This window comes from Electrona antarctica, assembly GCF_951216825.1.
Source record: "Electrona antarctica genome assembly, chromosome: 16".
NCBI classification, from domain to species: domain Eukaryota; kingdom Metazoa; phylum Chordata; class Actinopteri; order Myctophiformes; family Myctophidae; genus Electrona; species Electrona antarctica.
In genome coordinates, this window is record NC_136797.1 from 33209579 (window position 1) to 33341440 (window position 131862).

Consider the following 131862-nt stretch of genomic DNA (forward strand, 5'->3'; position numbering starts at 1 on the left):
CCTTCCATCATTCAAAATATCCACAGACGCCTTTCCCTATTGATTGATTGCCCTTATCTTTTGACAGATATCTTCCAATTCTCTTTCCTTCCCCACACGCACACACACTTGCGCACGCACGCACGCATGCACGCACACACACACACACACACACACACACACACACACACACACACACACACACACACACACACACACACACACACACACACACACACACACACACACACACACACACACTCACACACACTCACACACTCACACCTCTCCCTAGTTCTCATAATTTGACTTTTTATCACCTTTCAAAGAAAGAGAGAGCCAGCGTCATCTGTCATTACTGCACCCAGTGACAGCTCCTCACACATGCATGGATTTTTACATTTGACTCAATCCAGGGCTTACTTTTCTGTAACCGATTCAATATTCCTCAAATGAGCCAGGCGATATATACACATGCCACAGCAGATGGGATGATCTATAGCATAACCTTAATAGATTTCCTAGGGTTGAAAGCCTGGCTACTTTGGGGGAAAATACATAATTTGTGCAATAAAAACATAATTATGCTTTTGATTAGCTTGATAATTTATGTCATTCTCATTTTCTTGGGCATGCATGGCAAAAGAAGTGTGTGTGTATGTGTGTGTGTGCGTGCGTGCGTGCGTGCGTGCGTGCGTGCACGCATATATTCATTTTCATCACTGATAAAATGAATGGCTAGAAGTTATAAGGGGAAGGTAGACCTACACTATATGTATAATAATGATAATACAGAATAGCCATTCAAATTGTACATGTATAGCTTAGCAAGTACATTTGGCAATGTTCCTGGTTTGATTCTGGCTGAATACATGTGTTGCAGGTCTGCCCCCACTACATGTCTAAATAAAATAAAATCCTATAACTCTAACCTAAAATAAACAAACAAATTAGGAAAAGTGTGATCAATAAATAATTTGAGGGAATCATTCTTGAACTCTCTATGGCATCTCTAATAATAATAATAATAATAATAATAATAATAATAATAATGGATATTCATTGCAAGTATATATGTTCACATCATACATGTATTTCAGCAGATGTGTGCAGCACGGCCTTGTATTTGTGCATGCATTTGTGCACTGTATTCTATTGTTCTTCCTACAAGCGAGAAAGGCAGGGCCATTCAGGAAAAGGGAAATGTGTTTGTGTTTTGTTGTATGGTTAAATCTCCTTACCTTTTATGGCCTGCATTTGAGCTCTGCAAGTGCCTGCCTGCGTGTGTGTGTGTGTGTGTGTGTGTGTGTGTGTGTGTGTGTGTGTGTGTGTGTGTGTGTGTGTGTGTGTGTGTGTGTGTGTGTGTGAAAGAGGGCAAAAGAGAGGGACAGAAAGAGACTATTCTCAATTTCCTTCTAAAAAGAAAATTCATTTGCAGTTGCTAATGTAATGTCATCGTTGTGTTTACTGAGCGTGGATGATGTATAGGGGATGTTGCATTGAGTGAGACTGCTTAATGATGCATAGAATTAAGTCTGCGGCTTTCAGCTGAGCTCCCCTCTCTCATACCTCCTCCCCTTCTCGCTTCCACTCTCCCTCTCGTCTCTCTCTCCCTCTTTCGTATCCCCCCTCCTCTCTCTCTGTTTAATTCTGCAGCACCTCCACCACCAGCTCGCTTTCCCTCTTTCTCTCTCTTCTCGTTCCCCTTTTTTCTCTTCTTGTTCTCTCTCTCTCTCTCTCTCTCTCTCTCTGATGCAGGCTGTCTTGGACTGGTGGACACACATTGCTCTGTGCTCCGTTGCCTGACTCCATCAATCACTACAGGGGGAAAGTGTAGAGGGAGAGACGCCTAATTTATAGTCCTTCGTACAATGGTAGCGCAGAAAATAGCCAATCTACAAGCTCACAACGTGCTGCAGATGCAATGTTGTGAGCTTGTAGATCGTCTATTTTCTGCGCCTCGACACTGACATACCACAGAGAATAAATTAGGCAAGAGAGAAATAGAACAAAAAGAGACATGGCAAAGAAAATTAAAAATAATAATAAGTGGTATGAAAAATAGGCTACACATTGTGTGTAGACACAGTGGAGGATAAATAGTCGAATCTGGGAGGAATGAAAGCAAATAATTTGGAGGAACGCGTCTAGTAATTAATGTTCCACTATGCGTGATAGCAATTCCAATAGATGTGTTTTCCTAATATTGCATGAATTCTGTGTAACAAAAATGCTGCCTTATTTGGCTCTATGGTCATAATTGTGTCTGGGTTGGGAATGGTGGCGTTGATGATGGTGATGGTGATGATAATGATGATTATGATGAGGGTGATTATATTGCTTATGTTAATTGTGTTGGTGTTATGGTTATTACCAATGTGAAATGACTAACTGAGTGAGATAGCTCAGCAGGACTGCAGCTGTGATGGGTTACTAAATGTAGCATAGATTGTTCCTACGATAATAAGTATGAGACCCCCGTAACTCATCCTTACTATAAGGCCAAACAATAGTCTGCACCTGAAACATACCTGCATTGTACGTGTTAATTTAACTCCGGAGAAGTGCGCTTCCTTGATGCATCTGCATTGCACTTGAAATCACAGCACAGTTGCCTAGAATTCAAGATTGTCACAATATATGTCATCATTCAGTCTATGTTCAACAAAATACAAAAAAGGTCAAATACATTGTTGTCCCACTGCGGACACAAAAACACACCAGCTTAAAGGGGAAAACCACCCATTTTCAACATTTTACTATGTCATTAATATACCTTAGAGCTGTTGTGTGGAAATAATCAAAAAGTTCCCCCATTCTGTGTTTCCTAGAACTGTAATTATGAAAGAAATCATTAACATGGTGAAACACATCTTGATGACATCATCAAGATGTGTTTCACCATGTTAATGATTTTTTCCAGACCTCTAGTTCTAGGAAACACAGAATGGGGGAACTTTTTTATTATTTCCACACAACAGCTCTAAGGTATATTAATGACATAGTAAAATGTTGAAAATGAGTGGAATGCCCCTTTAATGATTTACTGTGAGAATGCCACAGCATAGGGTCCCATCAAATACATATCAACGCTGTTGTCTGTATAGGTTTGTGTACACAAATACGAGCTGACATCTGTGACAGTAAAGACAAAGCTGGGTGAGTTTCATTTCTCTTTAACAGGACTGACTCTAGCTTATATTTCTGATTCAGATATTTTATTTTATTTATTTATTAGAGATGCATGGACACACTAAATTGGAATCGAATGGCATCAAAACATTTTACTCAATGAATTCAGATTTTGTCAATAGACAAGCAAGGGCACAGAACGTTTTAAGTTTGTAAGCAAATAGCCGAATATGATTGTTTTCAGCAGAAATAGCAGATCTTTTCTACAATCTCTCAAAGTGTGATGTTGTGAGCATGTAGATCATCAGTGTTAGATATGGTGTGAAGGTCAATGAAGTAGAGTTAAAGTGGTTACAACAGCTTTATATACCTTTTTATAGGGCCTTGGTCACAAGCCATGAAAACAATTTTTTTGACAAAGTCAAGAACGTTTTCCAAAGCTATGGTACACTAAAAAAATGACACAAATGGATACTTATTATATAGCCTACACAAGTTGAACACTATAGAGGAACAAAGAGAGTGTCTGGGGTTGTTTGGGACCTTTTGAATGTAGGGGACAAAGTGGGACAGATGTGAGCGGTAGCCATATGAGTCTAAAGCCCAAACCACACCAAAGGGTCAGGTTGGGACAGAACAGTTTTTAAGGTAAAACACACCAATGCAACTCATTGAGTTGCAATGAGTTGCATTGGTGTGGTCTACCTTAAAAAACATTTTGTCCCAACCTGACCCTTTGGTGTGGCTTGGGCTTACAAGTGTAGCGCTAACATGGGTCAATGTCTGCCTTCTCGCCAGAAACACAAAGCCAAATGTGTATTTATGACCTCCATGTGTGCATCACTACTTCCCACAACATCACCTATTTAGAGAGACAGAGAGAGAGAGAGAGAGAGAGAGAGAGAGAGAGAGAGAGAGAGAGAGAGAGAGAGTAACTGGTACATCTGCAGGGGCAGCCATATAGCTGAGTGCATCGGAAGGGTGGCAGTTGGACCTTCAGCTCACCCGTTCTGTGTGTCTGTCGAAGAGTCCCTGTCCCCCCCGCTCATACAAAGTCATCTGAGACTGAGCAGATATCTGCTGGATGAAGCAGTTAATGAAAAAGCAATGTCCGTTCCCCCCTTGTAGACCAGGGGGGATGAAGACACAATTACAGATGAAGACACCATTATACAGTAACATTTTGTCAAATTAAAACTTTTCCCGTGCATAATAGGCCTTTATTTCAATAATAGGGCTATGATCAATTACAGTATTTTGTACTTCCTCTGACAGTCCTCTGACATATGTGACCTCCAGCAAACCAAGTCAGATTTGTTGGAGGTCAGATACGTCAGGCAGGAGTTTGTTTGTCAAGTGACATGCAAAACCATTCCAGTGACTGATGCTATGTTTGTTTGCTTGTTGATTCTGCTGTTATTCTCTCACATCATACTCCCCTCCTCCCCCTTCACGTCTCCCCACCCCTCTCTCTCTCTTTACCTCTCTTTCTCTCTCCCTCATTCTCTCTCTCTCACTCTCTCTCTCTCACTCCATTGCTCCGTTGTGATCCAGCTGTCCACCCCATTCATCATTCCGCCACACTCCCCCGTGCAGAATTATTATTTCTTTGATGTGTTACTAGTTGAAAACAAATCCATTTTGCTGCCCATCAATTTATCATTTGGAATGGGGGAGTCACACTCGAGTTGTATAGGGGCAACCACATTTTCCCATTCCAACTGCACCGGTACTCTGCGCAAGTGTGTGCATGCGCATGCCTGCATTTGTGCCTGCGTGTGTGCTGCTGCACACACACTTGGGTTTGTGAGGGAGGGTGTGTGCATGGGCAAAGATGAGTCAGTCTTGTTTGGATGTGTGGTGGTTAATGTGTGTGTGTGTGTGTGTGTGTGTGTGTGTGTGTGTGTGTGTGTGGGAAGTCAGCAGGTGCGATGCGTGTGGTCTGCTTCCATCAGAAGTGCTCAGAGGAGCAGGTTGAAAGAACTGATGGGGGACAAACAGTGGTAAATGGAAGGGATACGAGCAAATAGAGTGAGGAATGGCACAGAAAAGAGATGAGTGAAGCCTGATTCATATACCTATAGCCTACTTCATTGCTCGCTAAATATAACAGATTTTCATCACGCTGCTAGCTTAAAGATCCATTATTTTCAGTGAGCGACACAGCAGTAGTGAGCTTGTAGATCTGCTATTTCCGGGGTGTGAGGCCCGACAAAGTATAAATCAGGCTTTAGGCTTCAGAGAAAAGGAGCAGGAGAGAGAAAGAGAGAGAGAGAGGGGGCTTCCCTCCTCTTTCGTTCACCCTCCCTCACACCTAACGTCTGTGATAATTTATCACTCCTCCTAGCTTGGCTGACAAACTATTTGCAGGAAAATGAGTTTTTCCGCCACGGATTTGTCCTCTGGGAATGGAAAGGGGAGCTGCTGTGTTTTTATTCTGTCACTCACTCACGCACGTGCGTGTGTGCGCACACACACACACACGCCCATGCACGCACACACACACACACACACACACACACACACACACACACACACACACACACACACACACACACACACACACACACACACACGTGCGCGCGCGAACGTAATGTATATACACAGACAGATACACAATACACACAGACACACATACAGATGTATACTTGTGCGCACACAGATTGAGGTCTCCAGTATTTATGGGTGGGGGTGGTGTGGGTGGGTGGGGTGTTAAGATAAATGAGGTAAATTAATAGAGTCACTGAGGGGAAAGAGCTGCTTCCGCTCCAGCAGATCTGCTACTGGGAGGAGGAGCGGCCACCTCTCTCTCTCTCTCTCTCTCTCTCTCTCTTTCTCTCTCTCTCTCTCTACATCTCTTTCGCGCTCTCTCTCTCTCTCTCTCTCTCTCTCTCTCTCTCTCTCTCTCTCTCTCTCTCTGTACATCTCTTTTTATCACTTTACCTCTCTCTCTCATTATCTATCTCTTTACCCCTTCACTCTTTCTTTATCTCTCTCTGCCCCTATACCCCTCTCTTCACCCCCCCCCCTCTCTCTCTCTCTCTCTCTCTCTCTATGTTGATGTCTCTTTACCTCTGTTTACTGTGTATATCTCTACCTGTCTTTACTCTCGTCTTCTTTTCTTTCTTTTCTACCTCTTTACCTCTCTGTTACCTCTCTGACCCCCCCCCCCCCCCCCCCCCCCCTCTCTCTCTCTCTACCTCCTTCACCTGCCAGGCCATCCTTGTTACATTTCCATCCCGTCCTCTCCTCTCTCCACTCCCGATCATCCCCCTTCCCCCCCCCCCACCACAATGACAAATGTAACACTCAGACAAACAGCGGGGAGAGCCGTGCAGCATAATGTCAGCTTAGATCAACACTGGAGCAAAAGCAAATATCACAACATCTGCACTGCATTTCGCTCACTGTGTGTGTGTGTGTGTGTGTGTGTGTGTGTGTGTGTGTGTGTGTGTGTGTGTGTGTGTGTGTGTGTGTGTGTGTGTGTGTGTGTATGTTTGTGTGCGTGCCATAATTGCTAAGTTTGAGCTGGGTCACTGCATTTCAACCCCATCAACAAAGATATTGACAATGTGCTTGATGGAGAATTACATCACAGTAAAGACCTAATTACATTGTTATTACCCTGGGCTATCAGTAATCATCAAATGACGTGTCTACGGGACATCTCAGCAGTAAATTTACAGAGGCACTCTGTTCATGCACTCTCTCTCTCCCTTTCTCATTCATACTTTCTCACTCTATACATCTGTCTTTAGGACTCTGACTCAATAAGCTCATAGCTAATTTTACTCTATCAAGCTCATTCCTTTTTTGACTGGACACTATGTTGGACAGAACATAGGGGAATTGTTTCATGATTAACAAACAGTGATACTGTATATATAAATGAAGTATCAAGATTTAAAGATAAGTTCATGACATTTTTAAGTGCAATTTACATCAAGCCACACCACTGTCAAATCAGTTCTTTAAAGAAATTATGGAGGTAATTGAGATTAACTTCCAGACTTATTTCCAGTAAGTGAGAAAAATTATAGTTAATTCAGTTGGAAAACCCTACTTGACTACCCAATATTCTGACGCCCGACCTAGAGCCCCATACTAAGCCACAGGTGAGTCTTAACCAGTCAGACTAAGGATGTCGACTAATGCGGGCCCACCGACTGGAGTCGACCAGGGCTCTATTTGCTCCTTGTTTTGCCTACACAAATCTATTGGCCAGAATACGTAGGGACACCAGCATGTGGTTAAGAACACATCAGTAATGGAGTTTGAATCATAGTGGTCAGTCGAGTGGTTCAGAGTTAATATTTTAAGTTCTTAGTACTTAGGAAAAATGTACACAGGATAATAACCAGACACAGGTGAACACAAGTGACAATCAACACAGGAATAAGCTAGGCCAGGGGACTAACATCACAGGTGGAGATAACAAATCACTTATTCCAGACTGATAAGTGTGGACATACTCTATACTCTATAGGGTTAGACAAGCTGATGGTAAGACCTCAACCTTTTGCAATGTAACTGGATTATGTTGTAGTAATAGTAAATGTTAAAAGACGAGACAAATACATTTTTATCAATCTCATTCAGATGATCTGCAAGACCCACATATAGCAATCTATTTGTCTTGTCTTTTGACATTTACTGCACTATTACTACAACATAATCCATATGAATTAATTATGATGTGTATTGCAAAAGGTGGAGGTCTTTCCATCAGCTTGTCTAACCATATGTATACACTATCAGTCTGGAATAAGTGATTCATCTGAACAAGAGTTCCCATGAGGCAGCTAAACTCTGTATTATAACTGGCCAACTTACTCACTCCCTGTGATGTCAGTCTCCAAGGAAACCAAGTCTGATTGACAGGCACAAAGACAACATCTCTCTGATCATCAACAAGTAGCTGTGTGTGTGTGTGTGTGTGTGTGTGATGTGCATGCATGCGCGCATGCAGTTTTTAGGCCCTGCATTTTCAATTGCATCCATCATAATAATAACATATGACAAGAGATAGATGGTATAAGACTCCTTGTGCAGTGCAATCGATATAGAAAGGATTCTCTTTCTATCATAACAGATACATGGGTGGTAGAAAAGACTCTGTAATGACAGATCTTCTGATATGACATAGGTTGGTAGTAAAAAACAGAAATAGTAGAAAAGTGTATCCTTCTATCTATCATGACATGCAAGTAGAAAAGACTCTCCTTCTGTTTGCGAGTCCAACTTGCAGGTTGAACTAAACACTTCTAAATGCTATACATGGGGCAGTACCCTCTTTTGCTAATGGCTATTACAGCCTGTATGCTATTGTGGGCCATACAATGGCCATCATGCTGAGATCTTGTGAGGAGCTTGCTGGCAACAGTTATTAGCCACCGAGAAACTCAGGGGGAGCTCAGCCAACAGAAGAACAAGAAGATTTGGGGTTCTAGGGGTGCCAGCAGGAGGGAGGACCAGAGAACAGGGTGCAGGGTCAGAGGGCAAAGCCGAAACGGAAATGGGAGGCAGAAGGAGAACAATGGATGGGGCAGGTCTGGGACAGACAAAGCTGGAGGGAGGGTGGACAGTGCACAAAACACAGGAAGATGTTCAGAAAAAGATGCAGGGGCAAAATAGAGGGTCGCCGAAACAGATGGCAAAGGCTGGTTGGAGAAAAAGGTGAAGAACATGGAGGCGGAATCGACTATTAACAACACATGGATCATGAAAGTAATCGTGACAACTTCAGTGTGAATACATCTTTCACATATGGCAACATATGGCTAATACTAAGAAAAACGCAATACTTGCATCCAGCTGGGTGTTTAATGCGGGAAGTGATTGCAGAACTCTAGGCAGCATACAGTATAGGTCAAAGTGTTTAACACACATCAGAGATGTCACTTTTTATAACTTTTACATCCCATGTGGATTCAAACCACTCTCCAAACAGTTATACGCTAACCGGAAGGCTCGCCTTAAAACACACTCACCCTCATCTTTTCTTCTTCTTGCATTTGTTTTACTGAGGACAAGGTTAGGCTTAATACGTTTAGGGTTAAGCATAGTTTTACTGAGTTTAAGTTTAGGAATATAGGCGTAGGTTTTGGCACTGTTTTACTGAAGTTAAGGTTAGGAATAAGGTTAGGTTTAGTTTAGGCATATATAGTTTAATTATAGGTTACATTTAGGTTATAGGAATACCAGGCACCTTAGAGACCTACCGCTCTGCCGGATTAAAGCCTGAGGTGACTTTGTTTTGAGGCGAGCATTCTGGTATTATATTGTCCCAAAATAACATTTTATCCATTCATTCAGTATCGGATTTCAGCTTTAAAGAGGGTCTACTCAAAGGGATGTGCTATGTCAGTGATTCTCCAAGTGAGGTGCACTGCAGTGAAGAGCACTCTGGGCTGAAGGCTCCTCAACAAAGATTAATTTGACAATTATTTCAATTAGGCTATACAAATGCACGAAACAGAGATTAGCACAACATATGACAAAAAAAACAAGAATGCATTATTTCAAAAGAATGATTGGCGTTGTGAAAAGAGAAGTGCATGGACTAATGGAATCATCAATACTGAGGTGTTTTCTCAAGCCATTATGGCCTAATTATCTGTCTCATTTCGAATCGCTGACCACAAAGAGACAAGCGTGCGGGTAGATTTATAAAAGTTGTCATTAAGTGGGCTTTTCCTCGCGGGCCCATTCATCTTATTGGGCGTGTGGAGCGACAAGAGGGGCCACGTGGAGCGAGAGAGGAGAGGCGATGCATCACTCTGGGAAGGAACACGCACAGCGAGTAGGTATAATCAGTGAATCACACACCGAGCCACACTTTCCCTGCAACACACACACCTCTGCAGGAGTCAGAATACTGACGCAAGAAAAAAATTGTATAGTCCGTGATATGATCCATGCAGAAAATAGAACTATGCACCCAAGCATCATGCATGCGTATATGTGCATGTGCACGAAAATGTATGTGCTCGGGGATAACCTGTCCTCAAATGAAACTAAATTAATCTAATCTCTAACGAGAACTGTGTTTCAGGCCCAGTATGAAACAGTGTGCGCATGCGGGTGTGTATTTTCTCCCGGCCCTGCATGCGCAGTGTTGGGCCTAATCACTGTTTTATCGACGAGGTGATGGCAAAGAGCACATCACAGTCATCACTGCTCTTCAAGGCTATATAGGCCTATCCATTACCATTAGATTAGCCTACATGTGCTGTGACAATTTGAAGTGATCAGATGATTTCAATTTAATATAATTGTTGGAAGCTGTTTGTTTGTCTGACCTTTTAACCTGGCCTCGTCGTGGCACCTGTCGCGTCACCACTGGCCCGGGGATCTGATGAACCGTCAACAAGACAAGACACAACGACGAAAGAAAGAAGCAAAACAACACAAGCACCAAGACAGCGAAAATGGAGATCTGATTCAATAGTTCAATAACGTTGTTTCAACTTCACTTTGAAATGATGTATCCATTCATTTATTAATGTGGGCTATTGTTGCGTTATGTGAGTGATGTAGGCTATGACTGTTTCTTTCTTTGATGGGCCTAATAAACATATTTTGAAAGTAAACTTTCTTAACTTTACAATTACAACTATAGTATACGGGCTAGTGTTAGTTTTATGTATTGTGTTTAGTGTTTAAAATATAATCTTGTAAAATGAGAAAATTGCTGATAAATGTAGACCATGCTTACTTTATAATAAGGCCTATTGTTTTTTTGTTTGTTAGTTTATTTTATTTTTAATTAGACTCATTATCCCTTAACTTTGTGTGTGTAATTTGGCGTGTAAATGTAAGGGTTAAGGATATGTCATTGTGATTGGAGTCGGCATTTAGTTTTCATGATATAACTACTAACTAATATTTTTGCCTTGCGGCGGAATCAGTTGATGTGATGAGGATGAAGAACAATACACCAGAAGTTGTTGGATCGACGTGCACGCTATAGTATAGCTACAATAACCTTGACAGATCCAGGGTGTGCCCACAATTAGTCCACAATCTCATGGGCCTGCATGTCGCGTGTCGTGGCAGAAATGTTTAATAGCATAATGAGGTAATTATCACAAGTTTTCAAAGTGCAAAATTGTAAAAATCATCATAGTCAAATAGTATCGTATTAAATTCTGTGGGAATCGGATCGTTTAGTGAAGTGAAGTCGTTAGCAGCACTTATTCTTGTCATGAAGGTCAAAATTATTGAGAAATGGACATGTTTGGACAGGCATAGGCTATATACATTATGGCTATATATACGTGTGGATATTGTATAAGCTCTTGAGCGATATATGAACATTGCCCCTTGGCAATAAGACCCGTAATTTAACACTTATATGTCACATTGTTATTGTGATGATAGATAGCAATCAGGGAGTTTTAATCCCTTGTTAAACTCTTGACAACCTCTCTTGTCTCTCTGTCCCCCGCCATCGGGCAAATGTCATTTTCGCTTTGGAGAGGATTTATATACTTCCATCTAAGGTTAGGATTCCCTTTAGTCTTTTGATAGATTATTTATTTGAAAACACGTGCCCCATTGTCCCGTAGCACGGTATAAACACAGTAAGCGCACTGATGTAGTGCAGCTCTTATTTAGATTGTAATGTAGTATAGCTTGTGTTGGTAAAAGATGAAGAATGAAGGACATCGAGATAAGAACGTTTACTTTAACGGTGTGATCATAGCTCATAGAGATTCATAGGATGGTTTTCTCTTTGTAAAGCGATCCTAGCTACAACCACTGCATCTATTTTGGTACAATTCAATCCTGTCGCCATATACTGACCTGTAAGTTAAAGTCAGACAGTCAAAATAGGTTGATGCCACATCATAAGAGCCCCCCGTGTCATAAATGGTTGGATGAACCAATTTATGACCAATGTAACTTTAATGGTTGTTTGTTTTACACGCTTGTGTGAGAACATCATTAACACTGTCAGAACTCGAGGGGACGTGTCACACTGACAACCTGTTGGATTTCACAGGGTCAGTTTTTGTTGTTTTAAAAACATTTAAAAGGGCAAAACTGTCCTTGAAATGTATGAATATACGCACAACAAACAACATGTCTATTGCAACATTGACGTTATTTCCAGTTGAATTCTGATTGTGTCACTCAAATTCCTGCAATCAAAACATAGCTCAAATATAAGCTATGCATGTTGGGCATGTCTTTGCCTTCCTTTCGCTATTCCAGTAGAATGTAGGCTATGTTATTATGCATTTGATCAGGCTCATCATTTTAACGCTGATAGGCCTATTGGAAGAATGTATCGGTTTTGAGGCGGGTAAAGTTCCTCTGAGAAAAGAAACCCCAGACTAATTAGTAAAGTATAGGCAAATGCCATTTAGATAAATTCTGTTCACGAGTTAGATATACTGTGTTATAATGGATTCATTCATATACAGTCACTATTGTTTGTTGGGTTTTATTTTTTGCTTTGTTTATATCATGACCAGAAAAATAAAACGCATCACTTGATCAAAATTAACGCGATGGCTTTCTTTCACTTTAATAAAAGGGGAAAAATATAGATAGAATCTTTAAATAAATAGTTAAAAGCAATTTACGGGAAAGTATCCAGACCTGTTTGTTTTTTAACGACGGATATATAGGCAAATAATAATGGATAAATACGAAACTTGTGGGAAAGCTAATTGTAAAAGTTACACCCTCTTCTCTTACATTACGTGTCATACAGTGACTTCAATGTGTCCATAAACGCTAAAGCCAGGGTTCAATAGACATTGAACAACAGTGACTGTCTGACCTGCAGGATAAAAGCATTATGTCAGGAGAAGACATGCAGTCCAATTTGCCCCGCCGTGAAACAAAGCCTTTTTAGGAGAATAAACAGGAGAGATTGATTATTATAGCTTTGTGTCATAGCGGGTCAGCATGATGAATATCATAATTGAAACGAAACAACCCATAATATTTTAATGATAAAATACACTTGCGCGTAAAATTATAAATTGCGTTTTCACTTATTTGGGTTAGGCTGCAGTGTCGTGCTGTATATGCATCAGTGTCGTGTGACTCGTGGTCGTCGTGTTCATCTTTTTTGTTCTTTCATAAAAGTGTCACATGGTTAAATGACATTCTAATAAACTTTGTTACATGAAAATTGCTCGTCTTTCAACTCAAACTAGGGGTCAGTCCCTGCCTATAGCTACCTGTCAGGGAATAGCCTATACTGACGGATTGCAGCAAATCACGTAACAAATTGCGTGTGAAAACGGTGCACTCCAAATGAACCTGAATCCACAGACCCTCGGAAATAGTGTCACACAACTTGTACACAATCTAATCAAAGTGGAGCTGTCGCTGGGGGTGAAGGAAAACAAGCCGTCTCTTTGACGAGTGTTTCCGTAAACGTCGCGGCGGGTTTCGCCCAGTCAGTGTGGGTGGAATGCCATCAAAACACAGAATCAGTCAACCATGTGGCTTTTTGGGGACAGGTGACGCCCTCTTTTCGGAAAGACACACCTCATCCCTGCGTTTCCCTGCGCCCTCCTCCAAGCCCTCGTCCAATCGCCGCCCTCCGGTCTCTCCAGCCTGTGCTTCAGTTCAATAAAACCTCGCAGGGTATTGGCAGCGGCTCCTATAGACTGACTCCGTCTCTTCTTTAATAGCTTGTGTTGAAAACACCTCGATCGTCTTGGACCTGCACGGCAATCCATCCACTGCATCCAGGCGATTATATCGTCCCCAACTTCACTATTTGGATAATACAGGACCCGCTTCGGAAATTCAGCTTCACAGCAAAGGTAAATGTTATGCCCAATATGTAATAGCAATATATGTTGTTGTAGTTTTTGTGTGTCGTGTGTGTTGTACGAAATGCATGTGTACGAGACCGAGTTAGAAACTAAACGGGGAATCTGTTCATGCATTGCGAGCGAAATTGCAGGAGCACACTCAATGTAGATTGATTTCGAAAAATCTGACAGCAAATAAAGAGTGCATGGGCTAATCCTAAAATCGAAGGTCATTTTGCACATGACACGTATATGAGACAATAGGCCATAATACGTTGGTCAAAGCAAATTGATTTGCTTTGAAAGGTGGCAGAGCATAAATGGAATATTACCTATAAATATAATCAGACTGAGTTCAGTTGTTTTCACAACAATGATTCACCTTATTCTTTTGCTGAGGGAAAAGTGCATTTCGGTCCAAACTAAAATTCAATGATGTATAAACGTTATACAAGTTTTCTTGGGATTGTTAGGCTACATATGACGAGTAGCCTAATATTGATCAGGATAGGCAAATTAAACACGTGGCATTTAGTTGAGAGAGACTAACTTGAGAGTGACAGTTGTCTTTAGAATCCGATTTTTCTTTATGTTCCTATTCCGAAAGATTGCGTGCATGGCTTGGGGATGTCAAAATATATGGAGAAGCAAAGGCAAACATTTAATTTAATAACATCAGTAGGCTTATTTCTCACCCGCGGGTGATCACGTCTTTCGCAGGAAACGTGCCTGTGTCCAATATCGACGCCATAATCATTTAATAGCACATGCTCACTTGAAATAACAGCGAGAATATTCGGTATAAATGTACTATAGACGTTAACAACAGGTAGGTCTGCATCATTGAGGGGCAGCTTTACATTTCATGAAGCTATAACAACAAAGCCAAAAAGGACGGTATAATTAGTAGGTCATCAGGTGAAAGTTGCTTCTGGTAACTCTTGCATTGATTATAGAATTGCATTTGAGCTGTTTAGTTGAAATGTCAGAGTAGGCCTAGGCTATTGTAGGTTGTAGGCCTACAGCCTCTTAACTAGCGGACCTATACTTCTACTTCCATATATAGTTAGCAGGCCTGTATACCTTCTTTCTTAAACATTGTTGTGGTAATCCAGATCTACTCATTTACGAGTTCTAAATTATTATTATTATTATTATTAGAGTGTTAAGAAAAAACACTAGTCCCATAAACCCAGGCATATGAATATAGCCTATATGAAACATTGATAAATTGCTATAGGTTATATATAGCTCATAAACAGCGATTATTCTGATAACTTTTTATTTCAATATCTCTAAGCCTATGATTCTTTAAACAATGATGTCACAAGCATAATTTAAAATGTGTAAACTGATGCAGAGTTGCACTTCTGATGATGAAGTTTAAACTTGATCTCCATGATGGACTTAAATATGCAGTTACACTGATGTTGAACTTAATTATGTCTAAATGTGAGAAGATTTGCTTGCCATAACTATAATTATTTAATATTTAACAATATATGGAATCTGAGAAATTATAGCTACATTTTCCTACATCTCAACAGTAAAAGTTGAGTTGAGCCTCCCTCATGAGTATAGACCAAAAGGCCATCTTATTGTTAACAATAGCACTGGATATAAGGCAATAATAGTGCTTTAAGCACTGTTTAATGGCTTCAAATTGTGTTTGTTTTCATATTTCAATCAATTTGCTGATAATTTAACGAAATCAACAGACTCAATCAACCCCAGAAATGAAGGGGTTGATTGATAGGTGTCTGTGTGTGTGTGGTTCATAAATCATATGCCTATATATTCAGGAGTAATGTCCTTTTGGTCTGAAAAATACTTGCATGATATAGAATATATAGCAGCTTGTTTGTGGGGTTTGGTCTTCCCTTTTTATTGAAAAGGCCCTGCATGGTCTTGGTAGTGTGGACTTAATCAAGCTATATTGAACACTGACTTTACATGCAGACAGACAGTGACGCCATAAAAAGATGTTTAATATCTAATCTTGCAAATTCAGCAAATCTTTGACAGGACAGTGTGCAGTCAAACTTGATTTATTTATTCTGAGAACGACGCTTAAACGATGGTGCTAATTAATAATCATGATTTTATTTAAAGTTTTAACTTGTATAACCTAGTGAGTATTGATCTAATCTAAATGTATACTCCAAACTGTGCTCAAGATGTATATTTTTTTTGTTAGTTTAGTTTTTTTTTGTTTTTAAAGTCCATGGACTCCATGGACTTTAAAAACTAAAACTAAAAATATATATCTTGAGCACAGTTTACAAACAAGTGCAGTTTTGTCAATGAGTTGACTGACTGTATGCTGATAACTGATGATCTTTGTAAAGTAATGAGCACCTCCATAATCATGTAATAAATACATATAGGACCAAATGCTCCCACCTCGCGCTCTCTCTCTCTCTCTCTCTCTCTCTCTCTCTCTCTCTCTCTCTCAAGTACTCCCAATTCAAGTACTTTTCACTAACAGCAGTAAATGGCATAGTATATAACGAATCCAAATACTAAATAAAGTGAAATATAGGATATATATTTTCCAGTCCAAGATGAAACAAAGAATCTATACTGACCAGACAAACATGCTATTTAAAATTCCCGGTTGAGATAGGCTATCAAACACGTGTATAGCCTTTAACTGGTTAATATATGACATGTTACATATCTAATTGCCTATGAGACAGATAGGTTATTAATCTTATTAAATTAATGTATGTCTTAGTCTTAATTCTTCAAGTCTGAGGAGCTGTATCCTACCATCACACAACATACAGTATATCAAACGCGAAGCATATAGGCTATCAATTTATCAGATCGATCTATCTCAATACCTCAATTAACAATAACAACAATATATACTTTTGCAGTAATTTGAAGTGGTGGTGCTCTCGGGAATACACTCATGCCAGAAAAGGCAACACGTGGACTAAAAACTCCTTGTTAAGTTGGACAAACTTGGACAGCATTACATTTGGCCAGGAGACCAAGGAGCCTCATGGATATGTCCAGTATAACGGGTAAGTAAGTAAACAATAACTGATCATGTAGCCTCAGCCTCTATACTCTTCTCTCTCTCGCCTGTGAAAAGTTGAAACATATAGGCGGACAGCGGACCAAATGAGTCATGCAGGCTATAATCGTTGAAATCGGATATCGTGCAGTCGTGAGCCAATTACGTGCATGGTTTTTTAAATCGGATACCTTTTTTAAATTGGCAACTTTATAGTCAACAAGCAAGGCGTTGTCTGTAATAATCCATATACGTTTTCATTGAGCTATAGCATACTGTACACTATTTAGCATTTATACAACTCATATAACCCGGAAAGCGCGCGTTAAAACAATATTTTAATATGCAGGCAGGCAGTCCATTCAAATTTTAATTTACCGCACGACCTCCACATTAGCTCGAGGGAAAAATTGCCTTGATTGAATAGTTTATTAGACATAAATGTAAAACAGCAACAGAGTCAAACACTTATTCAAAAGCACAAAAAAGTCCTTGCGGTCTTGTTTAAAAATATAGCCTATATGCACTGACTCGTGGGAATTCCACGAAAACGAAAATATTTGCCTAAATGTATACATGTAAATTATAAACACTATATCTCATAGGCCTACAACTTGAATAAAACAATAGATATTTGGTGTATATGATATTTCAGTATAGCGTGGCCTCGTTGAATTTCAAATGTGCACTTTTGCAACAAAATAACATGTCCGTTTCACCGTTTGTGTATAAAGGCTTTGAAGTTAATTGCCTTGACATGATGTCAGATAAATGTTGGGGTCATCAGTGGTCATTAGCGCTTCAATTGCACCAGTGATGGAGTGCATGGTGGCGGTGCATGGGGGGCTTGTTTATGTTTCATACCGTCGGCATAAATTATGACTCCACCACGCACGACGCCCCAGCCTCGTCATTTTACCGAAAGAAAAGCAACAAGGATTGTATCGGCTAGACTAGATCTACACTTCAGAGAAGATATTAAAATAAATTGTTGTTGGTGTTGTTTTTTTTCAGCTACACGTATATATAGGCTATATAATAGTCTATTGTGAGTAAATAATGCCATAAGAGTAGGCCTAAGACATGCAGGTGCCCACGCCACATGGCATCAACACGCCAAACATTTTAGAATGTCTTGCAGGTGTGGTGTATATGAAACAGGCTATAGCACATTTTGACTGAGTTGAAGGGAAAGGCCTATAGGTTTTATTATAATTTAAATTTTAAAGCAATATCAACAGCACAGTAGGCTAATTCGGGACATGCAGGCCTAGATTATTTTAACGAATTAGGAAGCGCGTTCCCTATTTTATCAGGTTTTATGAATGAACAAGCAGACTAGAAAACAATTAGCCTGGTTGTTTTTTATTCTCTCTATCTATCCCCCTCCCTCCCTGTCTGTCTGTCGCGCGCGTGCGTGTTTGCGCTGTTGTGAGCTGCTTTTTTACGCGCGCGCGTACTAGCCTACACAGTGCACGTGTGCGTGCGTTCTGTTCCCCTGGGCATTACTCCACTTTAATATCCTGCAGGTTGATGAAGCTTGGCGGGGAGATTTTTTGACACACTCCGCTAGCACCGTTAATAGCGCTCCCCTCCCAGCCTGGCCCGGCTCGGACCGCAAGCCGTTTGATGTGGAAATGAAAGCTGGGAAATAAGGGCTAAAGAAAGGAGCGAGGGGAAGCGAGGGACTCAAAAGGTTAAATTAAAAGCAATGGTATTCTTCTTAGAGTCACTGATGCAGTCCATACTCCATAGTCAGAAAAGGTACAGGCGGCCAATGACAAAACCGGTCCATGCAGCTGTAGCCTGGCAGCCTGGCTACATGGCTGCAATATGTTTACATGGAAAAGTCAAATTAAACGTGTTATATATAGGCTTTGATAGATTTATGGCTGGTCCCTGACATGATATGAAAAAATGCTATACTAAAAAAAGATGTCATAGAATGCAAGTTTTCAACCAAAATTGGCTAAATGCAACTCATGTATTTCGAAGCCCTGAGAGATTCTCACAGTGAGGATACACCTTTTAACAAACACATACATATAAAACGATAACCTAATTAGATGATCCAATAGCGGATTTAGTAATACTACGCCTATCTATTTCGCCTAACGGAATAAATGTGACTTTATCTGCATCCTTTTCCTTTCAAAACATGTTGTGCTCAAATGAACAGTAGCCAAGGAAGGACTAAGCTACACATGTTCTGCTTCATGTCACTGACCATTCAAACGCTAAAGCGTAATTATCAACCGCATTTTAAAGTTTGGACCCAGACAAACAATGATGAACTCTCATGCGAGGAAACCCTCTGTGTTCAATAGGACAGTCCCAGGACTGAGGGGGGGCTTCCATCCAAGGATGTGGAGGAGTTGCTCTGACCTGTCTACACCAAAGGCTGTCAAAATTCTAGCTAGATCCCACTTATTTGGTCAGTTGCCTATACTTTTATCTGTTTTAAACAAATAAAAATACCATGCAGTATGATACCTTAACTCTGAATGTAACCACCGCATGTAACTCTGAGAGTGGATAAAAATAACACGATTTATATGAAAAACATTCTGCCCGTTGCGATTGGATATCAACTTTAAAGTTATTATTATGTTACTTAGCCTTTGCCTATATGTCTTGAGGTTATCATTTTCTTACAGTTTCTTGTTGTAAAATTAATTTAATTCATACAGTAGGTGGTATCAGTAAGTATAGGGTATACAAAGTTACAGTAATTCAATTTAAGGACATAATTATAGGTTGTGAATCTTTTCTTTATAGGTAAACAATGCAGAATCAGATTATTGTGGAAGATTCAAACTATTATTTGTAGGCATACTTGGCACACTTTCTTCTTGTAACAAAATGTTTCATATGTCTCAATGACTTATAGTTACTTTGTAGCGTCACTATTAATTTCAATTTATTTTGTCCTATCAGTGCTACATCATCAACTGTTAATCAGTAAGCAAAAGTTATATTTATCACATAGATAATAAACCGTTTGAGTGTGTGTGTGTGTGTGTGTGTGTGTGTGTGTGTGTGTGTGTGTGTGTGTGTGTGTGTGCGCGCTCGCGTGCTTGCATGCACGCTGAGTGCACTCTGCACATGTGCAGAGTGTGGGGGTGTGTGAATGTTGCATATGCGTTCGTATGCGTGCATGCACATCTGTGAGGGTTCTGTGTGTGCATGCTACAACTGCCAACATGCACATGCACGTGTGTGTGCATGTGCGTGTGTGTGTGTGTGTGTGTGTGTGTTTGTCTGTGCGTGCGTGTGCGTATGCGTGTGTGTGCGTATGTGTGTACGTGTGTGTGTGTGTGTGTGCGTGCGTGCGTGGTAGATGCAGGGGCAGGGGCTCAGGTTCCATGACATTTATGTGTGTTCATCCCCCTATCTCCCCCAGGTCATGGGGGTCTTAACCAACTAGGTGGAATGTTTGTGAATGGACGACCACTTCCGGAGGTGATCCGGCAGCGCATCGTGGACATGGCCCACCAGGGCGTTCGGCCCTGTGACATCTCTCGTCAGCTCCGAGTCAGTCACGGCTGTGTCAGCAAGATTCTGGGACGGTAAGGACAACACGCACCTTTAACTCAGCTGTGTATGACTATAACTCAGTCATACACAGCACAATTCTCAGTGTTAATTTAACCCGCAAGAGTTGAAATGTGTACCCATATTTTATGATATTAAGATATATGAAGGGAACAATTAGGACAGCAGGCACTCTCCCTCGCTTATGTTGAGCCAATGCAGGGATTTGACCAATGCGTCAGACCATGTGTCAGACGTCTGACAGATGTTGACGAGGACATGATGAGTTACAATATATGCTGACATGCAAATGTATGCAACAACGCTGAGCCGTGTTTCAGCAACATGGGAAGCTGAGACTTGCGGCCCCATGTCGAGACAATCCTAGATTTCTAAGTCAAGCACTGTGTTCAAATTGAAGTACATTATTATAGTCCCATCCTGTCAGTATATGCGCAACTCCAATCGAATGGCAGAGAGTCGTTATTACACCGCTCAATATAGGCAATCGCTCGACAAGGGTACTCGCTCGTCCTGGCATGCCTCATGGGGCTAAAGTCCACTTTCTGACGGCATTGAAATGTCGATATTCAATGTTGGTGGTTTGCAGAGATGTACAATGGCAATCTTTTAATTTGTTGGCAAACTCACTGAACCCTTTCCTACCTTGCACTCGTCCCCACAGCTACTATGAGACAGGCAGCATCAAGCCTGGTGTGATCGGGGGCTCCAAGCCCAAGGTGGCCACTCCAAAGGTGGTGGACAAGATAGCAGAGTACAAGAGGCAGAACCCCACCATGTTCGCCTGGGAGATCAGGGATCGATTGCTGGCGGAAGGAGTCTGTGACAGTGACACTGTACCGAGTGTCAGCTCCATCAACAGGTGACAAAGATAAACCCACTCGATGCACAATAGAATCCTTCAGATGCAGCACAGTAAACTCCTCAGTGTTATGTTCGTGTACACTCAGAAATAATTATAAATTGATAGATTAACACTGAAGGATTTTACTGTGTGGCACTAACATTGAAGTTCAAAGTGAGATTGTAATCTTCTAAAATATGGGTTAAAAGTAGTACAATGTGATAATGTAGGTTGAGTGAATAAAATAATAATCACATGTGTGTCCCTATACTGAACATTACACTTTGATTATTTTATTTGGATCCAGAATAATTCGAACGAAGGTCCAGCAGCCATTCAATTTACCGATGGACAGCAAAGGCCTAAGTCCAGGACACACGCTCAGTAAGTCTCACTTCACCCCAACACACACATCAACACATTATAGTCATGTGATGAGGGATTAAACTCAGAGATCAAGTATACTTCATATTTCACAAGATTAGGCATGAGCCCTAATGCCTACAACAAACATTGGTATTAATAATGGTGATATTTACCCTCTCTTTTCTGTATGTCTCTTTGCCCCTCTTAAGTCCCCAGTTCAGCAGTGACCCCTCCCGAGTCACCACAGTCGGACTCATTAGGCTCTACTTACTCCATTAGTGGGCTGCTGGGTATCCCACAGGCCAACGCTGATGGCAAGAGGAGCCTTGATGATAGTAAGTATAGATTAACACTGTAATGAATCATTACAGACACACACAGTGACTCTTAGATTTTATGGTTTAGGACAGTGGTTCCCAAAATGGGGTCCGAGAACCCTCAGGGTTCCTTGAGTGGGTACCAAACGGACCCTTACAGTTCTTACTCTGAGAGTGTACACATGGAACCAAATGGACACACACTAGACCCAATGCACATGAAAGTTTGAGAACCACTGGTCTAGGGCAGCTATTATTCATAGCTCTTTCATTTCAACGACCCGCAGTTTAATATGCATTAGGTCACGGACTGCCATTTGATTCTATATAAAAAAAAGAATCTCTGGGACCTACTGCACATCTACAATGTAAAATGACTGATCAGTCCCTTGGGGATTCCCCAGCTCAAATTCACCTGTAAGGGTCCATATGGTTCCATTTGTATACACTCTCAGAGTTACAGACCACTTTGGTCCCATTTGGTTCCTAATTAGCATCCATTTAGTTGGGGACCAACTGGAACCCCCTGAAGGACCCATGGGGGTTCCCCAGACCCCACATTGAAAGGCAGAGGTCTAGGGGAATTGGCCTCCAGTACTACGAAGTGAAGCGATCTTGCACACAATTATTCTAAAACACATCTATTCTAGATGGGTTTTATATTGTCACACATGGGTTCCAAATATAGGCAATATTGCAATTTCCCCACATGATGTTCTCTCCCAGGTATATCTTTACAAAAAATAATAACAATAATAAAAAATCAAATCCACACACATGTACAGCGCATGCTGTCAGCAGCGAGTTTCGCGTACAAACTACTAGCCTACTACTATGTAGTTTTTGTCTAATTACTTGCAATTTCAATCTAATCTTCTTGTGATAAACCATGTCACTCTTTAATTCGGACTCTCTTCCTTTCTTTCCACGTCCCTTCTTGTCCCGGAACGCCCCTTCTCTTCCCAGGTGATCAGGAGAGTTGTCGACACAGCGTTGACTCCCAGGGCAGCGGAGGCGTACCACGGAAGCAGCTGAGAGTGGATCACTTCCCCTCTGCCCCCCAGCGCCTGGACTGTGGCTTTGACCGTCATCACTACCCCCCAGAGTCTTTCAGCTCAGCCTCCTCCAGCAGCAAGACAGAACAAGTAAGACCAGTACTCAGCCCAGTGAACGAGTATAGTACTGCAACACATTCTCACTTCCAACTCATCAAATACTGACACTTGGTCAGGACTGGACCCCATAGTGATACTGGCTCAACGCTGGATCAACGTTCAGTGTGGTCCAACAACCGATCTGAACTGAGCCTGCGGCATTAGCATCCTCTATGCGTCCTTACCGCTCTAGGTCACAAACTATCTCCATGAGCAAGCCAATTTCGAGCCATGAATTTCTTCTGGGTGTGGGCCAAACTTGCAGTATCAGAGTTGGCCCTCTTGTCAACTTTTGCTTCAATCAGACAAAGCATATAGCTCAAAGAATGATTGCTTGTTAATGTTCTTGTTAATGTTCTTTATTAGTGTTTTCTTGTTCTAGAATGTATACAGTATATGCACTCCATTTGCACGCGCACACATGCACGCACACACGGACACTTGATCTACAAATAGCTAATCCCTTTGCATCATCCCCAGACTTTGTACCCTCTGTCCCTCATCAACGGCAACCTAGAAGAGACCAAGACTGGCCTGTCAGCATCAAACTCAGCCATTGGTCGGAATCTCTCAGCACACCAGGGCTACGCCATGGTGGCTGGTAAGCACTTAAATCATGACACTTCATTAACGGCACCCCCCCGGGCGTCTACACTAGGCCCAGTCCTTTTTTCAAATCACTTTGCCAAAAATAAAAAGCTTATCGATCAGCTGTTTTCGCCGAACTTTCACCCAAAAATAGACAGTAGGTCGATGGGTGGTAGGATGGATGGACAGCAAGACGGACAGACAGACAGACATGCTGCAATAAAACACTTACTTGGCCCTCTACACAGGGGCGATAGTGTTGGTTAATGCTAAATGCTACCTTTTGACCCCACCGGGAATAGAACTATAAGGTCAAGTCCAATGTGCAGAGTCGTTTCATCAGCAACGTCTGCATATTTCTGTAACAGCGACAGGACATTGACATGATGAACATTATGTAAATGTTGTTTTAAGCCAGACAGATCAGATCAATGTTAGTGGTTTCAAGGCAACTATCAGAACATTGAGGTTCAACACACTGCATATAGGCTTCATCAGCTTGTTCTGCATGCTCTTGCGTTGTATAATTATTGATTAGCCTTATTATCACAAGATGCCCACAGCAGCATCTAAACGCAGTATTAACAGATGGAAGACGTACATTATGTCTAGTCTATCCTCAACCTCTTGTTCAAAGCACACTGAAACAAATCTATAACCATTATAGAACCACCCTTCATTTTTGTTTTATTAATTTCAATCAGTCTCAGGTCATTTTTTTTGTTCTTTTGTGTTTGTATAGTTACATTCATTCATATCAGTTATCCCATTTCTTTTCCATTCCACCCACTGCCTGTGCCATCCCCAGACCACCTACAGCCCCTACCACTTTGTCTGAAACAGGAAATGTCTCCGGAAGTGACCAGCACAAGCCCCTCCCCAAACATGGCTGCCTCCAACTTGGCCTTTGCGGAGTTGCAGGCATTACAGAGTCCTGTCTCTGTCAGTAGCACCTGCAACGGCTCCAACCATTTCCCCCATGCCTTCAACTCATTCTCCCATCATGCACCTGTGTATGGCCAGTTCAGCAGCCAGTCATTCATTGCAGGTAATAGAGACATCCATTTCATTAATTTACTTATTTTAAATATGCTATTGTTAATGGTAATTCACCCTCCATTCACTTTCATAACACATCATAGTCCACATAATCACCAATGTATGCATTCGTTTTTAAGGGAATTTCTGAAAGCTTATGTTAACCAATTTCAACCTGGCTTCCCTATATTGGGCATGGCAGGTTTTTTTCTTACTCAAAAACCTTGCTTCAATGAGTTGAAATTGTGGGCTTGTAGATCAGCTATTGTCGTTATTAGTCGTATAAAATGAAACATATAGGGTAAGGTTTAAGTGATTAAAGCTGCGTGTGGGGGACCAGAGAAAAAAGAATTGTTGAATGTCAACAATGTTGAATCGTTTTTAAGTCATTTTGAAGACTTAAAATCAGACAATGACTTCATCACTGGCAAATGATGTGTGTGTTTTTAGGTCGTGACATGGTGAGCTCCACTCTGCCAGGCTACCCACCTCACATCCCCTCTGGCCAGCCTGGTTATACCTCCTCGGCAATCACTGGCATGGTAGCAGGTACAATACACTGACACAAGCACAAGTATAGATGCGTAGACACACACACACACACACACACACACACACACACACACACACACACACACACACACACACACACACACACACACACACACACACACACACACACACACACACACACACACACACACACACACACACACACACACACACACACACACACACACACACACACACACACACACACGATTCTTATTTAAATGCTGGTTACGTTTCTTAGCTTGTTTTCACCCAAATAGAATTCGACTATGTTTTGCCCTTGAGGAAATGAGAAATTGAGCACTCCATGTGGACAACTGACAACTTCTAATAATGCACAGACATACAATACATAGAACAATGTGTTGTGTGAGTCTGTGACTGATCCTAAAATAAAAGAGCTGTATACAATAGAACGAGGAAGAACGTAAAGAGATGAAGAGAGTAAGAAATCGAAAGAGAGAAGGAGAGTGGCTGGGAGGGAGGCTTGCAGATTAACAGGGAGACTGAGTGGGTTAATGAGTTGCCTGGCTATGCTGGCGAAACGTGTGTGTGTGTGTGTGTGTGTGTGTGTGTGTGTGTGTGTGTGTGTGTGTGTGTGTGTGTGTGTGTGTGTGTGTGTGTGTGTGTGTGTGTGTGAGCGTGCTCCTGGGCCCAGGGGGTATAGGGAACAGGCTGAGGGTTCCGCCTAGCTGCCTGCACCCCCACGCAGAGCCCTCTGACCACACATTGCCATGGGAACCGGGGGGCCCATGAGAAGGAGGTGGGGGCATGGTATGGGTATTGGTTTGGGGGAGGGGGGAACGTTAAGGGTGGCACAGGGGGCTAGGTATTAAGAGAGTTTGGTGTGTGTATATATGTGCCCCATACGTGCACCTGTGTGCATTTACATGTGTGCCTGTGTGACTATGCCTGTGTATGTAGGGTGCGGTGTGCCGTTTTTATATGAAGTCTGTCCTTCGAAGCGCGAAATGAGAGGGTCTGATTTATTATTTTTCTGGTGGGCTCGCCATGAGGAAGCGTTCATACACAATTACTCACAGGAAGGAGGGAGTCAGGCAGGCAGAGCCCATGGATTCAATCCAGCCAACATAATTACCAATTAGATATCGGAATATATAAAAAAAAAAAAGGAGAAGAAATAAAGATTGAGCATGAAAAACTAGTACAGGAAGTGTGGCATGGAGAGGAAAGGAGAGTTGGAAGACATTTTGAAGGAGTGAAAGGCGGAGTATAGGAGGAGCCAAGTGCTGAACAGAGGACATGGCGGCTAGCCACATACACGCACCATTGGGCCGAGGGATTTCACCCCCAGCCATCCACCTGCACCGTAGATTAATGGTTTACAGGCTGCTCTAACTGTCACTGAGTTATGAGCTTAAACTGAGCAGATGCTGGCGTACAGACAAACAAACGAAGGAACGCTAAAGAGCTCTTGGACAATGGCATTGTCTCAGAAGCGTCCCTATTCTTGCCATTTTATAATAGGCGAACATTTTGTAAAAATAGGTGAGCATTCCGTGAAAATAGGCAAACATTCGGCAAAAATAGCAGCTCAACAAGCTGGTTATTTGACATAGAGTACAACAATGCAGCGGCACAGTTGCCACCATGGCACGTGGAAGGTTAATCACTGCACACAGGAATAAGTGTGAGAGAGGACATTTTTCTTTTAAAATAAAAACGTATTTTTGAAGTGATTAAGTCTCCTCGCATCTGCATGCAAATAACCTCCTGCACATATAATAGCACTTGAACTTCCTCCTATTCATGCAGCCTATCCAGTTTAATTTAAAGCACACCTCAGACTCGAGCATGTACACTACGTCACACACTAGCTCGCAATGATTGCGCAATCACCCAGTTCTTGCTCAGAAAAGAAATGGCAAATAAGGTAAAGATAACTGTTCGGGCCTTCCAGCCCTTATGGACATACATATGATTTTGTTCATGTATATGTCTTGAAAATGTTTCTTGCCAAATGTCTAAACATGGACTAAACAAGAGGGGTCTTTCAAAGATCAAACAGACCACCATGCATCATCATCATTTAAACATGATCTCTCTCTCTCTCTCTTCTGATGAATAGGATTGGGTGGAAGTCTGGGAGATTGGTGGTTTTATCGCTAATGATCATTACAATCTCTGGATGTCAAAGATTATTACAGCATATACCATATATGGACAAACAAAATCTAAATATTTGTATTTTGATAGATCATCATAATTAAACGTAATACTAATGTGATATGGCACACTCAAGAAAATAAAATCATGGCACAATCATGTAAAAAAGGTGACCCAGCAACACCTGCAACTAAGTAATTTATAGGGTTTAAGTTTAAGTGATTAATAATGAAGGCTTGGAGATTGTTTTGTGCTTTTTTTTTTAAATAAGTATTTTCTTTCTGGTGCAGGTGCAGACTTTTCCAGCCAGTCCTACAGCCATTCCCCTTACACTCCCTACAGTGACGCCTGGAGGTTCACCAACTCCAGCATACTTGGTGAGTACTGTACTGTATGACCAAAAATAACAGAGATTCACCAGTGATATCAACTAATGCCTGAGTTTTACTTAGTTGCGTGGGGGTGTCGCACATGCTATAAAAGCTCACAACACATTGCGCTGTGGTAGGTAAATCAGGTGTAGCCTAAGTGTCATATAGCCAAAATGCCTCAGACTCCTGGGGTCCTGGCTTGAACCACAAAATCACATTTTAAATTCGTTAAAAAAAACAAAAAAATCACACAACCCTTATGTTCGAGTCTTGCAATTTACAATTTAGGCATTTAGCAGACACACTTAATCCAGAGCGATTTACAGTAAACAAGAACAAAAAACATGGTAATACTAGCTTGACACTCAGTCCCTCTGTTACCAGCTAATCTCCGGCACCGTTAACCCGGTCGATGCCAAATCTTGCACACACACTCCCTGGATGCCAACGATGAACCTGTGCCCTGTGCGTGCAATTTACGTGAAATCTTTCACAGACTTTCCTACTAGGCTGAGGAATATATCCCAACCTTTTCACATTGGCCTGTTATAGCGCCACCAACAGGTGGATTTTTGCAAAACACATTTTTGGAACAAAATGCCTCAAATCATCCATTTGCCATCCAAGGTGTAAGAAGAAATGGCACCCTTTTCACATTGGCCTATTATAGCGCCACCAGGAGGCCACAACCTGACCTGCACTGGTGGAGACCTGTGCCCCGAGGGGCACTTTATCTAGTTTCGTTTCACTTCATTATTCAGACTGAAAGCCCCTCACAGCCCCACGGCAGCAGTTTCTGGAATGGGCGTTGTCAAATCAGCAGTCTTCGGCAATTGGTTCATACTTCATACCAACCAATCAGAATAGTAGGAAAGCAGATGACGTTGTTGTCAATCATGTGGCTATGGCTAACCCGGTTGCTAACCAAACAAACACAGTCAACCAGCGCTACTAGCATGTAAACAAAGCGGTAAAATATGTCAGATGATGTTTATAGATGATGTGTAAAGAAACTATTTATTTATTTAATAGCCAGATTGATACGGCCGCGAGTCACCGCAGTGGGGGCAGCCATGTTTGTTTTTTGATGCTGTCGAGTGACGGGGCTGATGGCCAATCAGCTGCTGTGATCAGATTTTCGATCGAGACTGAGACTGAGACTTTCGATCGTTGACTCCGTAGGCAGAGTCAACAGACCTGAATCACCAGGACACATTTTTTAATGGTAGCGATTCAGGGCTGGAGCCAGGCTATGGTAATACATCAAATACATAAAAATAGTCATCATGAATCATACGTACGCTAATAACCTAACAGTGGATATACTATGTGTAATTGTGTATACACTATAGAGTGCTATGTCTACATAAAAGGCTATCTAAGTTATATAAGTTGGGCCTATGCATATATGCCTGTAAGTAGACAGGGATGCACCGATATGGAAATTCTTGGCCGATACCTATACCAATGTTTAAAATAACAATTTAGCCGATAGCTGATACTGATATCGATATTATGTTTATTTAGTTTTTGTTTTTATTTCCCCCTTTAGTGCCAGGGAAACTATACATCTTCAATACAAGAAATAAATGTTCAGAATCTACAGCTTGGTAGACTACAGATAACCAACATAGCCAATGCAAAATGTATGCTTATCAAGAACAGATAAACATAGGCTACTGCCATTGGTTAATGTCAGTTGTATTTGCCGATACCGATATTGACCAATAACAGCAAATATCGGCCGATACCAATATGTGGACATCGGTGCATCCTGTATAGTCATCGAGGCTAGGGCAAGTGATACGGGAAGTGATACGGGGTAAGATGGAGTCTGAAGTGCTACGGGGTAAGATGGAGTCTGGAGGTATCGGCAGAAGGTAGACGTGTGGAGCGTTGTCCTGGCATTTTTAACGAAGGTACTTCCAGCCTCCCTGAGTCGGCTGATATGAGCACACGGGAGTGTTTGTAGGGTCCGATCAGACTTACAAGATATGGGGGTGCCATACTTTTGGTTGCTTTGAAGGCCAGCATCAGCGTTTTGTATTCTGCAGCGACCGGGAGCCAATGGAGGGAGCGGAGAAGGGGGAAACATGTGAGAATTTTAGCTGGTTGAAGACCAGGCGAGCTGCGGCATTTTGGATCAATTGGAGTGCGCATGCCGGTAGGCCAGTAAGGAGGGAACACGTCTTGTTGACGTAACTCGAGCCTGAAAGTCAGGGGCCCGTGAAAGTACAGTCGTCCTATCTGTGGTATCTTTATTCTAGGGACCAGAACACACTGGCAAGCTGTGGTCAGATGATTCATACTGACATGGGTTTTTTGTTTTTTGGACATGAATAAACACTGAGATTAGTTCATAACTGTGACTAAAATACAAGCTAAATTGTTTACACTCCCATTTGTCAAAGTGTTTGTTTTTATTGAGAAGGTAAACTGCAATAATCTCCCATACACTTTGATCAATCTTTTCAAATCACTGTTTGAAAAGCATACTGATGACCATTCTGTTAACAATGGATAGTGTGAGCTACTGTAAAAACGTTAGGAATTGTGTGTGCGTGTGTGAGTGCGTGTGCGCGCGCGCGTGCGTGCGTGTGTGCGCGCGCGTGCGTGCGTGTGCGTGAGCGCGTGCAGTCAGATTCCAGTCGTACAACAAACGATCCAAGTCAGTCAGGTTTCCAGCACAAAACCATCTGCCACTGTGCCGCATAAGCAGGATAGAGAAATGTCTGATGTTCCATCAATGCCACAAGCTGGAGAAACAGCCAGTGATCCAACCATTAGTGCTGCTGACACTTCATATCTCTGTCTCCCCCTACAGGTTCACCCTATTACTACAGCTCAGCCTCTCGTACAGCGCCCCCCTCCACGGCTGCTTATGACCACCTCTAGTTGCATTGATTGAATCATTGTTTCTCAATGACTGGTCCGGGGCACACCACCAGGGTCCCGACACCGAATGGAGCCTTACAGGACTGTAACACTGGATTTTTTGTTTTGTTTTGATTTTACTCTGAGAGTGCAACAGATGGAACCAAATGGACCTGTACGTAAGGTCCATTTGAATGAAGAAATGAAGAAAAGCTGTATACTTGAGATTTCTCTTGATTGGTTAACATCACACTAGGCTGTTAAAAAATGCTGTATACATTTTGAGTCTTGTTTCCAGTATATGTGTAAGGGTCCATTTGTGCACTCTCAGAGTTACAGACCCATGGTGGTCCATTTGGAATCCCTTGTGGTCCCCCAGATCTCCACGTTGAGCACCAGTGGACTGAAAGACTGATATGATATGGACCAAGAGTACATACTCATGAATATCATTGCAACTATCACTTCCAACTGTGGACCAAGGCATGAAAGTGGAGAATGGATGTCAATTGTACACTGCTAAGGAACTAGCTTATGGACCATCAAGTCAGATTTATATTTTGCAGTGTCACACATAGTGAACATTGCAGATCTACAAGCTCACAGTGCATTGCGAATCTGATGCGCTATTACGGTATGAGGTTGTAGATCAGTTCTTTCCGGCACATGACACCGTCATACGAAAAAGTATAAATCAGGCTTTTCGCCTAAGTCATGGCTAATTAATAAGTTATCTATTTGCCATTGATGATGCCATTTCCCATGGTAACTTTGACTCATGCACATTTACACAACTCCCAACTTAACTCTTCCCAGGAGCTGATTCCAAGGATTAATCTTGCAGTAGTACATGTTGTCATTATAGCTCCAATGCTGTTTTGCCAAAGAATTCCTTTCTGTCACGTCTGCAACACGACACTATGGTCCGATATCAACTGAAATAAGTGACTGGTGATATGCAATGTGTTTGTTTTATTGTACCATGTCTGTTTTTGTTTACAATACCTTTTTATAAGAGGTTCTGTCCCACCATCACATATCCTTTTGTTTTTTGTAATTTATGTCTGCTTGATAATTATGCTTGTTTTATATCATGGTGTAAATTCAGATGGCAGCGATGGACTTTGCTTTAACATTTTTAACTGATAACTGTAGTTTCATGTGACACAAATCAAATCAAACTTCAAAATTCCGTCCAAGACTAATGTATATGTTTGATAATATGTCTATTGTAAATAATGAACTATTATTGGGGATGTGATGCAATGTGGTTCCAAGAATAAGAAGGGTGGGTGTGGTGGGGTGGTGATTTATCTACTGAAAAACTATGCTTGAAACATGTTTCTTTGGCTTTGATGAAATTTGAAGTTTGTTGTCATGCTGATGTTTGGTAAGATCCGTGACTATTTTTTCTGACGCTGTTGTTAATATTATTAAATATGTAAATATGGAATTTCTAAGGAATTATTTTAATTAAAGCATGACACGTTATTCCTTTCATTTGTCTTTTTTATATGGCTGCATCAAAAATGTATAAATTGAGGGTAAATGTCCCGTACTGTTGAAACACTATTATTATTATTATTATTATTATTAATTTATTATTATTATTATTATTATTATTTCTTCACCAAAATAGTAGTAGTCATGGGGTCCACAACAAACCATGACAATACATATAACACATATATTATACATATAATACATTTGGCTGCATTTTAGCCGTCACCTGCAAGTATACCATAATGCTCAATATTTTCTGCAACTCCGCAATTTAAGAGGACGAAAGCAATGATCCTGAAAGCACGCGCATCTGTTTAATTTCGTCTTTTATTTTCTGCATCATGTAGTTTTATTTGCAATTATTTTGCCTCTCTTTGCGGCCTCATTATTATACGGCGTTAACGAGGCCACGGTTGGACGGTGCCATGGCCCCACCTGGAGCCAGCACCATAACAGCCAGGCGGGGCGTGATGGATAGGCTCAGCACTCTGTGACGGGCAGGGTACGAGCGGAACAGAATAAGCTTACTCAGCCCACCAGAAAGCGATAGAATATCAAAATCTATGTCTGGTTGTATTGAGAGCCTAAAAACACTTTAATTAGTTGCTTTTATTTGAGTTCCATTTGCCTAAAAGCTTTGGCTTACATGTGTTTTGTCCCCCACCCCCACACACACACACACATGTATACACATCTCCAATAATATGTTTTTAATTGAATTAAGCGATTTTAACATGTAAACATGAACAGAGAAAAACGGAGGGTGTCATTTGTTTTGTGGGCACACAGTGGGGGCATTGGCGATCCTTTCATTAATTTTCAGCCAGTCATGTTCTCTTTGCTTCATGGCCTAATTCACCACCAACGAAACCTTCAAACCTAATAAAACAAGTCTTACATCAAATGATATTAGGCTATTGTCTGTGAAAATGACTTGAACTACTCAATATCAATGATAAACTGGCACTGGCTATACATGGGATGCAGTTGATGCAGGCTATTCATCTCCTGATTAGGATTAATAGTGACATATTTCTATTTACAGTATACACAGCTTTTCTTTCCGGTGCCTTTGCCGGCCCTCTGCTTTTACCATCTTCCAGTGTTCACCTCCTTGCAACCCACTGTTCAAAAATGCATTTGAATTCACACAACTGTATGCATTGTGTGTGGTGTCCTGTAAACTTTTAACAATAGTTGCCTGCACCCTGTCCCTTTGTTGTTTGAGTGGAATGCCTCACTTCAAACTGCCCATCAACTGACTGAACACACTCATTTCTTTCCAGTCCCTTGCGCAGGCATGCAGAAACACACATCCATACATTCATATGTACGCATCCACAGGGGAGCTTTTAAGTAGATGTGCACTCTGTTTTAACTGAGGCTAAATGAGTGCCCATCCCCTCCCTAGCAGAGATATTCAAATTCCAGAGCTATGTACAGAGAGCCAGCTGATGTAATGCCAAAGAAATAATGACAGCAACTGTTAAACATTAACACAACCATGGAAAAAAAGAAACAGAAATATCACACATATCGCTGTCTCCCCATGTCTCTCTCTCTCTCTTTCTGTTTCCCACTGTCTCTGTCCGTTTTACTCTTGATCGCTCTCTCTCTCTCTCACGCATGCACACAAACACAGACCCACACACTCTCCTGTTCTCTCTCCTGTCTTCTCTCTCTTCCTCTAGCCTCTCTCTGTCTCTTTGTCTCTCTCTCTGTGTGTGTGTCTCTCTGTGTGTGTGTGTGTGTGTGTGTGTGTGTGTGTGTGTGTGTGTGTGTGTGTGTGTGTGTGTGTGTGTGTGTGTGTCTCTCTCTCTACCAAACTGTATTTCCTTGCTGTGGATGACTGTGGGCCTATTAGTGATGAGGTTTTGGGCCACAGTGCTTCTAGTAATGAGTCCAACAGCACAATACAAGCACCCGTCCGGAACAGCTGAGGAGAGACAAAAGCCAGCAGGCTGGATAGAGGAAAGAGGACGCAAGGTTACTACGTTTAGCACGTGTGTGTGTGTGTGTGTGTGTGTGTGTGTGTGTGTGTGTGTGTGTGTGTGTGTGTGTGTGTGTGTGTGTGTGTGTGTGCGCGCGTGCATGCACACATTGACTTGACACGGTGTGTTTGTCGATTCATGTACATGTCGCATATGTACTGGTGCATGAATGTGAGTGAATGAGCGCACACACGCATGTGTGCGTGCAGTTGTGTGTGGCTATGGTGTATAACTGTGTCTTTGAAAGAGGGTCATGTCTGCCAGAAGCATTATTACAGGGACAGATTCAGAGAGGGCTGGGGGCTAGGGGCCCCTGGAGAAATTGCTGCCAAAAAGGCAGTTGCGGAGTGTGTGGCAATCAACGGAATGACGGATCAGGGTTGTCCTGTGCCAGTCATCCGGAAACTTCACTAGTACTTATCTCCGAGCCTGAGACATTGTCCCGACCAGTGCAGACTGGCAAAGGTGGTGGTATGAGGGGGTCTGAAAGGCAAGCTCAGAATGCATGGCATCGCGACTTGTGAGTTTACTAAGCTGCTTCTTTTGTTATTTTTGAAAGATTTTGTAAGACTGGAAATATTGGACAATTTTGAAAGATTTCATCTACATGCCATGCCCATAATAGGGACAGTGGGACACCAATTGTGAATGGAAGCACTGCCCTGGCAGCCATGGTATTGTGGACCAGTAAAAAAAACAATACACTGTGACTGAACACAGCACCTTCATTAATTGATTTGAATGGTGCGATGTGGGTGACTGACTGATGTTTGGGCTTTTCTCCCCACATAAAACCCACCCGTCTCTTTGGGTTCCTCTCTGAATCTGAACAAATTGGAAACCATTCAGAATGAGCTCATTATACTGCTATGATGACATTATCGCAGCGATGCTCAGCAATAGTGTCCATGTCATTAATAGTGCATGGCACGGCGGCCATAGCCGAGTGGGTAGAGAGAGGCCGTCTGGGAACAGAAGGTCCCCGCTTTGCGCCTCGGCCCTGGTTTGTGTCAAAGTGTTGCTGAGCAAGACTCTTCACTCCTACCATAACTGCCCCCAGACTGCTGTGTTAATAGTGCTCACTGCTCTTATAAGTTAGGATGGTAAATGCAGAGGATGCAAATATACAATGACAAAAATTACTGCAAGGGAGTACGGACCCTATAATAACTGTACGGACCGTATTATGACTGTACTTTGGCCCCATACATTATATTATGTTTTCACTTTTCCATTTTTGGCGGCTTATAACCCAAACAACATACCATAAACATACTGCATCTTCTACTAGAAGAACAGTGGAAGAACTAGTGGATATCAACTGAAATATTGAAATCAAGACAATGAATCTTAAAACGCAACGGGCAGATAGAACATTACAGGGATCTTGACACCCACCTAAGTCTGGTTTATAGATGGTTGCGCAACGTTGCCCTGCACTGGAAATAGTCAATCAAGATTTTTGACCAAGTTTAAATCAGGAATTAACCATAATGGATCTGAAATAAATGTGAAACAGAGAATGTTTTGGTATAGAAACTGCAGGTGGGGGGAGACCAGCCTTAAGGGCAGGAAGTTAGTATTGACTAGAAGATATCAAGAGAAACGCACCTTTCAAAGCACACAACATCCGGATGTGCACGCGCACGCGCACACACACACACACACACACACACACACACACACACACACACACACACACACACACACACACACACACACACACACACACACACACACACACACACACACACACACACACACACACACACACACACACACACCTGGATAAAATCAGCCAGGTATCAGGTACTGCCCTGAGGGAATAGGTTGACCTCTGCGAGCTGGTGACTGCCTAGTCAAACACTCCATTGACAAAGAGGTCATTCACTATCACACCGACCCTTTGAAAGAATACTGCTTTATCTTCAAATTGCACAGTGTAGACTGAGGATTATTGTACATTTAGACCATAAAAGTTCAGTGCCATTAAATATAGAGATAAATAACAAATGTATTTGTTGAATGACAATTAACATTTAAAAGAGCAAAATTACAGACAAAATTCTAGGAGAAACCCATATGCCAATTTTGGGGTTTGTTTTCCTGTACAGCTTAATTACAAAAAGGTAAAAACATGACAGTCTGACCTTATACAGTAGTACATTTTGATGTACGCAGAAATTAATAATGGCTGTGTTAGATTTAGGTGCGCAAGCATTGACAGTAGTTTTTAAACTGTACAGGAAAGCATACAAAATCGGCCTGTAGGGTTTCATGGCCCGTCAAATAACTCAGTAGATTTAACCTATGTGGAATGCCTTCAAGGTCCAGTATCCTTATGTTTGTGTACAACTCCTGCATCTTAAAAGCCATTGAGTCCTTTCCTAGGTTGTATTGTTGAGGCCAGGAGAGTGTAGAAGAGCAGAGGGCAAAGTTAGGTCATGCGTTGAAATGCCCTTAAGCCAGTGACTATACCCTAACTCCTGCAACAAGAGGCTCCTTTGGTACAAAAGATAACATTTGCACAGGCCATGAAAGCATGGCTATGCAATCTAAAGAGTCATTCATGTTGTTACCGAGTCTGCTTGGGAAGTAAAATAAAAATGTGTTGGTTTAATGTCTGGCCTTTCAAAAACAACACCAGTGAATGTATTCTAGATGTCTCGTGTTTAGATGTCATTGCGACAGCTATAAGATGTATAATGAGGCACATGATAGTCGTTCAGTAGACTAATTGCTTGGAAGTAACATCAGTTCATTACAGTATAAGGACACACTTACTGTGCGTTATAATTTATTTTGTCCTACACTATGACAACACTGTTGAGAGTATCCCTCATACTTTTCTTTCCCTGTAACTGTATCTTATCTGCTGACTGTGCTGCCTTTGACGACTGAATTTCCCCCGCAGAATCTTTATCTTATCTTTCATTGAGAGCAACAGAGATTTGTAAAACGTCAGTTCCACCACGTAAAACATGTGATTAATTAATTATGTGAGGTTAAATATTTAGTTGTCAAGGACACCACGACACCACCAGTCCATGTGGCATACTGTAGATGATGTGTCAAAGGTTCTAGCATCAAAACCTACACATAACATACGTAACATACACAAAATGTGTATCATTTGAAAATGTTACACTTTGCACTCATCTCCTGCACATCACCACACATTAACTGACTCCAGTACCTCTTTGGTAGGGGGGAAGACAACAGCCTAGTTCGAGTGGTGTCCCCTGTGAGTAACAAGAGATTTTAAAAGACCTGCTTGCAAAGCAGATGTCGTCATCTCATCACCCAGATCACCCAGCTTGCAGACCAGGGGGCACAAGAGACCGGGAAGACACAAAACGTCCACAAAGCACCAGGGTCTGTCAGTGCTCCAGCTGAATGCAGGGGGTCTTACCATCGCCAAACCGCCCTGGGTTCCAACTCGCTGGGTCCACCGGTCCACCCACAGCACACAACATGGGCTGGCAACCTTTGTCAGGAACTAGAACTGCACTCTGTCGAGTGCCTGTGTTGCACACAAGTGTGCAAGCAGAGCGTGCAAGTACTGTCGACCGATACGAACTTTCAAATCTCAGACTCTCTGTAAAACATTGAAATTAAATACTAAAGTCGGGTTATAACCGTCTGTCAATGGTGACGTAATTACGATATGTTTCAATATTGGTTGGGTAACAGGTAACGTATGTATGTATGTATACATGTATCATGTATGTAAGTTGACAAGTTGTAAGTACTATACTGTGGTCGGCTGGATTTTTTTTTTGCGTATGCTTATGTAGGTATATATACTGATGTTGACGTAATTAAGATATGTTTCAATGTCGGGTTAGAACTGGCTGTCGATGGTGACGTAATTAAGATATGTTTCAATGTCGGGTTATAACTGGCTGTCGATGGTGATGTAATTAAGATATGTTTCAATGTCGGGTTATAACTGGCTGTCGATGGTGATGTAATTAAGATATGTTTCAATGTCGGGTTATAACTGGCTGTCGATCGTGACGTAATTAGGATATGTTTCAGTGTCTGGGTGAATTAAAGTTAATGTCTGTATATGTATACATGTATGTAAACTAGAACTGTAATGTCTGTATGTATACATGTATGTAAACTAGATTTCAACCCGGGTTATAACTGGCTTTTGATGGTGACATAATAAAGATAGGTTTCAATATTGGTTGGGTAACAGTGGTCGTGCTGGTACGAATGCACGTGTATGCTTGGTAGGTATTGATGGTGACATAATTAAGGTATCAATGCCGGGTTATAACTGGCTTTTGATGGTGACGTAATAAAGATTACAGATTACATACACTTACATGTATACATACAGACATTACCTTTAATTCACCCGACACTGAAACATATCCTAATTACGTCACCATCGACAGCCAGTTATAACCCGACATTGAAACATATCTTAATTACGTCACCATCAACATCAGTATATATACCTCCGAACATACGCACATAAAAAAGCCAGCCGACCACAATACTTGCGCGCTCTGCTTGCGCAAGTAATAACCTTAGGTGGACAGCAACTGGCCAATGTCCACGGGGCTCGAGTGGCTGTCCACTGAGGTCCAAGAGACATCGGATGTCAATGTTTACAAGCCCCCACCATCACTGCTGACCATGGCGTTTAACTGGCAACATACAGATTGGAGTTATAGCCAAACAACAGCTAATGGAGAGACACTAAGCCAGTGGGCCTCCAGTGCCAACGCACTGCTGCTTTTCGACACAAAAGAGGCCCCAAGCTTCTTCGCTGCCTGATGGAACACCTATAACAACCCAGACCTGGCCGTTGCAGTGTGCAGTTGCAGTTCTTGACAGGTTCCCCCACTCACACTATCGATCGTCCATCATAAAGGACCCATCCGTGGTGCCGCCGGTAGAAGAGAATCCTGTCAAGAGGTGGAACTTTCCAAAGGCCACATGGCAGTCATTTACGGAGAACCAGGGTCACCTGATGTGTACAATGAAAAACATCTTGCGAGGCTAGAACACAAATTACAGAGTGTAGCCTGAGCCTCCTCCGGCATGTCCACCAGCAGGCTAGCTCCCGGGAAGAAGTGAATGCGACGGCAATGGCACTTCTCAAGAAGCTGGACAGCACCCGAAAGGAAAGGTCGTTGAGTCAGTTGATTTTTTGAATCTATCATGGTTAAAATGAAGTTTGAAGCTAAATATGGGTTTGTATAGGGAGGGGGCGGGGCAGCAAAAATTAATATCAAATATCTAAATAGCCTACTGAATCAAGCACCTTAAAAACTGTCTGGGGTGTTCACATAAGCCTGAGTAGAAATTACCAAAAGTATTTTTAGTTGACAACAAAGCCGCATTGTGAGCTTTCCTCTATCAGGAGTTGGCTCTAAAGATTGATGAAAGGACTGCCTGAGTCTTGAACTTCAAAATTCTGCTATGAGAGGTACATAACTTACCACTGCAACACCGTGTTTTGTATTTTGGCCATTGTCTTACATACTTTTTAGTTAAGATTAAAGCCAGGCACAAACTTGGAAAAAACATCATTCATGGTTTTAAGCCAAAAATCATCTGCACCACGGCGGCAGAGGCATGGCAGATGTTGGTGACAAACTGGTAACCAAACTAGAATCAGGGCACCCTCTCAGACTTAATTGACCCACATACCGACGTTGACGTGCAAATGAACAAAAAAACGATATAATACACAAATAAACATTTTGAATTAGCAAAAATGAAATAAATAATAGATAAATAGGAAGTGTGTTCTCACGCCCAATACATGAGTTGGCAGCTCTACAAATAGGAATATTACTATTCCTTATTGTGACCACAGGTCGCATTTACTATGGAATCTAGCATTTCAGGTCAGTGTGTTGGTTGGTTGGTCACCCCAGGCAAGCCCCCAGGTCATCGTGACATCACGTGACATCAGCCCCCCCCCCCCCCCCATATATGGTGCACAGGTCATCCTTGCGTTTTTGTCACGTCACATCACTCACAATCCCCATACATGGGGAAAGCCCCCATGGATTGTGCCCAGGTCACATGACATCACTATGACATAGGTCTCGTGACATCACTATGACATCATCAGGGATGATGGTAAATCAGGGATCATATAGTAAATGCGACCTGCTGTCGCAATTAAGCCCATATATGGAGATCCCTGATGTAATCAATATTAGTATATGGTTATATGTCAGAACCTGAACCTGACATTCCATATGTTGATCCTTCCCCATCCATCCTTCCTTCCTCTTCGATGTCTCCCTTTTGACTGATACCTGTCCATTTAAACTCTAGACGGGCCTGCCACAAAGTTATTTGTGCAGCCGAGCCCGGCAGCCGGCAAAAACTCAACAGGCCCGAAAATTAAGGCCCGGCCCTACCTGGGCCCTCATCAAACCCTGTACACTCAAGACACTGCCACCGCTGCCACCCTTAGATCTCCATATATGGAGCTGACCTGTTCTGACATTCCATATGTTGATCTGACCTCATCAAACCCTGTAGACTCAAGACACGCTCCATATATGGCCAGTGCACGGGAGCTCGAGGTCGCTTCTTGCCCTCAGGCATCTTACTGGTATTATAAGGAGTATAGGGTCAGCAATGTGAAAAGTATAGGTAATTACTATAGGTGATGACACTATCTACTGCACATGCAAATTAGAAATATAGCAGGTTATTATACCTAACAGGTTATTAGATATATAAATATCCTATGATAATTAGTATGACCTTTTTTGCTAAAATATTCCTATTCAAGGTTGGAACGCATGTTGGAGACCTACCTCTCTGTGTTCATTGACACTGAGAAACAATGGGAGACTCTCCTGCAATGTCAAGGTGAAGAAGGGGACCAGAGTGAGACTACTAGTATAAACTACTAAAAGTCTCACAGAGTGATTTCAAGTGTCCTGGAGAGAGAAAAGGCTGTGTCGCAACATCGGCAGTCAAGAGCAAACCCATTGAAGAAGACATGAAGAGAAAAGAAGAGGGTGACCAAAGATTGAGGAACAAGCCAATGGGAGAGGGAGGGGGGGGGGGGAATGAAGAGTTAACATGGGAAAGAGAAACTGTAATAATTAGAGCACTGTATGTGGCGTGAGCAGCAGATGGAGAATGTCGATCTGTCAGGAGGGACATCGAGGGACAAACTGAGACTGAAAGAAATCCCCGGGTGAAATATTTGTGCTCGAGGGTGAATTTAACATCAGTTATACACACATTGGCAAGGTGTATGGTATGTAAGGTGTATGGCAAGGTGTATGCACATTGTAAGGGGCATATTTGGACAGATCTCTCGATTGGAGTTGCTTTGAGGGTTGCACATTGCTCAAAAACAACATTAAGTATTTGTATGTATGTATGACTCGCAGTGTGAAGCGGGGGGGGGGGGCAGCCGGGCAGGCTAGAATGACCTTCCATGTCAGAGGTCTCCTTTGGAGGCTGGATGGCTGACTGAAAGCAAAGCAAAAAGCAGTGCACTGGACGAGGCCCTAATGATCACAACTCAGGCTCTCGCCTTTTTAATTACTCAACCAGGCCTGACTGAGCAGCACAAAGCTCTCCAACCCCCAGAATGGAGTGGCAAGGATGAAAAAAATAAAAAGGCCAATTCCCTCAGACGGATGCCCTCTGAACCTTGCAGCCTAATGCAGGCCTCTCCACAGTCCCTGCTGCTGCGCGACCGCTGCATTGTGCTTGAAGAGGAGGAGAGAGTGCAAAACAAGGCTGCCACCGCCAGTGTCATGGTCCACGGGCCATGAGAAAAGCCCTCTGGTCAAGAGCTCTTCTATGACGCAAGCACCCCACTGTTCCCTCTGTCACTTAGATGAACATCATTTGACCAAATTATACACAAAATATGACAAAATCTCCAGCTGTCTCCATCTCCAACTACATTTTAGCCACAGGCCTGAGAACATTAGTTTAGCCAACATGTCTTTCAACTCACCTAGCTGCTTCTCCACCCAAGATGCTGTTAATATAGCCCAAGGCCCCTGTCAGTCATGTGGCCCATCAGTCACCCTTCATCTGGTGAATCTGACTTTATCTTAATGAGCTGTTGTTATTCCGATGAATGAATGAAGACTGCTTCCATTCAGAATACAACAAAACAAACATTGTCCCATTACCTCAGCAGTCACCACTTCTGAGCTGCTACTGAGCAGTCAGAGGTGGCCTGCATGCCCACAATGCAAAGTCCTGTTGATGGTTTTTACTGTGACTTTGAGGATCAAAGACATTTCCCCCTCATATTCTAATGACATCTCTTAGTGTTTAAAGCTGCAAACCAAAACCTTTTTAAGTCAATACAATAATAATTTAGTATGTTAATACAATATAACAAACACAATTGGTGGTTGAAGGTGCATGGGCTCCCTGCTCTTCTATTGAGACTATTTATTCCACTACAGGCTGACAAGTTTGCATGAAATTCAAAAGTAAATATTTCACCTTGCCAAATTATCTGTTAAAAATGCAAATCCGGGGTTAAATCATTTTTAACCCCGGCGTCCCTGTTTTGGGCAGATTTCAATTTTTATTTTCAAAATGATCAGATCTACAAGCTCACAACGCATCACGATGCCACACGTTTTTAGCTCATAATAGACTAGTCTTTCTTAATGTTTGAACAGGACTGAAGTGGTTAGGATAATTCACAAGGAGTGTATGGCCTCTTGTTCAGCACCTGATCCCGTGAAGACACACTGCTATACTCAGACAGAATGGTGTGACCTGGGGGTGCTACCCGCATTGTGGGCTCCCATTGTTACATCACATTCTTGCCTGTACTGCTGGACAGGGACACGGAGGAGGAATGAAGAGTGCATGTGTGTGGTGGGGGTGTTATTCCAGACATCCTGTTCTTATTGTCAACCACCCCAGGCTGACCACTGCTCAACATGTCAGGCTGAAAGAGAACAAAATGGGGGCCCAGATTCCGTTGTGCGCCACCGGGAGAGATCACACACAGAGAGTGTGGTCCTGGTTTGGACCATCTAACCACTGAGGCTTAGCATTTTACATCTACCAGGGCATGACTAATGAAGCATTCAAATAATTAGGTTTCATAGTGGAAGTTTATACAGACAGACAGACAGACAGACAGACAGTCAGACAGACAGACAGACATAAAGAAATGTCCAGCATTATTTGGAGAGAGAAGAAAGTAGAGATAATAATGCTACGTTTTATGTGGCTAGTGGTTTTGGCAATGATTAACAAAATTAATGATTAACTCTTATTGTACATACTTGACTCTATATATTAGCAATTTAATTAACCTACATTAATTCTAAATGCATGTAGCATAAATGATACCATAATATAATACATTGTATTAAATATAACATACAAATATTAAATGATACAATGAAGCTGAATCAAGATTTTATATAAAATTCTTCAATGAACAACGAAATTGACAATATTTCAAAGGTACCAGATTAGTAGTAGGCTGTCTGACACTTCAGACATATTTTGTACTACAGTGCCCTCTTGTGGTTGACATCTGTCAAAGCAAACAAAAATCAAGGTCGAGACAACAGTGCTGGGAGAAACACTGCAGCTCTATTGGTTACAATGACAACAGTGATATTATTATATTAAAACAAAGAAAGACTGCATGTGGCTTAGGTCACAGAACACAGAAAAACAACAACTTTAAAGCAACAACATTGTTTTTGTGAAAGTGCAAACTGCAAAAAATGCATAAAAGGTGACTCTTAAGAAACAAAAATAACACTAGACTTCCTGAGTCAGATTCTATTATGTTGGTTTGGTGATTGCTCCTCCTCTCAATGACTCCTCCTGATGTTCAATATCAATATAAAAATACAATTTCTAGGGCTGGGTATCATTTGGAAAATGCCGGTGATACCAATCGGAATATAATACCTTTGAAGTTGAAGTTATGACAATAGCATACCTTATTTGAATATAAACAATGTAACTGGAAGTGTTCATATTTGTAGCAATCCACTCGCTGAAACTGCAAAAAAATATTTAACACTTAATAAATTATTCATTCCAAAAGCAATTTAAACGTAAGCAGTCGAGCTAACAAAACAAACATCATAACAGAATAGAAATTCAGATTGTAAGCAAAGTATTTTAAATGTCTTAAAGACAGAAAGCACTTCAATGTTCAACTTATATTTTGTTCAATAACTAATGCCCAATAAAACTCACAGCATTCATACACAGCAGCTACGTTTGTTGCAGAGAACTGTCCAGAAATGCTGGTATAAAAGGTCAATCACGTCAGGTGTTGTGTGGCTATGAAAAGAATACATATCTTACATATGGTAAGATAGATTTACTGCAGGATTCATTTGAATGGCATGGTTATGCTGCTACTTGGTATCTTATTGATTCAATCCATTTTAAAAGAAAGATAGTACAGCGTACCGGTACCCAGCCCTAATATTCACAAGTGTCTACAGTACATACTGTACAGCAACATCATTCCCAAGGGCAACAGACGTGTCATCTTATAACAGTCATGTCACTGCCGTAAAACACCTCCTAGAGGATTTTATGACGCCGAGGAATAATGGTCTTGCGGTAAGTCCGTCGCTCAGAGATGTTGCGTTTGACTTTGACCAGAGGTGGTGGAGCCATCTCCAGGTCCAGAGAAGGGCTAGAGTGGGACTTCTTTAGTCCTACCTCCTCCTCCTCATCACCCATGAAGTCTTTACACAAGGCTTTGTCAAACAGAGTGAGTTCTTTGGTGCCAACCACGGCATCAGCTGCCATATTCAAACCCTTCCAGGCCTCCAACACACGAATGTAGACCTCATACCGACATATCTATAGTGTGAACAAGAGAAGGGATACATTATTGTAACCAGTCTGCCTGGTTCTTAGTTTACGTATATGATTCATGCCATGATGACTATGTTTATGTATTTGATGTATTACCATGTTTTTTGTTCTTGCTTACGTAAGTCGCTCCGGATTAAGAGCGTCTGCTAAATGCCTAAATTGTAAATTGTTAACCGCGAAACATTTAAAATGATATTTAAAAAGTAGCCAGTCTCCAAGCTCACAACTTCACAAGCATAAAGCATCAAGCTTACTAGTAGTTTGAGGAAGAATTTCTTTCCACCTTGGAAGATGTCCGCCTAATAACATGGCCAAACTTGGGACACCAGGGTTAGTGGTTAATATAATACCACTAGAACAGCTGCAGTGGTTGGTGGTGGTCTCCCATAGACGTAAATACATAGGCCACATTGGCCCTTGGGGCAGTACGTTGATACCACCACCTCCATATTAAGCAAGACAGCAACTCCACCGCAAGAAATACGCCTGAGTCATATATAAGTATCTGAGAATAAAACTATTTTATTTGTTTTATAATCACTAGATTCACTACTGTTATTATCGATTTGGTGTTGTCGACTACGAAACCTCACATTTTTATTCAACCAAATATGTTACAAATGTGTAACGACCCTAACGGCTTGAAAATACATGCATTCGGAGGCATGGCTTACTTTAACTAAAAGGGCAGCCCCATTGACGTATCACTCCAAGAGCAGCAGCCACCAATGTGGTATCTACTGTATGTGTAGACTAGATTGTTGTGTGCTGTATATATTTCTATGGACTCCTTACTATTCCATCGAGATATTTAGACCCCTGGTGTTGGGTACGACAATGACCTACTGGTTGACCAGTAGTACTGCCTGAAGTTTATAAGCACAATATTTCCCCATGGCAAGCAGGGAGTCCTAAAAAAATAACACCACACTTGTGTGAAGTGAGGGACGCTCTAATCATCATCATACATCACATTCCGTGCTCAGCCAAAAAAATCATCACAAATGTCATTCCGGCCAACTTTTATCGTCAATATGTACTTTGCTCAGCCAATCAAATCATCGCTATGGGGTGATCAGCCAATCGAATCATCGTGTTTGTGTTCACACAAACAGACATAGGAGGGGATAGCGCCCCTCCTATGCTCCTACGTAACATGGTGGAGCAAAGCAAAGCAAAGTTACTATATTTACCCAGGGTAACTGGACTAAGCATCAGATACTTGTTTACAGCCAGGCCCTGCTCATAGAACATTTCATGGTAGTGGTTCAATGCCTTGCTCAAGGGCACTTCAGCGGTGGTAATTTTAACGTGCCGGTCCGGGGATATGAACTGGCGACCTTCCGGTATCAAGACCGCTCCGCAAACCGTTCGGCCACCGCTGCCACAAGGAAATGGGCATGGCGTATTTGGGGAGTTCCGTAATGATCCAAGGAATCCAAGGGAAACATACTTTTGATTGTATGACTTATAGGACAAAACGTGAATCTAGTCTCAGCCACGCCTTCTGCAATTTAGGCATTTAGCAGATTCTCTTTTTCAGAGTGATTTTAAAGTGCAAAGTGCCAGGGATCTTTGTCAAACATCAAAGTCAGTGTCCAAGTAATTACAGTGTGTATGAAAAACAAATGCTACACTGGATAGCACATAGACAACAAACATGGCATTCATCTAAATAACTTAACTTCCATCTACGGTAAATAGTAAATGAGCATGAAGTGCAGATGCAAATTGAAGTGTTAGGACATAAGAGTTGGGGTTTCAGCTCTTAATTGCACAACATTGCTAGGAGAGATATCAAGCCACATATCAAAGTAAAAGTGTCATTTTTGGTATTGACATCGTTATGTCAGTGGCTTTTCAGACAACACGCTCATGTATGTACATACACACTGGCAGGCCAACTCTATTTCCACAACATTGTTCATATTCAGTTATTCACATGCACATTTACTTGAGAACACACACCCACCTCCACAGTATTTACATGTACACACAGTCTAACAACACTTATAGTACAGTACATAGGGCTGTCACGATTATGGAATTTTACTTGACAACGAATTGTCGCTCAAATAATTGCGATTATCTCTTTAATTGTGTTTCTGTTGCTAAACATTATGAATTAATAAAAAATACATTTCTGTTTCGCTTTCAGGCTTTGTAAACGAAAGGTGCACATGGCAGATATGACAAATAAATTACATAATTTAACTAGAATTGGGCTCGCAGAAAACCCGCAATGTGATGTAGAGTAGAAAATTCCCTGATCCAGTGATGATGGATGGTTAGGTATTCCAAGCTGATGTGTTTTTAAACATGTTATTATGCACTGTTTTATTGGTTTTACTCTTTTAATTGTTTTTTTCTTGTCCCCCCCCCTGGCCCCCACACATGTAAAGCGTATTTGAGTCTCATGAAAAGCGCTATATAAGTCCCAGATATTATTATTATTATTCACCTCTGCCACCCAGGAAGCGGCAGAGGTTTGAATACGTTGTTATGGGAACCACAGATAGCACCTCTATGTGAACCCATAGATCTGACCCTTCCTCATGCAAAGACTTTTACAAAATAAATATTTGTAAAGAAAAATACAAGCCTAAATGACAGCATAAAGCTGAACATTTCTAGCACAAAGTATGTGGAAGTAGTTAAGATGCTGTAGCAGCGAGCCCACAGTAACGTTATATTTTATATGAATAATGAAGTCGTCAAAACGCTAGTTGAGCTTGTAGATCGAACAGTTCCACTACTTTTGAAAATATTATATAACATAATGATTATTTATTTTCTACAAGGAAATGATTATTATGATTAACCAAAAAAAACTATTATTATCTCAAATAATTACGATTAGGCGATTACCATGTAAAAATCACACCTGTGTGAAGTGAGGGGCGCTCTTATCATCGTACATCATCATGATGTAAAATAGACACTATGCCTATTTGCTCAGACACGATATGATGTAAAATTCTCCTTTCATTGTCAATGTGAATGTTTGTGTAGGACGAAAATCTACACTAATAGCTGATAATAGGAGGGGCTAGCGCCCCACAAAAATGGTGACAGGCCTAACAATACCTCATGCTGCAGGTAGTCCTCTCTGACACGGTTTTCCTCCAGTTCTTTGGCTTTGGCCCGTCTTCCTTCTGGGAGGTTCTGGCGCAGGAACGTCAGATCATTCTGGAAGGACTCCAGCATTCCTGCATGAGACTGCAGCTGACGCTCCTGAGTGAAGATATCACACAACATAGAATCGTGTACGCCTTAATAGTCATGATGAATACTTTTACTGTTACAGTAAAGTAGTATATTGCCATGAATGAATGTCAACTGTCACATATGCATTAAATAAAATGTCGTTCTTTCCGTTCAAGCACACCCATTGCTTGTCATTTTTTGAATAGAATACATAAGATCTATGAAAAGTCAAGCAGCCTATTGCAAGAAATAAAGTTGCTCAGATCAGGGACAATTTGAAATGGATGGAATAGATTGTAACACAAGATGATAACGTATATGTTTACCAATTTAGTACGACATGAAGAAATGCAAAAAGGTTCAAACAAAGAAGAGAAAGTACCAATGTTTGTGCAGACTGTGAGGCAGGTAGGATGGGTCTACAGAACCTCCTCTGGGAGCCTACAGCAGCAGGGAAGGGAGGGGAGGAGTGGAGAGCCGACACCAAGTTCATACGGTTGATCCAAGAGCTCATCTCTGCTCTGGACCTGTGGAGGATTAGACAAGAAGAAATGGACCATGGCTACAACGCTGGCTGTTTAGTGACATTTTTACAGCATGGCTTCTAGGGGCAAAGACATTTAGAATAGTGTTTGTGTGTCTGTGGCTAATCTCGCAAACCAATAAAGAGATCAGCGGCAAATATCATGTACACTCTGTGCCAGTAGACCACGGAAGTATATTGGTGAATATATTTCACATTGTGAATATCTGACACATTTTGTGAATTCCTAATCTCAGATCCAATCCATGATCATCATCAATCATACATCATCCCCCCTTATTTGGGCAAGTTTGATATGATTGATATGACATAATCAACATCATGTCAGAGATCCACAGGGAAGCCACGCTTTTTTTTAAAGATCCCATCATGTTTAATATGAATTGACTCTGTATCATCGCTGATGTCACAATATTGCCGGTGTAAATACACAGCATGCAGACGCCCCTCCAGTCAGCAGTCTGCAAACGGAAGACATAATACACAGCAGACACTTACGAGGCTTGAAAGAGGAAGACCCTCCAGTCAGCAGTCTGCAAACGGAAGACATGTGGTTTCTTGGTGTAGTTGATCGCTCGCTCAGCCAGGGCATGATGCACGCTCACCACCTCCTCTGCGCTGTGGTACTCCTTCTTATACTCATCCTGACACACACACACACACACACACACACACACACACACACACACACACACACACACACACACACACACACACACACACACACACACACACACACACACACACACACACACACACACACACACACACACACACACACACACACACACACACACACACACACACACACACACACACACACACACACACACACACACACAAATCCGGAGTTTAAGCTAAAGAAACGCGTCACCAATTTTCAACCATATCTTCATATAATTAGTTTTCTTCACTAATAGATGTTACTATTTCTGTCTACTCGCTCTGGGTCTCAGGGGTGGGCTGAACTGGGTAGTTTGGAAATGTGTCTCCAAGCTAATGGAAAGTACAGGCTTTAGGTGTTTTCACACGGGAAGCAACTGAGGCACCTAGCAATTCATTTTCAATGCCCTCCCGCAGCAACAGTCGAACATGTGTTTTTCTATGTGACGCGTCGGGACGCGTCTATTCACATGAGGAGAGCAATGCGACCCTGTGGATCCAGCTGTATAGTGTCGCTCCCCGTGTGAAAAGTATTTTTTTTTATCTTCCTGGAAAGCACACTGAAATAGAAGACACTGTTAGTGCATCAATACAAAAATAAACAAGCTTGAAATCTTAGGCAATGTGTCACTCAGAATCACCTCTAACATAGAGAGTAACATGTCATTTGTTCGGCCTCCCGTTAATTCGACCATTACTAACCCTATAACTAACGCTAACCTAAACATAACCGCAAGCACAGGAGCAGCGCATGTTCGCCAAACTTAATGCATGTTCGCCAAACTAAATGCATGTTCGCCAACCTTCATGCATGTTCGCCAACCTTAATGCATGTTAGGATTAACGGGACTTCGGATCTATGGGCACGGCAGTCCCCACATAGAGCATGTAGGGTCCAGAATGGAGATGTGTTGTTGTTAAATATATATGTGTGCATATGTGCTGGCACATATGCATGGTGCTGTGTGCTGGCACACTACACTATGTCTTTCTTTTTATCATTCATTTCTTAAGAGCCTGCCCAGGGACTACATATGAAATTTAGCTTTGGCTAACTCTGGCCCATTTACATTGATGTGAAAACTGACATGTTGATTAATGAGCTTTGTCCCTGTCAAATAAATGAAATGAAATGAAATGAAATGAAATGAAATGAAATGAAATGAAATGAAATGAAATGAAATGAAATAAAATGAAATAAAATAAAATAAAATAAAATAAAATAAAAAAATAAATAAATAGTACCTTGTGCAAGTATGGAGATATGTTGTTAAATACCTTGTGCAAGTAGAGGACCATTCCCCTCAGCACCCCGTAGAAGGTTTTCCAGCTCCTCTTGCCCCAGGGAGCTGGCAGAAAGGTTAAATGATGGTTACTGTAAAATAGCTTTGGCAAATAGACAAAGTCTGCTGGCTACTGTGGCTAGTGGCTATACGTCTACATCCCTACACCAGCATGCCTGTTAAGAGCACGAGGACCAGACAGGATTGAAGTTTCACATTTTATTCAGGCTTTAACGGGTGATCGGAAACATGTTGGTGATGGTAATGGGGATTTAATATAATGCATCACAACTCGGCACATAGCCGTAGGGTGGGGTTCCCACAGTGCACTTCAACAGGCAAAAAAAAATCATGAAACAAAAACTTTGCAGATAGAAAGAGCTTTTCGTTCAGCTGCAATGTTGGTGAGTTTAACATTGTTTAATACAATCAGACAGGACTTTTCTGTTTGGATGAATGGGCTGTCAAGGCCAGAAAGTAGTTTTTTGCCACTCAGTGGGCGTTCCCGCATAACTTACAGGTACGATGATGTCACGCGCGCCAGGCCAGCGCGCATACCCTCTAGGTATGGGCACATCTAAGATTCCATGCGCGGCCAAAGGAAGCTGACTCCCGGGGTATCTTCCGGCTTTTTAGACAGCTGGTGGATGGAAATGAAGCTCCACCCACGCGGCAGATTGCCGTGTCGGCCAGATTCCCTGAAAAGCTTCCCCCAGCGGCATTCTGCCGCGTGGGTGGAGCTTCATTTCCATCCACCAGCTGTCTAAAAACTCGGAAATTATGTAAAACACAACTTCTTCTGTCCGCGCATGGAAGTTCAAGTGTGCCCAGGGTGTTTTGGAAACACATTGCAGACACGCCCACACATTCAAGGGTGTGACCCATTTTCATTCAGACTGAAAGGAATTTAGTCTGCATGACTATAGAATTAACATCTCAATCAACTTGCTCCACCTGTTTGAAAAGTATGGATTTTGGCCTTAAGTAGTATTACCCAGCCACCCCTATTTTGGGTATATCATTATAAGCAAAACATTTAATTTTCTTTTCTTTGTATATTCAAAGGGACTTTTTAAATACATTTTAATTTTAATTATAAAATAATAATAATAATAATAATATTTGCTATAATTGCAGATCTACAAGCTTGCCAAATACAGTGGCTAGGTATAGCTACAAAATATCTGTTTGAGTGTGTCACTCTTGTTTGTTTGATAATGCAGGGATTCTCAACGTTTTTGGCCGGGGAGCCCCGGAAATGCTTTGGCAATGTCTCGGGACCCCCGCCCCGCCCCCTCCCGACCCCCGATATAAATTGACTGCTACAATAACCTTAAACCATTTTGGGTGGGAACCCCTTTTGGTGTTTTAAGCATTGTTATAATTTAGCTATTAAAAATAGCAGATCTACAAGCTCATAGCGAGCCACCGAGTGGCGCGCTACGAGCTTGTAGGTCTGCTATTTTTGAAAAATTGTGAAAATAATTTTTTTTGAAAATAATTTGGGGACCCCCTAAAATAATTTGGCGACCCCCCCGAGGGGTCGCGACCCACGGGTTGAGAACCCCTGGTATAGACGACACCACTCACTGCGCTTGCCGTCGATGTCAGCGTGGGTCTTCCGCTGGAGGAAGCCTTGTTTGAACACCGTGGCTTTGCTGTCGTGAGGTACATCCTGGAAGGGGTTGCTCTTGCAGCGTACCGGTGCATCCTCTTTCGCATCGTCCTCCAACAACATAGAGCTCTTCAGTTCCTCCTCATCACTTCCAACGGCATGGGAGGACAGAGAGAATGACGTGCATGGCAGAGAAGTTAAGTTAAATGAGGAAGGGTTTCATAAGGAAGAGCATAGGGACAATCCCAGCGACAAATCAAGAGCTTTCCAATCAAACATGTCATATAGTAGTGGTTCCACTTACACAGCCCATTCCAAAGGCTCGTTCTTAATGGAGCTGTAGAGGTTCTGAAAGAAGAGGATAGATAAAAGACTGAATGAATAACCACATTCTTAATCACTATTCTGGGCATGTCATAATAGGTGAACATTCGGCAAACACAGGCGAACATTCTGTGAGAATAGCAGATCTAGTTGTATCTTGAAAAACATTTGAAAATAGTTCAACTAGCAGATCTACATCAACACGTTGTGATCTTGTAGATTGGCTATTTGAACTATTTTAAAATGCTTTTCAAAATAGTAAAAAATGACATAATTTAGGGATAAGGGGTAAGGGGTGGCACAAGATATAGTAGCACTTAGTGTAGAAGGGGAAAAGGGAGGGGATCAAGTACAGACCCCAGGGGTACCCCAGTGAATGAAGTATCGGCTTTAAGTGGTTAATAATTTAACCACATAAGACCTATTTTTCTTTTACTTCGGCTATTCGAAAATAGCATTGTGACACGTCACTTTCCTCAAACGAGCAGATTAAAAACATCACAATGATTACTCAAACATTATGAGGGTGTGGGAGTTACTTTCAGTAGTTCCTTGCTGAAGTTCTGGCCTTCATCCATCCCATTCAAGTTGGACACAAAGTCTGAAGTGGACATGGCCTTCCCCACATTCTACAAACAAAAATAAAAGGTGCATAACATGATGTAACACATGTATTATCTCAATGTTTTGATATAAATGTTTCAAGACTCACCTGTCCGTGCAAGTCACTGTTGAGAAGCATCAGGGCACATGTGAGAGTCAGCACCGTCTCTGAGAGGGAAAGCCCCACATGACGGTATTATTTACTATCTCTGAACAAGAATGCATAACAGTACAGGACTATGGCTGCAACTATCAATTATTTTTGCGATTGTCTTTAGAGCGTGTCGGGGGTCAAGTCCCAATCCCGACAAACTTTGCTGTGTGTCCTCCCCCCATCTCTCTCCCCTTTCCTGTCTACCTACTGTCAACTGTCAAATAAAGGCAAAAAAGCAACAAAAAAAATATCTATAATCAAGAGCCTCCTCCCCCCATACATTATTTCATATAACAAATTATGAAAATTCTATTGAGATTTTTTTAATCGACTAAATTGATTTGACTGATTAACCACTTAAGACTTATTTTAAACTTTGTCATATAACGGTGTACCACAAAATTAACAGATATACAAGCTCACAGTGTGACCATGATTGTGGATCTGTTTTTAAAAAAAAACAACCTAAAAATAAATAAAAATAGATTGTTTCTTTAGTTTAAAATCAATAATTTAGTATAATTAACAGTTCCACCCTTAGTCAGGACCAGAGCTCACCTGCATCAGACAAGGAGTGAGGGTTGCATTGATGGAAGCGGCAGGCGAAATGCTGCAGCACTCGCTCTCTCTCCTGGGTTTCCCCAATCAGAAGCACCACCTTCAGGAAAGACCTGAAACAAATAAGAACATGAAGAAATAATACAATAATTATTCCTTAATCTCCTCACAAGAGACAAGGGAATATGGGTGTTAGATGGCTTAACCCATTTAGGCCTGACATCGAAATTAATAAAATGTCTTCATGACAGTTTTCTGAAATATTCATGTTTCTATGTCAGTGGTGCTCAATATTTCATGTCAAGGACCCCAAACATTATATGTAATAGGCCGCCGATCCCCATCTGAAAATATGTAGTTCCAGGAAACCCCCCCAGTAGCAAAGATTTTAGTTAAAACGTTCACTCTGTAACAATATACTGTATATTCAAAGATTTGAGGCACATTTTCACGATTTTTCAAAAATAGCAGATCTACAAGCTCTGAGCTTGTAGATCTGCTATTTTTCAACAGCTAAAGTATAACATAATGCTTCAAACACCAAAAATGAATGGGTTAACCACAATACTCACCTCAGGGAGTTGTCTAGAGTCTGTCCAGTGAAATCAAAGAATTTGAGGTATTCCTCTCCCACTGCTCGACTGAAGTCGTTGCTACATAAAGAAACATACCATTCTGTGTTAAAAAAAGGTAGTAAAAGGGTGCACAAAGATGTAATTTGCACAAAGATGTAAGACGAACAAGTCCTTACTCTTTGTCCAAGTGTCGGACCACGTCTTTATGTTGAATCCTGTCCAGCCTGTAGAGCCTTTCAGCCAAGCAACAGGCCTTCTCCCGGTCCACCACTGTTTCATTCGCCAAGGTTCCAGGTGGGCCTCCATTTGACACCCCGGTCTGCATTGGTGCAACCTTTCTACAATCTGCCTGTATATTCTGAGGTGAGTTTTCAGTCTGCCTCTCTTGCTGTGTGAACTCAGTCCTGGCAACATACTCTGTGACTTCAGTGTCAGGAGATTTATGTTCTGCTTGGTTCGTCTCACCAGTTCGTCTGGTCTCAGCTTGCAGCCCTGGAGGTGTTGAAGGCGTTGGAGATGGGCTACTCGTTTGCAGAAACGGGTCACTCTGCTCAGACCCTTCCATCTGCACTGGCTGTCCTGTCACTGCAGTGTGTTGCATCAGAGCGATATGTTCTGACTGTTTAGACTGTTCTGGTTGGCCTTCCTTTTCTGGTTGTTGTGACTTTTCTGTCGACTCTTCCTTTTCTGGTTGTTCTGACTCTTCTGGCTGCTCTTCCTTTTCTGATTGTTGTGGCTGTTCTGTTGACTCTTCCTTTTCTAGTTGCTGTTCAGTCTGCTTGTCCTTTTCTGGTTGTTGTGGCTGTTCTGTCGACTCTTCCTTTTCTAGTTGCTGTTCAGTCTGCTTGTCCTTTTCTGGTTGTTGTGGCTGTTCTGTCGACTCTTCCTTTTCTAGTTGCTGTTCTGTCTGCTTGTCCTTTTCTGGTTGTTGTGGCTGTTCTTCCTTTTCTAGTTGTTCCAACTGTTCTTTCTTTTCCGGTTGTGGTGACTTTTCAGTCTGCTTTTCCGTTTTTGACTGTTCTCTCTGCTCTGTGTGTCGAGATTGGTCAAGACGTTCTGGCTCTGTTGATTCGCTCGAGTATTCCTTGGAATATTGTGTTTGGTTTAGTAACTCAAGCCAATTTGATGGCTGGATGGATGGTTCCGTGTTTTCTAGGTGCATGGGGTCAGAGTCTTGTATCTCTGCAGAATGTTCTGTTGTTTCTTCACAATGTTTTGTCTGCTCTGGTGGTTCTAAACAATATGGCTTGTCTGCCTGGTTATTCTGCTCTGGTTCCTCCTGACAGATTTCCACGAGGAGCCAGAGTTCTGGCTGTTGAAGGACCTCTGCTCTCTGTTCAGAATTTGACATCTGATTGACTACTTCACATGCTAGAGGCTCCACAACAGTCTCATCGGTGACATCTGTATTTTCACGAGTTTGAATGTTTTCTGACCGCCACCCTTCTGTCAACTTCTGAAACTCTTCCGAATGAATCGCTTGATCAGGCTTTAGGATTAGTCCAATATGGTTGCTGCAATCTCCAAGCGGCTCCCTAAAAATGGGTAAGAAATAATGTCTATTATTTATTTATATAACAACGCAAATTAATAACAGCCAATGGTACAACATGAAGTAAGTGCAGGGCAATCATGTTTGCCTCTTCCACCAACCTGCCCTTTTTAAATAAAGGCTTGTCACCATCATTGCTCTTACTGGTAGGTAATACTGCCGTTGTTATTCATACAGCTTAGGTTGAGTTTAAATTAAACACACACAGGGTGCGTGGCACTCAGTTTACACACACATTTGCACTCAAAGGACCAGAATGGAAATGACCTCTCAATCTTTGTGCTTTATCATTCCGATAGCTACAATTACATTATATGTTAATGTAAAATATATGCATCTCTGTCAATAAAAATGTCAATCAATGAAAATATTACTCACCTTTCACATGGACCATTTAGAACAACTGACACAGGTACTTCATTCTCTTCATGGCAGGGAATCTTTGCCACAGTCTCCTCATCTTCCCCGTTGTAAATGTCAGCCTCCACTCGTCCCAGATGCTGCTCTTCAGTCTTGAGACTCTTTACTGTAGCAGAGCGAGGCTCTTGCTCCAAGTCAGTCTGCCCAGTCAGCAGAATGTGAGGCCTTTCCTGTTCCTCTTCCAGTCTTGAGTCGACCACATTCTGCCTCTCCACCCCAGGCTCAGAGTCTACATTCCCCTCCTCTGTGATCAGCAATGTCCCTGCAGATTCAACAGCTTCATCTGTTACCGACTGTCCATCCTCTTCCTCTGTATCTGCCAGTGAGACTCCTGCAAGCCCATCTGGAAAAGGCAGACATTACTCGTGAGACATCAAATTAAGAAGAGAACTCAAATTAAAACATTACAATTCGTGAAACACAAATTCAAAATTCGTGAGTAGAAGTTTGCATCATTTTAAGTTGAACAATGCACTGAATTTCCATTTATATATTTCAATTTATAAAGTTTACACCTACCATCAGTATCGATACATTCTGGTAGCGTCCACACTGGATCTTCGTCTTCCTGTGTTGTTGGTTTTGTTTCTTCCTCCGTATTTAACATATCACATGGCTACAGATTGCAACATACAGGATGGAGTGTTAGGGAACTTGTGATTAACATTAGGTCATCATTAGACAACAGCTGTGATCTGAGTCTCGCCTGACCAATACATGCACCTGGAGAGTGGCGACGCCAACTCTGCAATAACTTAGAAATACAGTAGCTATATGGACAGCATGTCCAAATGCACATAGATCTGCTCTCACTCAGACAGGCTGCTGACACACACACACACACACACACACACACACACACACACACACACACACACACACACACACACACACACACACACACACACACACACACACACACACACACACACACACACACACACACACACACACACACACACACACACACACACACACACACACGACAATGACAATGACAATGACAAAAGAACAAAATAATGACATTTCTTTCTCTGTCTCCACATACCTGTGAAACACTTCCTTTCTCCTCTACAGTTGAGTTTAGAGGCTGTTGTTCCTCTAGCCCATCATCATTCTGTGTGTCCTCTGAGGTAAAGTCAGTGTCTATGTCCACAGAGTGAATTGACAGCGAATTTGTGAGAGAAGTAGCCAGCTCAGCCAAGCTGTTGTCAACTGTGGGGTAAGGGGTCTGAGAAGAGGGGTAAGCCGTCTCAGAAGAGGGGGCAGGCATGTCCCATTGCACCGTAGCAAAAGACAGAGCTACAGAAGGACAGGTCATGCTCATGGGGTATACTGGTAAAATGATTGGACCCCACTGGCTTTCTGCCTCCTCAGGATCATCCAGGCCTTCAGCAGGTGAAAGAGCATGGGGTTGTTCTTTGCTGTGCACCTTGTTCATCTCGACCTCTTCCCAGACAATGGCTTGCTTTTGCTCACTGAGCTGTGGATAGTCCACCGGTGGCCATGATTCTTTTTGAAAATGCCCATTGTCTGAATCGTACGGAATCGAGGAGAATGTGCCGTCTTCCTCCATTAGCTTCGTCTTCAGTCTGCCCTCGTGTCAGGATGTCAGGTTTTTGGTTGCGTGTGTAGCTGTGAATGCCCGACAGTTAAGAATTGTTTTCTGTTGTATGAGGGGTGGCCATCTTTTAACGATTTTATCCAAATGCTATCACATGCGACCCCTAAGTTGTGGCATGACATCCAATACAGCCCAAATGAATGAAAGATCTGTGAAGAAGAAAGGAAAACACATCAAAATCCAAAATAAATATTTATCTACATTCCAGCCTAAAACCACACATGTCCAAAACTAGACACGTGTTTGAGTTAGGTCGAGTATAACTAAACAAACTATGTGGTTTTGCCAAACTGGTTCTTTGTGAATACCTTTACCAATGTACCATTGCCACAGTTAGAAAGAACCTGTAGAATTAATCTACATGAGAGATACACAAATAGAATATACAGTAACTATTCACAATACTCACACTGAATTTAGCAGTTAGAGCAAATTACAATTAAGAAAGAAGACAAGAAACAAGCACAAAAATGCATCAAGTAAACAATTTAGTAAGAAACAGTTTTTAAACAATACAGAATATACTGTATATCCTAGGCTCACTCACCAGTTTTACAGTTTAATAAAATTCCACACAAGGAGTACTGTACCTATATTCTTTCACTTGTGACATTTAAGTGTGGCGGGAAGGATATAATGCAATGACTTTTACCAAAACGTTACAAAAGCACATCTGCACTTCCTGGAGACAGAAATCAAGCAAGCGGCGAAAAAGAATGAGAGAGAGAGAGAGAGAGAGAGAGAGAGAGAAAGAGAGAGAGAGAGAGAGAGAGAGAGAGAGAGAGAGAGAGAGAGAGAGAGAGAGAGAGAGAGAGAGACAGCGACAGAGACAGAGAGAGAGACAGAGACAGAGAAACACAGACTAAAAGCAGGTGTACACTAGCAAACATTGAGAACACAGAGCAAGAGTCAAAGGGTGGGGCTGAGGGGTTGCTTTTGGTAAGTGGTTTAACGGTCTGTGTCCAATGCTTATCTTAATACCACACTGCAAGTTGTGGTAATGGATAAAACCTGGAGAAAAATAATTATGACATTAAATGAAGTTATCTAAACCCACAGATGTCATCTAAACACACAGGGCAACAACATGACATCAGCTAACCGTGTAGTCAATGTTTGGTTTCTGTCTGGACTCTCAGAACTCCACTCTGCGATGTGGACAGCCATCAGTGAGTATAAAAATCACACCCGTGTGAACTGAGTGGTGTAAGGTTTTATATAGCATGATCAGCTGTGGTCTGACGTAATGAAATCACACCCGGATGTGATTTCACAACTGGCCTTTTTTGTGCAGAAAAAATGAGCATGGTTGCTACGGTCATCCAGTTCACCCGGGTGTGATTTAATTACGTCAGAAATTATTTTGAACATAGCAACCATGCTCATTTTTTTCTGCACACAAAAGCCAGTTGTAGGAGTGGTTTACACCACTCAAAAATGGTCACACACACAAAAAAAAGGTTTAGCACATGATGTGCCATGCAGGTTGTTTTCCTCCCCTCTTTCTTGGCCTCTTTGTCTATCTTCATTATTTTGTTGATGTCACACAACCAACATCCGACCACATTTCCTGTATGGGTGCCTGCTTCTTACTTCCTGTCAAGGTGCAACTAACTCTTAATGTCATACTGTAGTTCAATCTAGGGAAGTGGTTTTCAAACTGTATGTGTCCAAGGCACCGATGGACAGGTCCAAATCTCAAGGCCTGAAGTCCTAGTCTGACAACATCAATGAATGGACGAGCTATAGCTTCCAAACCCTGCTTCACACAGCAGAAGCCATGGGATGAGTAAATAAATAAAAAGGTCATAACCTTTTATAAAGTTGTATACGGTATATTGCTATAATGTGTGGTTGACACAGCATCCCATTCCCAAGACACACCTGGACAGCACACCATTTGTAAATCGCGGATTTGTGGATTGTATATTTATTAATTCACGCCTTAAAGGGTTCTATGTTGATCTATAACTTATATGCTCTGCTTCTGGGAGGTTTGTGATCTCAGACTCTGTCATGCTTACGCAGACAATCTGTAGTGTATCACAGGAGCAGAGTCACACACCGCCAAACTGAATGCAATATCATCGCAAAAAATGGTAAATGGTTCATCCTAAACTGAAGTGTCTCACTGAAAAGAGGGGAACTGTTATATTATATGAATTATGAACTTTGTCTGCTTGACCTAGTACATACAGTACATCAACTACTATAGACAGCCGACTGTGGGCAATGATACAAAGCAATGCATGTTCTATTCCCATTCAGACTGTCCTTGTCTCACATCTTCTGGTCACGTCATGTGTCCAATACTGTATATATATTCTCTACATCTGTAATAAACTTCGGAACCTGCCGTGTGATACTGCCTGCTGCCATCTTGTTCTGCGTGCACGTGGGTCGGCGACTCAACTGAAACGTCACTCACCACCAGATATATACTGGTATATAGTGTGTATCTGTCAAATATTTTGTTTTTGGTATAGCAGAGGTTTAGAGATAATCTTCAGTGGTGCCTAATGTTATCTTCTGCAAGCTTTTTAAAGTTTATACAAGGGTTCAGATATTCCTCTATAGTTAGATCTTACGTCATTTTCTTCACCTATAATAACATGCCCAAAATAGGGACACCAGGGTTAATGTAGTTAAATGGGTGCTTTTGTCAGACTAGAAATATGACAATGAAACAAGTATGGTATGGTTGCATGCAGCATGGCAGACTGAATCAGGCATCATTCTCTCCACACATCAAATCACAGGCTTGAGGAGATCCATATAATACGGATCATCACAGGCCTGAGGAGATCCATATAATACGGATCATCACAGGCCTGAGGAGATCCATATAATACGGATCATCACAGGCCTGAGGAGATCCATATAATACGGATCATCACAGGCCTGAGGAGATCCATATAATACGGATCATCACAGGCCTGAGGAGATCCATATAATACGGATCATCACAGGCCTGAGGAGATCCATATAATACGGATCATCACAGGCCTGAGGAGATCCATATAATACGGATCATCACAGGCCTGAGGAGATCCATATAATACGGATCATCACAGGCCTGAGGAGATCCATATAATACGGATCATCACAGGCCTGAGGAGATCCATATAATACGGATCATGGACGAACGCATAGAACAACAAATAAAGATACCTAATGTCAAAAGATTAAGTTGGTGAACAATATACATAATGGGGAAAAAAAGATCAGCATGATCAAACTTCAAAGAACAACATGGTTTTAGAAGTAAAGTAAGAGTCAGGCTTTTGAGGACTGAAGTCTGACTTACCCTCTCTAGGCTCCTGAAAAACACATCATCATAATCAGACAGTGTGTGAGACTGTAAGTAAGTCAAGCCTTGTGGGAGGGAAAGTCTCAGCACTAGGCTTGTGTTGTACTGTAGCTCTGTCATAGTGCTGATCTTCAGAGACAGTGCGCACGCGCACGCGCGCGCGCATGCGTGCACACACACACACACACACACACACACACACACACACACACACACACACAGTCAAAGAGTTATCCCTCAGAGCTGCTTGTCTCAGTAGATACTAAATATCTATTATGAGTCTTTTGCCTGAGGTGTCACAACTAAACACATGCAAGTCACAAGCCCCGGACCTGATGTGGTCCCCTCCTCTTCCTCCTCCTCTGTCCTACCTCTCCTCTCTGGATAGATCGGGATCAGACTTCCGCCTCCGCTTGCTGTTTCCAACACGGACACGCTTGAGGAAGACCGAGAAGACGGGAGGAGGGGTAGAGGTAGACAGGCAAGCTGCAAGAGGCAAACAAAAAGGAGGACATGGGACTGTGTGATTGGCAGTCAGCAGCTCAGGAGCTCATAGACACCTGAGAGGCCTGGCTGGGGCCTCCGCCCACCGCACGCCTTGAAGGCACGCACATGGGGGGGGAACACACACACACACACACACACACACTACACACACACAGGGGAGTGGCCTTTCTTCATTCCTGCAGCTGAAAGATGTGTTGTGTGTAGATGAAAGACATACTAGGCAAGTTATATAAGCCAACAAGCCTTGGACCCAGTCTGACAGAGATGACAGGACAATGACATCACCAGCTAGATTCACTGGTGTCACCTGCTGCTTACTGTAAATCGCTCTGGATTAAGAGCATCTGCTAAATCAATGCCTAAATTGTAAATTGTACTAGTGTGCTAGTAGGTAAAACTGACACATTCATGATTCAATCACATTTGAGCTGCCATAAAGCAATTCTCTGGCTGGGCCTGAAAGCTTATTTTTTATTTTAAAAACAAACTATATCCATAATCCATATATATGGTTACGACTCGAGTGTAAACAATGCTTTATTTACCTCAGATTTCCGTGAGCAGCTGCACTTTCTTTAGCTTTCCCACCAAGCACTTCGGTTTTGGGGTTTTGACTTTTTGTGAATTTATCAGTAACTGCTCCTGAACAGCAGAGGGCAGTAAAGACGTCGGTGTGGTGCAGATAGAAGCAACAACAAAACAAACGTCAGACGTCAGTCTGTAGTCCTGTCGTCACTTGCATGCGACCCGTCTGTGCTTTTGTTTGTTCCGCACACGCACACACCCACTCCGACAAGATAGATAGATGGTCCTCTTTTTTAATTACTGCAATTTTTTAAACCATAGCATAGTTTGATTTAACGTTTTAAGCGTCCCGGCCGCTGGTTTGGTTGGTCAAAGCATCATCATGGCCGTCTCGAACGACCTGAGACTGTTCCTGGAGTCGTCGTTAAATGAGATCTTCAAAGCCACTGTAAGTGACATACTGGATTCAGTGGACAGGACTTTGTGCGAGTATCAAGGAAAACTACACAGGATGGAGGCTGAAAACGAAGACCTCAGGCGGATGATCTACGCACAGACCAGCACGGAGTCTTCAGCCAGAGGTACGGTGGTCTCTGGTCACTGGTGAATGAAAATGAAATAGTATTTGTTATGTTTTAAGTTGTGTGTGTAAAATGCTAACAGGCTGGCCTAGCGTCACGCTGTCACTGACCTTTTGTTCAGAGTCAGCCTGTGGCTATTTGATCTGACCATTATAATCTGTACTTGATTCAGAATGTTGATGAAGCTGCAATCCGGAATTTACTGAGACTGGTCACTTACTATGTTATATGTCAATAGATGTTTATAACCCAGGAGTAAGAATTGATTGATTTATTAACAGTTTGCAGAATTACAGTACATTTCAAGTACAACTCAATACAAAAACTGTTAACTGTTAACCATAAAGCATTGTACTTGTTTACAATAGGGCCCACCATTTTCAATTCATCAAAACATTGAGAGACCTACGGATATACTGCAACACTTACTGTATTATGTAAATCTATGTTTATAACCCAGGAGTAAGAAACTGCAACCTTCAAGCACCTTAAGCCAGTGTTTCTCAAAGTGGGGTCCGGAGACCCCGAAGTGTCCTTGAGGGAATTCCACTGGGTCCCCCAGCGAAATTAGTTAGTATAGCAAAAGTACTAGTTTAATCAGCAGAAATTTGAACATAGCCTAATTACAAGCTCACTGGGAGCTTTTAGATCTCCTATTTTCAAACATTTTTACAACACAATCTTGTATGGAGGTCCTTGGAACAACATATTTTCAGATGGGGGGTCCACGGACAAATGCATATAATGGGGGTTGCTCTTGGCCTGAAAAGGTTTGAGAACCAATGCCTTAAGTGCTAGGTGTGTGTGTGTGTGTGTGTGTGTGTGTGTGTGTGTGTGTGTGTGTGTGTGTGTGTGTGTGTGTGTGTGTGTGTGTGTGTGTGTGTGTGTGTGTGTGTGTGTGTGTGTGTGTGTGTGTGTGTGTGTGTGTGTGTGCGCGCCACTGTGTATAATAATTATAGAATTTGGAAATCATTCACAGTATTCAGTTGGGTTGTTGTAGTGTCAAACTACTACTATTTTGTTTATAATTTTTGGGACCTTGATTTCTTTTCACAGACACGAGTGACCAGGACACGGCACTAAAGTACGAACCTCTGGAATGGAATGTGTCTAGCTTCACGTCTGCTCAGGGTATGTTCAAAATGTCCATCTGCAGCAGTGACAAGAAGAGCTCCAGGAGAAAGAATAAAGACAGGCTGAGGGAGAACAGAACGCCATCTGCCTCTTTTTCACTACCAGCCTCCCAAATGGTTGAAGAACCCTGCTGCGTGACTACGTCCGATGCAGGTGTGCCTGACTCGTCTTTAATATCAATAAAAAACGAACCTGCCCTGGTTGACCGCGGCTGTGCTATTGATCTCTCCAAGCCTCCATCTCTCCTCGTTCCAGTTCCTAGGCCAATTAAGGCAGAGACTAGCCCCCCTTCTATCAGTTATGAGAGCCAAGATGTGTATGTGCCTCTGGAGCCATCTCTGGGTCCTGATCAAGACTCGACAGGTGGTGACAGCGAGGTCAAAGTCACTGTTGTTTCCGACAGATTCTTGGAGGTGTGCGAGGATGAGGATGCAGCTTTTGTGAAGTCCGAGGAGGAACCTGACGAGAATTTACAATATAGTCATGATGCAGAGGGGTTCTCTGAGGCAGGGTTACCTCCTACTGAGCATTTACTGAGCTATTACCCTGAGCCAGAATTGGACGCTGCTGATACAAGTGCAAAGGAATTCACACCAGACATGAAGCAGGTGCAAAAGGAACATATCCCTGAAACAACAGATTTTTTAGAGAACCGCGACAACTTTCTGCGTTGTCCTGTGTGTCCCAAAACCTTTAGTCGAGCAACCTCCCTCAACATCCACATTAAGACCCACAGTGGTGAGAAAGCGCACAGCTGCGGTTATTGTGGCAAACGTTTTGGGCGGGCTGACCTCCTGAAGTCACACAAGCGCACCCATACCGGCGAGAGGCCCTACTGCTGCAACATCTGCAGTAAGAACTATGCCCACCCCAGTCAGCTCAGGATACACAAACGCGTTCACACTGGAGAGCGACCTTACTCGTGTCCTTACTGCGGGAAGCGCTTTAACGAGCACAACCAGCTCAAAGTCCACCTACGAACCCACACAGGAGAGAGGCCTTACAGTTGCAACGAGTGTGGTAAAACCTTCAGTAATGCAGGCAACCTGCGCATTCATGAACGGATCCACACAGGAGAGAAGCCATACTGCTGTGCTCAGTGTGGGAAACGATTCAACGGTCTGGGTGATCTGAAAACGCATTACAGGATTCACACGGGCGAAAGGCCCTATAGCTGTGAGCTGTGTAAGAAGACCTTCAGCCAGGCTGGCCACCTCACAATACACATGCGAATGCACACTGGAGAGAGGCCATACAGTTGCACTGAATGCGGGAAGAAGTTCACAGTCGCGAGCAGCCTCAAACTGCACCTGAGGACTCACACGGGGGAGAAGGAGTACATCTGCTCATACTGTAGCAAGAGTTTCAGCAGGTCTGGCCACCTGAAGAGACACGAACTGGTCCACACCAAAGAAAAGGTCTTCCTCTGCAGCCAGTGTGGCAAGACCTACACTGATCAGTCCTCCCTTAAAAAGCACCTAAAGATGCATGCAGCCCGGGAGATGAAGGCTCAAATGGAGGGAAGCACCAGCACAGCTGAGGTAAACTGTGATGCTGCCCAGTTGACCGATGCTGACCTGTCTTCAGCTGTTTAACCACCTAAGCCCTATATATACATATATATATATATACTGTATATATATATATAATATATATATATATATATATTATATACATACACACACTTCATTGTACGACAACTGGTGAAAATAGCCGATCTACAAGCTCACAACGCGCTGCGTTGCAACACGTAAGCTTGGAGATTGGTTATTTTCAATGAATGGTCAATATTATGATATGCCCAGAATAAGGATGCTAGCAGGGTTCATGTGGTTAATAAATGTGACCAAATCCTTGAAGGTGATTAAGCTAAAGGCTTAGAACAGATCGTGCTGTATATGATTTGTGTTACAGTGCAATATGCTGTCGTCTAATCTTTGCTGTGATTCAGTAGGCCTACAATATTTAGCAATACGGTATTATTAATGATTAAATTAATTATCACTGATGATTAAAATTGTTATTCTCCTTGTAGTCTGCAGGCAAGCCCTCAACATAATGTTACCAAAGTCTCTTAAACATGAAATATTTTGGAAATGATATGGGAAAAGAAAATGCTTGAATGGATTTTTATTTAAATGAAGGTGCTTTTATACTCATTAACACTACTAGGTGGCAACAGGTAGACCATTGTGCAACATGTTGATTCTACAAGCAAATCATTAATATTGTGCTGTATATAGCTTTAAGTATATGGTCAGTATTCTGCTCATATTGAACTGACAAGAATGTATTTGTATAGGCCTAATGCTAGAGTATGAGACACAGATGTTTTAATACAAATAGAACTGCGTTCAACAATATTCCTACTCAATAACTGTTTTACAAGCCATACTGATTTTAAAGATGAATGTTATGATCTTAGAACATTTGTTATAGGTTGAACAGTGTACCACCAGGAATCATGTCTATTACCACTAAGTATGTACAAGTCGGGGTGCAAGTAAGAGTGATGTAAAATATGTGTATGATGATAGGGCTACTGTAAGTGTTGTTGCAGCTGAATAATATGCCTACATAACAAGGTATTTTGAAATGGCTATTTGTTACTGGAAATTCAATGTGGAGTTTTTCTTTTGTGTGCTTCATGTCTAAATTAAAAAAAGATAATGCAAATTTTCCCATACTTTTATTTGCTGCTTATATTTAACACATCTAATAAATTAAGGCAATTTTATAATTTAAAAAGACCACAACAACATTACAACACAAACAGTAGAAGTCCACAATGACATTGTATTGCTGTTAACATATTTTGTGCAGACGAGCTAATGCCACACATAACATTAGTTATATTCAGAATAACACATTTGTGTCCTTTTAACAAACATTGTGAAAACAACATATACATGTAGGTCATTGTTCGTACAGTAGCAAATACAAATGTACCTCCTGACGTTAACCTGGGTTACTCTGGCAACACAGGCCAGAGCTCAATGTCTTCTCTTTGGACAGATAAAGCACAGGTTGGATGCTACTGCTGAAGTCCATCAAGCCAAATGCAATATAGTGAATATAGCAGTGGAACATATCAGGTGAAAAATATTGCTTGAAAGGGAATAGTGCTACAGGTGGAAAGTAGTTAAAGACTATGATGGCCAATATGATTAGGACCATCTTGAAGGCTCTCTTTTTGACGGGGTGCATCTCGTCCCGCCCGGGCCCCGACTTCTTGAGTGCCCAGAGGATCGCAATGTTACAGAACACCATGAAGGCGAACGCTGCAAGGATCAGGACGGTGAAGGCCATGTCGAACTTGACAATAGTTCCCACACACTTGCAGACAGAGTAGGCCAGTGTGACGAGCCATACTACCGTGACCAAGGCGGCCCTGTGGTGGCGGTCCTTCAGTTCTGTGAAGGTGATGGGGTGGAGCACGGCCATGTAGCGGTCCAGGCAGATGCACGACAGAAAGAACGGAGAAGAGTCTTTGACGCCGTAGATGAAGCGCAGTACGTACCAGCCTGGTACGTACCAGGTGCTGCTGGTTGTCAGATAGACCAGGTTGGCGATCTCCAGAGGAATGGTGAGGCAGAAGAAGATGTCCAACACCGCCAGGTGGAGTATGAAAATGTCAGAGGTGGACGAGTCCCCTTTGTTCTTGTGAATGAGCCATAGCACCATTATGTTTGCTGGAATGCCTAGTAACATGTTAACGAGCTGCAAGCTCAGGTACCAGATTAAGACGGCTGGCATGTGTGCGCAACCCTCGTACACCGTCTTCTCTCCATCACTATAATTGATGGGTCTTAGGGAGATGAGCAGCAACGAGGAGTTGAAGTAAAACACCTCCATGATGGCTGGATTGGTGTGGTCTCGCAGGAGGATAACAGCCGGATAACCAATAGTGATCCACCTGGGCAAAGAATAAAATGGTAACGTCAGTATTTACAGTACATTTCAGCATGAGAGAGAGAGATAATTGGAGTCTGAAGGACTGTTTACTTTTCTTATCAGACTGTGTTCCTAGCATACACATCCATGTGCACTTCCCGTAAAGCTGTCTATTATTTGTATATATCCTAATGGAAGATTAATATACCCCCAACTGTTGCACATCACTGAAAGCCAAGGTGCCTCTGCTCTCGAAGTAACCCCTTTTGTAATTCACGCTGAACACATTCAGAACATATTGCAGGTATGTTCTAACTTCTAAATATATATTCCTCATGGAAGCACGCATTAACTCTGTATCGAAAGATGATATGCATGTACAGCCTAACTAGAGAACCACAGTTTGCTTCGGGTTACAGTATCTCATTAACTTACTGGTGGTAAAACATTAACACTCTGTTTAGCACATAGCAATAAAATTCATGTTTACACTTATATGTACTGTATTATGGCTGTTAAGTGGAACAATCCAAAAGTAGAGAATATAATGTCTATTATATGTACAGTATGTGTTTAAATGAAATGCCGGATGGCATTTGGCTATGCAAATAAAGAGACACCTACCTGTTCAGTAGAAAAACGTAGCACAATGAATTCAGTGGTTGGTGTCCCCACTCCCTACTTCATCATTGTGTCTGTCACTGTATAAGCAAAAACTGAGCCCTCAACTCAAAATGAGATGTAAAAAAACACCCCTTAACTCGTGACCCAAGACAAGAGATCCTCCTTCCATCCAATCAGTGTTGAGAGAAGGGTGTGGAACCTGGAAGTTCTCCCTCTGGATGTCATGATGTCTTGTTTGGCCCCCACCTGTAGGCGAATACAGTCATTTTCCACAGCTTTAATAGATTGTCAAAATGATATACTATATTAATTGTACAAGTACCGTGACTTACAATTAGGCCATTCATGACATTTATAAATGTACACTGAAATCAAATTTGGTTTGATGAGTTTGATTAGTTTGTTTAAAGATGTACAGTAGCAAGCTTGCCATCGTCTGTTCACACCGATTGACAATGATGCAACAGGCCATTGGTGCCTGACGGAAATTTGGTGGTAAACAACTGATGCAACAGTCCAGAAGAACCACTTTTGAAATTCATTGTAATAATGTGTAATCTGTTACATGACTCTGACATGATCTTGAGTTGTGATGCCTGTCGGTTGATACAGAATGTGACACTTGTCACAGCCAGCTACCTTTCCTATGCAAAGAGACAAGGTATGTCCAAACCTGATATGTCCAGTGCTTCATTAGCCCCTCAAACAAACAATATTTTTCACAGGAACGGCGTCATCAGGCTTTACAGTAGGTTGAATCTATGTACCTGGCATTGGCATGCCATCTTGTTAATCCATTGAGACCTGGAACGCATCCATGTCACGTTAGCGTTTAACCACATTAACCATTAAACTTTGTTTACATTTGTGTAAACAAATAAGGTGTGTCCTGACTCCTTTTCATTGGCATATGTTCTCGTTGCATTGTTTGTTCAGGTCATTTGATTACTAGATTGTACTGTATACTTAGAAACAACAACATGTCCTTTGCTTCTCTCCACAGGTTCCAGGACAGCATCTTTCATTGTTCAACACACTCATGGTAGTGAACAAACGTAACTTGGTAATTGTGGTTAGATCGTAGCCCGGCATACCTTTAAATCTGAAACATGAACCACTAACATACCAAATAAATTCCAATTAAATTTAAGTTAAAGATAATATACATTGCTAATCTGGGGGAATTGAGCTGGCTGATGTGATGAGAAGACTGCTTGCTCAAACTGAATGCAAGTAATTATTCAACTCATGTTAATCAATATGATTAAAATCATGAAAACTACTCTTGCAGAATGAATTAGTAAGGTATACACTGAACAAAGATATAGTTAAATGTTGGGATTTTTTCAAACGAATATTGGTATTCTGTAATAAAACATGTTTAAGTCCGTAATTGCCAAGACTCTAGACTAGGCCATTTCATTGCACTAATTGTCCGGGCAGGGTTTTCTATGAGCACTGCATGCCAAGCATGATTGCATTTCTTGTTAAACTATTCCTGATGTAATCCCTTCTGAGGGTGTAGAGTAAATCTGCTAGATAAATTACATCATACTATCCAGCCTATCAAGGGGTATTTCATATCTGGTCTCCACTGGCTATAACATCATAGTTGAATCAGGCATGAAGTACTGTTTTGGAAATTCAGTTATCGTTTTCTTCACTGTCAATTTACATGAACACAGAACGCTGAACCATCTCCAGACAACCAGTAAACTTGGTTTGTGCTGCTTCCATGCTCACTGTATGACATTTAACCTTTGATTAACTTTGGCGTCCCTATTTTGGGCATGCCATTACATGTAAAATGTTTTCAGATTTATAATTATTTTATGTAATTTGATTAAGTGGTTAATAAGAGTTGTTCAAGCAGTAATTATCAATACAAAATGGAAGGGCCAATGGACAACTAGATGTGTGAGGCAGTCATACAAAGCTCCCTTTTACAATAATTGATGGGATTAGTGGATTGTGTCTGTTAAAATCTACTTGACAGAAAATCTTAACAACGTGCATAGTTTAACAATGACAGAGCAGATTAGCAGTACATACATATTAGCTGTAATAATTGATTATGCTATCAGTAACACTTCGTATGATTGGGAACATTGTGTACATTTTTAGAAACTGTTTAATTACTGAACCAAACACTGTATGGATATCATTTTTAAAAATGCCATTATATAGTTGTAGACTTTCAATAGTTACTGTAAGTGATTTTCTTTTAATGACGTTCTATATCAGCTCTATATCCTATCAAGCTGTAGAATGTTAAATTACAGGGGTCTTATATCAGCTCTATATCCTATCAAGCTGTAGAATGTTCAATAACAGGGGTCTTATATCAGCTCTATATCCTATCATGCTGTAGAATGTTCAATAACAGGGGTCTTATATCAGCTCTATATCCTATCGATCTGTGAGTGTTCAATAACAGGGGTCTTACTATCTCTTCAGCTCTTTGGTAAACAAAATAAAATTTCTGGTCGGATTACTAATTTCATCCAATCAAGCGAGAGAACTGATACAGGATACACAAGTGAAATTGGAAGTGATGAAACCAAACTAATGGAAATGGAACACTATCAAACTGAACTGTATAGCTTTTACCTGTAGCTATACAGTACACTGGCAGGGGCAACTGGGTTGAGTCGAGTTTGAGAATTTTATGATGTTGGATATGGATATTTATGTACAATAAATTATAATACAAGAAACTCAAACAAAAGGCATTGAACGCCAACCTACATGGCATCAAGATCACGGTCAAAAACTCTTTGGGTTTTCCCCTTGCACACCTGGGTCACATAACCCACAGCCAGGTATAAGTAAGTACCTACCCCCTGTGGTGGTTGCCATGGTGAGCAATAATACCTTTGCACCATGAGGTATATTAGGGCCACCCACTGTGATTAGAATGACATCAAAGTCATTATCATCAAGGCCAAACAATCAATTTAAATAAAAACAAAACAAAATAAACAAAGGCATTTTGGCTCTAACAATAACTTTGTCAATCTTTGTGGGGTTCTCTCTCCTGATTGGATTAAATTTGTCTCACCGTCCTGAACACATTTTCTGTTTATTAAAACGCGGGAGAAATGGGGAGACCCGTTGCTGAACAAAGACTCTATAGCAATGATTACATATCAGAATATAAAGCGTTAACCTTTTATTTTATTTTATTATTTTTTTATTATATATATATATATATATATATATATATATATATATATTATTTTTTTTACCAAAAAGTATCACTTACAGCACTTTCACAACATAAAAATAATAAGTGAGTTACAACATGGGTTTGATACAACCAATTTAGCACCATTTAATGTTTAATATTTTACAAGTCATTCGAAGCCGACTCATAATAGGGACAGACACTAGAAAGGAAATGGTTGCATTCACCAATAATGTATTATGAGCAGCAAGAGAATCACATAACAAAGTAAACAAGACTACTTTATGTGCAGACGTCCTAGAAGTAGGTTACAGTGAGTTACACATTGTCTAATACCACCCTCTCTAACTGAACTCTCCTCTTGTAAACACATGGAGAAATGTCTAAATAAAATGTTTTTACAGTGTGATCATAGAAACATTTGATCGCTAGTTCCTGCTGCTGGTTTAAGGGGACCTTTCTGAGTGTATCTGTGCTAACACTTAATCCCCAAGTTACACAAACAGAAATCTCTTCTGTGTTTCAAATATTCAAACTGAAAAACATGAGTCATTCTAAATGTATTTAACCATGACTTTTAGAAAGAATAAAAACTCCACTGTATAGACACACAGGGGATCTGGCACTAGATAGCCAATCTCGTTAAAAAAATATTTATTTTGGTTATGACACCACATTGAAAGAAATCTAATAACCAAGGAGTCGTTTAGTACTGCTAGCCCACCCAAACACATTCTACTCTGAGCCCTCCTTTGGTGACTAGGCCATTAGTTACAGAGCAATGTTTAAGCTTGAATTCTATTGTTGATGACATGAAAACAGATTTGACACTAGTAGGCTGGCAGTGTTTTCCAGTGCCTTTAAGAGCGAGTTCTTAAGACACATTACATATTAGCATCATGTATTATGTCAGATTTTAATGTCTTCCTCACAATAGAACAGTAAGATCTATTCCAAGCTAAAACAATGGCAAAGTTGCTCTTTAAGGCCACAGGCAAGCAAGGGCTCTCCAACACATTCAGTGAACACCATGCTTCTCCTCTTCAATTCTATTCTACGTGCAAACGTCTCATCTTCTCAATAACTCTCTCCTTGGTTGTGCTCTCATCTTTCTCCAATGTTGAGACAATGTCTCCAAATTCATACAAAGTTATGACATACTGCTATATTAATTACACACTTGGTAACAGTACTGCTTCACATAATTTATACAAGTGAAATTCCATCTGTATCCTTTTTGTCAGTCCTCACAAATTGTGATCAACCATTTGTATTCATTCTAAAAATAGAAAAGTAAGTAAATAGTCAACAATTGATTTTTAATATAAGTAATTGGGTGTGATTAGGGTCAAAGTACCTGGATTATTATTATTTTTTTAATATCAAAACAAGATTGATAATCACAGCAAGCAAATTAAGTTTGTTTCCCTATTCAGCAATATGAATGTGCACACACATAATTGCAAAATAAATTATTTCAGCCAATGCCTTTGTGTAAAAGTATGTTTGGGTGTTCATGTTCTATTGCTTGTAACGCAGAGCAGCATGAGTAAGAACTAGTCTTCTGGGAGTGCACAACAGCAGGGTGATCCATCCATGGTGGGAGTGCTCAAATGCAGGGTGATCCATGGTGGGAGTGCTGAACAATAAGGTGATCCATGGGATCTCGTAGGTGCCATTTTGTCCGGGGAGTCATCGAGTCAGATCACAGCAAGTTCCACCCCGATAGTGTATCAGATTTTCTGATTGGTGGGGGTGGTGTAGTGGTTCGGAAAAAAGGCCAGGGAAAGGCAACAAATGACAGGATCTAGGATCCCTAGATAATTGGACTCCACTGTCCAACTAGCATTTTCTTTGACTTTTTGAGTGTGGAGAGCATGTGGAGTGATTACATAACATAGTCAGGGGTCTTGTGATGTAGTGCTGTAGTTAAAGGTGCATCAATGACACAATTGGTCAGTTGGGTAAACATGAGTCCTGTCGCACTGAGCTGACCAGAGGAGGAACACTTCAGTTTTCAAAACATTTGTTCTGACTACAGAGATTTTACAATTGGATCCGTTTGTTGTGGTTTAATCTCAGTTCATATTTCTGGCACGGTTGTAAAAAAGTAAACTCAAATACAATCCCATTCTGTTGGTGATGGTATTGTGTCACATTCGATTCATGGTGGTTGTTTTGTAGTTGAATAATGACCATCTCATGGTTGAAACATGGCTGTGCTACAGTATTGTGTGTAGTTGTGTTCATATGAAAGTAGAGTCCATGGCACTCGTATCCTGTATGCTACGGGCACGAGCCTCAAACAGCTGTTTGATCAACGCTGACTTCTCCTGTTCTAGCTGGGTGATGCGCTCACTCTTCTCTGTCACCTCCTACGTGGACACGAGAAGAAAAAGAGAGAAAAGAGACTCATGTATTTTACCAAGTGTTGTATCGTTGTGTACACAAAGGTTTTGCTAGTAGTAGTACCTTTCTATCAAGACAAGAAATGATGGTGATGGAGCCTTTCAAATAGTGGTAAGAGCTGGTGTAATTTGAGTGTAATTTTCAGTCTTGATTAGAGACTTCTCATACTGGCTTGGAAGGAGGTGTACTGTCAGACCACAATGGTTTTCATCACCACATCCACCAGGTGATTGACTATGGCCATAGCCTACTTCAGTAATGTCATGTCACTACTATTTCTTCAAATATTTCCAAAAAGAGAATAAGAAAATAACCCGACAACGCATTGCAATGAGTTGCAAGCTTTTTCGAATGGCTATTTTGGCTATTCATTGTACGACAATGCGTTACGTATAGGGCATAACGGTATAATGGTGGGCAGAACAACTACTTACCCCAAATAAACCATACCACTTCAGAATAATAAGAGGAGCATAATGCTCTGCCTCAAGCCGGAAGCTCTAAGCCTACAGAGAAAATACATTGTCATTGTGCATCAGTCTGTATGGAATCATGTCACCTACCTGTGTGAGAAGACGGTTTTGGTCCTTCAGTCTTTGGATGGCTTGCGGAGGGGCTGGAGCTGGAGGCTGAGAGCTAGTAGAGAGAGTTGTGCTCTGAGGGACTGGCTGCTCAGAGACAAAGACAGTACTGATTACTGAATGAAGTTATTGAATAAGTATGCCGTCGATCCAATATGCAGTACATCGAATCTTGTCAGCAATTAAAAGATCATTTGTATTGGTCAGCAGTCATTTCAGATGGAAGCTCTGTTTGTTGAATAACCTAAACATTCTGGACAACACCCATATAAGTAAGATAAATGTTAATTTGAACCTTTGAATTGCCACTTTGTGGCTTTGGATGCAAAATAATATATTATACAGATTAAACCAGTTAGATGTGTATTTAAAGCCAGTAAAAGACCAATTATCATCAGCACTTACCATCCCAGAGCAGGAAATGAGGTCACTAAGGCAGCGGTTGACTTCTTGCAATTTAGGAAGCAGGACATTCATGCGACTTTGGCTGGCTTCTGTGAACAAATCCTGTTAGAAGATAGAGATGATAGAAGATGAAATAGGACGTGAGAGAGTTACAGTCTATTGTTTAGCCAATAGAAAAATATGGAAGTGGGATGCATGACTGGACAAATAAAATTATTCATGCAGAACAGAAAGTATTTCAAGATTATTCTTTACTTTTTGCTACATTTCATATAGAAGTACACACGAGTCAAATTATTTGTTTTTTTGTTCCTCAACACTAGCAGAAATAACAAAGAGATATTTATGAATAACAACAGTAGTTAGTATGTTAGGATGTTAATCATTGCACACTTTGAGGTGCTTATGGTGCCTTCAGGCTCTTTCCTACCTGAAAGCCCCCATACCCCGCCATTTCCAAGCTGTTCACAGCTGAAATCGCCCCATACTGATTCAGTTCCATCTTGAGTTGAGTTTGATATTTCATTATTGCGGCACCTCTACATGGACCTACCGTGCAGTGGTTGCTCTGGCCAACCTGCCGCTGTCTCTCGGTGACATTGTGGATCTGACCTTGGTACCAGTCCCTCGCCCGCTCCACAACCTCCAGACCTGTCAGCAAGGAGTCTTTCTCCTGCTCCAGTTCCTTCATTTGCTTCAACTGGGACAGATGAAGGAGAAGAAGAGGAACAGGGTGAAGAGATGAGAAGGACCGGCAAGGATGGGGACAGCAGGAGAGAGAGAAAGGAACATGGTCAGTTACTGTAACTACTTCCAACCTGGTGTCCCTGTTTTGGGACATGTCATAACAGATCTTGAAAATTCTTCAAAACATTTCCTACAGCTCACAATTCATCACAATGCAACACATTGTTGGCATGTAGATCGGTTATTTTTGAGGGGCGATATCCCTTCCTATGTCCAGCTTTTAGTGTATGTGCACACACTTTGTCCTAAACATTAAATCCCATTGACAATGAATGGAACATTTTGAGTGTTTGTGTAAACACAAACATTGCGTAACACAAACATTGAAGACGGAGGTGAGGACGCAAATTCTGATTGGCCGGAATGAGATGATGTATGATGATAAGATCGCCCCTCACTTCACACGGGTGTGATATAGGGCTTAAGTTGTTAAAGAACAATCAAAAGGCCAGAAGTCACCTGATGCCGTATTCTATTCTGATTTCACTTAGATGACAACCACTAAAAAGATACGGTGAAACTTTAACAAGCTTTTATGCTTTCCATGTCATCAGCAAAAAAGTATTCACGTCACTGCCAAAATCAAATAAAAACAGACTATATATAAAACATATATGTTTCTGCCAGGACTGCGTGTGGTGAGTAGACAAACTCTCATCCTTTCACATGGGCATCTGCAGTGGCTTCTTTTGTGCTGGTGGATACAATGGAGCCGTACCAATTGTGCCCGACTCTCACCCCATTCTGAACAGAGACAATGTTTAGAGGAGCAATCAGCCCGGTGTCATGGCAACCACACAGCAACCTAAGAATGGGGTAAACAGCAGACCCACTTCAACTACAGTCGCCCCAGTGTGTGTGTGTGTGTGTGTGTGTGTGTGTGTGTGTGTGTGTGTGTGTGTACACGCATGCGTTAAAGAGTGTGACTGCACACATGCAGAGCGAGGGAGATAGAGAGAGAGGAGAGAGAGAGAGAGAGGGAGAATCCCACTCCAGCAAGGCTCCATTGAGTTGTGCTGACCATGCTTTCCATGCGGCTCACAGCCACAGCCCAGGCCCCACTGCTGGCATTCAGCCACCTGGTGTGTCATCTTTCCATCCCTCAATCTATCCTTTCCCACTGCCTCTTCCATGGCTCTCCCAGCCACTGCTGCTGCTGCGCAGTACAAAGTACATCGAATTGGACAGAAGTCCCAATGGAATCATCTGAGATCTGACCAAACGTAATTAATTCCAACGTCAATCTATGTTTAATGTGTTCTTTTGTGATATTGCACACTAAACCTACTTTATGCAGTCTGACTAATTGAATAGGGGGAATAGATTGGGAGGGAAAGAGCAAGAGAGAGACAGAGAGAGAAAGTATAATAGGACGAAAGGGAGGGGGTTGAGGGGTGTTTAGTGCCTGGAATGAAGAATGAGTGTAGGGCTTTGTGGAGAGTTGGGGAAAATATACAGAGCTGCGCAAGAGACGGAAACCGAGAGTAAATTATTGCAATGTTATGGAAAAGTGTGTGTGTGTGTGTGTATTGTGTAATACATGTCACAGTTGAGCTGGCTAACAAAACACATACAACACAACACAAACAATATCATGACACCAGCGGCCCCACACACAGCTTAGCTAAAACCACAAAGACCAATATAATGGCCTTTCAACTTTAATCTATAAAGCAACTTGAGCATTGAGTATTGAGCTTCACCTTGAAGTATTCAAAGTTCATACTAACAAACAAGAAAAATCTGTTCTAATATCTGGGAGAAACACAAGAGGTTTAGTCCAAAGTAGAACAATGGAGCACACAGATACAAAGCAATCAAGTTATTTTATTAAAGTCTAATGTTTTAAGTTTCATTATGATGCTTCTTCATCAGTCAAAGGTGTCTGTCTCTGTCTAATCGATAATGACCTACTGGAAAATGAAAAAAGCAACAATAAACAATAGATAGACTAGATATAGATGTCATGTGCCTTGTCAAATCTCATAATATCATATTGGCATGTAAGCTGCAAAGCACGCATGCACAAGCCTCCTCCAAGCCAATAGTTGACTACTGATGGTGACTACCTGGTGTAGTGTCTCTCTGTCCCCCTTGTCTCTTTTTCTAACCTACTCACCCAGAGGAAAAAATGTAGTGCCTTGTTGCTGTAGAGACTGCTACTGAGGGGGAAGAAGACAGTAGTGTAGGCAGCCCAGACTGCTGTCCAAGCTGGGCCGGGCCGGCCAAGCGAATCCCCTGCTTCCACCAGGCCCCTGGGCCCGACCCGGCTCACTACCATCAGTGCAGCAGCAGACCAAATTGCCCAGGGTGGGTCGGAGGGGGGAGGGAGGGGAAGGGGGAGGAGAGGGGTAGGGAGGAAGAAGGTGAGGAACCAGTACACTCCAGACAGAGAAAAGGGAAAAGAGAGTGCAAAGGAAAAGAGAACGGGGGATGGAAAAAGGGAGAGAAAGGAAGAGAGAGAAAGCAGGCTGAGGGGAAAAGAGAGGCAGAGGGTAGAGAGGACGAGAAGGGAGGCAAGAGCAGGGGACTGGAGAGTGGGAGGGTCTGTGTGAGGGGAGAGGGTGGGTGAAAAGTATTGGGAGGGGAACGTGATGGCCAATAGAAATTGTCCACTAAGCAGCCTTTTCTATATTGTGTTGGCCTGTTTAGTTTCTTTATTTTCATTAACACATATTATTTATAATCATACACTTTAAGCTAGAGTTTAGGTAATAGACTTAGGATATATATTTGCCTTGGTTTATTTCTATGTAATAAAATGAACGGTGAAAATGCAGTCTACCTCCTTCTGCATCAAAGTTGTTTTTTACTTTATTATTATTATTTATTTATTATTATTATTTATTTATTTATTTATTTATTATTTATTATTTATTTAATTAACCAATTATAAAACCGCACTGTTTTAATCATAAACACTTCACAAAACCATAAGTGAGCAGCAATAATGGCATCTACTGCTCCTAATAGTTATGATGGGTACATGTCTAGGAAGAATTTCAGGTATTTCCAAATGCACTTGTCAAATACCCCAACAAGAAGTGCTATAGCACAGGCATGGGAACATACAGTACATAGCATTGCTGTCGGGTGGAAACCTTGTACTGTATGTCCACAACCGTTACTTTTCAGCAAATGGAAGAAAAACAATCCTGTGTTCCAATAGATCCAATGTAGTTATCCAATGATTTAGTCACAGGCTCTTGACTTGTTAACATTAATTTTGTCATGTAATAAAACCACACTTTTTTTTCTTCAAAAATAGCAGATCTAGTTCTAGAAGAAGTGTCGCAATCTGAGTCTGTGACACGTTGTAAGCTTGTAGATCGGTAATTTTCTCTTGTATAACGAGATTTACAAATATTAAAGATACATGCATGGTATCTGCCCGAAAGCAATGGCAGGCTTACTTCTATGTATGTGTTTATGTGTGAGTGTGTGCATGTAACAAACCATTCCATAATCCACTCCATTTGAGATGGTGTGCCGTCTCTGCTCTTCACGACTACGCAAATGGCGTCTGGAACCACCAGTAACAAATCCTGCTGCTGATTCACTCTGAGATCTTGGTAAACATGGCTCTGGAACACCTGGAAAAGAGTGATAATAATTCACATGGGGTCCACAGTATTAATATCATCATAGCATATCTATCGCCGCTGTCAGGCGGATACCTAGTATGACCAACGGCGTTACTTTTCAGGAAACATTACAGTTGTTATTTAGTCACACAAGCTATTTTACACATTACAGGCGAATATCTTGCTAAATGTTTTTCAAAAATAGTGAGAATAGATAGTTCACAACACTTGGGACATACAGTATATTGTGACCTGGCTTGTAGTAGATTGGCCATTTTTGTTATTTTTGCTCGACACTTATACGACAAAGTAGTGTATCATTTAATGAAAGAAAAACATAAAAGGATAAAATATGGAGACACGGCCTGGGCCGTGGCTCAGCGGTCCAGGCACCTTGGCTGGTAATCCAGTCTGGCAGTGTGCCGCGGGTTCGACTCCCGATCCCGACGGCCTTTACTGCATGTCTTCCCCCCATCTCTCTCCCCATTTTCCTGTCAGCCTACTGTCTGTCCCTCCATAAACAAATATAAAATAAAGGTGAAAGCCACAAAAAAAAAACATTTAAAAAAGAATATATGGAGATACAAGGTTTCTATGAATTCTGCCCAAGAGAGATGATAGGGGCCTGGAATCTGGGCCAGAAATGATATTGAATTAATTAATTTATATTGTTTAATTATTAATAAAATATATTATAGTTTGTATCATTTAGTAGTTTCGTATTTTATTGTAGTGTAGTATAGTTTGTATTGTTTAGTATGGCTAGTTATTAGCATAGTATACATATGAGACCCCTACAGTATATTATATAGCATCGACAACAGTCAAGTACACGTGCATTTTGTTGGAACAAAATATCTACCATATCTTCCAAGCCTATAGTACATCCTTGTAACTTCACACCGTGAGAAGTTTCAAAACTGAATTCTCTGAGTGATACAACGGTTTCTGTTTTTAGCCATTATATCATTTATTTGCATAGTTTTACTTGATCATGTTTTGACAGTGATGGATATTACATTGAGAGAACCAAATGTAAACAAAAAAGGCGTGCTTTTATAACAAAACAAAAAACATCTTATGTGGATGCACCTGGGATGTATCCTCAGTGATGTATCCCACGGTCATCTGGGTTTCGGGTCTCTCGAACATCATACCCCTCACTCAGGCGACCCAGCCGGGGTGATCAAGTCCCGACTTACGTCCCAGTAGCTACCGTCGATCAGTCCCATTAGGGAAAGACCAAGGCCACACAATCCGTTGGAACCTTAGAGTATATACTGTATGAATAGAGACGGCACCAGAGTTCTCCTCCCATCCACTAGCATTAAGTTGCTCAAAAGCGCATGAGGCGATTTCACTCCTCCTTCCGGGTAGGAACAGAGTGCATTCTGGGATGGATTTGCCCCAATAACATGAACGCGCTGCCGTTGACTATCATTGCGCACGTTCACGTATGAAACAGCGTTCACGTGTCATGGGCCCAATAACATGAACGTGCGCAATGATAGTCAACGGACCAGCACTGGCTCGAGCTGCAATGACAAATTCGGCCAATATGTCCATTTCGCCTCAGGGTTTCCTCCGGGTGCCGTCTCTATTCATATATATTCTAAGGTTGGAACTACTCCAGAACTACTCTGCCAGGGCTGGGAGGTACGCTTCTGGCGCATGGAAGGACTAGGCTCTATGGGTTGACTCCTGTCCGGGCCCTTCCTACATCTCAAAGCATGCCATTAGGCGAACATTTTCTTTAAGTTAAAATGTATAGAGTCAGACCGATCTACAAGCTCACAACGTGGCAAGATCTTGTAGATCTTGTTTGAAATAGGGGTAAAGTGGTTAAGTATTATGCACAGTTGCCTCCATCTGACTGTAAGTTTCTTTCAAAGTAACACTTCAAGCTGCCGCTCCAGTCCTGACCCAATCCTAACTGGTTTCAACTCAAGAAGACCATACTTAAAGGCTGCATCAAGCTGCATTCCACATACCAGACAGACATGTTTTTACGGTAAGTGCTGATCATTTCTCAAAGCATACTGTGTGGGTTTGTTGGAGAAAACAAAGCCACAGGATTCCAATCCTTTCAGTACGGTATGAAAATCATCTTACAGAGATTTTAAACATGCTTTAAATATAAATAACAACACATTAAATTTAGTGTCCTCACTGTCCTGTAAGTTATATTTTGTTAACTTTACATTTTAATGCATTTTCTAGTACAGATTGATTTTAAAAGTCACAGAAAAAAAGATGAACCAATTTAAAACATCCTCAACCTATTCACTGTATAAATAATTACATTTAATCAACACCGATTGCATTATTCAGTTAGTTGTTTATCTACAATGTAGGGCCAATTAGATTATAGACAATTACATGTATTGACTGCATATGGACCGCTTAAACCTGCCTACATTCTTTCCGAGACCTGACCTGACACTGCATCCACTGAAATACGTTTTCTGTTCTAATAACTCAAATAATAATAATTGATGTACTTGAGAAACAGAATATCTGTTATTGTTATATGGAAAGTCTTTGCCTTTTTTGAATACATTAATCAATAAGGTAAATCTATTTAACGTTATTTTGACAAAGCTACTAGAGAAGAGTACCACTAATGCATGTTCAGCAGCCAAGCAACACATATTTGCTTAAATTGCTGAAGCTGTGAGTTTCCATGTCTACCACAGGAGGGAGCCCTATTCCTCAAATAAAATAATGCTGAAATCAACAAACCATCATTTCCATAACTTTCCATTGAAAAGGAACACGTGAACAACAAGTCAAATGTCCTTCCTGAGCCCTGGGAGTCTTCTTGTCATATAATGTTTGGAATACAAAATGTGTGACATTTAACAATGTTATGTGGTTCAATAATCCAGAAAGTAGTATTTTCTTGATAGAAATATACAAGAAATGTATTACTAAATACTTTTTCACTTTCATAATTTAGGAACACATGTAGCTCAGAAAATGGCACAGTGACATTTATAGTATCAACACTATTGTGACAAGCTCACACGATTGTCCACTTGTTTTAAGTGTATCACAGCAGCACATTGTTCTTAACCATCTGACTATCAGTGATGAGAAAACATGCCAGACAGTGCCGACAGGTGTTATTCATTGCTCCATGTTCATGATGATCTCATGCAGTACAAATCACTAACGACTGCTAAGGAATGTGTTATTTACTTCTTTCAAACCTGCTGAGGGAAAAGGACAGGTTAGAGAGCATGATTAGTGTGCGTGCGTGCGTGCGTGTGTGTGTGTGCGTGCAAGAGTTGTTCTTTATGCCTCAGAGCTAATGTTGTGTAGTCCTAGGAAGTCAGACAGGCAGCAGGTCTTGACAGGTTTTTCTATTACAAAATAGTATTTCTTCCCCTGCAATGCATAACCCATATATACATGAGGAAGATTGCAGTAACGTTATGATACAACTCTTTCTTGTTGGAATAGTGTCAATCAATATCTCAATTATTCTAGGAAAGGACCACTTGGCTACTGCTTTGAGTCCAATTAGTGGATTCAATTAACATTTTCAACAATTATCCCTTTGTACAAATGTAACCAAGACAAAGTAGTCCCTTGATTACATTTGTACACTCAAGGTTTAAATGAATACTGAGGATTTGAATGTATCTAACAAGTGACAACGCTGCCCTTAAGTGCAAGTGAAGTTAGTAGCCAAGAAGACCCCCAGGGCTCCGGAAGGAGGTGGTGCGGATGGTGTTACACTTATAGCTCTAGACAGGCCTGGTTATGTACTACAGATCAAGCACACTCTGGGAGAAAGAGCGAGAACAATTGAAAGACACGCATAGTGTAAGACGGGAGATAGGGAAATTTGATCCTGCATGAGTATGAGTACATATGACAGATACTGAAAGTAAGTGTCATAAGAGTTAGTTGGCATAAAATTCCACAACTGAACTACTCCAACTTTAGTATACCAGGGTCAGTCTAGTAATGACATGCTCAAATGACATTGGACATTCTTACAGCTTCCCCTTGCCCGTAACATTCAGCCACAGCAGGGAAGGTTGGAGCTCCTTGTATCTCCCCATCATCGGCCCATCCTCAAGTTGAACTCAGATCGTCTCTCCAGAGATTTCAGATAATAGGCTGCCTATCTCTGACCTTATCTATGGATACAACTCCACTTTAACCTCTTTTAATTTCAACCTGCCATATGGTTGACATGTCATTCATTACAGTTGAATAATGAAAGTGGTCAAGGAATCTTTTCATCGTTTCTGGACTGAATGGTTATACGTCTCCCAAGATATTACACTCAGACTTTAATTGACCAGTCCACAAATGGTGTACATGGTCCTGGATAGCTCTGTTTGTGTTACAAGATGCAATTACATGCAATTATGCAATTACATGCATATCAAATTGATATCCAAGTAATATCCAAGATGTATAGATTTTCCGTCAGAATCATTTTAGTTAATCAGCTCATTTAATCAATTGAATCCATCTTTTAATCCACAACAGGGAGAAATCAACCAGAAGTTCAAGAAGTAGCTAATAAAGAGTGGGCACCTCGGTTTGAAATTGGCTATTTTGTCCAATGTTAAAAAATACAATATTTGGAAAATGGTCAAGTATACATAATTAGAACATGCGTAAACATTTGGCAATTAAGGTCTAATATATTTTACAATTGATACAAAACCTGTAGGCTATAGTCTATCCATTTCATTTTGGGGCATAAACAAGAAGTTAAACTAAAGGCTCAAATTATGTATTCTGCATGTTCACATCATGTTTACTTAACAGTTAAGACCATTTTTCTTTTTTTTCTACATTTTGGACAAAATAGCCCAGATAGTATAGTATAGTGCCCACTGCCCACTTATCCTGTAATCAGCCTAGTACGTTTTAACAGTGGGCGACTGGCGACATCCAGACGAATCTTCCAGAAGTGCATTATTTGTCTATATGGGACCCGGCGACTACCGGCGATAGCAGGCGAACAGTAGCCTGGCTAATAAGCCAGACTCAAATCACACTGATTCGGTCTGGTTTATTAGCCAGGCTAGGCGAACAGGCGATGGACGGAGCAACGTCGCCCGAAAAGATAAAAATAATTCATCTTTTCGGGCGATAACGGGCGTTTGTGTCGGCTGATGCTCGCCCGCTGTTAAAACGCACTGTCAGGTACTTTTCAGTTTCCACCCATCTGGAATTATCCTACTGAACGTGCACAGGGCCATGTCTGTCAAGTGACAGGTCAGACAGAGATGAGAAAACAACAGTGACTGATCACAGACACATCACAATTAATATGGATAGTGACAGACAGTGATATCAGCTTTATGTTTATGCATAATGGTAGGCCAATGAGGCCATAACGTGCTTGCGCGCGCGCACCACACAAAGTCCTCCACCTGAGATCATATTGTGATTTGAAATGTGCTGTAATTATGCAAACTGTTAATAAATACTTCAATCAATCAATGATTTATTAAACCATTATTATGCTCTTACTTGGCTTTTGGAGCTGTGGAGACTCCAGCGCGAGCGATTCAATGGACCGAACACGACTCTGCTGCGGTGGTGGCTGCTGCTGCTTCCCGACGTGGATCTGGTTCTGGTCAGACCGATAACAACACCCTCCTTCTGGTCCAACGACGACGGGGATCCGCTCCAAACTCCGTCCACTTCTTTCGAACCCGGCGTTGAATTTGTACCGCGACGTTGGTCCACATGCTGGGAACCCACCGCGGTCGTCCACCTCATGTCTGGTGGTCCGGCTCTGGAGCGAGGACGCGCGGTGCTGCGTGTTGGTCACATTACTTGGCCCCAAGGGCCGAACTTTGTTTTCAATTCGCGTACCGACGTTACACGCTGAAAGCGGGGCGGGTTTTTGCTGCTGCTGCTGCTTTGAATGCGGCTGCTGGGTGGTCTGTTGCTGCGGGTGGACGGCGGCTTGGGTCTTAATGATAACGTGACGGTTCTCTGGGTTGAGCATTGAATATCGCAGCCCCGCGACAAACCGCTCGAAAGTCAGGCAGCCATGCGGCGGGGCGACCCGCCTCAAGCACTCCAGCACCCCGCCGGGCAGGTCCTGCGTGCCGGCGCCCTGCCAGCGGCTCTCTATCTCCGAGATGTGGACGTAGCCTCTTTGCCCCCCGTCATCTAAAATGTCAAAGAGGGTCCTTAGACTGTGCAGGAATGCCTTCGGCAATCCATCCGTGGCATACTCCGTCTCCTTTGGTTGCATTTTGACAGTTTTGAAACGATCTCCTCCCCTGCTTTGGAAATCTTGTTTTCTTGCTCTGATTCTATTATATATTGTCGACGACCCGTTAAATTTGCAGCCCTGGTCTGTCGCTATTAAAGCCATATGGACTTATCAATAGTTTATAATTAATAAGGCTACAACATAGATTTCGCTCCAATGTTAGGCTTATAGCAACCAATCAATTGCCGAATTGTATAAAATATGTAATATGTAAAATACTTGCTCTTTACATGTAAATTGTTGAATGAAAAGTCTGTCCTTTCTCGCCGAAACTCTCTCTTCTCTTCCAACCCAGTTCTGTAGCTCCGCAGGTCTATGCATTCGGTCTATTCTGTTCTTGCAGGCCCGCCCTTCAAACGTCAGCGATAGACTGGGATCCATTAAATCAGCAGGTTGCAGATCCGGTCTAGAACGGACACGGAAGCGGTCTGTATGTGCATGTATGTGTGCGTGTGAATTACCGGACCCAGTAGGCGCGTCCCAGACCAGACCCGAGCACTGAGCAGTAAATAGAAACCAGGCTTTTACACATGTACCGAAGACGTGACTCTACGTCAGCACAAATTCACTCGCGCCTTCAACCATTGGCCACGGAGAGACACTGCCATGCGCCTATTGGCGGAGGCGTGTGGAAGGCAGAAGTTTGAGTTGGGCTTTTGTTATTCTCAAATCGATCTGAGACGTTATATTCACTTCGGGATTCATATTCCATACTCCACCCACTCTTGAGAAAATATTGAAACAATACAGTATGAATTCACACCTGAGATCTCTTACCACCAATATCATGTCATCTGATGCAACTATCAGAGGCCTGGCGGTCACCTATACTATTCCTAGTTTTAAACACATAATAGTTTAGTGTGAGAGGTGTAAAGATTGCAAACGTCTCGCCTATTCAAAACAAAGATGACAGTTTTTATTTTCTTTATAATTTTCATTCTGAACACAGAGGTCTAAATAGCCTACATGCTGTGACACTGTCTCATATACAGTCACACAAGTCACAGACATGGGCATGCAAATTCACAACACACAACTGTCTGTCTAGACACACACACACAAACACACACACACACACACACACACCCACACACACAAACACACACACACACACACACACACACAATTCAATTGTTGTAGTCCTGTGAAAGTTAGCGTGTGTGTGTGTGTGTGTGTGTCTCAGAAAAACAGTGGGGGGGGGGGTAATTTATTTTGACTTGTCTGATGGAGTTAATAGGCTATACGTAATTTAGAGTAGGAGATCATTCCACTGGGACTGTTGTAAAGTGTATTATTACATTATTATTACAAATTAATATTATACAAACCAGTGTGCACTGGAGGAGATGAGAGAGAAGCAATGCACTGTCCATTGCAAGCATTCTGATCACTGGGCTTACAGGGTCAGACACTCACGCTCCCACTCGTCTCCTACGCACACACGCACATACTGTCACACGTGACAAAACGTTCATGTTGACTCCAGACTTGTGCAGAGGCCTCTTTTGGTTATTAGACCAATATATCCTGAGTCACAGGCTAAACACGCACACACGCACGCACACACACACACACACACACACACACACACACACACACACACACACACACACACACTCTCTCTCTCCGTTCCTATGTCATGGCACTCAATTGTCTCTTTAATATGATCATTGTGAAAGTGATACAGGATTTGAGAGCTCATTTATACATGCCTCTTTATTTAAGCAAGGAGGCTTCAAAACGTTCAAGTCTTGTGGGTGTTTAATCAGAGCTGAATTGCTGTGGGAGGACAAGAGAAAAAGAGAGTGGGGGTGGATTCTGGCTGGAGCAAGATAGCAAGAATGCATTATTCAGAATGCATTTGTATGAGACTATAACATTTTCTTTATTTGAAAGCATTATGTTTGCAGCTTCCTGCAGTTGTGGCTTTCCTTCACTGTGAGCCTATAAGACTGGACTTTGGTCATTCTGTTTCTTCAACAATATTATATACTTGAAAGAGACCATTGTTTCAATGGCGCCATTAGTGAAAGAGAAACTAGTTCAGCTATGCAAAGTTGAGTCACAAAAGTTACAAAACATAACACTATCATAATCACTGCTTTAATTAATACATTTTTCATTCATTCATTAAAAGGTGATCCTGTTCTGACTGCGCTGCTGAACTCTATAGGTAACAATCCACAATCTAAACTTGTGATGTATAAAATGTATTTCTTGTGGTTTTGTATAGTGGCACTGTATAGTGTAAAGCATCACATGACAATATTATCTAACTAGAAAAAGTGCCCTTCTGGGCACAGGTCTCCACCAGGAGGATAGGAGTGTGTGTGATGTTTGGCAAAATGTTTAGGAGTGATATAAACGTGATATAAATGTTTGTTTGTTTTTTGCAACAATTTTCTTCATTGTATTGAGGAAATGCAGAGTCAGATCACTCATAGCATCTCTGAGGATAGAATTCTGGATGAGCAGGACATGTGCAGCATTTTGTACAAAACGGGCCACTCCTGAAGACTTTGGAAGGCAATCTTAGCCAATCAGTGTAGAATCTGAGAAATCAAAGACTCGTCTTGATCACATGACTACAGAGATCATGTATACCGATTTGCATGAGATTTGGATGAAATCTGTGCGACTAATATAAACAATGTGTTTTGCAGAAATCGGCCTCATGGTGGCGCTATAACCGGCAGATGTGGCGGGATGCAGGGAAAACATTTTTCCATGCCTCCAGGGAGTGCGCATACAAAGTTGTACACAGAACGATGCAGTTATAGGTAAAAACAGGAATTGCCTTGTTATAGCACCACCATGAGGCTGATTTGGAAAATAAATTGTGTCATGTCGTCCTCAGCCTAGTGGAAATGTGCGTGTATAATTTCACGGAAATTGCACACTGTGTTTGTGATTTGTGGCATTTTGTTCGAAACGGACCAATCATGTGAGCTTTGGAAGCAAATCTTAGCCAATCAGGAAGGAAGATGGGAAATGGTGCAGATCCGTGTTGATCACATGACTATGGAGATAGTGTATACCGAATTGTGTGATGTATGGATAAAATGTGTACGAGTAATCTACAGAAATGTGTTTTGCCTAAATCGGCCTCATGGTGGCGCTATAACAGGCCGTTGAGGAATATTTTGGGCAGAGGTTCGTCGTTGGCATTTAGGGAGTGTGTGTGCAAAGCTTGGCATGGATCGGGCCAACGGTGCCGGAGATTAGCTGGTAACAGACGGACGGAAGGAAGGTAGGACGGACGGACGCACACACACACACACGGACGGAGTGCAAAACATACTCTCTCCCCATGCCTTCGGGCTGGTGGAGACAAATATGAAGTTCATACAGTATCTGCATGGTGACTTATCATGACAAATGGCAGTATTCATATAGACATTAGTTATTAGAGCAAATGTGAGTTTTCATAGTACATGATGAAAAAACTGTTTGTGGTGACAATTCAACACAGAAATGTGTCTCTCATTCCAGGAAGCCTCTGGGCACTCCTTTACCATTGTATAATAATGCCTGATTTACGCTCCACTGTACGACGGTGTCACAAAAATACCCGGTTGACAAGCTCACAATGGGTCCTGGATGCAACATGTTGAAAGCTCGGTGCACTATAGCGTCATATAAATCAGGCTTAACAGCATGTACACTTCAATTTTGTAAAGTGTTGACTAATTCAAGACAGGATGACAGCCTGCAAAGTGTACAACTTCTAAATAATACAGGCATTATTATGTTACCGGTTCAGACAGGGTGTATTTATGTAAACATTCGGAGGAGAAGGGATGTGATTGAATACTTGACTATCAACAAGAGTATAGGGCATGGCAACATTTTGGTGTGTAGAACATATCACACAATTTCGCTGCTAGTACAGCAAACTACTCTATAACACAACTACAAAACATCCAAATGGTGAGACATTGTTCCATGATTGTTCTTGTTTATATATATATTTTAGGTTGCAATATTTACTCTTGCGATTTTATATCATATATGCCAAACATGCCATACAAAAACAAACAGCCATCATAATAAATAATCACAATGAAAATTGTGTTGATGTACAGTCAGGTAACAGGTAAAAATTAACAGCTCTACAAATATTGGTAGCTGAACACAGACCACTAGTGGCAAACCTCTCTGTGCCACAATGCCAAAAACACATCACAATTTAAATAATACAGGGTCATAAGCTTAATGTCTGATCTCCCCATACCAAAAACCACAGATTTGTCTTCCAAATCTGACAATTTATATGGAAACAACAAGCAAAAAAAGTATGTGGTTGTGAAGACATTACTGTGCTTAGTTATGACAGATATATCTATACTTTTCAATCTATGATTTCATAGGTCCGACAATAAACCTGTAACCTAACAACAAAAGGTCAATTTAGCTATATTAAGAAATAGCTCAGATGGTAACATTGTTGCATTACAGCACCATCTGCCTGATTCTCTCTTGTGTCACTCCATTACGTCACCATAAGGAGTCTTCTTAGGGCCTGTTTGTTCATCCGACTTGGGTACTGAAAGACAGACAGAAAAGTAAAATAACATTATTAGAGGCACCTAGAAAATATACATGTTTTACATATGTCGACCTCCTGATGGCGCTATAAAGAGCAGATGTGAAAACTTCCAGGCAAAGGTTTTTCCTTGGCCTCTAGGGAGTGTGCATACAAAGTTTTACACAGATCCTGCAGTTAGAGGTGAAAACACTAATCGGCCAGTTATAGCGCCACCATGAGGCTGAGTTGAAAATGTTCCAGTGGTATTTCTTCCTCTGCCTAGTGGGAATGTGCGTGCACAATTTCACGGAAATCACATGATGTGTTCATGATTTTGTTTGAAACTGAGCACTCTTGCGAACTTTGGTTCGGGAGATTAGCTGTCCACAGACGGACACACGGACGGACGAGTGCAAAACATACTCTCTCCCATGCCTTCGGCCTGGTGGAGACAAAAAACAGATCTTCAGGGTGTCGCAATGCAACATATTGTGAAATGTGAATGCAACATATTGTGAGTTTGTAGATGAGCTACTTTCACTATTAAGTGTAGGGCTTAAGTGATTAGAGGTATCAAATATGCATGATACAAAGGCCAAGTTTGAACAATGTGAAAAATGCATGATTGCAAACATCAGTTGAAATAATAGCACATGAGGCATGGACAATTGGTTGGCAGGTCCAAAGACGTGTACTCACTTTTAGGGCTGTCACGATTACAAATTTAAGTTGACGATTACCATTTTAAGTTGACGATTACTTTTTTGACCATTGGACAATGGACATTGCAACATATGAATACAAATTTAATTTGTTTGGTTTTTAGGCTTCATAATCAAAAGTGGCATAGGGCAGATACGACAAATAACTTAAACATAGAAATAAATTACTAATACTGAGACATTCAATAATTTTATACTTATCCCACGATCCCATTTTTTCACCCAGTGTCAATTATCTAATTCTAATGTAATCCTGGACGCTACACTTCCTCTGCCAACCTGGGGGGGCAGCGGACTGACCTCATGCTTCCTTCTATGCATGGGTAGTCCAAGCTGCTTCTTTTCACCTGACAGAGGGGAGTTTCCCCGTCCGGACGTAGCGCGTGGAAGGAACACGTTATTCCGACCAGTTCCTTTCCCCTCCATCAGGCGCCCCAGCTGGCCAGGGGGAGGTAGTTTTAGAGACCAGGATTACTGCATGTTTTTTGTGAGGGTACCTACCCTAGGGGACACGGGGAGAACATGCAAACTCTACACAGAAAGGCCCTTTCGTCAACCCCACATCGGGTATGGGCACTGATGACGCGGAGGAGAGAACACGCCCCCCCAGCGCCCACAGCATCCCCAGCGGGAATCGAACCCAGGACCTTCTAGCTGTGAGGCGACAGCACTATACCGACTGTGCCTTTACTTAATATACTTAAAATACTTAATTAATAATTCTGCTATTTTTGGAAAATGCTTGAAAATGTATGAACATTTTTCAACATGGAAACGATTATGACTATTATGCCAAAACAAATTGCGATTATCTCAAATAAAACTCACATTGTGGTGCCGGTGGTGATCTGTCTGGGACTTTGCCAGTTTCTAGTAGAATCCAAAGATCTGTACACTTTTGTGTCTCCCAGCGTGTCACTGCATAGCTCCCAACTGATGAAGCCACTGAAAACAGAGGGTGGGGAGAGTGAGAAAAGTCACAAATAAAGACACTAGTGAGTCAAGTGACATGGTCTGGTATGTGGAGTGAACTGGTTACAGACTATTTATTGTCTCACCAACTGATATAAGTAGGTTCCATTGAAGGGGATAAGGAAGCTTCATCTGTAGAGCTTTTTGAATTGCAAACAAACCAGTGGTACCTAACAGGAGCACAAAACAGGATAGGCCTACTGTACATCCGTTTACTATAACCTAGTTAGTACATCATCGTAAGACCACGCGCGCACACACACACACACACACACACACGCACACACACGCATTTATAACTATAGAATATTTCAGATATGTCTCGTTTGGTATTCCTCTCAGTCTCAACAGATAAGAGTAAAACTTTACCTATGACTCACCCAAAATAAAGGTCCCAGTCCCTTTCATAAAGGCGTGGGACTGACAAGCAGCATATTGCCCTAAACCCTAGGAGGATAATAATACAACGTCAAATACATTATTGTATTGATGGGAAAGGTGAATGCCATCAACCTTGGAAGCATGCCACCAGTGCACCACAGCTATTATGAATGTTACGCACAGGATGTTTTGCTGCCAAAGCATCGTCTACTTTCGTGAGTCCGATGTTGACCATGTTGATGTCTGTGTTGATGAAATATCGGTCACAGAATGATATTCTTCCTCGACATGGTCTTATGTATAGTTATTATCCATCCAGTTATTAGTAGCCTATTATTATCTAACTTGCCACTGACTGACTTCCTTCTTGCAAAAACAAGATTGTTTTTTCTCAACACATGATGCCACCAAGTGGAGTGGAGGTGATACTGCAATTGTCTACCAACAAGTCTGATGAGTTAAGTTGTTATGTTATGTCAGTGTGTGTGTATCTGTTAGTTGAATTGTAACTTTGCTCGTTTAGTAAAGCTTACTGCTCTCTACTTAAACATTGACATCTTTCACTCAGGAATCTTTTGTCTGAGTGTGAGGAAGTTGCATATTAGCCTCGCGTTGCGATACTATACCATGCATTAGGGGTGGATGAAGTCTGGCTGAGCCAAGCTAGTTGCATTATTGCATATTCATATAGCCCCTCACAATATGAAAGGAAAAATTAAAGGCCCCACACTACACCTCACCTTCACATCATTTCTGATCATTTCTGACACTATTTAATTATTTTGTGTTATGTATTCATTTAAATAAGGATCCAACTTAGCTGTTTAGTCAGCAGAAGAATGCATTAAATGCAACTGCCATTAGAGAGCTTTATTAATTCCAAAACCTACTCCATAAGGAGTAGTTATCCCACTCAATTCAGGCGTGTGTTCACCTGGAACAGATTATACCAAGGAGGAGGACAATAATTATTATAAAAGTAGCATAATAGCAATATTCTGAGCTTTACTTAGAATATTACTATTACAATTTTTGTTTAAAGCAGTCTGATAACAAATGAAAAAAACAAAACAAAAACAGTTCTATTAACTTGTCAGCTGAAGCTGCACTTGCACACCGGCGTACTATGATGTTTTGTTAAAACTGACATAACTAAAAATAGAAAAACATATTAGTATTTTGAAGCTCTAAATGTAGTGTCACTGATATAAAACAAAATAATTTAATCTCAAACTAATAACCAAATAGATTAGAATCATAAAACACGGGCACATGAGGTTTGCCTTGATGCTAAGAGTGGCATGGGAGGTGTATAGGCCTATCTCTTAAGCCCAAACCACACCAAAGGGTTGAGACGGGACAAGACGGTAAAGGTCAACTACACCAATGCAAGTCATTGAGTTGCAATGAGTTGCATTGGTGTGGACGTGTGGTTGACCTTATAACGGTTTTGTCCCAAGGACTCCCTACCGGTGTGGTTTGGGCTTTAAACTGGGGTAAGATAACAATTCCGGGACACATCCTCAGTAGTGTGCCCTTTGAATCAGGGGGTGTTTCTGCCTTTAAACTGTACAGCTACATGGTGATCAAGCCTGAGCTTGTGTCCCATGCCAAATCATTCAGATTTGCCTAGTTGTAAAGTGGCTGATATCCCAAGAAACCCCATAAAATATTATATATAAACAGTTAAAAACAAATCATTCAAATACATTTAGACTTGTAAAAGAGAAACTAAGCAGAACATGTTCAAATGTCCACACAAAAAGCAGCATGAACAAAAGCAATGAAGCAATGAAAACTCCTGCTGTGACAGATGTCTCGGTGAACATGAGAAGAGATTAGCCCGATCGTTGAGACATTCCTACTGACTGCTCACACCATAAGAGCTCTATCGTATCGTAGATGGAGGGTGGTACTCTGAGGGGAAAGGCTGGTGGCAAGGGGTATGTATACCTGATAGGGAGACAGATGGAAAGAATGCAACAACCACTGACACACACACACACACACACACACACACACACACAGACAGACAGACAGACAGACAGACAGACACACACATTAAACAGAAATGCAACATACGGTACAAGAGTCACAACGATGGTAAAGAACAATTTACCCAGTATCCATTTATCAGCTTAATTCTTAGTATTCCAGTTCCAATTTGCCTGCTCATTCTTGCTGCGATCACTTCCTATTTAACTTATTTATCTTGTATCCTGTATGAGTTCTCTCCTGATTGAATAACATTGGTATCATGACTTGAAAATGCATTTTCTCTGTTTACTTAAGAGCTGGAGAGACAGGGAGACCAGACCCATTACTGAACAAACACTACTTGTGTTTCTGGCATTTGTAGTCCCCTCTCTTATAGCACTTCAAGGCTGGACTACATAGTGAGAACGTGAAAAAGAAAGCTGTTTTAGCATACAGGCATATTTCTAAGAAAACAACTCAACCTAAGACTTTATTCAGTCGTTTGTGTCATGTTTATTAATACACACTTGAAAATCTACCTGTATTCGCAGTCACTTCCCATAATTTCATGTCCCTATTTTTGTCAGGTCATCATTGTGAATTGTATATATACACACACACAGCACCTCACATTATTTTCTTTAGGTTTGTCAATTCAATTTAAATACATTGTTTCCCATCAGCCAATCTGTGAGATTGGGCCTATACTGTACTATTATATAGATAAAATATGCAATTGAGTCTTATACATGAGTTTAGCATATAGGCCTACACCCGGAAGAATGTCACTCTTCATCTTCTAGGATGGGTCGTAATTTCAACATCCCAATAAAATCCCAAGGATCACATTTTATTCCTTTATTTTATCATTTTACAGTGAAGAGATGGTCAGTTACCCCCAACTGTACTTCTATTCACATACTGTAGCTCTGTATTTCTAGGTGATTAATGCTTATATTCTTACAAAACAAAAGGATTTCTGACACATTCTGTACACTCCTGCCGCCAATCACTCCCCATCCAATCATAATGAGTATGACAAAGACTTTAACATGGGAGCCAACATTTGAGCAGTGTTGAGAACCCGTCCACATACATATACCCATACATACAAAATAAACAATCAAATCGCATGTGCATCTGGTGCCACATGCAAATGTGTCTGAACTCATCACCTAAGACACAACAGGAAGACACACATTTAGTGCGAGTGAGGATAATACAGTTAGAAGGTAGGTGCTTAGAGGGATGAAACTGAACCCAATTTACTTGAATCACACCTGTGCAGTAGGAAGAAAAAAATAAAATAAAAAGGAATTGGTATTAGGCCTTTTGAATACATACGGTCTCCTACTTAAAGTCAACCTGGGCATTATGTGGGGATTTCAAGTGTTTTATCCCAGGACATCCCTCACAGAGGAGTATTCAAGCACGAATTACACTTGGTTGTGTGGGGGAGGTCTTGCACCAAATTAGCCTACCTACAAGGCAAGCTCACAAAGTGTCACAGTGCGAGCTTGTACGTATATCGGCTATTTTCGTGACAACTGTCCGCAACTAGGCATAAATCCAGCTTCAGTGATAGTGAGCTGGGCTGTAGGAACATCTGGAAGGACAAGTCATGTCAAGAAGTGTAGAGATCGATTCATTCATTTGTCAGAATCAGGACATTTACCATTAGATAAGAACAATGCCTAAAAAAATTGAACAGGCCCAGATCTCCAACATACCCACGAAAAAGTCCCATAACATTAGCTTTCTGTGATTTTGCTTTAATAGCTACAATGTGGTTAGAATAATGTGCTTCACAATGTTTTATAAACATATTTCAATCAATAGGCTTTCTCCAACAAAACATCATAAATAAAAGTTACAACGCTGGATCCTGCTGCAACGACAGACTAAGTGTCAAGAATCAAAAATGATCAAAACATCAAATTTGATCGAATGGAGGTGTTTCAGAGTGCATGCCACTTATAAACCTTCAGTTGGCCAATTTTAACCATTCTTTAGTTTAGAGGAATGCCAATCAAGTACACAAAGGTTTCTTTTGCGGGTCAAATAACTATAAACCTAGCCAATTCAAATTCAGTTTCTTTGAAATGATTTGAATTTAATAAATCGTTTTACCAAGGAAACATTCAGAATTGTTTTTTCTTGACAGAACTGTTAATCTTTTCCCCCCACAAGATCCTGAACAAAATATCTTTGAGCTGTAATAATATGCCCCCTTTGAAAAGCAAGAGACATACATTAATCAACCCTCCACCACTTCATCAGTGTCCTTCAGTCTGTAACGGCAGCACACACACACACACACACACACACACACACACACACACACACACACACACACACACACACACACACACACACACACACACACACACACACACAAACAAACACACAATACTGGTAGTGTGATTCAATCAGTGAAATCGATCTGTTGCATGTTCTGGTTGGTCTCAGGAGAGAATGACAGACAGGTGACTAAGGTGGTGAAAGACCAGGTCGATGGCAGCCATGTGTACCAGAGAGGTCATAGGGGGAGCAGTACAGTGAAAAGGTCCATGTCCCATTGTACCAGCTTAATGACAGGTACTGTAGCCCCTAGATCCCAAAACGCACACACATCAACCCAGCTGGTGGGTGGGTGGAGAAAAAAAGTGGATGACAACTGTCCATAGTCGACTGTGGTCCAAGTGTGCCAACTTTTTAAATCAGTGGAACAACTTCTCTCCCTTCCCTCACATACAAATCCTTAGCAGCAGGTAGAGCTCGAGGGTCTCCAACCTCAAGAAAAAACGAAAAGAAAAACGAAACAATAATAATAATTATAATAATAATGTTTCCCAAACATCCCCATCCACAAGGGAAGCACGCTATGGAGATTTACCAGTTCTGGGAAGTGGTAGTTGTCTTTTTGCTTCATTCTTCTCCATCTCTTCAATCCCAATCACCCCATCAACCAACCAACAATGTCCGCCGTCGTTAGTCTCTTGTCAGCAGATTATTATTATTTATTCTTTTCATTTTTGCACTTTGTCCCCCGTCCCCTCCCCTCCCACAAGTCTAATCCTTCCCCCCCATTCTCTCTCCTATTCCTGGTGAGAATGGAGGGAGGGGATCATCGTTCAGGCTCGGACTCCAGGGCCAGCACCCGTTTGCGCTCGCGACACTGCTTCTTGTGGGCAGGCCAGTCCCTCTGCTGGCACTGGGAGCCGCAGTAACGTGCCACCTGGCAGCGCCCACAGATGTTAAACTCTCTGAGCTGTGGAGAAGGATGAAACCAAGATCACCTTACATTGTGTGTCTAAGTGAGAGAAAACATGATTGGCACTGTGGCTGTATGTGTACAACTTTGCTTTTCATCTTCCAATTTATAATTTGACAAATTATCAAGTGATTAGAATATCAAACTTGCTTACTTGAAACTTGCTTAAATCCACTCTAAACATAATTGTGCGGTTTATTTCTCTGTCAAAGCTATGTTATTGCTGCATTTGTATGCATTTAAACTACAGCTTGATTTGAAAAGAATACAAAATAAAATGTCCAGAAAATAGTCTTGTTTAAATGCACATTTATGTTTGGCCAAAATTGCTTCAATTATTCAGGTAAGTTTGCTAACATTTTATTTTTTAACTTCTACACAACTTCTAAAATATACACTTTATGGCATGTAATGACACCGGTATGATCCTATTACAAACATCAAATATGTTTTTGTTAAGACTGCCAGTGATTATACGTACCCTCCTCTCAATGAGTGAACAAGGAGGGTAGTGACACTCGTAATAGGTGCATGAGCATTCCTCCTCCTCCACTAGCTCCCCGTTGGCATTGTAATAACGCGTTCGACTCAGCTCAAGGTACTGTTCTTCCACTGGATCAGCTGGCACTTGCTGGATGGCCAACCAATACAAGGACTGCTCTCTGAAGATGGAAAACAGAGAAAGAGCAGGTGGATAGGATATACATTAGTCAAAAAGTATTCACTACACATAAAGTGACAACATGGTTGGCCGCAGACAGCCACGTGCACCCTCCGATACACGTGATGTCACCAGTCACTTCTTTTCAACAGACAGTGAGGGATTTCACTCGGAGGGGTGCTAAACTTGTGGAGGAAGTACTGCTCCAGGTGACTCAACAAACCTGAAGGAGTTGCAGTGACAGATCACCCTCCACACCCAGCTTCCCACGGCCACTTGTATTTATTAGAGTGAATGGTCTATTTATGAATTGGTCCATTTATGCTACTCTATTTAAAGATGACCCTGGGGTGTGCAGTGCGGAGTGGGAATTCAGTCGGTCAAAGGTTTTCTACCTATACCTATTTCAGTCTAAGAACATCAATTGTCTCATCACCTGCCACATTTCCCCATTTATATTTAGGGAGTTTGAGTGTCAACAGACCTGCCAATGTTGGGATATTGCCATGAGTACCACTTGCGCGCGGAGAATTCATATTTCACCCTTCTGCTGTTATACCGCGCCCATCCCCAAAATTGCGTAGTTGTCATTGCGCAATTCGTACCTGTGTACAGAGACCTAGAATTGAGTAGTTTGTACAGAACATGCATGCAGGTTGGCAGGTCTGCAATATGCTCACCATCTGAGGTGGGAAGCTGTGCTGGTTATTAGGCAAGCACGCCCTCACGTGTCTGTGCCAATCACAGCAATAGGGGGCAGGGTATTGGAATTGCTTTTGAAACCTTTATTCAATGGAATGCATTGAAGTGTAAAAATGTTTTCCATTGTGGCTCATGAGTGGGCAGGTTCTTTTTCAACCTGCCTGCACACATGCCTGCATTATGTCAGTGTGACGTGGTATGATAAGCTGTCCATACACACCACATGCTGGTGAATAGTGATTTGTGGAATGTGTCACATTACATCTTGTTGTACCAAGAGGTGTATGTTGTAGTCAACAGGGGAGATGGAATAGCTACTGGAAACAAACAATACAAAAAACAACAATAGTAACTCTGAACAACTTAAGAAACATCCCTGGATCCCGAATCAAGCCCACTTGACTGCTTCTCTGGTCTGCCAGGCATTATATTTTGTACCTGCAGTTTTCCAAGTTGAAAAAGTGATTTTCTAATGTTGTCAAGCTGTGTACAAGAGCTGAGGTGACTGGTGAGGAGTAATAACCAATCATTAGAGATCAACATATCCGATCCTCTCTGTAAACTGTGTAGTTTGGGCCATCATCAACCAAATAAGCATACTAGATTATTGAACTATGAGGCACATTTCAAATTTCAATTGTGCGACAATGCAAGTGCCTGCAGTTTAGATCCTGTTGCCTGAGGGGATGGTCGCCTTAACGTGTTGTGCTGATTGATCCAATCAGTGAACGACCTGTCTGTGTTTCAGTTCAGTGAGTGGCTACCCAGGCCGACCTCCAGCCAAGCACTGAACAAAAAAGGATTGAAAAAGATATGAAAAAGATTTGCTTGTTGTCATCAAAATATACCAAGCCTAGGCAACTGCAGTGGACTGGAAACTAGTGCGAGTGACTTCAAATGTATCTAAAACATCTGTGTATGTTCGCTAATGTGATAGTTTCCATCGTAAAGTTAGCCTCGGACTGGTGCAAATTAACACAATCTTAAAGGAACAGCCCCGTTTTTCCATCGTTTCCAGATCTTTCCAGATCGTTCATATTCAAGGAAACATTAGGAAAGTGTCATTTCAGAAGATCTGTCTTATAATTTTAGAATATTAACTCAAATCTAGCTGTGGTCCTACCTCTGCTTGCTGGATATCTCCTCAGGTTTGGGGCTCCAGCCCACGGGAACCAGGCGCAAATTGTCCAGACGGTTGTCCACTGTCACAGAGTTGATGTGGACCACTTGAAAACTGGGAGCAATGCCTCCTCTGTGCTTCTCCCTATAGAAATATATGCACATTCATTTAGAATTATCTGTAAGACTGCAGAATAACGGTTATTATTAACCACATTCAACCTGGCATTCCTATTTTGTGCATGCTGTTCTAGGCAAACATTTTCAAAAACAGCAAAAGTAGCAGACTACAATACAAGCTCACAAGTTTGTAGATCTTCTATTTTGGCCATCATCGTAGGACAGTGTATATAGCTTACGTTTTTTTTCCGACAAGAAACATTTGGCAGCCCACCCTTATACGCATGTTTTTCAGCAATGTAAAAAATTAAACGGCATACGTAGATACCATGTTTTCACATCCGGGTTACTCGCTCGCAGACCTCCGGCTTGAGTTAGCAGTAGCTTACGATGTTTATCTTTCGCCAGAAACGTGAATATGTTGGGAGCGATGGCATTTTTAAAAAAAAAACACAAATCACATCCGAGCCTCGTATGGATGATCACCGCGGACAGGGCTCGTAGTTTCAGAGATAATAGCCAATGAAGATTCTACTGTTAATGCCAATCTACTTTGAATGTGTTGCCTAGCAACCGGGTCAGTGTTAACAGTTCAGCGAGACAGTTTCATATTATCAATAAAGAACAACAATTGACAGAGTATTCCGTCAGCAGTTGGATTTTAAATGACGGAATATTCCGCCCAGAGTCTCTCCATTGAGAGCAAACTTCCAAAACCTGAAGTATATAAACAGTTTCTATGCACACTGGTTCACTCCATCCATTCAGTTCTAATTATGTGAATGTAAAGAAAAAATCACACCCGTGTGAACTGAGTGGTGCAAGGTCTTATATAGCCCGATCAGCTGTGGTCTGACGTAATGTCAGTGACCATAGTATAAACCATGCTCATTTTTTTGGGTCCCACGTACAGGTACACACATACAGACACAGACAAAGCTGGTTGTTGGAGTGGTTTGCACCACTCAAAAATGAGATAAATTGCAATATTCAGTATCTGTGTATTAATTAATCAACTCACCAGAGCAGTTCATGTAGTGGCCTGCCTGCCCATCGCCCTTTACCAATGTCAAAGGCATAAGCAAAGATCTTCGCCCCATTGCCATCCGCATCAACCTCCATGCGTGCCTATGTGAAATCAATGCAAATGTGAACACAAAAATACAATATATATTATATGTAGTACAATAAATCTGGAATCAGTCCTGTAATATGAAAATGTATGCAATGTACCTCAAACGCATAGTTTTCCACCAGCGGTATGTCCTGCTCATCAATCAGTGTGTATTTAGTCTGAAACACAAACAATTTCTTTATTGAACTAAATGAAACAAATAAAAGCCTAATAAGTACACCTGCTTGTAGAGCAGAATGAAGTGGCATGTTTAAAAACAGGTTTAATCTACACGTTTACAAAGCAAATGCGGACATACAATGAGCATCCTTACATGTGTCTCAGTGCAGGCGACAAATTAGATTTTTATATCTACTTGGATTTTGTCCATATAAAGGATGCACACATACAGCACATCGCAAAATACCAACATCAAATCTCTCTGAGGAAACATCACATACTGGATGCTACATACAACAGAGGGGTCAAAACAAGCATTTTGAGTGACACTGAATTTCATATTTTAATGGGACAAGCATTTGTACCGTTAAATTGCAGATCATGCAAACGTTATCAGTTAACTATCGTTAACCTGTTACAATCTGTGACACTAACTCTGCAAATGGGAAGCTGATAATTTATCCATCCGATCTGAGGAATGTGGGGAACTGAGGATGTAGTCTGATGTAACAAATGGACCCGTTACAGACACACTCAGAGTTTAAGTACCACTCTGGATAGTAGATATATGGACAGTTTGAGGCCATACATCAACCATGTATGTATGACTATGATCATTATTTATACCATAGAGCCCTGCCGCGTTACACAAAAGATAGTGGATATAACGTTCTAGCGTGGCAATGGCTTCCTCCTCCTTAAAGCCGCACATCAATATCCTCGTCACATTTTAGTTCACCTTAAAAAAAGACAGGTGGAAAAAATGATAAGCTATGGAAAGCAAAATAACACTTGCTCCTGACGATATAGTAAACATTCAGTTGACTGAACGACGTTTAGACTGGATATGGGTTAACGTTTAGCTGCTGGCTAGCTGATGTTAGCTTTAAACCTCGCGTCACCAGTACTGTGCAAAGCCTGGTTTCTATTCCATTTTAAACAGAGCCATCCGCTCTAGAGCCCGCCTACTCAAAACCCATATCCGTCATATACAACCACACGCACAAAGACGAGTGTTTCCGTATCCACCGACACCCTCAAGATCGAACATGCCAAACTGGCATATCGTTAGCTTTAGCGGAGACGGATGAAAAATCAAGTAAGAGTCGTCGCGCCATATCACTAATCCGTTGAAATACAAACTGTACAAGATTTAGAACATTTTGCTCAGGCGCCGTATCAACAATGGTTGTTTGCAATTTAACCGTTACTTAGGGGATCAGGCATCGCCACGGCGAGTTTATATGCGCTTTTTGCGGTCCGTGCGGGCCCTCCTCTGCTCGTCGCACATGGCAGCCCTCAGATCCAGCTCACCTTCCCGGCCACACGGCCAAGTCGAACGATCCCGAGCTTGAAATCCGACATTGGGGAGAGAGAGAGAGAGAGAGAGCAGATGGTCACACCACGCAGCTCAACTTATGATCAACTTGAACGACGTTGAAGTTGAGAACTCGTCAGGGCGACCCCCCTCAGCCCCAATGCGATGCCAGTTTGTGGGTTGATGGGTTCAGCCTTCCCCCTGCCCGTTTTTCTCTGGTTCTCTGCACTACAGTAGGAATGAAACCCCTCTCTGACACCGCTACTGGCGTAAGGAAGCAGAACAACGTTCAGGCCAGGGACCTGCTGCGTCAAGTAAACTTCAGTAACAGTCGGATTTCCGATTAGCGGACTTCAAAGTAAGACGAAGCGGAGCCACGAAAACGTGGAGCGCCCTACCCATAGATATATATAAAGTCCCTACCTACCAACTTCAAAACCGCTCTCAAAGAGCCCCCCCCCCTCTTTTTTCTGTTCATGTGTATTCTCTTTTTTCTATTAACTGTGTAGGCCTATTTGATGTTTTTCTTATGAATTGAAAATGAAGGAGGACCCTGTTGTAAACAGTCTATATAGTGCTTTTCTGGTTTTATCCTCTTCAGTTTCTGTATTGACCAGTAATTCCTTGGACTGTACTCATCCTGCAATCTGTTAATAACATTATGAATCAGCACTATTGTTTTAACCACTCGCAACCTGGCTTCATTATTTTGGACATTAAATATTTCAGAAATAGCGATAACAGAAACACACTGGATTGAATACTTTAGTTTAAACCCAAGAAAGCCCATGGCTTTATCCCATTAGGCCCTAATTCATCCCTAATGATTGGGGTCTTTAAAAACAGTAGAAACCTCATTAAATTACCCTACTCATTATGGCACTGCAGTAATCACCTGGATGCCATGTCATTGTTTTTGACATAATTCAGTCTTTTACAGGTAGACGACCAGAATATAAATATCCTCACAATGACAATTGCTGCCATAGGCCTTTTAGCATGCATTTATTGCACATTACAGATTTGAGAAGATGTAACAAATGACAATATTGTAAATAGTAATGCTATTTAACTCATTTAGTGCCAGTGATTCCTATTGTAACTGAAAAATGAATTCAATTCAATGCTTCATTCATGATAGTGGAGGAGCTTAGGTAGAGGATATTTTGTCTAAAACCGGCACATTTTGCACAGGTGTAGCCCAGGGCATGCTCTAATGATTTAGCATTAGATTTAGACCTTCAGGGTCGCCACAGCGGCCAATCTAAATTTCATTGAATTCTGCTTCGTTTTGCACAAAAAACACCCCATTGGCTAAATTTGGCCAAAGCCACTTGCCCAAATGTTATGACCTCATCACATTTGGCTGATTTGGGCACATTTGTGATGCCGTTTTTAGCCCAAGGACCGGTTGGTTTGATTGATTGATAATTTTATTAACAGTTTGCAGAATTACAGTACATTTCAAGCACAAACTCAATACAAAGGCTGTTAACTGTGAGTGGACGACCCAATTAAGCATTACACTTGTTTACAACAGGGTCCACCATGTTCAATTCATCAAAACATTTAGAGACGTACAAATAGACACTTCTATATAGACAAAGAACAGAACAGGAATTCATCATAATGGAGGTAAAAAGGGAAAAGAAACATAAACAGTGAGGGGAAAAAGGGTGGGGGGGGGGGGGGGTGGGGAGGGATTCAAGAACTTTAAATTAAAGAACACAAAAAAACACAAAAACTATTTTTATTCTGGACTGTATATTTCCACCTTTGGTTGTTTCAACATGTAGAAAGAATCATGTTTTAGTTGATTACAGTAGTCTTATAGCCTGTAGACCTTTATCAGCATGTCACAGCCTCTATAAACGACTATACTTGACAAAATGTATAAAAGGATGCCAAGATCTGTAAGTGTTTATGATCCCAGCCAAACAGAACAAAAGGTGCGCTGTTCATTAAAGTGCTTGATAGTTGACTAACAGTAATATTAAGTGTTTGAAAAATAATGTTGCGTTTTAACAATACAAATAAATCACACCTGTGTGAAGTGAGGGGCACTCTTATCATACATGATAGGCCTACATCATACATCATTTCATTCCGGCCAATCACAATTTGCGTCCTCACCTTGTCAATGTTTGTGTTTACGTAATGTCTGTGTTTACACAAACACTCAAAACTGGCCATTCATTATCAATGGCATTGACTTTAATGTTAGGATTACGATCGTCTTCAGTTGTTTCCGTGTCAGTGTCGCGACTGTCGTCGCAGCAACAACACTGAAACACTGAAACACAAACACTCTTAGATAAAGAGTCATTAAATCCACAAACTCAACAATTTCTCATGTAAAACTATCATCTCTTGTCAACAAAGAACCGTCCAACTTGCCGTCTGCATGTTCATCAAAAGTTTAAAGGAAAACATACCACTTCAGCCATATTTAAACTTTGTTTTTTTAAAATAGCCGATCTACAAGCTCACTGCGTGTTGGGATCGTCAGGATCTGAGCTTGTAGATTTGACATTTTTTTAAAGATTTTTTTGACATAACTTGATCCCGTGAAACGGGACATTCTACATAATGAGTAGTGAGTACTTTTGGTCTAGGTTAGTCTAGAGACTAGCAGAGCCTACTTTGCTACTGCTGCAGACTAAATAATTTCATATTGTTCTGAATTATTAATACTTTTGTGAACAAATATATAGGCCTAATTTATAAATTAATTTGAAAATATGTACAGTAGAGGGGGCGGGGGACGGAACTTACCACAATGCCAAATATGATTATCTTCACAAATGGTTAGCACTGCCTAGTAGGCAGTGCTAACCATTTGACACTTATTAAAGACTGAATGAATGGTTTATGATGATAATACATCACCATCACATGTGCCAAGGTTTTGCCTCTCAAGTCCACCACTCCAGACAGTGTAGGGTGTAGGCAAATGTGAGCAATGTTTCCATCTCCTCAGGTTGCACATTGTGTTGATTTAATGTGACGGGCTGACGGCCATCAGTACCTTAGGTGCTATGCAGGTTGAAAAGGGCCTTGAGTGTTCAAGGTTTAGGTCATTATTTGGTTCACATGAAAGAGAAGGTAGAATTCAATCCCATTCCCTTATAAATACAAGATCAATGTTACAAACTAAGGAAACTTGAGGATCTGCATTTACCTGAGCGTGAGTGCTGCACGTGCTTATTACACAGTCATGACTCAGGACAGGTAAACTTTAGCAGCATCTGATGAAGGCCCGGGATCCATGCATTGGCACATACTGAGGAGAATGGCTTTACTCCCTTGCTGCCATTGGCCCTGGGCCTGAGTAGGGCAGTAGGCCGGGGCCCACAATGTTATCATGTGAACTAAGATCATTACAACTTGTGTCACTGGATTTGTTTTCTTCATGATGTAGTTGTATAATCCATAGTGATGGAATGATGCTGATGAGAAACAAGATGGCTGTCAATAACCATTTGTATTCCTGTCCCATGCAGGAGCTAACTATTTCCATAGACAACGCCTTGGTAACTTTGTACCAACAGCCAAGAACCTAGGTGTTGTCCTGTCCTGGACTCCGACCTTACACCACTCAGTTCACACAGGTGTGATTTTTTTTGGTACGGACAGACACGTAAACTAACAAAGCCAGTTGTAGGAGTGGTTTACACCACTCAAAAAATAGACATTGTCTTGGATAAGGGTGCTTCTAGCCAAAACTAAAATACCAGATGTAAAAAGTGGTGTAAACCACTCCTACGACTGGCTTTGTTAGTTTATGTGTCTGTCTGTCTGTCTGTCTGTCTGTGCTCAAAAAATGAGCATGGTTGCTACGGTCACCCAGTTCACCCGGGTGTGATTTCATTACGTCAGACATTACGTCAGACTACAGCTGATCAGTCTATATAAGACCTTACACCACTCAGTTCACACAGGTGTGATCTTTTTTGGTACGGACAGACACGTAAACTAACAAAGCCAGTCGTAGGAGTGGTTTACACCACTCAAAAAACAGACATTGTCTTGGATAAGGGTGCTTCTAGCCAAAACTAAAATACCAGATGTAAAAATTAAAATAAATAAAATCACACCCGTGTGAACTGAGTGGTGTCTTATATAGACTGATCAGCTGTGGTCTGACGTAACCATAGCAACCGTGCTCATTTTTTGGTACGAACAGACAGACAGACACGTAAACTAACAAAGCCAGTCGTAGGAGTGGTTTACACCACTCAAAAAGGGAAGAAAAAAAAGGTAATGAATTGTTTGAAGCAAAATGGGAGAATATATATAAAATTGTAATGTTTTGGAAATATTATTCATGTTGCTGCATTGCTGCATGGATATTTGGATTTCAGAACATACTGTATACGTAACACAGGGACTATAGCACTCAAATTCCTATGCCACTAAAATGAGGAACGCCCTTCCAATAGTCGTTAAGAAATGTGAATCCCTAAACTCCTTCAAAACCGCTCTCATTTACGGGCAGCTGCATATTCAAAACTGGCCCCTATATAAAAGTCCCCCCCCCCCCAATATATTTCCATACTGTACGTTTTTCCCTGTTTTTGTATATATATGATTTATTTTTCTTCTTTTTTTGCATTGAAGTGTCTATGTATGTCTTCACAATTTAAAGACATACAAATCTCCATTTTCAATTCATCAGAACATTTAAAGTTGAAATGTTTTGATGACTTGAAAATGGAGTATGTTGATGTAAACAAGTCTGTTTTTTATCCTCGTAGCAGTTTATGTATTGAGTTGACCTGTACTTTCGTTGAACTGTACCCATTCTATGAACTGTTAATACAATTTTCAATCAAACTATTTTGGAGCCAAAGACCCATTGTGTTAACCTGACTCCGCCAGGTAAACAAATGATTGTGAAGCAAGCGTCTTCCATCTGGCATCAGGTTATACCATTGTGTATCATTATTCGTCACTCCATCCAGCACCAGAAGACACATGCCTGGGTAGAGTTACATCAGCACCATGGACAGTGCTAGTAAACTGAAAATCAATATATGTAAAGTTAATTAAACTCAATGTACCCCAGTTTGGCCTAGTTTCTGATATTCATTTTTGATTTATTGTAGATACATACTGCACCACTACTGCCGGAACTGGAACGTGCTGCTTGCCTCCTCTCCTCCTTCTGGTGGAATCTAGATGAGTGGAGAACAACATTTAGTAATTTTATACTCGTAAACAAAATAAATCATTAGATAAATAGATTGATTTATACCTTGGAGTGGTTGTGTTGTTTTCACAACATCTCCCTCTCGAATCTCGATACATATGCTTGTCGCTTAATTGGGACTCATGACAATGACTTCCACACTTGGGTAGTAACAAATAATAAATAAAATGAATTACATTCTCAGTATAACAAACAAATCAATACGTTGTGTTACTCACCCAGGCAGGGAAAAGGAAATACAAACAAAACCAGACAAACCAGTCCAAAAAGCTTAATGATTGGACTTTGGTCGCCGGCTGGGCGTTTAAATAGTAACCAAGATTAGTTGGCCCTAGCCTAAGATTTAGACGATCGTAGATGTCTAACTCTTATGCTAAATTGGCCCCAAAGGCTCAACTCCAGCCAGCCTGAGCCAGGTACATAAACAAAACTACTACTTACTAACAAAGGCTGTTTTGTGCTGTTGAAAGTCTATTCTCCAGGGTGGTAATCATAGGGTGGGATTGCTCTCAGCTCTCTCTTTGTGTGGGCAGTGTTTCAGCATATTATATCTATACAGACATTTAGAACTTTGACGTGAGTGACGTCTTCGGCCCACTTAGTCAGGTTCCTTATTCTTTGATTTAAACTTTTTTTGAAGATTTGCAAAACTATACATAAAAAAGAAATCACACCCATGTGAAGTGAGGGGCGCTCTCCTTATCATATGTCATCACACATCATCTCATTCTCAACCAATGGCACATCTCCCACCCAATCACGCCGACCAATCACAATTTGCGTCCTCATGTTTGTCTTCAATGTTTGTGTTTATTTACACAAACACTCAACGCTGGCCATAGGAGGGGCTAGCACCCCTCAAAAAAGGCAGTCAGTCAGATACTAACTCAGAGAGTATAAGGAGATGTCTTTTAACTGTGAACTTTGGATGTTTGTGTAACAATCTTAAACATGACATGTGTAAGTGTAATCAATGATTACACATGAGACTGTCTATGATTACTAATCATAGTCTTTATGCATCATCATAATCATCATCATCACTTTTGTGCATCACAGACACATGTCAATATAGGCTAAGTCCATAGCTTTACAGGAACATCTGCCAGAAGAACAGTCAGATTTGCACTTTCATTGGACCATGTCAAGGATGGCATTTGGGGTTGGGAGGACCTCTGAGGTCGTTGATTTCAGCATGCCATCCAAGTGTTGTTTGAAGTACCCATTTTGCAGGGGATCCAGCTGTGCATCAGAGCAATGGCTGCTTGTGCCCATGCCCTTGTTTGGATATGGACTCTCAAGATGTTCTGCCTCAGAGCTCCAGGTGTTGGAGGGAGCTTGTCACTTTCTGCCCCATGTTTGCAGAACAGATGCCATCACAGTCCAGGGTTTGTCTTACCTTTGGGTGAGTAAGCTGCACATACAAAGGACTCCAGAGTTGACAGCATTCCTTCCGTCACTTCTGTTTCATCCAAAAGCATCTGCAAAGCATTGATAATCTGTTCAATCATCTGTTTTGAGGTGGACCTGCAGCCATGTTGCCTTGCCATGCAGGGGAACCACCATGTGTTGTCTGACCCAGTGAATGCATGCAGGCTGGCAAAGCCTTTGCTCTTTCTTTACCTACAGTATAGAGCTCGCCACAGTGGTTCAACCTGCACAGGCCCCTCCATGGAGCCCACCCTGTCTATCTCTCTTCTATTCTTTCTTCCTATTCCCCTCTACCCTCCCCCCCTCTCCCCCGACACGGTCGAGGCAGATGGCCGCCCACCCTAGAGTCGGGTTCTGCCTGACGTTTCTTCCTAAAGGGGAGTTTTTCGTTACCATTGTCGTAATATTGCTTGCTCTGGGTGGATCTTTGTTGGTTGTAAAGTGTCTTGAGACAACTTGTTGTGATTTGACACTTTAATAAAATTGAATTGAATTGAATTGAACAACACCAGAGGCCATATAAATGGATGTGTTCTTCAGCAAGAGGTCAGTTTGCTGTGACTAGCACTAAAACATCCGTTGGGGAGAAAAATACCAACTGTGCATCAGGTGGGTTTCGCTGTGAAGCCAACACAGCTTGGTGGATCAGCAGTGTGTCTGCTTCTTCGTGGTTATTTTTCTCAAAGACCAGGTCTTTGTTGCTCCTAGTGTATCCAGAAGCAGACGTGATGATCAGCTTGGAGGATCCCCTGTTGTACTCTAAAGAGTTTTGCAGCAAGTAGATGGATTAACTTGGACTTGTCATGGCATGGCAGAATTGGTCCATTAGGACTAGGAGCAAACATTTCCCTGGTGTCAGAGTGAATTCATAGTTTCCTATGGCCTCTTTCAGGTTGATGTCTCGGCTTGACCTGGCAAGTATCATCATCCTTGTAAACAGGTCCTTGGTCTCCTTCAGATCTCTAACTCTTTTACTTTGTAAAAGAAAAATAAAGGTGCCTTTTTGATTCCCTCTGCACATTCCTGCAATTGAATGGACTGGACTTGTTGGGCGTTGGGCGTGTTGAAAAGCCATTCAATTTTGTTTTTGCGAGCCGCGGGGCGGGCGGTTCGTTGATTAATATATTGTTTTGCAGGGCCGGCTGGCTCCTGTGGCGGGACGGGACAAGCGTGTTATGAAAAAAAGACGGCCTGCGCATCACTACTGTGTACCGATTACTGTGTACCGATTACTGTGTAACTCTAGAGTAATATAAAAATCACACCCGTGTGAACTGAGTGGTGTAAGGTCTTATATAGACTGATCAACTGTGGTCTGACGTAATGTCTGACGTAATGAAATCACACCCGTGTGAATTGGGTGACCATAGCAACCATGCTCATGTTTTGGTACGAACAGACACGTAAACTAACAAAGCCAGTTGAGTGGTTTACACCACTCAAAAAAAATCACACGTGCGAAGTGAGGGCGCTCTTATCATCGTACATCATGCATTATCTCATACTGGCCAATCAGAATGCCTGTTGCCTGGGATTGGTTAGCTGATTTGCTCGTCTACAATACATATGACGTACATTTTTCCTTCATTGTCAATGGCGTTTAATGTTTTGATGTTTAATTTACGTTATTTCTTTGTGGAATTTTGACATCATTTCTCTGTTCATTGTCAATGGCAAATCTTGAGGCGTGTGGGGACAAAAGCTGTAAATAGGAGGGGCTATATAGGGGTTAGATTTTATACTATGACGTCAAATTCTCCATTCATTGTCAAAGTGAATATAATATTTGTGTAGGACAAAGTTTGTGGACACACACCAAAAGCTGGACATAGGAGGGACTAGCGCCCCTCAAAAATCACACTTGTGTGAAGTGAGGGGTGCTCTTATACATCAGACAAACAAATCATCACATTCCGTGCTATAAACACACATACAAAGCTGTGCATATGGGGGCTGGTGCCCCTCAAAAAAAAGTTGTTTTACAAAAGTCAGCCTACTGGTGGCACTATACAATTTACAATTTACAATTTAGGCATTTAGCAGACGCTCTTAATCCAGAGCGACTTACATTAGGCAGGAACAAAAGTATGGGAATACATCACATATATAAAATGCATTTATCAAGAAACATGCGTAAGCTAAGAACGTAACTAGAACATATCTATATAATGACACTATACATATTAACTATACATATATACTATACTATGCTATACATAATGTAGGCTACTATGATGTGCTATGACTATATACAATGCAATTATTGTGCTGTCTACATGACATGCTATAAGTCTGTTTCAAATGCTATCTAAGTCTAAAAAGTGCTATCTAAGGGGGTAGGATAAGTGCTATGGGCCATGATGGAGTCTGAAAAGGTGGGTCTTCAGACTACGGCGGAAGATTGGGAGTGATGCTGCAGTTCTGACTGCAACGGGGAGTGCATTCCACAGTTTTGGGGCCAGAAGGGAGAAGAGTTTGGGACGTGTGGAGCGTTGGCCCGGCGTTTTTAGTGAGGGTACTTCCAGCTTTCCTGCGTTGGCTGATCTGAGTGCGCGGGAGGGTTTGTAGGGTTCAATCATGCTTGCAAGATATGGGGGAGCCATACCTTTGGTTGCTTTGAATGCCAGCATCAGAGTTTTGTATTCTGTGCGGGCAGCGACTGGGAGCCAGTGCAGGGAGCGGAGCAGGGGGGAGACATGTGAGAATTTTGGCTGGTTGAAGACCAGACGAGCTGCGGCATTTTGGATCATTTGGAGAGGCTTAAGTGCACATGCCGGTAGGCCAGTAAGGAGCGAATTACAATAGTCAAGTTTTGACAAGACTGTTGTCTGGATTAGGAGCTGGGCTGATTCGTCGTATGTTATAGAGTGTGAACCTACAGGATTGAGTGACAGCTGTGATGTGAGTTTTAAACGAGAGCTGACTGTCCAGGACAACACCAAGGTTCCTGGCTGTTGGGACAGACGTTACCAGGGCGTTGTCTACGGAAATAGTTAGCTCCCGCATAGGGCAGGACTTAGCTGGGAAGAAGAGAAGCTCAGTCTTGTCTGGGTTCAGCTTGAGGTGGTTGGAGGACATCCACTGTGAGATGTCAGCCAGGCATGCAGTGAAGCGCTCTTCCACCTGAGTGGCAGAGGGGGGGAAGGATAGAAACAGTTGTGTGTCATCGGCATAGCAGTGATAGGATATATTGTGAGCAGAGATGATAGTGCCAAGGGATTTGGTGTATAGTGAGAAAAGGAGGGGACCAAGTACAGATCCCTGTGGGACCCCAGTTTGGAGGGTTCGGGGGGATGATAGCAGACCTTTCCAGGAAACCTGGTAGGTCCGGTCGGTGAGATAGGAAGAGAACCACTTTAGTGCTGTCCCGCCGATGCCTAGATCCGCTAGGGTGTCTAGGAGCAGCTGGTGGTTCACTGTGTCAAATGCCGCCGATAGGTCTAGGAGAATCAGGACAGCAGAGTGGGAAGCAGCCTGGGCAGCATGTAGTGCTTCTGTGACTGCCAGCAGGGCAGTTTCTGTGGAGTGTGCCTTCTTGAATCCTGATTGGTTGGGATCCAGCAGGTTGTTCTGTGAGAGATGGAGGGAGAGCTGGTTGGAGACAACACGTTCAATGCTTTTAGACAGAAATGAAAGGAGTGATACCGGTCTGTAGTTCTTGACATCTGAGGGGTCAAGGGTTGGTTTCTTGAGGAGTGGAGTTACTCTGGCTGACTTGAGGGCAGATGGGACGCAGCCTGAGGTTACTGAGGTGTTGATGATGGAGGTGATGAAGGGGAGCAGATCAGGTGCGATGATCTGGAAGATTGGAGACGGGACAGGGTCGAGAGGACAGGTGGTAGGTCTAGTGGATGTCACTAGGGGGAAAGAGGAGAGAAGGAGGACATGCATGGTAAGTTGGGGTTAGTGTTGGTTGAGTCAGATGCCACTTTATGGGGGAGGGGGGGAAAGGAGCTGCTGATATCGTCAACCTTCTTGTCAAAGTAGTTGACAAAAACATCAGCAGTGAGGGATGCAGGTTGAGTGGGGGGAGGGGGCTTAAGGAGGGAGGAGAAAGTGGAGAAGACAAGAGTTTCCTTGGGTTAGAAGTACAGGATTGGATTTTGGTGTGGTAGAAAGAGGTTTTAGCAGTGGTTAGTGAGAGGGAGAAGGCAGAGAGGAGTGAGTGAAAGTGCAGGGAGAGGTCATCAGGTAGCTTTGTCTTGTGCCACCTTCTTTCGGCTGCCCTTAGAGGTGTTCGTTCAGATCTGAGAGTTTCAGATAACCAGGGAGCCGGTGGGCATGAGCGAGCTGGCCTGGATGAGAGCGGGCAGTGTTGGTCGAATGCAGATGAGATAGAGGAGAGGAAGGATGAGGTTGCAGTGTTAGGTGAGAGAGAGAGGAAGGACTCCAGGGAGGGTAGAGAGGAGAGAATAGAGCAGGGTTCCCCAATAGGCGGCCCGCGGGCCCCCTTGCGGCCCGCGGAAGAATTTAAAAAAGAAACAACACACATTTTTTTTTGGGGGGGGGGGGTCCCAGATATAAATGGCATTAAATGGGGGTCAGTAGCCTGTGCATGTCAAACTGGGCATCCTTTTCAAATGGGGTCCTGCCCTGAAAATTCATTTTCAGGGCAAGACCTCGACCTCACGCGTGCGGACTCGGCCCCCAGCCTGGTACCCTAGTCAAAATATGGCCCTCGAGGAAAATTAATTGAGGAACCCTGGAATAGAGGATGAGAGGGAGGAGGGGTTTAGGGACTTGAGATTGCATCGGGTGGTGATGTTCGGAGGGTTAGTAGGTTTGGGCGGGAGGGTGGAGAGAGAGAGGGAGAAGGTTATGAAGTGGTGGTCAGACCTGATTAAGGGGGTAACAGAGAGTGTAGAGGGAGAGCAGGCTCTGGAGAACACAAGGTCCAAAACATTACCAGCCTTGTGAGTGGGAGGGGAGGGAGATAGGGAGAGGTCAAATGAGGCCAGAAGGGATGTAACGGGAAGATACTTCTCTGCTGTAGGTAGGTTGAAATCACCCAGTAGGATCAGGGGGGTGCCATTCTCCGGAAACGAGGTGATCAGAGCATCTAGTTCTTCCAGGAAGTTCCCAAGGGTTCCTGGGGGGCGATAGAGCACAATGAGGGTTAGGGGGACTGGTTGTGATATTGAGATAGCATGAAATTCACATGTGGACAGAGAAAGGTGAGAGAGATTTAAGACACAGAAATTCCATTTGGGGGACATTAGTAGTAGTCCTGTACCACCCCCTGCACCTGTTGGGCGAGGGGTGTGGGTGAACTTGTGAGAAACAGAGAGGGCGGCCGGGGTTGCAGTGTTATCTGGGGTAATCCAGGTTTCAGTCAGAGCAAGGAAATGCAGAGACTTGAGGGAGGCGTGGCCTGAAATGAATTCAGGCATTTTCTTCTTGGTAGCTGCGTGGCAGTTCCAGAGGCCACCCTCCACCACAATGTGGTGACTGGGTGAACGAGCTGGATAGATGAGATTTGAGGGATTTCTGAGACGGGAGAAGTGGTGACTAGGACGGCATGAGGAGGCCAGTATGGGGATGGTGGGAAAACACATTGTACACAGATAAAAATAGGTAATATATACAGTGGTAGTAATGATAATTAAAATAGTCGTAATAGTGATAATAATAATAATAATAATAATAATAATAATAATAATAATAATAATAATAATAGAAATAACAATAATAGGTAGTGAAAAAAGGATGATATAAAACCCTGGGAGGTGGCCTCCTTCGCTGGATGTGTCTGGATGTCCTGGTCTTTTAGCTTGGGCACTAGGCTATAATAGTTAGCCTGTGTGAGTTTGTTCGATAAGGATCGAGATTTGACCAGCCGTGAGCCAGAGTCTAGTGTGGAGGAACAGGGTAGGAAAGGAAAGGAACTCAGAAAGCTCAGAGAAGTTTGAAGAGAAAGACAGACAGAAAGAGTGAGTGACCGAAAAAAGTGAACGATAAACAGATGTAGATGATATTAAAATAGAAAGAAAGACAGTGAGTTAAAGACAACCAGAAGGAGTGAATGAGTGAAATATTAAGAAGAAAGACAGTACAGAAAAAAGTTCGGAGTATGCTCCCACCTACTGTAACCAATTGCAGATATAACAGCAGATATCAGGATTCTGCTGTTAGGTCCTGTCACACCGTTAGTCTGAAGGTGGTTTTGGGGCAGATGTGAAAAATGCAGGGCAGATGTTTTTCCTTGGCTTCTAGTCAGTGTGCATATAATCAGTGCAGTTATAGATAAAAATGCAAATGTGCCTTTTATAGCCACCACCATGAGGCTGATTTTCAAGTGGCATTTCTTCCTCTGCCTAGCGGGAATGTGCGTGCAAAATTTGCACGATGCTTTCACTGATCATGATTTGAGGCATTTTGTTCAAATCTTAGCCAATCGGGATGGAATATGAACAAATCACACCCGTGTGAAATGAGGGGCGATCTTATCATCGTACATCATCATACATAATCTCATTCCGGCCAATCAGAATTTACTTCCTCAACCCTCACCTTTGTCTTCAATGTTTGTGTTACGTAATGTTTGTGTTTACACGAACATTCAAAATTGTCCATTCATTGTCAATGGCATTTAATGTCGGTGTAGGACAAAGTTTGTGTTAGCACATGCACTAAAAATTGGACATAGGAGGAGCTATCGGCCCTCAAAAAATCCGACAGACAAAATCTGTAGGATACATCATCACAATCCGGCCAATCACAATTGGCATCCTCCCTTTTCTGTTCTCAATTTTTATCCTCAATGCCGTGGTGCTCAGCCAATCAAATCTTTTGTTTGCGTTTCAGATTCACCTGACTTGACTACAATACATCCATGTTCACCATTTGCATAGTCTTATCTGTGATGTTAGATCAAGAGGTTGTGTTTCCCCATTGTATGCTTTTTTATTAGAATCGAATTATGGGACCTTGCCTGTTGATACTGTATGGAGGAATGACATACCAAATCTAGATCCAGATTGAAATTGGGACACAGTGTGTCCCTAATGTTGTTCTTCTAGGAATCCTGATCAACAAATTCATCTAAATTTTGTTCATCGAACATACTTGACCCCCCGTAGATTATGTGCTATGAGGATTTTAAATAATCCCAACTGCACTTTCTGCACTTCGAACACCATAGGTACATTCTTCCATATGGTTTGGGAGTGTCCTCACAGTCACATTTTGGAATATGGTTGCTGCAAATTTTTCGATACTTTTACAAATTAACATTACACCCTCTCCATCTGTATTCATATTAAACTAGAAAAAGTGCCCTTCTGGGCACAGGTCTCCACCAGGAGGATAGGACTGTGTGAGATGTTTGGCAAAATGTTTAGGAGTAATATAAACATGTTTTTTGTTCGTTTGTTTTTTGCAACAATTGTCTTCATTTTGTTGAGGAAATGCATAGCCAGATCACTCATAGCATCTCTGAGGATAGAATTCTGGATGAGCAGGACATGTACAGCATTTTGTACAAAATGGGCCACTCCTGAAAACTTTGGAAGGCAATCTTACCCAATCAGTGTAGAATCTGAGAAATCCAACAGACTCGTCTTGATCACATGACTACAGAGATCATGTGTACCGATTTGCGTGAGATTTGGATGAAATCTGTGCAACTAACATAAGCAATGTGTTTAGCAGAAATCGGCCTCATGGTGGAGCTATAACCGGCAGATGTGGAGGGATGCAGAGACAATGTTTTTCCATGGCCTCTAGGGAGTGCGCATACATAAGTTGTATACAGATTGATGCAGTTATAGCTAAAAACAGGAATTGGCCTGTTATAGCGCCACCATGAGGCTGATTTGGAAAGAAATGAGTGGCATGTCATCCTTGGCCTAGTGGAAATGTGCGTGTATAATTTCACGGAAATTGCACACGGTTTGTGAGTTGTGGCATTTTGTTCGAAACGGACCAATCATGTGAGCTTTGGAAGCCAATATTAGCCAATCAGGATGGAAGATGGGAAATGGTGCAGATCCGTGTTGATCACATGACTATGGAGATAGTGTATACCGAATTGTGTGATGTATGGATAAAATGTGTACGAGTAATCTACAGGGATGTGTTTTGCCTAAATCGGCCTCATGGTGGCGCTATAACAGGCCGTTGAAGAATATTTGGGGCAGAGGTTCGTCGTTGGCATCCAGGGAGTGTGTGTGCAAAGTTTGGCATGGATCGGGCCAACGGTGGCGGAGATTAGCTGGTAACGGACGGACGGACGGACGGAAGGAAGGAAGGACGGACGGACGGAGTGCAAACTAGAAAAAGTGCCCTGCTGGGCACAGGTCTCCACCAGGAGGATAGGACTGTGTGAGATGTTTGGCAAAATGTTTAGGAGTAATATAAACATGTTTGTTAGTTTTTTGCAACAATTTTCTTCATTTTGTTGAGGAAATGCAGAGCCAGATCACTCATAGCATGAGGAGCAGCGGATAGAATTCTGGATGAGCAGGACATGTGCAGCAATTTGTACAAAACGGGACACTCCTGAAAACTTTGGAAGGCAATGTTAGCCAATCAGTGTAGAATCTGAGAAATCCAACAGACTCGTCTTGATCACATGACTACAGAGATCATGTGTACCGATTTGCGTGACATTTGGATGAAATCTGTGCGACTAACATAAGCAATATGTTTTGCAGAAATCGGCCTCATGGTGGCGCTATAACCAGCAGATGTGGAGGGATGCAGGGACAATGTTTTTCCATGGCCTCTAGGGAGTGCGCATACATACGTTATATACAGATCGATGCAGTTATAGCTAAAAAGAGGAATTGGCCTGTTATAGCGCCACCGTGAGGCTTATTTGGGAAAAAATGAGTGGCATGTCGTCCTCGGCCTAGTGGAAATGTGTGTGTATAATTTCACGGAAATTGCACACTGTTTGTGATTTGTGGCATTTTGTTCGTAACGGACCAATCATGTGAGCTTTGGAAGCCAATCTTAGCCAATCAGGATGGAAGATGGGAAATGGTGCAGATCCGTGTTGATCACACGACTATGGAGATAGTGTATACCGAATTGTGTGATGTATACCGAATTGTGTGATGTATGGATGTATGCGTATGCGTATGCGTATGCGCGCGCGCGCACACACACACACACACACACACACACACACACACACACACACACACACACACACACACACACACACACACACACACACACACACACACACACAATCTGGAGATTACACGGAGCGAAAGAGGAAAACATTAATATTTGGTCTAGCAGTGCAGATATGGTCAAGGACATGATTTAGTCTTCATTTTCCTATTGCACAGTGGTAGGAATCTTGGCACAGGTGTAGATTTTGTGGCATCTTTGGTCCCAGGGGGGAGGGGTGGGTGGGATTGTTTCTTTGTAGTTTGTTTTTGTGTTCCTTTTCTTTTGCTGTTGTACGTGTATTACTTGTTTTGTTTTCTTTATTCATTCATGGTGTTAACATGTTTGATTGTGCTATTTTGTCTTAAAGGGGCATTCCACTCATTTTCAACATTTTACTATGTCATTAATATACCTTAGAGCTGTTGTGTGGAAATAATAAAAAAGTTCCCCCATTCTGTGTTTCCTAGAACTAGAGGTCTGAAAAAAATCATTAACATGGTGAAACACATCTTGATGATGTCATCAAGATGTGTTTCACCATGTTAATGATTTTTTTCATAATTACAGTTCTAGGAAATACAAAATGGGGGGACTTTTTTATTATTTCCACACAACAGCTCTAAGGTATATTAATGACATAGTAAAGTGTTGAAAATGGGTGGTTTTCCCCTTTAAATAAAAAACATTTGATAACAAAAAAAAAACCAATACATCCATGTTGCTGGACAAAGTGAAACTAAACCGGCCACTCATGTTGCCCGGTTTGCGCTTTCCAAGCATCTGAGTATATGAAAACATTGCGGTAAAAAAAATGGAAAAGATAGAGAAATCCCGCTATTTCCTTCTTCCGATTTGCGATGAGCGGAGCTAGAAGATTATTGCACAATAATATAAATAAACATAAGGAAAGAAATACTACTACTGATTAAGGGAAAAAAATTACAAAATAAGTGTAACATACAAAATCCAACAAAAAATTAACATCATCCTTCTGACACCCTGTTACATTTGTCTTTGTGGTCATTTTTGTCTCCACCAGGCCGAAGGCATGGTGAGATCATGTTTTGCACTCCGTCCGTCCGTGTGTTTGTGTCCGTCGTGTGTCCATCCATCCGTTCATCCGTCTGTGTACAGCTATCTCTGTACACAGACGGATGAACAGACACGCGCACTGTTGGCCGGGTCAATGCCAAACTGTGCACACACTCCCTGGATGCCAACAACTCTGCCCCAATTTTTCCACAATGGCCATGAGGCCGGTTTTTGCAAAACATTTCTTTATATTACTTGTGTACATTTTATCCAAACATCACAAAAAACGGTACAGTATATTGTCATGTGATCAACACGGACCATATTTCAACCTCATTGGCTAAGATTGCCTTCCAAAGTTTGCAGGATTGGTCCGGTTTGAACAAAATGCCTTAAATCATGAACGCAGAGTGCAATTTGAGGGAACTTTTGCAGGCACATTCCCACTAGGCCGAGGAAGAAATACCACTTGAACTTTTTCACATCAGCCTCATGGTGGCGCTATAATTGGCCCAATTGTGTTTTTACTTATAACTGCACCGATCTGTGTAAAACTTTGTATGCACACCAAGGAAAAACATGTTTATATTACTCCTAAACATTTTGTCAAACATCACACACACTCCTATCCTCCTGGTGGAGACCTGTGCCCAGAATCTGCTCTTTATAGTGCAACGAGGAGGCCCACTATTGTAAAACACATTATCGCCTCCTATGTCCAGCTTTTGGTGTATGTGCACAAACTTTGTCCTACACAAACATTAAATTCCCATTGACAATGAATGGACAACTTTACATCATAGTGTCTATTTCTTTTTTTTAATGTTTTTTTTTTTGTGGCTTTCGCCTTTATTTTATATTTTTTATGGAGGGACAGACAGTAGGCTGACATGAAATGGGGAGAGAGATGGGAAGACATGCAGTAAAGGCCATCGGGATCGGGAGTCGAACCTGCGGCACACTACCAGCCAAGGTGCCTGGACCACTGAGCCATGGCCCAGGCCCATAGTGTCTATTTTACGTCATGATGATGTACGATGATAAGAGTGCCCCTCACTTTACACAGGTGTGATTCATTTTTTTACATTATACTCATTCAATTTTATCCAAATCTCACGCAAATCGGTACACATCATCTCTATAGTCATGTGACCAAGACAGGTCTGTTTGATTTCTCATATTCCATCCTGATTGGCTAAGATTGGCTTCCAAAGTTCTCAGGAGTGGTACAAACTGCCGCAAATAATTAACACAGCTTCCGATTGCGGTGAAACTTTGCTGGAAGAAATGCCATTTGACATTTTTTCAAAAACACTCCTATCCTGGTGGAGACCAGTGTCCAGGACAGCCTTGCTACTGGTAAGGCTGTCAGTTCGTACCTGATACTGTGTGGGAGTTCAGACTGATCCAGACCATACTGAATAACTGCTAGTTCGCATAACGTCTTCAAACTAGGACTTACGTCTAAGACATACAGATCATGTGATTGTGAGCCTACTCCTCCATAGAAGAAGATACGATCTCCCACCATGCAACAGCACTGCCTATGCCTCGGATACGGGACATTCCCCTTGGGCTCAACCTTCTTCCAGGAGAAGCTGTCTGGACTGAATTTCCACAGATCGTTGAACCTTTGTTCGCGTTTTGGGCTTCTGTGGTCGCCACCAAATATGTACAGCTCTCCATTGTAGGTAAAAGCTGCATGACCGGTTTGACCTTTTGGTAAAATCTGTGTAGAAGCATTGTTCAGCCAGAGGTTGTTCTCTGTGTCAAACACTTTCGTTCTCAGACCCGCAAATACAAACATCTTTGTCCCGATGATGGTGGCAGAGTGACGTCGACAACCTTCTGTAGTGCCTCTCACGTTAATTAAATACCAGATCATTGTGGTGGTGTCCAACCTGTATGTAGTACTCATACACATACAGTAGGTAAGGTGGCAGATGCATCCTCCGTGTATATACATGACCTTCCCCAAAACACAGGCTGAGTGGAGGGTCCTCCCGGCAGGAACAGTCCCAGACACCTGTGGTTTGAACCATCTGTGGGTGTCGACATCAAATGCATACAGCACGTTGCAGTAAGGATACCCTCCCCAGATGTAGACGATGTAGTCTATAAGCACAGCCGTGTAGCCGTGGTGCCTGATGGGAATCTCAAGGTGATGTTCTCCTTTTACAGATGTCACTGGACATAATTTCTTCCAGCGTAAAGACACAGTGTTTAAAATATGGACGTCAATCTCCATCTTTGTAACATCCTGATTTTTGACAGTGTTCTCTCCAAAGAAGTAAAGCTCTTGTCCCACTGCTACAATACAGTTCTGTTTCTCTGGTGGACCGTTCAGTTGCACCGTCCAATGAAACATTGAACACAACAATGTTGAATTGAAATAAACCTGTTGGATGTCTCGTTGCTTTGTAGAAGAATGAAGAACCAATTGAGCTTGAGATTCTAGAACCTTAGTCGAAAGAGTCTGGACGAAAACAGTCCTGAAGATATCTGTGGTTAAGAGTTTAGCCTCGGAAAACTGGGCCTGTAGTACATTATGGATTTCAACTGGACTCTCTGAGGATGCAGTGCCCTTTATCCTGCAGGCTAGATTACTTGTGTCGTACCGATGAGGTCACATCTAAGTATGACATCAGGTGACATCTTGATCACTTGACTATAGAGATATTGTACACCGATTAAAAAAATCACACCCGTGTGAAGTGAGGGACGCTCTTATCATCGTACATCATCATCTCATGAACTGAATTTATGTGATTGCTTAGCCGATTTCCTCGTCTACATATGACGTAAAGTTTCCCTTCATTGTCAATCGCATTTAATGTTTGTGTTGCCACAAATGTACGTCATATTTGAGGCACATATGACCTAATTTCTCTTTTCATTTAACTGAATTGAACTGAATTTATGTGATTGGTTAGCCGATTTGCTCATCTACATAATTATGACGTAAATTTTCCCTTTATTGTCAATGGCATTTAATGTTTGTGTTGCCACAAATGTATGTCATATTTGGTGGACATATGACCTAATTTAACCTTTCATTGAACTGAATTGAATTTATGTGATTGGTTAGCCCATTTGCTCGTCTACATATGATGTAAAATTTCCCTTCATTGTCAATGGAATTTAATGTTTGTGTTGCCACAAATTTACGTCATATTTGGCGGACATTTGACCTAATTTCTCCTTTCATTGTCAATGGCAAATTGAGATGTCAATGGCAACGTGTGAAGTTGTTATCATCGTACATTATCATACATCATCTGATTCAGGCCAATCACAATTTGCGTCCACACAGTCATCAATGTTTGTGTAACGAAGACTCTGACTAGGACGTTGGGCTATATGATATATGACATAGTATGACAATCCCTATATTTGGGCCCGAGCCGACCTAGTGCTGATATCGATAGATATGGTAGAACCATATATGGATAGAACCATATATGGATAGATCTAACTGGCTTAGTCATCGTGACAAGCCTGGTCGGAGAATATATAGAGGGTCGGCTTCAGGGAGAAGGCAGAAGTCAAAGCATCCTGGTTTAAGTTCTAACCGGACACCACTGCGGGGGTCCTAACCTAAGTAATCAGCAATACAGCCTTGAGCTATTTTATATGGTCCTTCGGAAGCACGGATTAGGGCTTACCGCAGTAACGGGATGCTGAAGTCTTCCAGACACATACGAACCAAGGTATCTGGCTTTACAACCCATATACCTTGAGTAGCCAACCCCTGACTCAGTGGCAAGATTCTAACCAGATGGTAACCCAGTTGCTGCCAGAGTCTGAACACTCTGGCAGTCCTGGCTGCTCCGCAGGTGAGCAGCAGTATCTCGAAGTTGTGAGATCCACTCTGTTGCCGCCAGAGCATGAACGCTCTGGCGGTCCTGGCTGCTCCTTAGGTGAGCAGCAGCGTCTCGAAGCTGTGAGACCCACTCTGTTGCCGCCAGAGCATGAACGCTCTGGCGGTCCTGGCTGCTCCTTAGGTGAGCAGCAGCGTCTCGAAGCTGTGAGACCCACCCAGTTGTCGCCGTCAGAGCATGAACGCTCTGTCGGTCCTGGCTGCTCCGTAGGTGAGCAGCAGCGTCTCGAAGCTGTGAGACCCACCCGGTTACCAGAATCTGGATGCCAGAATCTCGGAGCCGTGAGACCTCCCCGGCCCTTAGAGTCAGAGAGCACTGGTGATGTGCAGGAAAGAGAGAGCACTGGTGATGTGCAGGTAAGAGAGAGCACTGGTGATGTGCAGGAAAGAGAGAGCACTGGTGATGTGCAGAGCACTGGTGATGTACAGGAGAGAGAGCAACCATTGACAGGGAACGCCCTTAATGGGTGGCATGTGATTTGATCTTGAGGTTTTTTATGACCCACCGTAACATCAAAGGAAGAAAGCGCGAAGCTTGGACGCCCTCAATGGGGTGGCTTGAATGGCTGACGTTTGCTGTTCAAGCCTCAGTATGCTTGTATTGGGGTGGCCTGAGGGGTCTACTGTTCAAGCCTTCTTGATAGGGAAATCTGGGGGTGGCAATGAATGTAACGAAGGCTTTCACCTAGAGCTTAACGAAGGCTTTCACCTAGAGCTTCTAGTGGATATCATGAGAGCATTGTCTGGACAGCATGATGATGCAAGGGCATCGGAGCTATATCAACCCTCCCATAGATGTTGGAGCAGTCGGAGGACGGCAGAGGCTTCGGTGGCAATGAATGTAACGAAGGCTTTCACCTAGAGCTTAACGAAGGCTTTCACCTAGAGCTTCATGTGTCATCGTGTAACGAAGGCTTTCACCTAGAGCTTCTAGTGGATATCATGAGAGCATTGTCTGGACAGCATGATGATGCAAGGGCATCGGAGCTATATCAACCCTCCCATAGATGTTGGAGCAGTCGGAGGACGGCAGAGGCTTCGTTCACCGATAGGATATCGAGATGAAAGTGCAAGCTGACAGACCAGAAGTCCAGGTTCATAGGGACCGAAGTAGTCCAGCAAGGAGGCTGGACGGTCACTCTTGCAGAAATGACCATGAGCATAACCGGAGACGAACAGTCATCATGCATGGTACGGTAGTAGCACCCAATTCTGCCGATCGTACACCAAGTAACCAGCAAGACGGCAAGAAGCCGTATGTCAGTACTGTAATAGCGGCACACACCATCTTGGGGTATGCGGCAGGTTCAAACGACTGAGTTTAATGGCGAAACGAGATTTGATATGACAGATGAAGCTGTGTTATCAGCAATGGACGTCGTCATGCAGGCAAGAAACTGTAAACTACAGACTAGGAGTGAAATGTGGTGGAAGGCACCCTCTGGCTCTTCACAGTATTAATAGGAGCCGGACCCGGTTGAACCGGAGAGCAGATGAACCTTTGCGGAACCCTAGGACACCTAAGATCGAGACGGGACAGGATTTACAAGAGGAATTACCGCAGCCAGCAATCTTGACTATAGCAGGAGAGTCCTTGCATGTGGGCTATCCACCGCCTAAAGGGAGAAATGTCATGTTAAAGGTGTGCAAAGGTCTAATTTGCAATTGTGGCAAAGTAATGGAAGTATATGCAGTTCTGGATGATGGTTCGGGGCGAACCATTTTGTTACACACAGTTGAAAGAAAGGACAATTGTCTGAGTCTTCTGGATGCGGTATAGATTTCAACGTGAAATCTGGGGTGGCTGTAACGAAGACTCTGACTAGGACGTTGGGCTATATGATATATGACATGTTTAGTATGACAATCCCTATATTTGGGCCCGAGCCGACCTAGTGCTGATATCGATAGATATGGTAGAACCATATATGGATAGAACCATATATGGATAGATCTAACTGGCTTAGTCATCGTGACAAGCCTGGTCGGAGAATATATAGAGGGTCGGCTTCAGGGAGAAGGCAGAAGTCAAAGCATCCTGGTTTAAGTTCTAACCGGACACCACTGCGGGGGTCCTAACCTAAGTAATCAGCAATACAGCCTTGAGCTATTTTATAGTTTGTGTTACGCAATGTTTGTGTTTACAATTTGACTGACGTAAAATGTACACTATGATGTAAAATTCTTCATTCATTGTCAATGGGAATTTAATGTTTGTATAGGACAAAGTTTGTGGACACACACCAAAAGCTGTGTACATAGGAGGGACTAGCGCCCCTCAAAAATCACACTTGTGTGAAGTGAGGGGTGCTCTTATCATACATCAGACAAACAAATCATCACATTTCGTGCTATAAACACACACAAAGCTGTGCATATGGGGGCTGGTGCCCCTCAAAACAACGTGTTTTACAAAAGTCAGCCTACTGGTGGCAATATAAAGGGCAGATGTGAAAAATGCAGGGCAGATGTTTTTCCTTGGCTTCTAGTCAGTGTGCATATAATCGGTGCAGTTATAGATAAAAATGCAAATCTGCCTTTTATAGCCACCACCATGAGGCTGATTTTCAAGTGGCATTTCTTCCTCTGACTAGCGGGAATGTGCATGCAAAACTTGCACGATCGTTTCACTGTTCATGATTTGAGGCATTTTATTCAAAACTTCTTGTTTTTTTGGGAAGCCAATCTTAGCCAATCGGGATGGAATATGAGCAAATCACACCCGCGTGAAATGAGGGGCGATCTTATCATCGTACATCATCATACATCATCTCATTCCGGCCAATCAGAATTTGCTTCCTCAACCCTCACCTTTGTCTTCAATGTTTGTGTTACGCAATGTTTGTGTTTCCACGAACATTCAAAATTGTCCATTCATTGTCAATGGCATTTAATGTCGGTGTAGGACAAAGTTTGTGTTAGCACATGCACTAAAAACTGGACATAGGAGGAGCTATCGGCCCTCTGTGTAATCCGACAGACAAAATCTGTAGGATACATCATCACATTCCGGCCAATCACAATTGGCATCCTCCCTTTTCTGTTCTCAATTTTTATCCTCAATGCCGTAGTGCTCAGCCAATCAAATCTTTTGTTTGCGTTTCAGATTCACCTGACTTGACTACAATACATCCATGTTCACCATTTGCATAGTCTTATCTGTGATGTTAGATCAAGAGGTTGTGTTTCCACATTGTATGCTTTTTTATTAGAATCTAATTATGGGACCTTGCCTGTTGATACTGTATGGAGGAATGACATACCAAATCTAGATACAGATTGGAGCTGGGACACAGTGTGGTCTAATGTTGTGCTGTCTTCTAGGAATCCTGATCAACAAATTCATCTAAATTTTGTTCATCGAACATACTTTACCCCCGTAGATTATGTGCTATGAGGATTTTAAAGAATCCCAACTGCACTTTCTGCACTTCGAACACCATAGGAGTGTCCAAGTGTTCTCACATTTTGGAATATGGTTGCTGCAAATTTTTCGATACTTTTACAAATTAACATTACACCCTCTCCATCTTTATTCATATTAAATGATGTATCCCAATTGCCATTAAATAATACCCGTATCCGTGTCTTCTTTGCTGGCGTAACGGCCGCAAAGAAGATGGTTGCTACACGCTGGAAACTTCCTCATACATAATTGACATCTCGCCAATGGGCTTTAACCTTTCTAGATATCATCTATCTGGAGATTACATGGAGCGAAAGAGGAAAACATTAATATTTGGTCTAGCATTGCAGATATGGTCAAGGACATGATTTAGTCTTTATTTTCCTATTGCACAGTGGTAGGAATCTTGGCACAGGTGTGCATTTTGTGGCATCTTTGGTCCCGGGGGGAGGGGTGGGTGGGATTGTTTGTGTTAAACAAAGCTAGCGTATAGCGTCAAACCAACAATAACTCAAAGCTAGCCGGAAACATGACGGAGGACAAACAAAGAAACTCAGAGAGACAGATATACTGTTGCTTCTTAGACAATGGCTGAGAGAAGCGAGTGTGTTTATTTTACGTCATATATACACGTCAACACAATTGACACATCCGGCATCCGGTTTCAGTATAAAAGCATATATAAATATATACATACAATGACAATGATATATTTATATACACAGGCAATTAATGATCATTTTTAATACATCTCAACAGTTTGTTTGTTGTTTTTGTGTTCCTTTTCTTTTGCTGTTGTACGTGTATTATTTGTTTTGTTTTCTTTATTCATTCATGGTGTTAACATGTTTGATTGTGCTATTTTGTCTTAAATAAAAAACATTTGATAACAAAAAAAAAACAATACATCCATGTTGCTGGACAAAGTGAAACTCAGGTTGCCCGGTTTGCACTTTCCAAGCATCTGGGTATATGAAAACATTGCGGTAAAAAAAATGGAAAAGATATAGAGAAATCCCGATATTTCCTTCTTCCGATTTGCGATGAGCGGGGCTAGAAGATTATTGCACAATAATATAAATAAACATAAGGAAAGAAATACTACTACTGATTAAGGGAAAAAAATAACAAAATAAGTGTAAAATACAAAATCCAACAGAAAATTAACATCATCCTTCTGACACCCTGTCACATTTCTCTTTGTGAGGGGGGGAGATCATGTTTTGCACTCCGTCCGTCCGTCCGTCCGTCCGTGTGTGTGTGTCTGTCGTGTGTCCATCCATCCGTCTGTGTACAGAGATAGCTGTACACAGACGGATGAACGGACACGCGCACTGTTGGCCGGGTCAATGCCAAACTGTGCACACACTCCCTGGATGCCAACGACGAACCTCTGCCCCAATTTTTCCACAACGGCCTGTTATAGCACCGCCATGAGGCCGTTTTTTGCAAAACATTTCTTTATATTACTTGTGTACATTTTATCCAAACATCACAAAAAACGGTACAGTATATTGTCATGTGATCAACACGGACCATATTTCAACCTCATTGGCTAAGATTGCCTTCCAAAGTTTGCAGGATTGGTCCGGTTTGAACAAAATGCCTTAAATCATGAACGCAGAGTGCAATTTGAGGGAACTTTTGCAGGCACATTCCCACTAGGCCGAGGAAGAAATACCACTTGAACTTTTTCACATCAGCCTCATGGTGGCGCTATAATTGGCCCAATTGTGTTTTTACTTATAACTGCACCGATCTGTGTAAAACTTTGTATGCACACCAAGGAAAAACATGTTTATATTACTCCTAAACATTTTGTCAAACATCACACACACTCCTATCCTCCTGGTGGAGACCTGTGCCCAGAATCTGCTCTTTATAGTGCAACGAGGAGGCCCACTATTGTAAAACACATTATCGCCTCCTATGTCCAGCTTTTGGTGTATGTGCACAAACTTTGTCCTACACAAACATTAAATTCCCATTGACAATGAATGGACAACTTTACATCATAGTGTCTATTTCTTTTTTTGTTATGTTTTTTTTTTGTGGCTTTCGCCTTTATTTTATATTCTTTATGGAGGGACAGACAGTAGGCTGACATGAAATGGGGAGAGAGATGGGAAGACATGCAGTAAAGGCCATCGGGATCGGGAGTCGAACCTGCGGCACACTGCCAGACCGGATTACCAGCCAAGGTGCCTGGACCACTGAGCCATGGCCCAGGCCCATAGTGTCTATTTTACGTCATGATGATGTACGATGATAAGAGTGCCCCTCACTTTACACAGGTGTGATTTTTTTTTCCACATTATACTCATTCAATTTTATCCAAATCTCACGCAAATCGGTACACATCATCTCTATAGTCATGTGACCAAGACAGGTCTGTTTGATTTCTCATATTCCATCCTGATTGGCTAAGATTGGCTTCCAAAGTTCTCAGGAGTGGTACAAACTGCCGCAAATAATTAACACAGCTTCCGATTGCGGTGAAACTTTGCTGGAAGAAATGCCATTTGACATTTTTTCAAAAACACTCCTATCCTGGTGGAGACCAGTGTCCAGGACAGCCTTGCTACTGGTAAGGCTGTCAGTTCGTACCTGATACTGTGTGGGAGTTCAGACTGATCCAGACCATACTGAATAACTGCTAGTTCGCATAACGTCTTCAAACTAGGACTTACGTCTAAGACATACAGATTATGTGATTGTGAGCCTACTCCTCCATAGAAGGTTTGACCTTTTGGTAAAATCTTTGTAGAAGCATTGTCCAGCCAGAGGTTGTTCTCTGTGTCAAACACTTTCATTCTCAGACCCGCAAATAGAAACATCTTTGCCCCGATGATGGTGGAAGTGTGACATCCAACACCTCTTGTAGTGCCTCTCACGTTAATTAAATACCAGATCATTGTGGTGGTGTCCAACCTGTATGTAGTACTCGGGTAGTTAAAGCAGGAGATGCATCCTCCGTGTATATACATGACCTTCCCCAAAACACTGAGGGCTGAGTGGAGGGTCCTCCCGGCAGGAACAGTCCCAGACACCTGTGGTTTGAACCATCTGTGGGTGTCGACATCAAATGCATACAGCACGTTGCAGTAAGGATACCCTCCCCAGATGTAGGCGATGTATTCTATAAGCACAGCCGTGTAGCCGTGGTGCCTGATGGGAATCTCAAGGTGATGTTCTCCTTTTACAGATGTCACTGGACATAATTTCTTCCAGCGCAAAGACACGGTGTTTAAAATATGGACGTCAATCTCCATCTTTGTAACATCCTGATTTTTGACAGTGTTCTCTCCAAAGAAGTAAAGCTCTTGTCCCACTGCTACAATACAGTTCTGTTCCTCTGGTGGACCGTTCAGTTGCACCGTCCAATTAAACATTGAACACAACAATGTTGAATTGAAATAAACCTGTTGGATGTCTCGTTGCTTTGTAGAAGAATGAAGAACCAATTGAGCTTGAGATTCTAGAACCTTAGTCGAAAGAGTCTGGACGAAAACAGTCCTGAAGATATCTGTGGTTAAGAGTTTAGCCTCGGAAAACTGGGCCTGTAGTACATTATGGATTTCAACTGGACTCTCTGAGGATGCAGTGCCCTTTATCCTGCAGGCTAGATTACTTGTGTCGTACCGATGAGGTCACATCTAAGTATGACATCAGGTGACATCTTGATCACTTGACTATAGAGATATTGTACACCGATTAAAAAAATCACACCCGTGTGAAGTGAGGGACGCTCTTATCATCGTACATCATCATCTCATGAACTGAATTTATGTGATTGCTTAGCCGATTTCCTCGTCTACATATGACGTAAAGTTTCCCTTCATTGTCAATCGCATTTAATGTTTGTGTTGCCACAAATGTACGTCATATTTGAGGCACATATGACCTAATTTCTCTTTTCATTTAACTGAATTGAACTGAATTTATGTGATTGGTTAGCCGATTTGCTCATCTACATAATTATGACGTAAATTTTCCATTTATTGTCAATGGCATTTAATGTTTGTGTTGCCACAAATGTATGTCATATTTGGTGGACATATGACCTAATTTAACCTTTCATTGAACTGAATTGAATTTATGTGATTGGTTAGCCCATTTGCTCGTCTACATATGATGTAAAATTTCCCTTCATTGTCAATGGAATTTAATGTTTGTGTTGCCACAAATTTACGTCATATTTGGTGGACATTTGACCTAATTTCTCCTTTCATTGTCAATGGCAAATTGAGATGTCAATGGCAACGTGTGAAGTTGTTATCATCGTACATTATCATACATCATCTGATTCAGGCCAATCACAATTTGCGTCCACACAGTCATCAATGTTTGTGTAACGAAGACTCTGACTAGGACGTTGGGCTATATGATATATGACATAGTATGACAATCCCTATATTTGGGCCCGAGCCGACCTAGTGCTGATATCGATAGATATGGTAGAACCATATATGGATAGAACCATATATGGATAGATCTAACTGGCTTAGTCATCGTGACAAGCCTGGTCGGAGAATATATAGAGGGTCGGCTTCAGGGAGAAGGCAGAAGTCAAAGCATCCTGGTTTAAGTTCTAACCGGACACCACTGCGGGGGTCCTAACCTAAGTAATCAGCAATACAGCCTTGAGCTATTTTATATGGTCCTTCGGAAGCACGGATTAGGGCTTACCGCAGTAACGGGATGCTGAAGTCTTCCAGACACATACGAACCAAGGTATCTGGCTTTACAACCCATATACCTTGAGTAGCCAACCCCTGACTCAGTGGCAA

General features: G+C 41.9%; 7 protein-coding genes across 13 annotated transcripts; 2 read left to right on the plus strand and 5 right to left on the minus strand.

Annotated features, from left to right (window-relative positions):
- Positions 1-19284: 19284 nt before the first annotated feature.
- Positions 19285-30727, plus strand: pax8 (paired box 8; the record flags this gene model as incomplete). The annotated part of the gene is made up of 11 exons (XM_079524460.1): positions 19285-19354; positions 20324-20489; positions 21140-21337; positions 21627-21703; positions 21895-22020; positions 22969-23147; positions 23637-23757; positions 24553-24792; positions 25233-25331; positions 27752-27838; positions 30657-30727. 11 exons carry the CDS (start codon positions 19285-19287, stop codon positions 30725-30727), a joined length of 1434 nt encoding a protein of 477 aa, XP_079380586.1.
- Positions 30728-43597: 12870 nt separating this feature from the next.
- LOC306939835 (uncharacterized protein) lies at positions 43598-62655 on the minus strand. Of its 4 annotated transcripts, XM_079524576.1 has the most exons (17): positions 62530-62655; positions 61849-61963; positions 57592-58316; positions 57063-57159; positions 56502-56886; positions 54748-56106; positions 54569-54649; positions 53997-54109; positions 53394-53452; positions 53221-53310; positions 52662-52705; positions 52333-52505; positions 50738-50808; positions 49295-49440; positions 48635-48779; positions 48133-48279; positions 43598-45030 (listed from the first exon to the last, which is right to left on the minus strand). In XM_079524576.1, the coding sequence occupies exons 3-17, from the start codon at positions 58117-58119 to the stop codon at positions 44746-44748; spliced, it is 3723 nt and encodes a 1240-aa protein (XP_079380702.1). In that variant the 5' UTR covers positions 58120-58316; positions 61849-61963; positions 62530-62655; the 3' UTR covers positions 43598-44745. The 4 variants fall into 4 exon arrangements, with proteins under 4 accessions (XP_079380702.1, XP_079380703.1, XP_079380704.1 ...); XM_079524577.1 differs by lacking the exon at positions 61849-61963 and having other exon boundaries at positions 62530-62629; XM_079524578.1 differs by lacking the exons at positions 61849-61963; positions 62530-62655 and adding an exon at positions 61810-61830.
- A 59-nt stretch (positions 62656-62714) lies between these two features.
- On the plus strand, positions 62715-66904 carry LOC306939837 (uncharacterized protein). The gene is made up of 2 exons (XM_079524580.1): positions 62715-63090; positions 64147-66904. The coding sequence occupies exons 1-2, from the start codon at positions 62892-62894 to the stop codon at positions 65817-65819; spliced, it is 1872 nt and encodes a 623-aa protein (XP_079380706.1). The 5' UTR covers positions 62715-62891; the 3' UTR covers positions 65820-66904.
- Positions 66905-67224: 320 nt separating this feature from the next.
- Positions 67225-68079, minus strand: hcar2 (hydroxycarboxylic acid receptor 2; the record flags this gene model as incomplete). The annotated part of the gene is made up of 1 exon (XM_079523995.1): positions 67225-68079. A coding segment is annotated over one exon (855 nt), but the record flags the coding sequence as incomplete, so codon positions are not given.
- Positions 68080-71983: 3904 nt separating this feature from the next.
- Positions 71984-86198, minus strand: sapcd2 (suppressor APC domain containing 2). Its single transcript, XM_079524381.1, has 6 exons — positions 85161-86198; positions 79528-79664; positions 75878-76024; positions 75325-75426; positions 74902-75006; positions 71984-74304 (listed from the first exon to the last, which is right to left on the minus strand). The coding sequence occupies exons 1-6, from the start codon at positions 86017-86019 to the stop codon at positions 74176-74178; spliced, it is 1479 nt and encodes a 492-aa protein (XP_079380507.1). The 5' UTR covers positions 86020-86198; the 3' UTR covers positions 71984-74175.
- A 4201-nt stretch (positions 86199-90399) lies between these two features.
- tmem141 (transmembrane protein 141) lies at positions 90400-92939 on the minus strand. Of its 2 annotated transcripts, XM_079524124.1 has the most exons (5): positions 92705-92939; positions 92523-92589; positions 92229-92312; positions 91999-92115; positions 90400-90466 (listed from the first exon to the last, which is right to left on the minus strand). In XM_079524124.1, the coding sequence occupies exons 1-5, from the start codon at positions 92756-92758 to the stop codon at positions 90405-90407; spliced, it is 384 nt and encodes a 127-aa protein (XP_079380250.1). In that variant the 5' UTR covers positions 92759-92939; the 3' UTR covers positions 90400-90404. The 2 variants fall into 2 exon arrangements, with proteins under 2 accessions (XP_079380250.1, XP_079380251.1); XM_079524125.1 differs by lacking the exon at positions 92229-92312.
- A 2404-nt stretch (positions 92940-95343) lies between these two features.
- On the minus strand, positions 95344-103377 carry zmynd19 (zinc finger, MYND-type containing 19). 3 transcript variants are annotated; one of them, XR_013791982.1, is made up of 7 exons: positions 102985-103377; positions 101610-101669; positions 101398-101504; positions 100261-100401; positions 98256-98436; positions 97397-97771; positions 95344-97293 (listed from the first exon to the last, which is right to left on the minus strand). XR_013791982.1 is itself a non-coding variant. In XM_079525146.1 (6 exons), exons 1-6 carry the CDS (start codon positions 103033-103035, stop codon positions 97628-97630), a joined length of 684 nt encoding a protein of 227 aa, XP_079381272.1. In that variant the 5' UTR covers positions 103036-103377; the 3' UTR covers positions 95344-97627. The 3 variants fall into 3 exon arrangements, 2 of the variants coding, with proteins under 2 accessions (XP_079381272.1, XP_079381273.1); XM_079525146.1 differs by having other exon boundaries at positions 95344-97771; XM_079525147.1 differs by lacking the exon at positions 102985-103377 and adding an exon at positions 102882-102928 and having other exon boundaries at positions 95344-97771.
- Between the last annotated feature and the right edge of the window lie 28485 nt (positions 103378-131862).

Bases quoted from the DNA above. Each gene is read 5' to 3' on its own strand.
- LOC306939835 (XM_079524576.1), bottom strand. From the start codon at position 58,119: ATGGAGGAAGACGGCACATTCTCCTCGATTCCGTACGATTCAGACAAT. The intron at 50,809-52,332 runs GTGAGTGGTGTC...CCTTTCTGCCAG, and splicing joins TGACATCGACGGCAAGCGCA to CTCCCTGGGGCAAGAGGAGC. The intron at 48,780-49,294 runs GTAAGTGTCTGC...AATCCTCCACAG, and splicing joins GTCTTCCTCTTTCAAGCCTC to GTCCAGAGCAGAGATGAGCT.
- sapcd2 (XM_079524381.1), bottom strand. From the start codon at position 86,019: ATGGCTTTAATAGCGACAGACCAGGGCTGCAAATTTAACGGGTCGTCG. The intron at 75,427-75,877 runs GTAGGTCCATGT...ATCTTCTAACAG, and splicing joins GCCAGAGCAACCACTGCACG to GATTTGTTCACAGAAGCCAG. The intron at 75,007-75,324 runs GTAAGTGCTGAT...GTCTCTGAGCAG, and splicing joins TCATTTCCTGCTCTGGGATG to CCAGTCCCTCAGAGCACAAC.
- LOC306939837 (XM_079524580.1), top strand. From the start codon at position 62,892: ATGGCCGTCTCGAACGACCTGAGACTGTTCCTGGAGTCGTCGTTAAAT. The intron at 63,091-64,146 runs GTACGGTGGTCT...TTCTTTTCACAG, and splicing joins CACGGAGTCTTCAGCCAGAG to ACACGAGTGACCAGGACACG.
- tmem141 (XM_079524124.1), bottom strand. From the start codon at position 92,758: ATGGTCAACATCGGACTCACGAAAGTAGACGATGCTTTGGCAGCAAAA. The intron at 92,116-92,228 runs GTGAGACAATAA...CTCTGTTTTCAG, and splicing joins GAACCTACTTATATCAGTTG to TGGCTTCATCAGTTGGGAGC. The intron at 90,467-91,998 runs GTGAGTTTTATT...TCTGTCTTTCAG, and splicing joins ATCACCACCGGCACCACAAT to TACCCAAGTCGGATGAACAA.
- zmynd19 (XM_079525146.1), bottom strand. From the start codon at position 103,035: ATGTCGGATTTCAAGCTCGGGATCGTTCGACTTGGCCGTGTGGCCGGG. The intron at 101,670-102,984 runs GTGAGCTGGATC...TTTGTGTTTCAG, and splicing joins TTGGCCGTGTGGCCGGGAAG to ACTAAATACACACTGATTGA. The intron at 101,505-101,609 runs GTACATTGCATA...GATTTCACATAG, and splicing joins TGGAAAACTATGCGTTTGAG to GCACGCATGGAGGTTGATGC.